At 46.5% G+C, this 144,179-nt stretch overlaps 1 protein-coding gene across 1 annotated transcript; it reads right to left on the reverse strand.

The window, feature by feature from the left end:
• Positions 1 to 57,602: 57,602 nt before the first annotated feature.
• Positions 57,603 to 119,859, reverse strand: LOC132387759 (NACHT, LRR and PYD domains-containing protein 3-like). The gene is made up of 10 exons (XM_059960120.1): positions 119,748 to 119,859; positions 94,763 to 94,855; positions 93,697 to 93,863; positions 92,623 to 92,794; positions 92,474 to 92,524; positions 79,880 to 81,617; positions 63,214 to 63,300; positions 58,807 to 58,977; positions 58,484 to 58,651; positions 57,603 to 58,319 (listed from the first exon to the last, which is right to left on the reverse strand). Exons 2-10 carry the CDS (start codon positions 94,821 to 94,823, stop codon positions 58,232 to 58,234), a joined length of 2,703 nt encoding a protein of 900 aa, XP_059816103.1. The 5' UTR covers positions 94,824 to 94,855; positions 119,748 to 119,859; the 3' UTR covers positions 57,603 to 58,231.
• Between the last annotated feature and the right edge of the window lie 24,320 nt (positions 119,860 to 144,179).

Raw genomic sequence — 144,179 nt, forward strand, 5'->3', positions numbered from 1 at the left:
ATGCAGACCATCTGGACCCGGGAATTTATTAGTCTTCAGTCCTACCAGTCTACGCATCACTGTTTCTTTCCAAATGTCAATCTGTCTCAATTCCTCTGATATCTTATGACCCTGGCCCATCCATACATCTGGGAGATTGCTTGTGTCCTCCCTGGTGAAGACAGATCTAAAGTACGCATTAAATTCTGTTGCCATTTCCCTGTTTCCCATAACAATTTCTCCCAATTCATTCTTCAAGGGCCCAACATTGTTCTTAACTATCTTCTTTCTCTTCACATAGCTAAAAAAGCTTTTGCCATCCCCTTTTATATTCCTGGCTAGACTGAGCTCACACCTGATTTTTTCTCTCCGTATTGCTTTTTTAGTTAAGATCTGCTGTTCCTGACAACTTTCCCAATCATCTGTATTCCCACTCATCTTAGCCCTGTCATACTTCTTTTTCTTTAATGCTATGCAATGTCTGACTTCCTTTGTCAACCACTGTGGCCCCTTCCCCCTCTTTGAATACTTCCTTCTCATTGGAATGAACTGCTTTTGCATCTTTTGTATTATGCCCAAGAATATCTGCCACTGCTGATCCACTGTCTTTCCTGCCAGGGCATCCGCCCATTTAACTTTGGCCAGCTCTTCCCTCATGGCTCCGTAGTCTCCTTTATTTAATTGCAACACTCGCACCTCTGATATGCCCTTAACCCTCTCAAATTGTAGATAAAAACTTATCATGTTATGATCACTACTTCCTAATGGCTCCTTTACTTCAAGATCACTTATCAATTCCTGTTCATTACACATCACCAAGTCCAAAATAGCCTCGTTCCTGGTTGGCTCAAGCACAAGCTGTTCCAAAAATACATCCCTTAGACACTCCACAATCTCCCTATCCTGGGGTTCAGCACCTACCTGATTCTCCCTGTTCACCTGCATGTTGAAATCTCCCATAACGACTGCATGACCTTTAGCACATGCCAATGTTAACTCCCTAATCAACTTGTACCCGATATCCACGCTACTGTTTGGGGGCCTGTACACAACACCCATTAGGGTCTTTTTACCCTTACTGTTCCTCAGCTCAATCCACACAGACTCTACTTCCCCTGTTCCCAAGTCACCTCTTGCTAAGGACTGAATCTCATTCCTCACCAACAGGGCCAGCCCACCCCCTCTTCCCATATTTCTGTCTCTACGATAGCACGTATACCCTGGTACACTCAATTCCAGGCCTGATCCCCTTGCAGCCATGTCTCCGTTATCCCAACAATATCGTAGTTCCCCATTTTCATCTGAGCTTCAAGCTCATCTGTCTTATTTCTGACACTACGCGCATTCAAGTATAGAATTCTTAGCCCAATCCTCCTCTCTTTGCTTAAAACACTGTCTACTGTACCTAACCCAGCTCCTTGAACTTCCATCGGGCGAATTGCACCCTGAATTTTGATGACCTTCTCAAGATCACCCAAACCTTCTACACATTTAACCCCATGCTCCTTCTGACCAACCCTCTGGATCTGGATCCCTGCCCCCTGCACATCTAGTTTAACCCCCCCCCCCCCCCCCCGAGCAGCACGGGCAAACACTCCTGCAAGAATGTCAGTACCCCTGCGGTTCAGATGTAGACCGTCCCTTCGTAACAGATCCCAATGTCCCTGGAACAAAGACCAATTATCCAAAAACCTGAACCCTTCCTTCCTTCCTGCACCATGCTCTCAGCCTCGTATTAATGTGCATAATCATTCTATTCTTCGCCTCACTCGCACGTGGCACAGGTAGCAATCCCGAGATTGTCACCCTGGAGGTCCTGCCTTTCAGCTTCACTCCTAACTCCCTGAACTCTCTAAGCAGGACCCCCTCACTCACCTTACCTACATCGTTGGTCCCTACATGGACCACTACATCTGGGTTCATGCCCTCATTCTCAAGACTAGCCTGCACCCGATCTGAGATGTCCCGAACCCTGGCACCAGGGAGGCAACATACCATCGGAGACCTCCCGATCTGCCCCACAAAATCTCCTATCTGCCCCCCTAACTATAGAATCCCCTAAAACTATCGCCCTCTTCTCTTCCCTCCTCCCCTTTCTAGTTGAGGGTTCAACCTCTGTGCCAGAGGCAGGACCACTGCAACTCATTCCTTGTAGGTCATCCCCATCAACAGTATCCAGTACGGTATACTTATTGTTAATGGGAATGGCTGCAGCGGTGCTCTGCTCCCTCTGCCTGATCCCCCTGCCTCTCTGGACCGTCACCCATCTGCCTACTTCTTGTTTTTTTGGTGTGACTACCTCCTGATAACTCCTATCTATCTCTGCTTCTGCCTCCCGTATGATCCATAGTTCATCCAGCTCCAGCTCCAACTCCCTAACTCGGGCTGATAGGAGCTGCAGCTGGACGCACCTATTGCAGGTGTGGTCATCGGGACAACTGTGTTGACCCTGACTTCCCACAAACTGCTTACGGAGCACACCACTGCTCTCCCCCATACCTGAACTGGATTGATAGAATAAGTCTAAAAAGCACCTAGCGACCTTACCTTCTTCCCCTCAGCGAGCAATCACACAGGCTTACCGAAGTCCCCTTACACCGAAGCCCACTTAGACAAAGCCCAGGACTCTGCTCCCACAGACTCCGCTGCCCGCTCGACGGGATACATAGAGGGACCTGCTCCAGTAGCTTACCGGGGATACCGATCGCCACTATTGTAGGATAGAAAACGCTCGCGATGTAGAAAATCGCCGGATATCCCATAATCCGTCAGAGGCAGCGTTCAGTTGCACGGAACGTTCCGACTGCTCATATGAACTGGTGGCAGATTTTACAGAGTTATAAGCAATTCAGAGTAATTCCACTAAGGCAACTAACGTGTTGATGACATCAGTCGCTTTTGGGGCAACCAGCTACACAAACAGTTACATTAAAGTGTTTTCTCACTCTGTAACCGTGACATGAATTAGTATCCCCTAGGGATGTTACAAGTTATTAACTTTTAAACAAAAGATAATACGAGCGCTACTAATATACTTGCCAAGACATCTGACGTCAGCTACAGAAATGGGACATGTTCTGATCAGTGTTGTTTCTAACGTAGACAATCATCCTGAACAATCAACTTCAAACAGATTTATTTTGTCCCACTTAGCGGAGCACATTCGCTTCTGACATTGAGAGCGGGACATCATCTCGGCAGGTGAAATAGGGTACAATTGATTGAGGGAGGGAATAGGATCATTTTTTCTGTCGCTTGTTTTAGCCATTTCGAGTGAATTGAATGACGAACGTCACAGTAACAGCCGATGATATGTATCACATAAAGCACGTTGTACGTATGTTCTTCTGAGCAGATAAAAGAGATGGAGAGTAATATTCCAGGGACCTTTGATTATAAAAACTTACGCACTAACACGAATTTAGATGCGGGCTGTGGACGGATTGATGAACGTTCTTTTCTGGATTAGCAGAGAGGGGATTGTTGATTCTTTGACTCTGACAAGTGCAGTGCAGGGATTGGTTATAGGCCCATTGTGTTTTATCATGTATTTTTAGTGACTCAGATGTCGATTTTGAAAACTGAATGTGAAGAATTGCAGACGACTCCTAAGTTGGGGGCGTTGATCCAGCCAGGAATTCTATCCAAGCTAGAAGCTTGATGTTGGTGGGCTAGGAAATGGGCTGACCAATGGCAGATGGCATTTAATACTCACAAGTGTGAGACGGTCTGCGTTGTGAGGAAAGATACAACAGGTTTCGCCGCACACAATGAATATGTGCACTTTAGTGTGCAGTATTTCAAAAAGAGACCTGGAGATACAGATCGATAATTCCAGGAAATCGGCGTCACCGGTAGATCGGTTCATATTGAGCTCTGATCACAGCGGCCTTCACAATCAGACCACTGAGTACCCGAGTAGGGACGTTGGGCTGAAGCTGTACAACACGCTGGTGAGGCTATAGACAGAATATCGTGGCTGTCCTGGCCACATGCTTACAGTTTTTAAATATCAATTAGCCTCAAAACGCTCTGCGATAATTTGAAAGGGAGAGTGCGGGAATGAATAAGGTGACTGCCCCCAGATTTTGCCCATCCAGGGTCCATACTATACACACTGTAGAGAGGGTGAGTGGATACTAGAGAGAGAGTGCAGAGGAGATTTACAGGGTTGTTGCCTGGAATGGAGGTCGTATCTTAGGGGAACAGGGCCTTTTCACCCTGTAGTGACAGAGGATGAGAAGTGACCTGACAGAGGTGTATAAGATGAAGAGAATCATTGATCCGCGTGTACAGTCCGAGTTTTTCTCCCGCCAGGGCCGACATGGCTACACAAGAGGGCATAGTTTTAAAATGCTTGGAAGTAGGTACAGAGGGGATACCAGCGGTACGTTTTTGACGCAGAGAGTGGTGTGTGCACGGAATGCACTGCTGGCGGCTGTAGTGGAAGCGGATCCCATAGGGTCTTTTAAGACTCTTTTCGACAGGAGCTTACAAAACTAAAACGCTATGCGTTCGGGAAAGTCCAGGGAGTTTCTAGAGTATTTACATATTTGGCAGAACATTGTGGACCGTAGAGCCGGTACTATTCTGTAGATTTCTATGTACAATGTTCTATCCTTTGAATGAATCTACAACTGGAGGTCAAAGGCTTGGGGAGAACGTTGAAATATGCAAGCAGCGTATCTAGTAGATGTTATTCACTCAAAGGGTCGACCGAGTGTGGACGGAACGGCGGCGTAACTGTTAGATACGGTTTCAATTTTATCACCTCAGTGAAGGCTGTGCCGGTACGTGGATGAGAGTGAGACAGAGGGTGCAGATATATGGGGAGGGCCGGAGGATCACAAAGGTATGACCGAGATGAACGGAAGAGCATATTTTTCCGTAGTAATAATCTTTGACTTCATGACTATCTCTGTCCCATTTCCTCATTCAGTGTCTTCTCGCTTTTGTCACCAATATAACTATGTGCAGAGTGGAGGTTGTTTTCAAGCTCTCCTTTCAATCTCATTTCCTTCTGATTTCGTAGTAAAACCTACACTGTACCTATTCTGGAATTCGTATCGATGAGCGGCTCTCGGCTTATTGGAAAAGCAAAGTCTTACCCTTCTACATCCAGTGTGGAACTTGTACCAACGGGCAGCCCTCGGTTATCTACAGTTATGAAATGCTTTGAAAGGTTGGTCGAGACAAGACTGAACTTTTGCCTCAGCAAGGACCCTGACCCCTTGCAATTTGCATATTGCCACAATAGGTCAATGACAGATGCAATCTCAATAACTCTCCACACGGCTTTAGACCACCTGGACAATACCCATGTCAGGATGCTGTTCATCGACTATAGCTCACCATTTAATACCATCATTCACACAGCCCTGATTGAGAAGTTGCAGAACCTGGGGTTCTGTACCTCCATCTGCAATTGGATCCTCAACTTCCTAACCAGAAGACCACATTCCGTGCAGATTGGTGATAACATCTCCTCCTCTGATGATCAACATTGGTGCACCTCAAGGGTGTGTGCTTAGCCCACTGCTCTTCTCTCTACATACATATTACTGTATTGCTAGGCGTAGCTCAAACACCATCTATAAATTTGCTGATGATACAACCACAAGGGTTCAGAAGTGGAGAGAGTGAGCAGCCTCAAGTTCATGGGTGTCAAGATCTCTGAGGATCTAACCTGGTCCCAACATATCGATGTAGTTATAAAGAAGGCAAGACAGCTGCTATACTTTATTAGGAGTTTGAAGAGATTTGGCATCGGGAAATTCCAGGAAGGCCTTCTTCGTTGCTGCTACTGCTCTGAGATCCGGGACTATGCTGGGAAGAACAGGCCCCCAGTCCTCGGGGTCCCGTTGCCGGGGCCGTCTTAAACGCTTGGCAGAGGATGGAGCTCGGAAAAGCTGTGCCGGAGGGGATGGTCGTCGGTTCGGACGTTCGACGGACTCGGAGTCCGCTGCGGTCAGGTTTCTTTCGGTTTGTGCTGCGTCTGCGAGGCTGAGTCGGACGGCGCCTTGGAAGTCCATAGCGGGGGTATTCCCTTCTGTCTCCGGCGTGGGATGGCGAGTCTGTCAGGAACCTGGGGACTTGTGGAAACTGTGGTGATTTCTTTCGAACTTACAGTCCTTTAACATCTTGGACTATTTTTTACTGTGCCCATTGTCTGTTATTTTTTAATCAATTATGCTATTATTTGCACTGTTGTAACTATATGTTGTCATTATGTGGTTTTGTGCAGGTGTTGTAGCTTTAGTTTTTGGTCTTTTTTTGTCTGGTGGATTTGGAGCTCCTTTCCGGGGAGGGCGTTAGGATGGTAGCGCGATATTAATACACAGCAGCTTCTCCGGACTCTGAATTGGGGATTGCCAGTAGTTACGTGGATTTTCTGGTGTTGTCTGTTTTGTCATATGCTTTTATGAAGCATATTCTGCGGGAACGTTGTCTCAAATGCATTGCATTTGTGGTTTCTAAATGACAATAAACTGAACCTGAATTATGGCACTTCTTCTACTTCTCAGGAGGCGAGAACACAACGCATCATTCAGAACAGACGGTTGTTTCCTCCAGATTGCACTAGCCAAAGTGTCAAACTCTATTGATGGTCAACATGTTAAATATACTAATTCGATTCAGTGCACAATATTAATAGGAAAATAAGTAATTGCACAGAACGAATGCTCTGAGCCATCAACACATTCTGGTAATTGTGCTGAAGCCGTGTGTCTGGAGCTGACCTCGTTCTTTGCAAGTTGCTATATTAGAGCCACAAAGCTGGCATGTTCCTGGCAAGGTCGAAGATTAGCGGCGTATACTCTGCCAATTACGACCCATTCTATTACCGATCAGCTGTGAAGCAGCCTGCCCACAATAGCTATGTTTGTGTTCCTCTAAAATGCCACGCATCTCCAATCGGGATTACAGCCAGATACCAAAGGGTAAATCTGGTGTTTGGACATCGACGTGAAGATATTCCAAAAGTGCATTCGTTATGACGCAAACTAATTTGTAGTTATCCGACAGTTGTCCGACAGTTATCCGGTAGTTGTCCGACAGCCGTCCATACTATTGCTTACTGAAAATGCTGGAGGAACTCATCAAGTGCGGTAGCAAGAAAAAAAAATAGTAAGTTCGACGTTTCTGGTCGAGATCCTTCGTCTGGACGAAATATTCAAGACATCACGTAGGCCCAAACCTGTAATGGAATACTGCAAATCCCAAAATGCAGTGTTACAAGTAAACCAAGTTCAGGAGATTTATCACTGATCGTCCAACAATTGTGTCCAAAGTGTGCAATTTCCACTGTGAATCCAATGAATCACAGTGGTTTTCAGTGGTTCCTTTTGAATCAATAAATCAGTGATTGGATTATTTTCAAAAAAGCAGTAACAAATACCCTCACTGAATGGCTGTGTAACCCTCGGGTTGGGCTGACAGCGTTAGTCTTGGGAAGACAGTCTCTATCCCAGCAAACGTATGGTATCTGAGGTGCAGGAACTCTTGTGTGGGTGGAGGCTGTGTGATCAGTTCCCCCGTTAAAAATCTGTACCACGAAATGACAGAAAGTACACCATAGACAATTAAACGATTCAGCTTTTTAAATCTTAATTTGACTGAAGGTTTCGTAAAGGAAAAAAAAAACAAATGAAACAATCTAATGTCACGTTGGAACTCACGGTTTCGCTTCCGTTGGTCCTCCATCTATTTCCCCGGGCATCGTCAACTCCCGGCCCCGCTGCAAGTCCACTCCGGCCTGCTGTCTACCACGAACTGAACCGAACTGGTTTGACAGAGGAAAGGAAGGTTGTCTCACAAAGAGAGAAAGCTTAGAGACAGTGCGAACCTGAAGATAGGCAGGATATAGAAAAGGGACGCGCTCAGACCGCTGATTGGGGTTGTGCCTATTTTAATGCGAGGAGTATTATGAAAAACGCGGGTGAGCTCAGCGTGGATCCACACTTGGAGCTATGATGTTGTACCCATTACAGAGACGTGAAAAGTGCAGGAGCAGGAATGGCTACTTCAAATGCCAGGCTTTAGATGTTTCAGGAAAAAAAAAAAAACAAGGATTGAGGCAAAGCGTGGCATAAAGTTAATATTCCATTCTCTATTCCAGTAGGAATATTTGTAAAGGATTATATGGAGTACTGTGCTCACTTCCGGTCGCCTCACTACGGGAAGGATGTGGAAGACATAGAAAGGGTGCAGAGGAGATTTACAAGGATGTTGCCTGGATTAGGGAACATTCCTTATGAGAATAGGTTGAGTGAACTCGGCCTTTTCTCCATGGAGCGAAGGAGAATGAGAGGTGACCTGATAGAGGTGTACAGGGCGATGAAAGGCATTGATCATGTGGAGAGTCAGAGGCTTTTTCCCATGGTGGAAATGGTTGGCACAAGAGGACACAGGAGTAGGGTGCTTTGGAGTAGGTACAGATGAGATGTCAGGGTTAAGTTTTTTACTTAGAGAGTGATGAGTGTGTAATGGGCTGCCGGCAACAGTGGTGGAGGTGGATACGATAGGGTATTTTAAGAGGCTTTCAGATAGGTACATGGAGCTTACTAAAATATAGGGCTATAAGTAAGCCTCGTAATTTCTAAGGTATGGACATGTACGGCACAACTTTGTGGGCCGAAGGGCCTGCATTGTTCTGTAGGTTTTACATGTTTCTATGTTTCTAAATCGTCGATACGTTTTTTTTGGGAAGTTTTCAAACATCGACTGGTGATTGAAAAATACATGATGATCTCTTCCACAGTGTGCCAGACTATCCAAAACATGGTGTTAAGATAGCAATTGTGGCACCAATGCATTCCTATTCTGCAATTATTGTGAATACGAGAAGACAGTAGAATAAGAGCAGATAAAAATCAAGCTTTATTTATCCCGAAGAAATTATTGTTGCAAAATTGCACAATATGTACTTTGAAATATGAAAATTATAAAGTAATAGTGCAAAATACAGATGTGTAACGAAACCATGAATTTGTATTTGTGAGGTGTGGAGATGTAGAGTCGTTTAGCCACAAGGAGAAAGGATCTCCTGGTTGTTTTCAGTGGTGCATCTCGTTGGAAACATTCTGCTACTAAAGGTGCTCTTCTGTTTGTCCAGTATGTCATGGAGAGGGTGAGAGGAATTGTTCATAATGTTCCTTAGTTTCTGCATCATCCTCCGCTCAGGCACAACCACCAGAGAATCCAGCTCCACCCTACTTACAGAGGCAGCCTTCCTTACGAGCTTTTCAATCTTCTTGGCGTCAGATGGTCTCAGTCGCCACCCCAGAGGATTACAGTGTAAATCCTCTGGCCACCATGGAGCTGGAGAACATCTGCTTAGTCCTGCAGACGTTGAATGACCTGGAGCCTCCTCGGGCATTACAGTCGGCTCTGTCTCTCCTTATACAGAGCCTTTGTATTTTCAGTGCAGTCCAGCTAACTGTACAGGTGAGTTCCCATGAACTTGAAGACCCCAACGATTTCCACATATGGTCCATAGATGGAAATGGGAATGCAGGGAGTTTTCACCTTCCTGAAGTTCAGCACAAACTCCGTTGTCTTCGGGATGTTGAGCAGTAGGTGCTTCAATTCAGTCCGCTCAACAAAGTTTCCCTCTACTCATCTGTACTCAGCCTCTTGATAGGTCCCGCAACGGCTGAATCTGCAGGCGACAGGACTCCGAGTTTATCGGAAAGTGCCAAGTAGACGATGAACAGAGAGAAGGACTGGACAGTCCCTGTGCCTGTCACCGCAGTAATTGATACACAGCTCTGCAATCTCACATACTGTGGCCATCTGGACTGGAAGTCAGTAATCCAGGACAGTAATGAAGTCTCCACCTGCATCTCTGTGAGCTTACACCCTAGTAAAGCAGGCCATGTGGCATAAAAAACACTGGAGAAACATGATTCCCAGTGTTGCCTGGCTCGCCCAGATCGATGTATGACCGTTGCAGCAGGGAGAGAATGGTGTACTCGACTCCAATATGTGATTGGGAAGCAAACTGCAGGGGGCGTCCAGGGATGGATTTACGATGGTCTGGACGTGTGTCGGTGGCCTTCTTTTTAACAATTTCATAACATGTGAAATCAGTGCCACTGGTCTGTGGTCTGTAGTCTTTGGGCATGGTAGGACATGTCTTCTAGCGTACTAGAACTAAGCACGATGTTTTCCAAAGCAGTGAGGCCCTCTCCAGCCTCAGGCTCATATTAAAGATTTTTTTTAGAAACTGCGCCCAAATGAGTAGCAAACACATTCCTACCCTTCTGCCGATGCCGTACGCATTGCCAGCCTTGCCCAGGTGAAGTCTGCCAATCTCTCTCCTTACCCTTCTTGTTTAGCAGTGACAGTCCGTGTGTCTGTGTTCGTTGGCTCTGCCGTGTCCGTAGAGAGAGACGCAGTGCGAGGGCTGAGAGAGAGCAGCTCGGGGTGAATGGATTGTACACGGGTGAACAGAAGCCTCCTCATCAAACCAGTTAAAATAAAACAATTTTACACGTTGGCTCTGTCCCGCTCCCCCTTCAAACAAAGTATAATGCACTCTTCAAGCACAATATACTCTTAAAGCGAATCAAGGGTAGACTACAACGAGTTGCCATTTCAGTGTGAGATTTCAGTTCGTTCTGGCAGAGAGATTTATTTGTGTCCGGGGATGTAATGCATTTCATCTTATTATAAACAACGTATGACTCCACATGTGTGTGTCGTTAAAGTTATTCAAATTAACGAGTTGGTTGGATTAATGCCGGCAGAGATGGGTAATTTCTTGAGAAATATTTCGGTTACACAACATTCGCAGCGATAACATTCATGATTGAAATAGCCCGTGAAGAGAGTCCGTGGCGTGAATCGGACAGATTCTGTATTAAAGCCGTTCCCTCATTTGATAAGTCTACATATTGCGCTGCTGTAATGATTATGGCCACATAGGGCGATTTCCAAGTGACATTGATGAAGAGAAGAACTCTATTTAAGCATCAGAAACCGCATGTCGAGGACAAAACATTGAACGGTTTTCATAAAGAAATGCCCATTCTCATCGAGGATTAAAATTTATTTCACAATGACACAACGAGCAAAAACAAAGTTAATTGTATTTGCTCAGTGGGTTGTGTCTGATTGGAGTGACGATTCGCTCCCGGACTGTCCAGTGGATCTCTCTACTACTATATAAAGGCTGGATAAACAATTTGCCAGCACGTACAACATTTGCAACAACTGAGAAAAACTGCTCTGAGATTCTTACTGAAGATGTCATATGTAACTATCTACGACGTAGCACGTATCTATTATCCGATCCTTGCAGCGGTCGCCATTCCAGGTAGGGCGCTTACAACTGGCTGCTATTTGAGTGACGCTTACAGCAAATTGACCTGGCCGCTTTCCAGTCCTCAATGTTACCAGTTTAGTTCCGGGTAATGCTGATGCTTTTCTTTCCGACTGCTCACCATACCTCAAAATCCGAGGAATTGTTCGGATGCATTTCTGCTGTTTGAGTCTGCATCAACATCGAAACATCCTTTTCGGGACAATCCATTCATCTGCAGCCGCGGCAGCTCTTACAAACTGATTGACAGTGACAATTGAAGAAACACATCATTTAGGAAGGAGAAAGCTGAGTGCACGACTCTTGTGAAAGGAGAAGCACACATAATGTTTGGGATCGTAAATTCTTCAGCAGCACTGGTCAAGCGAGAAACTTGCTTCCCCGAGATAAGTATATATCAAATTGTATACCTGCATTCGGAAAACACCAGGGCGACTGGAAGTGAGGGTGTCTACTGACTGTGTTCATCGTGTCGAGAGAGGGAGAGAGGGAGGGAGAGAGAGAGAGAGAGAGAGAGGGAGAGAGAGAGAGAGAGAGAGAGAGAGAGAGAGAGAGAGAGAGAGAGAGAGAGAGAGAGAGAGAGAGAGAGAGAGAGAGAGAGAGAGAGAGCGAGAGAGAGGGGGGGGGGAGAGAGAGAGAGTAACTTTAACTTAATGACATAACATTAAACACAATGTACAGTTGGAGAGTGACAGCACAGTCAGATGAGTGAACAGAATGTAAAATGCAGAGCTGCAGTATGTACCATTGTCAGATCGGTTAAGGGATGACTAAGCGAGTGTCATACATAGATTTCTGGTTTTTACGACAGGTGGAGTATGGTAAAACTGGCTGCAGAGTAGAAACTAAAGAAAATTGGATGAGCGTTTCGAGAAGAAGCTGAATAGTGATAACCTTTTCGGTATTATATTCGGTTCCATTCCATTTCTGATCATCTCCGTCTGTTTGAACGAAGCTCAGCGCAAAACTGAACTACAACTCCTCTTCCGCACGAGGAACACTACGGTCTTTAAGAATGAATATCAAATCTCTAATTGTGTGTATCTCGCACTCCCGCTGGTCACGCACCACCCCGTTTGATGACATTGCACCTTTATCTATCAGCAAAACTCAGCAACAGGTAAGTTGGCAGCTCTGCGCCCTGCGGCTCAGACATCTGCTATTTGTTTAAATTCTTGTGTTCACAGCATTTTAACGCATTGAAATCAAAGCAAATTGTTTTTGGGATCAAATTAACAGTCGATTGTATACACCAGACGAAGCTGTTTATAGCTACTGCACCGTATGAGTCACGGTCTCGAGCACAGCCGATTTCTTCTCGCTATCTCCCCCAGTCCCGCTGCAATACAACAGCTGCGTTTTCCTTTACTTATAATTTTGCTGAGGGATGTATAGACCTGAAACATTAACTACTTGGTTCCACATCTTTCCAATGACCAATAGAACTATCTGCGTCTTTTTCTCTATTTCTGATCAGATGTCTGCAATATTTTGAGGAGGCCGACCCACCATTGCATATTCCTCCCTGTGCATTGCATCTTAGTTCAGGAAACATTGTCAAGTCTGTTATTTACAACCTGACTTCTTAAGCAAGTACGCCACTAAAACAGATGACTGTACGCGTACTGGTGTGTGTTCAGTGCAGTCGGCATCATTCTCATTTGTTAATTGGGGGAAGTGATTCGGTTGAACTTCTTTAAAGATAACCTCTGTTTTCTCTTTATACTTCAGTGAATTTAATGGCGATTGTGATCCTGTCCCGTGGAAAGTGTGGACTCTCCAAATGCATAGCACGCTACCTGTTGGGAATGGCTATGGCAGATCTCATTGTGATTGCCATTGTAGTTATTGTCGAGGATATCAATAATCTCTACTTGTTTTCCAGCTTCTTGCACGTTACTCCGGTTTGCGCTCTGACACTTGTGCTCAAAATTGCAAGCTTCGACTGCTCCGTTAGGCTAACAGTTGCTTTCACAATCGATCGGTACGTTGCAATTTGCTGTCAGAAACTTCGGAAACGATACTGTACAGAGAGAGTTGCGATCGTGATTATAGTAATAGTGAGCAGCGTGGGCTTTGTAAGGTGCATCCCGTTTTACCTTTTGGTGGAGCCTCATGTAATAATCAACAATGTACCTTGGCGTTGCGTCTTCATACCAGAATACTTCACTTCTTCATTGTGAAAGGCCTACGAGCTATTTGACAGCATCAAAACACCTTTATTACCAATTAATTTAATCATTTTATGTAACGGTTTAACAGCGAGACACATTATAGCGGCAAACAGAGTCCGGAAGGGACTCCGGACAAACACTGAAAATCAAAAAGATCCTGAAGTGGAGAACCGAAGAAAGTCGATTATTTTGTTGTTCGCTCTGTCGGGGAATTTAATTGTACTCTGGATGCCCTATATCATTCACTCTATGAACTGGCAAGCGGTGAATTATTCCTTCACTGACAAACATTTGAATACTCCGATATACATCTTTCAAAAATGTGCTATTATGTTAATGTATCTGAGCACCTGCACCAACACTTGCATCTATGGCCTGAAGCAGAGGAAGTTCAGAGAAGAGCTGAAAAATGGGATCGAGTATGTGTTGACGTTAAATGGATTGCTATGTAAATAACAAAAATAATATCCGACTAGAACTTGGTTGAAATTGCAAAATAAATATTCCAAAGGCTTCATTAATTTCGTCAGCATTCCATGAACTCAGAACTGTAGTCTGAGAGGATTCGAAGTATTGAAGAAGAAACACTCTGAGCAAATCAATTGATTAGTTCGTTCCCGTACCGGTTCAGTGGTGATATTAATAAGTTAAGTAGTCACCAAAATTTGTCACGGGGAATGGGTTATAAATAAGAATCTTTTTCATGCTCCTAACATTAGCGTCAGCAGTCAGTTCCACGGTGCATTGACTTTGGTCATCAAATTCTGTGTTTATATTAATTAATTTGATAATAACGGGAATAGAGAATTTGGGAGACCAGACTTTGCCCTTCATTGCAAAACCACATTTATTCCTAAATAAACCCCATCTTTTAAGCCAAATACTTTACATAGAAATTCTTTGCAAATAAAGTCTGCTGATCGTTGATTAATTACTTAGAAGTGAGGGAGTTTGCAGCATTGATTCGGAACTGAGGAAGGCACAACCTGTCAATTCTTAACTTCTCATTACCCATGGATCGAAATTGTCGTGACAGGTCAATGAGAGATTGGGTACACTTCACCAAGCCATGATGTTCATTGTCTTTGTCCAAAACAAATGAGGTGACGAATCGGCATAATGGAGGGAGATGGATAATCTGGTGTATTGTGCCCCAGCAACATCCTCTCACTCAATGTCAGCAAGACCAAGGAACATTTTATGGCATTAACGTGGAGAATACAGGATGTCCTTGACCCAGTTCTCATCCTCAGGTCAGGAATGGAGAGGGTCAGCAACTTCAATTTCCTCGGACATTTCATTTCACACGATTCGTCCAGGGCAGAGCATGTTACAAACAAAACACGAAAGCCACCCAGTTCATGCTTTATTCTCGCTGTTGCCATCAAGCAGAATCCTCAAGGCATACGCCACCATGTTCGAGTAGCTATTCACTCTACTTCACTCTCCTCATCAGTGAACTGTTCCCACGACATAAGGACCCGCTTTCAAGGTCTCTTAATCTCATGTTCACAATATTTATTGTTTATTACTTAATGGTAATGATGGTGCTGGTGATGATGATGATCAATATAGTTATGATTTTGTTTTGTATTTGTATGGTTTGATGCCTTTTGGATATTGATTGTTGGTCTGTTCTGTTCGGTGAAGGATTCCTGTGATTCTGTAGTGTTTCTTCTATTAAATGTGCATGCCCACAAGAATACAAATTTCACTATTGTATATGGTGAAATATATATACATAGATAAAATTTCTTTAACGTTTAATCTTCAAACGTTATACATTGCTTTCCGTTCACAACTTTGCCTCTTCTACATAGAAGTCAAACACAGATCGACATATTTCTTTGTGAGTAGTCTGCGCCGGAAGCGTGTGGATCACCCTGGTGTTCATCTTGAATGCTATTTGACTTCAACAATTTACTGCCATCCCAGCCTCTCTCTCTCTCTCTCTCTCTCTCTGCAATCTGGTACTTTTACATCAACACCGAACGTATCCTCAATTGGCAAGTCCCATTTTCTGGCCGAAGACTCCATTTTGATTTAGATATCATCAATTATTGTGTTCGTTATATATAGACATTATTTATGAACGGAATTCCCTTCCATTGCCATTGTCCCTTTCATTCCATATTACGTCATTTCTACTTCTTCACCGTAGGCCAGAACTTAAACCATCATTCAGAATTGACATTTGTATCCGTTAGTTTTCAGTGGCCAAAGCGTTGAACTAAAGCTACAGTCTGTATGATGAATGAACCAATTCGACTTATTCCTCAAGACCTGATACCAAGGAACCGCAGGCAGCAAATGCACTGAGTCATCAAAAGATTCTGTTTAAAGAACTGAAGCCCTATGCTACAGAACTGCCCAAGCCTTTGGACAAGCTGTTATATTGGAGCCACAAAACTGGTATCTGCTCGGCAACGTCGAAAATTACTGATGTGCATCCTGTCAATTCCTGCCCATTGACAAATTGTTCTCCAGTAAAACAATAGTATCGATGTTTGTGCTTCCCCAATGTCGCACAGATGGTGAATAGTATGAAAATGAATAACTTCGACGATTTTGGCCGAGTCATTTCACCAGGACACACCGTTACCTACATGGTACATCCTATGCCATGACCTCGGAATGTGCTGTTTTAAATTCCAAGTTGCTATTTTATAAATCAACAAATTTTGGGTAATTTATCATAAACCTTCCGTCGATCTTGTCAGAAATCCATTTACTGAGATAAATGTCCATTAATTTTCCAAATCCTCAGAAATGAGGAAGCGCAAATATGCTGAAGCAATGACTGATTATTAGAAATATTGCTCTGTCAGTGCAAATACTGAAGAAAAAACAAAACAGTTGAGCAGCGAGCAAAGCGAGAGTATTAATGAAAGCAATGGACGGGTCGTTGTAATTGAAAAAGAAGGTTCGTATCCCATAAGGGTTCCCGTCGGTTTTTAAATCATCGAGGCCAGGTGGGCTCTTTGGACCTGTCATTCGACATTTCAACATGTACAAGACTAAGGCCTGAGAGGGAGGAATGCCGAAGAGGAAGGGACACTGCCTGATTGATGAAGTCGACCATCGCTGTGACGGTTATTAACACTAGCAAGGAAGACTCTTGAAATGAACCCTCAGAGGTAGTGGATAGCAGAGACTGAATATATACTATAATGTGAAAAAATAAAATAATCAGAGCGCAGAAAATAAATTAAGCAACTACAGAAGGATTCCCCGACGCAAAAGGCTTGTCTCCATCTTCTGCGTTGTGATTTTCAGTCAGATTGCGAACAAAGAGGAACGTTGTATGAAGGTGTACGCATATTTCCAATTTAAGTGCTCTGTCCCTTTTTGACTCAGTGCACTATCCCTACAGTATGTCCTCCCTGAGAGCAGCTGCAGCATTCTCACCAATTTGCGCTGCAGCTTCATCTCCCGTTTCCCCTCCGCTTTATCACGAAATCCTGCTGAAAGGAACCACAGATTTGTTGAGCGATCAGGAACGGTTGCAGTTTGGAAATGAGACTGGACTTATTAAGCCAAGGAGTCATGCGAGTGGGTATCGAGGTGTCAGCAGAAGACATCTGCTTACATTGACTCTATCTATCCCCCATCACAATTTTCAGTACATCAATCAAACCTCTTCGCATCTTCTACGTCCCAAGAGGTAAAGTCCTAATCACTTTTGTCTTTCCGCGTAACGCAGCTCCTGCCAGCAAAGTATTTATAATTTTCACTGTACTCTTTGAAATCTACTTATATTTTTCCTGTCGGTCGGTGACCGAACCTGCTCACAATGCTCCAAAGTAAGGCTCAGTAACTTCTATTCAACATTTCACGGCCCGATGTACCAGTGCCGCAACTTTCAATAAATTATGGATCAGCTTTCCCACTTCCCTTTGTTCTACCGCACTCGTACGTGCCCAGTTGTTCACTGTTTAAGACCTATCCTGACTAGCTCCACCACAGTGCGACATCCCGCACCTGCCGCATTAAATTCCATGTGCAATCGTTCAGCTCATTTTGCCATCAGGTCCAGATCCCGCCGCAGGCTCTCAAAGTCATCTTCGCTATCCGTACATTCCCAGAATTATCTATGTCATTAGTAGCTAAATGTAGCACAAACTGTGACTGTTTACCCTCCAGCTTAAGAATTCTGAGGACTCGATCCGCAACAGCCCGCAATCTGTCACATAACATCCAGGTATCTCGTTCTAGTCCACAGAACTTTTCTTCTAGGATCATTGATAGAACAGATATCATATCAGTTGAGCGGAGGATTAGTCCGCTGGTAGTAGAGAAGATCGCAAGCGATTGGACACAGCTTAACAAAACTATTCCATCGAGAAATATATTGCATTGCTGAATGGTGCTTTCAATATGAAAAATAAATATCGTTCATTCCAAAATGCTGTTTGTAACAACATTCGCAAACACAAGGAGAAGGTTGATGACAACTGGATGGAGTTGCCAGTGCGGCTACCCAATTTCATTCCACGTGAACCTCCCGAGTGAACCAAATGAAATGTACAACCACATGTCACTATGGAACTAATTTCCCAGACATCGTGAGAGGCGGGATTTTATTCTATTGATTTGTTTAACCGAGTTCAAATTTCTAGCAACGTTCTTAGGCTATGAAAGCATTCACCAGGCTCAAAGCTGACTCTATGACGGGAAATCATTTCCACCATATTTCACGAATAACGCGGTCAATGGCGATGTATAGATGCTTCTATCCCGTGGAGTGAAGGTTTTAGAAGGACGTTCGTGCAGCTGATGCTCTTCTTGTCGACTTATAGGTTCCACACACAGAATCTGGAGGAACTCAACAGCCAGTCAGCATCCATGGAAAAGAGTACAGACGACTGAATACAGTCGGGCCAGAAGCTCTTGCTGGTCTGCTGAGGAATAAGACGTTAAATGGTTGTGATAATGCGATCGCCTGTGATCACACTGGACGAAAGGGCATGTGTTATCCAACTATTCCTCAAGGGGACAGTCATGAGTCACTTATTGTATGAAGACGCCTGGTTTTCACCTTTGACATTATCTTCGGTAGGACTAATGAGTGCCAGGCAATTTTGCTTTAGAAAGGACAATCACAGTATTAATTTTTATTGTTTATGTTGTCTTCTTATCGTGACAATCAAACGATAGGCCTGCAACATTATTGCTATGAGCGTTTCCTATCAGCGATATGGGTGATTTGGAGAGAAGGGTTAAATTATCCTTGGAAGATGGGAGCCTGTGATAGAATCTGCCAGGATGATATAGCAGTTTGTAGGACAGTCAAATGATAAGAACGTTGGCTTTCAGTTATGTGGAAGATTTGGACAAGGCACCTAAATTATCCTTAGAAGAGAATAGATATGGGGAGTCTGCCAGGATGATATGAGAATTTGGAAGGCAGAGACAGAGTGGGTGTAAGGACTGTGGACGGTCGGTACCGGAAGAATACACTGAATGTGTCTCGAAGAATCTAACCGGGAATCAAAACACATTCCGCACAGAGGATGGAGATGCGGGGAAGGGGCTCAATTTGTATTCACTCGTCAATTAATATATTAGAACAAGGCTGTTAAAAAATCGCTTCTTAGTAACACGGGAAAACCCTTCAGTGAAGCAGAAGATGCGTAAGCTGATGGAATGGGGCAGTTACTGACTCCCAAAAGCTGCTGGATAATCGGGTTGCCATGGAGATTTGATGTCGTGCAATAACGGGGTGCGCGACTCTGCAGAATCAAGCCCTGAAATGTTGCTGCTTCTCCAGACCGGTGAAGGATTCACACTGGACTTCCTCAGATGTAAGTAGCATTTGCAATTTTATATAATCACTAATGGAGAGCGGGAAAACTGGGAGAACATAACCGTGATATAGTGGAAGGTTAACGGGAAATATAGCAGATGAAATAAAATACTGAAGATCGTGACTCCCGATAATAAAACTCGCCTCTTGCACGATCCTCTCGCACTGACTAGGCGTGTCTCCAAGTAGCTACAGATACTGACCTTCGGAATTTCTCAGCCCCCACAGACACCACAACTCCTCCTATAACCTCTTCCAATCACCCAGCGCCTTCCGGACGGGCTGTACACACATCCTCCACCAGAGAACGTTCCCCCTCAGCTCGCCTGCTCATTAAACACACCTCCCAATAAACACACGTCTCCCCCAATAACCTGTCCGAATGAGCCCGGTCCTCCTACACAGAAACCCCCCGAGTCCATTCCATCCACCCTCAGACTAATGGGCAGGCTGAGAGGACGGACCCGGACCTGGAGCGAGCCCTTCTCTGCTTTCTGTCCGGGAATCTGTCCTCCTGGAGTGACCATTTAATCCGGGCCGAGTTCGCCCACAATACCCTTCAGCAGTCACCGCTGGGTATGACCCCATTCGAATGTCAAATTGAGTTTCTGCCCGCTCAGTCTCCTGATCAGGAATTAGATGTCGGGCTCCCCTCTGCTGAGTAATTTGTTCAAAGGTGTCTCAAGGACAGATACTCGAAAAGGAAGTTCAGCCGGGCTGCAGGCCAAGGCCAACAGATACAGGCGACTTGTCCCCTCTTTCAATATTGACAAGCGGGTCTTTGTTCAAGTAAAGATCATCCACACAAACTGGAATGGCGGAAAATAGCCCCTCGCTTTATCCGTCTCCCTAAAGTCATGAGGGACACTGCCCCGGCAACATACACATCACATCTTCCCCGTTCTCTAAAAATTCATCCCGCCTGACATGTATCGGGATTTAAACTTGTACGTTGTCCCTACTTGGCCCCGAATCGGAAGCCACACATGCCTCTCCCTCCGCCCCTCACCACTGGGGACATTTCACTAGTATGGGAGGGATATGGTCCGGAGGAACCAGGGATATTTTTGGATCCTGCCCTTGATTTAGAATTCCAGTGGAAATTCCGGACAGTACTGGGCCATCAGATGCCGGCCATGGTGGGACGGGATTTGTCGCACCCTCGGGTCGGCGGTAATTCTCAGCTCTTTGTTTTTTCCCTTTTCCTGCTTTTTTTGTCATTCTCTGAGTTTTATTAATTATAGTTATAATGTGTTGTCGCGCTTCGGAGATTTTTATATGTTAGAGTTGTGTCTTCCATAGTTTACAATCACGCTGCAATTATCCTTGGATACTTCGAATTATTTCTTCTTGAAACTTTGCAGTAATCCAATTAAGTCCCCTTGGATATTCGCCGCTCATTAGATTGGTTACCTGTAAACTTGTCTCGGCTCCGATTCCTTCCTGCCCTGGAGTATATTTAAAGGGGCGATGCTAATCCCTCGGGGTTCGGTCGGCCTGATCCTCGCCGAATGAATTTCTGACCGAGTTACTCGGAGTTATCCAGTATCCTGTAAGTTCTACAATTTTTGTATTTCTCTGTCTGTCTGTCTGTTTCTCTCTCTCTCTCTCTTTCTCAAATATAATTCCCAGCTTTGTTTAAATGTTTGACCCTCTGATTTATTCAGCGTGACAACATCCTTCACTATTTCCAAAAGTCCGACAACTTCGCACTGGGAAGCGGCCGTTCACCTGCACTGTGTGAGCGTAGAGACTCATTCAGTTAACCCACCTTGTGATGCTCCGGTGAGTTCACAATAGAGGCCACATTTCTGTCCGGAGTGAGCAAAGAGTTTTACTCAATCATCCCAGCTGCGGCAACACCAACAGCTTCAGATCAGGGAGCAAGTTCAAATCAGCTCTGTGTTAAATGTTTAACCATCACGGTGACTGAAGGCAGCTGCAGGTTCATGAGGGACTGTTACTGTCAGAATCTGCAGTTCCTGTGGCTGCTCATCTGTATCCAGAGATAATGGCCACGTGACAGATGCACTGCCACCTAGCTGGTCGGAGGACACACCACACGCCAATCAAAATTTGGGCCCTCCCAACTAATCAATGCACACCTAAATTATCGGTCACCTTAATTGTATTATCTCGCCCACCCCCGTGCCATAAAATGTGAGAATTGCCCTTGGGTCGCCCTTTCTTACAGACCACCACATTGGAGGTAAGTGCATTGATTTATGTTTGGGAAGGTCTATCGTTTGTCCTGGTCAGGGAGCCGCAGCTATCCAAGGTCAATGGGGATAGCTGTTGTAGTGCTTTTCCCTTGTTCTTTGTATGCATAAACGTACCCTGTCCCCACAACGCTTCCTGTGTATTGTGGTTGCTTGTGTTGACCCGACTTCCCCTTCTAAATAAATTTCTTGTTATTAAAACTGTGTGTGTCCAGGCCTCTACTGTTGAGACTCAGTTATTTTCCATCACATTATTTGGCGCTGCGGAGCTGGGTCTCATAGGTTTTGGCTGGACACAAGCACAGGGGATAATGTTCTGGAATAAGGGGAAGAAAGCCAGTGCAGGCACCCAGGATAAGATCCCTGGCTGGGCTGACGAAAGGGAGGGATTTGAGAGTCTGGCCAGCATGCTGGCAGACCACGGAAAACCAGTGGACTGGTCTGAGCAGTTAGAGCCCTGTGGAGAGAAGCTGGGCCATCATTTGGTCTCCCTCCTGAAGGAATCAGGGTTCCCCAAAGCCAAGGGGAGTCGAAGGGGTGCCTTCTCATTGTTTGCGTCCCTGCCGAGACGCCAGGTTAGAATTACTGATCACCTGCAGCACTTGTGTGGTTGGAAGGACAGGGAAATTGAAGACCTCGGTCAGCGTTGTTGCACGCTGAAGGAAGCAGCACAGGCTGCCCAGGCCCGAGCCAATGACCTTGAAGTTAGGGGAACTGAACTTGCCTGTCGCCTCATAAAACTTCAGCAGGCCAGGGCAGCCCGTCGGTCTGGCTGGCAGCCGGGCCCGTTAAAGATTCGAGCCTTAGTCCAGTGTGGCGACAAACTGGACGCATGGTTGGGGGATGGGGACATCTGGCTGGATAGTGAGGACGAGGGGGTGTCCGAGGAACCATGGCCCCACAACCACCCTTCCCCCTTCTCACCCGTGCGTCCAACATGCCCGACCCGTCACCACGCGGACTCAGGTTCACCGCAGGGAGGAAGGGAACGAGGAGTGACAGCCGGACCTTCCCCTAGTCACTCCGAGTCCACGGAGACCCGGGACTTCTCTCCCAAGGAGCTGACGCAACTGGCGTATCAGTACCGCCAACGACCAGGCGAGCTCCTCGCGGCCTGGCTGCTCCGGCTGTGGGACGAGGGGGGGCCCAACCTCAGCCTCTCCCATCAGGAGGCAAGCGCCAGGGGAAGCCTCTCTGACCAGCGGAGCATAAACAATGCGCTGCGGTGGCCGCAAGCGGAAATCCGCAACGGCTCAACCCTGTGGGATCGGGTAGTGACCGCGGTACGAGCTCGCTGTCCCACACTCCTGGAGTGGGATCTGCACGGGCGCCCGCAATGGGTACGGTCAGTGAGGGCACCCGGGTTATCAGGGAATGGGCACTGGTCAACGGCATCTATCAAGGTGCCTGCGAGAGTAACTTCCTTGAAAACACACGAGTGACCGGTGTCCTCGCGGGAGACCTGGTCACTACCGTGCGCCCCGATCTGAAGTCTGTAATCCTGCCCCTCATGCCGCCAGCCAGCGGTAGGACCGTACGGGATGCCATCACTCCCCAGGAGGGATTAGAATATATGCAGAGGGGGGCACCTACGCAGGTCCGGAAGACCGAGACAAGGGCCCTAGACACTATCCCTCTCAGATATACACGCAGACAGCTGTACACGGACCTGCTGCGTGCAGGGGTGGATCGTAACCAGATAGATGGCATCCCCACCCCCAACCTATATGCCCTGTGGAAGGGGCATTGCAGGGGGAGGACTACTTACAGAAAGAGCACCCACACCGAGCCACCCTCCGCACCTCCCCCGCCAGAAACTGTCTCGAAGCAGAACTCAGACAGCTCGCCAGGCAGGAAATGCCGCACCTCCACCAACAAAGTGCCTCACCCCCGGCGTGGCAGCCCTCTTCCCACCTCCCATAGGATGAAGGCCAGGGCCCCGGCGGATTTGCTCTCTTGCCCTTTCCCGCCCGGGGGACCTGAGGCCACATATACCCGTCACGGTACATTGGGGAAAGGGATAAACAAAGAGGTGGATGGCGCTTGTCGACACCGGCGCAGCGCACACGATTATCCCAGGCAATCCTGCCTTATGGGGTGGTACGGACATGCAGATAGAGGGATTGGGGGTCTTCCTGTTACCAGCTAGGGAGGTCACCCTTCGTCTAGCCATAGGCAACCATTCCCCCAGACGTGTCCAATCCTTATTGCCTCCTCCCCGGAACGTATCCGGGATCAATGTTTTAAAGGGACCAGCTCCTCTAGCACAACACCTCATGGGGTAATTGGTGGCCTTTTGGGTCCCTAGGGTGGGTGGTGGGCAATTGTCATTCACTGGTCCATCGCACTCATTCTTGTAATCATAGCCATTTCTATACTATGTTGCGCATGCCAGATGATTAAGAGTGTCTCTGCATTTACTTAGCTGCTCAGAATTGGTTATTTCTGGTATATGCAATTTTGTTTCACCGTCTTATGTGTGTTGGCTATGTGGTGCGTCTTCCGAGGGGTGGAGTGGATCCACAGATACCGGCCACGTGACAGATGCACTGCCACCTGGCTGGTCGGAGGACACACCACATGCCAACCAACATTTGGTCCCTCCCAACTAATCAATGCACACCTAAATTATTGGTCACCTTAATTGGATTATCGCGCCCTGCCCCATGCTATAAAAGGTGAGACTTGTCCCTGGCTCGGTCTCTCTTGCAGACCACCTCATTGAAGGTAAGTGCATTGATTTATGTTTGGGAAGGTCGCGTCCAAGATATCCTGAAGCGGGAGGGTGAGGAGCCAGAGGTCGTGGTACATGTAGGTACCAATGACATACGTAGGAAAGGGGAAAAGATCCTGAAACAAGAGTATAGGGAGTTAGGAAGGCAGTTAAGAAGAAGGACCGCAAAGGTAGTAATCTCGGGATTACGGCCTGTGCCACGCGACAGTGAGAGTAGGAATGGAATTAGGTGGAGGATTAATGCATGGCTCTGGGATTGGAGCAGGGGGTAGGGATTCAAGTTTCTGGATCATTGGGACCTCTTCTGGGGCAGGCGTGACCTGTTCAAGAAGGACGGGTTACACTTGAATCCTGGGGGGACCAATATCCTAGCGGGGAAGGTTGCTAGGGCTACAGGGCAGACTTTAAACTAGTAAGATGGGGGGGGGGGCGGGAATCAATTTGAGGAAACTGTGGGAGAGGAGGTTAGTTCACCAGTAGAGCAAGTAAATAGACAGTGTGTGAGGGAGGAAAGACAGGTGATGGAGAAGGGATGCGCTCAGCCCGAAGATGTAGTAGAGATGAAAGAAAAGGATAATAAATTTGAATGCATTCTTAGGAATGAAAAGAGAGGAGGAGGTGGAGAGTATCTTAAATGTATCTATTTTAATGCTGGGATCATTGTAAGAAAGGTGGATGAGCTTAAAGCGTGGATTGATACCTGGAATTATGATGTTGTAGCTATTAGTGAAACATGGTTGCAGGAAGGGTGTGATTGGCAACTAAATATTCCTGGATTTAGTTGCTTCAGGTGTGACAGAGTAGGAGGGGCCAGAGGAGGAGGTGTTGCAATGCTTGTCCGAGAAAATCTTATGGCGGTGCTTTGGAAGGATAGATTACAGAGCTCCTCTAGAGAGACTATTTGGGTGGAATTGAGGAATGGGAAAGGTGTAGTAACACTGATAGGATTGTATTATAGGCCACCTAATGGGGAGCGTGAGTTGGAAGAGCAAGTGTGTAAGGAGATAGCAGATATTTGTCGTAAACACAAGGTGGTGATTGTGGGAGATTTTAATTTTCGTAGACTGGGAAGCTCATTCTGTAAAAGGGCTGGATGGTTTAGAGTTTGTGAAATGTGTGCAGGATAGTTTTTTCTGCAGCAATACATAGAGGTACCGACTAGAGATGGGGCAGTGTTGGATCTCCTATTAGGGAATGCGATAGGTCAGCTGACAGATGCATGTGTTGGGGAGCACTTCGGGTCCAGTGATCACAATAGCATTAGCTTCAATATAATTACGGCGAAGGACAGGACAGGACCGAGAGTTGAGATTTTTGATTGGGGAAAGGCTAACTTTGAGGAGATGCGAAGGGATTTAGAGAGAGTGGATTGGGTCAAGTTGTTTTATGGGAAGAGTGTAATAGAGAAATGGAGGTCATCTAAGGGTGAAATTATGAGCGTACAGAATCTTTACGTTCCTGTTAGGTTGAAAGGAAAGGTTAAAGGTTTGAAAGCACCATGGTTTTCAAGGGATATTAGAAATTTGGTTCGGAAAAAGAGGGATGTCTACAATAGATATAGGCAGCATGGAGTAATGGAATTGCTCGAGGAATATAAATAATGTAAAAAGAATCTTAAGAAAGAGATTAGAAAAGCTAAAAGAAGATACGAGATTGGTTTGGCAAATAAGGTGAAAGTAAATCCGAAAGTTTTCTACAGTTATATTAAAAGCAAGAGGATAACGAGGGATAAAATTGGCCTCTAAGAGAATCAGACTGGTCAGCTATGTGTGGAGCCGAGGGAGATGGGAGAGATTTTGAACGATTTCTTCTCTTCGGTATTCACTAAGGAGAATGATATTGAATTGTCTAAGGTGTGGGAAACAAGTAAGGAAGTTATGGAATCTATGACAATTAAAGAGGTGGAAGTACTGGCATTTTTAAGAAATTTAAAAGTGGATAAATCTCCGGATTCTGACAGGATATTCCCCAGGACCTTGAGGGAAGTTTGTGTAGAAATAGCAGGAGCTCTGACGGAGATCGTTAAGACGTCATTAGAAACGGGGATTGTGCCGGAGGATTGGCGTATTGTTCATGTGGTTCCATTGTTTAAAAAGGGTTCTAGCAGTAAGCCTAGCAATTATAGACCTGTCAGTTTGACATCAGTGGTGGGAAAACTAATGGAAAGTATTCTTAGAGATAGTATTAATAATTATCTGGATAGACAGGATCTGATTAGGATTAGCCAGCGTGGATTTGTGCGTGGAAGGTCATGTTTGACAAACCTTATTGAATTTTTTTGAAGAAGTTACGAGGAATGTTGACGAGGGTAAGGTAGTGGATGTAGTCTATATGGACTTCAGCAAAGCCTTTGACAAAGTCCCACATGGAAGGCTAGTTAAGAAGGTTCAGTCGTTAGGTATTAATGCTGGAGTAATAAAATGGATTCAACAGTGGTGTTACGTATTCAGGCAACAATAAATATATGAGTTCGGCAAGGGTTTCTTAAAACAAACAACACGTTTATTAAACACAGAAAACAAACCCCCCAAAAGTAAGCAAGCAGTACCGTAACCGGAAACAGCTGCTGAGCGGCTGTTCAAACAGTTCGTAAAGTGATATTCCAAAACAGTTCTTTAAAGTGGTATTGCCAAAAGTTCGGTATGCTCACAGTCCATTTAAAAGGAGAGACTTTACAGGACGATTTAGGTTCTCTTTCACGTCGCTTGCTTCGATCCCTAACGTCGAACTTCCCACGAAGAATTCACGAAACAGAACGGCTTAAAGGCACTGACCTTTCCTTCTCCACTACCTTCAATCCTTTCTAGGTAGACCTAGGGATTAACACGAAGATAGTCAACGAAATCCTTCCAAATTAGGATCAAACAAAGGTCGCCCCCGTTTCACCGTATAAAGTGATTCTCCTCGATCTTTAACTTCCAACTTTGAATCTTCACTCTCCTCTAATTCCCTCGAACTAACAGAATCATAAAGAACCTGTTGGCATTAACCTTTTAAACGTTAGGCATTAAATAAAAACGTCATCTTTCAACTAAACTGCGTCATCACTTCAAACACGCAGTGGCATGAAGTCAACCTGGCAAATCCAGCCATGAACTGCCCCTCCTCACAGGGTGGGGTCTACCTTTTATAACCTGTAAAAAAAACATGTCACATGATCTCTACTGGCGGGAAAATGACGTCATTCCAACATCACAAGACCATCACCTCAAGTCCAGTACAGATTCAACCCCAGTCACATGACAAGGGCTCCACTGTCATGTGTCACGAGTACGTAACACCTCCCTCCAAAAAAACGTTTTTGGTCTGACAAGAACAAAAATTTTTAACAATTGCTTACAAGAAAAACAAAAGTAGAAATTTTATAACATACGCAATACACAACACTATCGTATAACAGCTTATAAGTCACAATACAGTAGGAGTGTTACAATTGAAAAAAAAACCACTCCATAAAAAAAATTACAGTGTACATTCTACATCGAGATAGACAATCAGCAACCACATTATCTTTACCTTTAATACGAGTCATCACAATATTGTACTCTTGTAACCTCAAACTCCAATTTAATAACCTTCTGTTTTTGTTTTTCATCTTACTCAGGAAAAACTAACGGATTATGATCAGTGTAAACAATAAGTGGTTTCTGAGTTGTACTAACACATACCTCAAAATATTCCAAAGCTAAAACAAGAGATAACAATTCTTTCTCTATTGTCGAATAATTTCTTTGATGTGTATCAAATTTCTTAGAAAAGTAAGCTACTGGATGATCAACCTCATCACCCTCATTCCTTTGCATTAATACCGTTCCTGCAGCCTCATCACTAGCATCCACAGCCAATGAAAAAGGTTTTCCAATGTCAGGTGCCTTAAGCACAGGTTGTTGACATATCATTGTTTTCAATTTTTCAAATGCTTCTTGACAAGGCACCGTCCATACAAACTTCTCATTCTTCCGCAGAAGATTAGTTAATGGAAGGGCAACATTAGCAAAATTCTTACAAAATTTCCGATAATATCCTACCATTCCCAAAAACCTTCTGAGAGTTTCTTTTCCCCGTTGGAGTGGGAATCTCTAAAATTGCCTGAACTTTTGCCTGAACAGGAGCTACCTTACCTTGACCCACAACATAACCAAGGTAAGTCACAGTGGCATGTGCAAATTCACTCTTAGCTAAATTAATAGTTAAGTTAGCTTTTGAAAGCCTTTCAAACAATTTCTCCATCGCAATAATGTGTGCTTCCCAAGTATCATTTCCTGTCACTAAATCATCAATATAAGCATCAGTATCATTCAATCCCTGAATCACAAAGTTAATCATCCTCTGGAAAGTACCTGGGGCATTCTTCATCCCAAATGGAAGAATATTATACTCATATAACCCAGATGGAGTTACAAATGCAGAAATCGCTCTACCTCTGTCCGTTAATGGAACACACCAATACCCTTTCAATAAATCAATCTTTGTAAGGAACTTTGCCTTTCCAACTTTATCTACACAATCATCCACTCTAGGAATTGGATATGCATCTGTTTTCGTTACAGCATTCACCTTCCTATAATCCGTACAAAACCTAATACTACCATCTGGCTTTGGCACCATAACACATGGCGAACTCCAATTCGAGTTAGAATGTCTAATGATATTATTCTCTAACATATATTCAATTTCTTTCTCAGCAAGTTCACATTTTTCCTTGTTCATCCTATATGGATGTTGTTTAATAGGTTTGGCATCCCCAACATCTACATCATGTGAAGCTATAGTAGTCCTTCTCGGAACATCTGGAAACAACTCCCTATATTTAAAAATCAACTCCTTCATCTGTTGTCTCTGCTCTAACTGTAAATGTGCTAATTGTTCATCAATATTTTCCAGAATGGTTGAATTTGGTAACCTAACAGAAACAATGTTGGATTTAGAATGAAAAACAGATGAATCATCTATCATGTTCCTAGTTAAATCAAACTCATTCTCACTAACCACAACAGTCACAGTATCAGATTGTTTCTCAAAATATGGTTTCAACATATTTATATGGCAAAGTTGTGTTGACCTTCTACGATCTGGAGTTTTTACCACGTAATCCACATCATTGATTTTAGACACAATTTCATAAGGACCATGAAATCTAGCTTGTAAAGGATTTGTCTGCACTGGGAAAAGAACCAACACCTTATCTCCAGGCTTAAACATCCTCATCCTAGCGTCTTTATCATACCAAGTCTTCATTTTCTCCTGAGCCAACTTTAAATTTTCCTTAGCTAAGCTACAAGCTTTATGTAACCTGTCCTTAAATTTCAACACATAGTCCAACAAATTAGTGTGTACTTCCTTATTAATCCACTGTTCTTTCAACAAAGCTAAAGGTCCTCTAACTCTATGCCCAAACACAAGTTCAAATGGACTAAAATCTAAAGATTCCTGTACCGATTCCCTTACTGCAAATAAAAGTAAGTTTATACCCTCATTGCAGTCACTTTCATTTTCCACACAAAATGTCCTAATCATATTCTTGAGGGTAGAATGAAACCTCTCCAAGGCACCCTGCGATTCTGGATGGTATGCAGACGAAGTGATTTGCTTAGCTCCCAATTTATAAACTATCTGTTGAAACAATCCAGACATAAAATTACTGCCTTGATCAGTTTGTATCTCCTTAGGTAATCCAAAATAAGTAAAAAAATTTATAAGGGCCTTTGTCACAGTCTTAGCTTTTATATTCCTAAGTGGTACTGCCTCTGGAAACCTAGAAGAAGTACACATGATAGTCAACAAATACGGATAACCAGTTTTTGTCTTTGGTAATGGACCAACACAATCTACAATAACTTTAGAAAATGGTTCACCAAATGCTGGGACAGGTTGTAATGGAGCTACTGGTGTAACCTGATTTGGTTTACCCACAATTTGACAAGTATGGCACGTTTTACAAAACATCGCCACATCTTTTCTTAGACCAGGTCAGTAAAAATGTTTTAAAATCTTGTCCACAGTGTTCCTTATCCCTTGATGTCCACCTAAAGGCACACTATGAGCTAAAGTCAAAATCTCATTTCGATAAGCTTTTGGAGCAACTACCTGGTAAACAACGTTCCAATCCTCACTTGCTGGAATTGTAGGCGATCTCCACTTCCTCATCAACACTCCTTTTTCCAAGTAATATCCTACTGGCACCTTATCAATTTCACTATCTAGTAAAACCTGCTCTCTGAATTTTATAATCTCAGAGTCTCTATTCTGCTCTGCTATCATCTCCTTCCGAGACAAAGATAAATCTTTATAGTCAGACTTACTCCCAGAATCTAGTTCAAACAACGAAGATAAGAAAGTCTCTGACACATCCTCAAAACTCGAATCCTGAGTTGAACAGTCCTGAATAACAACCTTATTCTGCGCATCAATCTTTTTAGCCATAGCTCTAGTCACAACACAGGAAGAATCTGTGTTAGAATTCAACTCTGGTTCCTCTGACTCCATTGTCAAATGCACTTCAGGAAAAACTTGTCCACCTGCCAAGTCATTACCTAACAATAAAGAAATACCCTTCACAGGTAAGCTATGCTGTAATCCTACTTTAACAAATCCAGTAACTAACCCCGACTTTAAATTTAATTTATGTAAATGTACAGGCATAAAATCACTTCCAACACCTCTTACGTAATTTACCTCACCAGTATCAGACTCTTCATTAAACTTCAACACACTGTCTAACATCAATGACTGAGAAGCACCAGTATCCCTAAGGATTTTTATTGGCACCAGAGTAGATCCTTCCTTCAAGGATACAAACCCTTCAGTTATAAAATGATCATATCCCTTTCTAACTTGGTCAGACTCTAACAAAGCCTCATTTATGTTTATCAAACCCTGTAACTTTACAGGTTCTTCAGTATGTTGTACACAAGCATCTGGAACTGCTTCCTTCTCTTTCTTTTTCAATTTGAAACAGTTAGCTATTACATGGCCAGGCTTCTTACAATAGTTACAAGTAAGACCAAACTGTCTTTCCTTCACAGGCTTTCCTTTCTCATCAACTTTCTCATTAACCTCCGATTTAATTTCAAATTTACCTGGAGTCTCCATGTTATTTTTCCTCTTAAAAATTCTGCCCTGAGGAAATTTGTTCTTATGGATCAAAACATACTCATCAGCTAATCTAGCACAGTCCTGCAATTTATCAGTATCCTTCTCATTTAAGTAGGTCCTTACTTCAACAGGAATGCTTCTTTTAAATTCCTCCATTAAAATCAGCTCTCTCAATGTATCATAGTCCCCATTTACATTTTTAGAAGAAACCCATCTCTCAAAACACATAGCTTTATCATAGGCAAATTCCACATAAGTTTTTTCCACAGTCTTTTTCAAACTTCTGAATCTTTCCCTATATGCTTCTGGGACTAACTCATATGCGTTTAAAATATGACTCTTTACAATATCATACTCAAGTGCTTGTGCAGCAGTTAAAGCTGTGTAAATTCGTTGTGCTTTGCCTTTAATTACACTCTGTAACAACACTGACCATTTATCTTTCGGCCACTCTGACATCCGAGCAATAGTTTCAAAATGTTGAAAATACCTTTCCACTTCTGTTTCACTAAATGGAGAGACCAATTTAACTTCTTGACTAGCAACAAACGTTTTTTTAGAACCAGAAGACTGATTCCCAGACTTTAATTCCTCCATTGCATATGCAAATTCTCTCTGCTTTAGTTCCATCTCCAATTTACACCTCTCCAATTTCATTTGTTCGATTTGCAACTGCATCTCCAGATTACTTATTGGAAACGACTCAAAAATCGACTCATCAAAAACACCCGAATCCACATAGTGTGACGCGATTTTTCTCTGTATCACAGCCTTAGAAGTAGTCTGCAAAATACCTTTAAGTCGCAATCTACTAGCTATCTCAAACACCGCAGTTTTTTTCGCCTTCGCCAACTCCTCCGCAGCTGGCGAAGCCAGAAACTCATCAATATTCATTGCTGCCGAATACCACAACAAGCCAAACAAAAGAACCGAGTAATCCCCGTTTCCAAAACACCGATTTAAAAGTCAGCAAGCATTTAAACTCAAAAGTTTCAATCCAGACGCAGCCCCCATATTTAATGTTACGTATTCAGGCAACAATAAATATATGAGTTCGGCAAGGGTTTCTTATAACAAACAACACGTTTATTAAACACAGAAAACAAACCGCCCAAAAGTAAACAAACACTACCGTAACCGGAAACAGCTGCTGAGCGGCTGTTCAAACAGTTCGTAAAGTGATATTCCAAAACAGTTCTTTAAAGTGGTATTGCCAAAAGTTCGATATGCTCACAGTCCATTTAAAAGGAGAGACTTTACAGGACGATTTAAGTTCTCTTTCACGTCGCTTGCTTCGATCCCTAACGTCGAACTTCCCACGAAGAATTCACGAAACAGAACGGCTTAAAGGCACTGACCTTTCCTTCTCCACTACCTTCAATCCTTTCTAGGTAAACCTAGGGATTAACACGAAGATAGTCAACGAAATCCTTCCAAATAAGGATCAAACAAAGGTCGCCCCCGTTTCACCGTAGAAAGTGATTCTCCTCGATCTTTAACTTCCAACTTTGAATCTTCACTCTCTTCTAATTCCCTCGAACTAACAGAATCATAAAGACACTGTTGGCATTAACCTTTTAAACTTTAGGCATTAAATAAAAACTTCATCTTTCAACTAAACTGCGTCATCACTTCAAACACGCAGTGGCATGAAGTCAACCTGGCAAATCCAGCCATGAACTGCCCCTCCTCACAGGGTGGGGTCTACCTTTTATAACCTGTAAAAAAAAACCTGTCACATGATCTCTACTGGCGGGGAAAATGACGTCATTCCACCATCACAAGACCATCACCTCAAGTCCAGTACAGCTTCAACCCCAGTCACATGACAAGGGCTCCACTGTCATGTGTCACGAGTACGTAACAGTGGCTAGATGGGAGATGCCAGAGAGTAGTGATGGATAATTGTTTATCAGGATGGAGGCCGGTGACTAGCGGGGTGCCTCAGGGATCTGTTTTGGGCCCAATGTTGTTTGTAATATACAAAAATGATCTGGATGAAGAATGGGCTGAACGTTGGCAGATGGATTTTAATGCTGAGAAGTGTGAGGTTCTACATTTTGGCAGGAATAATCCAAATAGAAGATACAGGGTCGATGGTAGGGCATTGAGGAATGCAGAGGAACAGAGAGATCTAGGTATAACAGTGCATAGTTCCCTGAAGGTGGAGTCTCATGTAGATAGGTTGGTGAAGATGGCTTTTGGAACGCTGGCCTTTATAAATCAAAGCATTGAGTACAGAAATTGGGATGTAATGTTAAAATTGTACAAGGCATTGGTAAGGCCAAATTTGGAATATTGTGTGCAGTTCTGGTCACCGAATTATAGGAAAGATATCAATAAATTAGAGAGAGTGCAGAGACGAATTACTAGGATGCTACCTGGGTTTCAGCACTTAAGTTACAGAGAAAGGTTGAACAAGTTAGGTCTCTATTCATTGGAGCGTAGAAGGTTGAGGGGGGATTTGATCGAGGTATTTCAAATTTTGAGAGGGATAGATAGAGTTGACGTGAATAGGCTGTTTCCATTGAGAGTAGGGGAGATTCAAACGAGAGGACATGATTTGAGATTTAGGGGGCAGAAGTTTAAGGGAAGCACGAGGGGGTATTTCTTTACTCAGAGAGTGATAGCTGTGTGGAATTAGCTTCCTGTAGAAGTAGTAGAGGCCAGTTCAGTTGTGTCATTTAGGGTAAAATCTGCCGCAAAAACAATGAGAGACAGAAATGTGACGCTGCAGCTGCTGCAATGTTTATTCAAGATTCAGGGATGTTTAATTCCATTTCCAGCAGACACGTGTAAATGATGTCGAAATAATTATTACTCCGGCTCCAATACAACACAAAACCACAATAGTAACAACATATATCCACAACTTATATACTGTCAGCTACTCTTATCAATTAATTCATGACTGATTCTGGAGTTTTGGATATTTGGAGATTCTTACACCCCAAGGAAAAAAGTGTTTTATTTTTTTTCACATATGTATCATTCTTACTCTAGAATGATTACTTTTTTATTGATTCTCGTCTCATCACATCTGTGATTGACTGTAACTATGACATCATTGCCATTTCCGATCATGCTCCAATGAAACTTTCGATTAAATTAATGGATACTGTTCCTAGCTTTAGACAATAGCGATTTAACTCCAATTTGCTTCAAGACTCGGATTTTGTTGAGTTTATGAAGGAACAAATTGTTTTCTTCTTTTCAACTAATTTTACAGAAGAAATCTCCAATGGGACACTTTTGAGGCATATATCCGAGGACAGGTTATTTCCTAGTCTGTTGGTATGAGGAAACGTATCAAGAAGGAAGCACTATTACTGCTTGATAAGATCAATGAAATCGATAAGAAATATTCCATTGCTCCTCGTAAAGAACTTTATAAACAGAGTGGAGATTCAAATGGCATATAATTTATTACTTACATAGAAGATAGAATAGTACAGCACATTACAGGACCTACGGCCCACAATGTTGTGCCGACCCTCAAACCCTGCCTCCCATATAACCCCCTACCTTAAATTCCTCCATATACCTGTCTAGTAGTCTCCTAACCATCACTAGTGTATCTGCCTCCACCACTGACTCGGGCAGTGCATTTCATGCACCAACCACACTCTGAATGAAAAATCTTCCTCTACTATCCCCCTTGAACTTCCCTCCCCTTACCTTAAAGCCATATCCTCTTGTACTGAGCAGTGGTACCCTGGGGAAGAGGCGCTGGCTGTCCACTCTGTCTTTTCCTCTTAATATTTTCTACACCTCTATCGTCTTCTCTCATCCTCCTTCTCTCCCTAGTTCCCTTAATCTCTGATCATAATCCATACTCTCTAAACCAGGCAGCACCCTGGTAAATCTCCTCTGTACCCTTTCCAATGCTTCCACATCCTTCCTATACTGAGGCGACCAGAATTGGACACAGTACTCCAAGTGTGGCCTAACTATAGTTTTATACAGCTGCATCATTACATCGCGACTCTTAAACTCTGTCCCTCAACTTATGAAAGCTAACACCCCATAAGCTTTCTTAACTACCCTATCTACCTGTGTGGCAACTTTCAGGGATCTGTGGACATGTGCCCCCAGATCCCTCTGCTCCTCCACACTACCAAGTATTACATCCTCAATTGAAAACCGAGTAATGAAAACTAGAAGTGAGTTTAACATACACAGTGATAAATCGGGTAAATTATTAGCTAATCAATTAAAAACTACCTCAGTTAAACGCCAAATCATTAAGACGCGTAAACAAGATGATAATTTGACAATCATCACTGTTACGTACCTCGTAACTGGGTATCTAACCAGCAGAGATAGATGTATCAGTTGGTGTCTGGTGGTACGATATGTAAAGGTGTTTTTTAACAAAATAAGCAAAACCATAACAATAATGCAAATATACATATAATACAAGGTAGCAGTAATAAACCTAAAAGTGTAGGAATAATACTAATAAGCAATAATAAACAAGCTCTATCGATGTCTAGGGGTAAATGAATTATCATAGAAAAGTATAAAGTTCAGTTCAGTTCATGAGTGCTGATGTAGTTATGGTATTGTAATCGTTAGAGAGAGCGAACGAGATGTAACAGCTACAGCAGCTAAACCTTCCTTTTCTTTCTGAATCCGTGGTATCGTTGTGGTCACTCAGTAATGACCTCTCCATCCTTCTGCTAGACCGTTCTTCTGTGGTGGACTCATCACTGTGGCATGAGTGGACACACGCACAAGCCCCCCACCGGCCCTAATTGTCTTACTGACCGACCTCCTGGTTCGGTCTCCGAAGCCCCCACCTTTCTTGTGGGTTCCAACACTCAATCAGTGCCCTGCGGCGTGTCTGGAAGGTGTCTCTCCAGACCTGTCTTTTATCCCTTCTAACGGGGACTCAGCTATCCATCAATCCTGAGTGACTGTGTCCATCAAATCAGGCCACTCCTTCAGTCCACTAAGAAATGTTTATGAGCAAACTATTGACCTTGCAGCGAAACAGTAAACAGTTCAAAAGGAGGCACAATACAGTTAATCAGCAATTTCCCCCTCTCTCTTGTCTGTCGCAGATGTTCTTGCCTGTTTTTCGTCTCTCTTTCTCATGGTCAGCATAGCAACAGTAATAGTTTGTGGTTCTCGGGGGGGGGGGGGGGCATGGTTAACTCTGTAACCCATTGTCCATGAAGTCCGTTCACCACTCATAACACCCCTATCCTTCTGGGAACTTTCGCCAGGGGGAAAAATAACTAATAAATCGTCTGTGACTGACCCGCAGTGAATGTGAAGGTACGGTTTGGAGGGAGCTTTGTTCTTTGTCTGACCCTGAGATTGTATGATGGGACAGTGTGGAGGGAGATTCAATCAGTGTCTGACCCTGAGAGTGTGTGATGGGAGAAGTGAAGGGAACTTCCTCTGAGTCTGGTCCCCGGGGCGTGTAATGGATCGATGTGCAGGTAGCTTCATATTGTCTCTGACCCCGAAAGTGTGTGATGGGACAGTGAGGAGGTGAGATCCACTCTGTGTCGGACCCGCAGTGAGTGTGATGGGATGATATGGAGGGAGATTCACTCTGTGTCTGTCCCGGAGTGAGTGTGATGGGACGGTGTGGAGGGAGATTCACTCTGTGTCTGTCCCGCAGTGAGTGTGATGGGATGATATGGAGGGAGATTCACTCTGTGTCTGTCCCGGAGTGAGTGTGATGGGATGATATGGAGGGAGATTCACTCTGTGTCTGACCCCGGGAGTGTGTGATGGGACGGTGTGGAGGGAGATTCACTCTGTGTCTGACCCCGGGAGTGTGTGATGGGATGATATGGAGGGAGATTCACTCTGTGTCGGACCCGCAGTGAGTGTGATGGGATGATATGGAGGGAGATTCACTCTGTGTCTGTCCCGGAGTGAGTGTGATGGGACGGTGTGGAGGTGCCTTCACACTGTGTCTGACCCCCGGGTGTGTGTGATTGACGGTGCGGAGGGAGCTTCATTCTGTGTCCAACAACAGGAGTGTGTGATGGAGCGATGCAGAGAGAGATTCACTCTGAGTCTCAGCATGGGAGTTTCTGATGAGATGGTTTTGAGGGAGCTTCTCTCTGCGTCTGACCCCAAGAGTGTGTGATGGTACGATGCAGAAGGAGATTGTCTCTGTGTCTCACCCCTGGAGTGTCTGATGCGACGATGTGGTGAGATTTTCACTCTGTGTCTCAACCCGGGAGTGTGTGTAGTGATAGAGTGGAGGGAGATTCACTCTGTGTGTGACCCTGGGAGTGTGTGATGGGAGAAGTGGTGGGAACTTCTCTCTGAGTCTGATCCCCATGTGTGTGATGGGACGATTCAGATGGAGATGCATTCTGTGTCGAACTCCGAGAATGTGTGTCGTGGCGGCGTAGAGGGAGATTTTCTCTGTTCATGACTGGGAGTGTCTGAACGGATAGTTTTGACGGATCCTCACTCTGTGTGTGACAGCAGAACCGTGTGATGGGACAGAGTGGTGGGAGATTTACACTGTGTGTGACCGTCGGAGTGTGTCATGGGAGCAGTGGAAGGAACTTTTCTCTGCGTCAGACCTCAGGGGTGTGTGATGGGACGGAAGTGAGGGAGTTTCCCTCTGTGTCTGAATCGGAGGGAGTGTGATGGGACAGTGTGGAGGGAGATTAACTATGTGTCTGACCCTGGAAGTCTGTGATGGGATGGTTTCGAGTGATCTTCACTCAGAATTTGACCCAAGAAGTATGTGATAGGACAATGTGGAGGGAGATTCAATCTGTGTCTGACCCTGGGAGTTTGTGATGAGAAAAGTGGAAGGAAACTCTCTCTGTGTCTCACTCCAGGAGTGTGTGATGGGACATTGCAGACGGAGATTCAGTCGGTGTCTCACCACTGGAGTGTGTGTTGTGATGATGTGGAGGGAGATTCACTCTGTATCTGAATCCGGGAGTGTGTGATGGGGCGGAAGTGAGGGAGATTCACTCTGTGTCTGAATCGGAGGGGTGTGATGGGATGGTGTGGAAGGAGCTTCAGTCTGTGTCTGTACCCTGGTGTGTGTGATGGGACGTTCTGGAGTGAACTTCTCTCTGATTCTGATCCCAGGAGTGTGTGATGGGACGATGCAGAGGGAGAATAATTCTGTGTCTCACCACGGGAGTGTTTTTTCTGATGGTGTGGAGGGTGATTCACTCTGTGTCTAACCCCAGGAATGTCTGATGGGATGGTTTCAAGGGAGCTTCACTCTGTATTTGACCCCAGATGTGTATTAAGGGACATTGAGGAGGGAGATTCAATCTGTGTGTGACCCCGGGAGTGTTTGATCCGAGAAGTAGAGGGAACGTCTCTCTGAGTCTGACCACGGGTGTGTGTAAAGGGACAATGTGGAGACAGCTTCATACTGTTTCTGATGCCGAGAGTGTGTGATGGGATGATGAGGGGGGAGATTAACTATTTGTCTGACTCAGGGAGTGCGTGATGGGACGGAAGTGAGGGAGATTCTCTCTGCGTCTGAATCGAAGGGAGTGTGATGGGATGGCGTGGAAGGAAATTCAGTCTGTGTCTGACACAAGGAGTGTGTGATGGTACGATGCAGAGAGAGATTCACCCTGTTTCTCAACCCGGGACACTGTGGAGGGACTTTGACTCTGTTTCTGACCCCGGGAGTGTCTGATGGGATGGTGTGGCGAGAGCTTCACTCTGTGTCTGTACCTGGAGTATGTGAAGGGTCGGTTTGGAGGAAGCTTTACTTTTTATCTGACCCCAGAAGTGTGTGATAAGCCAGTGTTGTGGGAGATTCACTCTGTGTTTGACCCCAGGACTGTCTGAAGGGACAATGTGAATCTCCCTCACTTCCGTGCCATCACTCACTCCCGGATTCAGATGCAGAATGAATCTCCCTCCTACTCATCACAACTCACACTCCCGTGGTGAGACACCGAGTGAATTTCCCTCTGCATTGTCCCATCACACACTCCTGGAGTGAGACACAGAGAGAGGTTCCTTCCACTAAAAGGAAATTTAACTAGAATTAAGATTGGATCAGCAATGATCTTGTTGAATGCCGGAGCAGGCCTGCGGGGCCGATTGGCCTACTCCTGCTCCTATCTCTTATGTTCTTATGTTCTTATGAGGAGGGAGATTCATACTGTCTTTGACCTCGGGAGAGTGTGATGGGATGTTGAAGGGGTAGATTAATTACATGTCCGAGTTCGGGAGTGTATGTTGGGACAGGGTGGATGGAGATTCACTCTATGTCTGACCTCAGTAGTGTGTGATGGGACAGTGAGGAGGACGATTCACTGTGTCTGACCCCGGGAGTTTGTGATGGGATGGTTTTGAGGGAGATTCACTCTGAGTCTGACCACAAGAGTGTGTGATTGGACAGTGTGGAGGGAGATATAATCTGTGTGTGACCCCTTGAGTGTGTGATTGGAGAAGTGGAAGGAACCTCTCTCTGTGTCTCACTCCAGGAGTGTGTGATGGGACAAGGCAGAGGGAAGTTCACCCGTTGTCTCATGACGGAGTGTGAGTTGTAATGATGTGGAGGGAGATTCAGTCTGTGTCTGAATCCGGGAGTGAGTGATGGGACGGAAGTGAGGGAGATTCACTCTGTGTCTGAATCGGAGGGAGTGTGATGGGATGCTGTGGAGGGTGCTTCAGTCTGTGTCTGTACCCTGGTGTGTGTGATGGGACGTTATGGAGAGAACTTCTCTCTGAGTCTGATCCCAGGAGTGTGTGATGGGACGATGCAGAGGGACAATAATTCTGTGTCTTACCCCGGGAGTGTTTATTGTGATGGTGTGGAGGGAGATTCACTCTGTGTCTAACCCCAGGAATGTCTGATGGGATGGTTTCAAGGGAGCTTCACTCCGTATTTGACCCCAGATGTGTATGAAGGGACATCGTTGAGGGAGATTCAATCTGTGTGTGACCCCGGGAGTGTTTGATCCGAGAAGTGGCGGGAACATCTCTCTGAGTCTGACCACGGGTGTGTGTAATGGGACGATGTGGAGGCAGATTCATACTGTTTCTGATGCCGAGAGTGTGTGATGGGACGGTGAGGGGAGAGATTAACTATTTGTCTGACACCGGGAGTGTGTGATGGGACGGAAGTGAGGGAGATTCTCTGTGTCTCACCCCGGGAGTGTGTGTTGTGACACAGTGGCGGGAAGTTGACTCTGTGTCTGACCCTGGGGGTGTCTGATGGCATGGTGTGCAGAAAGCTTCACTCTGTGTCTGTAGCTGGAGTGTGTGAAGGGACGGTCTGGAGGAAGCTTTACTCTTTATCTGACCCCAGAAGTGTGTGATAAGACAGTGTGGAGGGTGATTCACTCTGCGTTTGACCCCAGGACTGTGTGAAGGGACAGTGTGGAGGGAGATTCACTCTGTGTGTGACTCCGGGAGTGTCTAATAGGAGAAGTGGTGGGAACTTCTCTCCGAGTCTTACCCGGAGTGTGTGTAATGGGACAATGTGGAGGTAGATTCATACTGTCTTTGACCCCGGGAGTGTGTGATGGGATGTTGAAGGGGTAGATTAATTACATGTCCGAGTTCGGGAATGTATGATGGGACTGTGGCAGGCAGATTCACTCTGTGTCCGACCCGCAGTGAGTGTGAATGTACGGTTTGGAGGGAGCTTCACACTTTGTCTGACCCCGAGAGTGTATGATGAGACAATGTGGAGGGAGATTCAATCTGTGTCTGACGCCGGGAGTTTGTGATGGGATGGTTTTGAGGGAGATTCACTCTGAGTCTGACCCCAAGAGTGTGTGATTGGACAGTGTAGAGGGAGATTTAATCTGTGTGTGACCCCGGGAATGTGTGATGGGAGAAGTGGTGGGAACTTCTCTCTGAGTCTTACCCTGAGTGTGTGTAATAGTACAATGTGGAGGTAGATTCATACTGTCTCTGACCCCGGGAGTGTGTGATGGGACGGAAGTGAGGGAGATTCACTTTGTGTCTGAATCGGAGGGAGTGTGATGGGATGGTGTGGAGGGAGCTTCAGTCTGTGTCTGACACCAGGAGTGCGTGATAGGACCATGCAGAGAGAGAGAGACAATTTGTGTCCCACCCCGGGAATGTGTGTTGTGACAATGTGGAGGGACATTAACTCTGGGTCTGACCCCGGGAGTGTCTGAAGGGACAGTGTGGAGAGAGATTCAGTCTGTGTCTGTATGCTGCAGTGTGTGAAGGGACGGTTTGGAGTGAACTTCACTCTGAGTCTGATTCCGGGAGTGTGTTATGGGACGATGCAGAGGGAGATTCACTCTGTGTCTGATCCGCAGTGAGTGTGAAGGTACGGTTTGGAGGGAGCTTTGTTCTTTGTCTCACCCGGAGAGTGTGTGATGGGACAGTGTGGTAAGATTTTCACTCTGTGTCTCACTCCCGGAATTTGTGTTGTGACGGCGTAGAGGCAGATTTTCTCAGTGCGTGACACCTTGAGAGTCTGAGGGGATGGTTTTGACGGATCTTCACTCCGTATCTGACACCAGGATTGTGAAATGGGAGAGCATAGTGGGAGATTTACACATTGTGTGACCGTGTGAGTGTGTTATGGGACGGCAGTGAGGGAGATTCCCTCTGTGTCTAAATCGGAGGGAGTGTGATGGGACAGTGTGGAGGGAGATTAACTATGTATCTGACCCTGGAAGTCTGTGATGGGATGGTTTCGAAGGTGCTTCACTCTGTATCTGACCCCAGATGTGTGTGAAGGGACAGTGTGGATGGAGATTCAATCTATGTGTGACTTCGGGAGTGTGAGATGGGAGAAATGGAGGGAACTTCTCTCTGAGTCTGACTCCGGGTGAGTGTAATGGAACAATGCAGTGGAGAATTCTCCCTGTGTCGCACCACGGCAGTGTGTGTTGTGATGATGTGGAGGGAGATTCACTTTGTGTCTGACCCCAGGAGTGTGTGATGGGATAGTGTGGAGGGAAATTCACTCCGTGTCTCACACCAGGAGTGTGTGTTGTGATGATGTGGAGGGAGATTCACTCTGTGTCTGACCCCAGGAGTGTGTGATGGGATAGTGTGGAGGGAGATTCAATCTGTGAGTGACCCTCGGAGAGAGTGATGGGAAAAGTGGAGAGATCCTCTCTCTGTGTCTCACACCAGGAGTGTGTGTTGTGATGATGTGGAGGGAGATTCACTCTGTGTCTGATCCCAGGAGTGTGTGATGGGCCGGTGAGGGGGGAGATTCACTCTGTTTCTGATCCCTGGAGTGTGTGATGGGACGATTCAGAGGGAGATTCACTCAGTGTTTCACCACGGGAATGTATGTCGTGACTGTGTGGAAGGTCATTCACTCTGTGTTTGACCCCAGGACTGTGTGAAGGGAAAATTCGGAGGGAGATTCCATCTGAGTGTGTCCCCGGGGGTGTCTAATCGGAGAAGTGGTGGGAAATTCTATCTGAGTCTTACCCCGGGTATTCGAATTGGGTCGATGTGGAGGTAGCTTCCTACTGTCTCTGTCCCCGGGAGTGTGTGATGGGACCGTGAGGGGGGAGATTCACTCTGTCTCTGACTCGGAGGGAGTGCGATTGGACGGTGTGGACGGAGTTTCACTCTGTGTCTGACCCCGGGAGTGTGTGATGGACGGATGCAGAGAAAGATTCCCTCTGTGTCTCACCACGGGAGTGTATATTGTGACAAGTGTGGACGGACATGCACTCTGTGTCTCACCCCGGGAGTGTCTGATGGGATGGTGTGGCGAGAGCTTCACTCTGTGTCCGTACCTGGAGTTTGTGAAGGGACGGTTTGGAGGATGCTTTACTTTTTATCTGACCCCAGAAGTGTGTGATAAGCCAGTGTTGTGGGAGATTCACTCTGTGTTTGACCCCAGGACTGTCTGAAGGGACAATGTGAATCTCCCTCACTTCCGTCCCATCACTCACTCCCGGATTCAGACGCAGAGTGAATCTCCCTCCTCATCATCACAACTCACACTCCCGTGGTGAGACACCGAGTGAATTTCCCTCTGCATTGTCCCATCACACACTCCTGGAGTGAGACACAGAGAGAGGTTCCTTCCACTAAAAGGAAATTTAACTAGAATTAAGATTGGATCAGCAATGATCTTGTTGAATGCCGGAGCAGGCCTGCGGGGCCGATTGGCCTACTCCTGCTCCTATCTCTTATGTTCTTATGTTCTTATGAGGAGGGAGATTCATACTGTCTTTGACCTCGGGAGAGTGTGATGGGATGTTGAAGGGGTAGATTAATTACATGTCCGAGTTCGGGAGTGTATCATCGGACTGTGGCAGGCAGCTTCACTCTGTGTCTGACTTGCAGTGAGTGTGAAGGTACGGTTTGGAGGGAGCTTCACACTTTGTCTGTCCCCGAGAGTGTATGATGGGACAGTGTGAAGGGAGATTCAATCTGTGTCTGGCTCCGGGAGTGTGTGATGGGACGGGGTGGAGGAAGAGTCACTGTGTCTGACCGCGGGAGTTTGTGATGGGATGGTTTTGAGGGAGGTTCACTCTGTGTCTGACCCCGGGAGTGTGTGTTGGGATAGTGTGGACGGAGATTCAATGTGTGTGTGACCGGAAAAATGGAGGGATCCGCTCCCTGTGTCTCACCCCAGGAGTGTGTGATGGGATGTTGAGGGGCAGATTAACTACATGTCTGACTCTTTGAGTGTGTGATGGGATGGTTTTGACGGATCTTCACTCTGTGTTTGACACCAGAAGTGTGCGATGGTACGTTCAGAGGGAGAGTCACTCTGTGTCTCGCACTGGGTGCCTGTGATAGGATGGTTTTGTGAGAATTTCACTCTGTGTCTCACCCCGGGAATGTGTGATTTGATGATGTGGTTGGAGATTCACTCTGTGTCTGACCCGTGAATGTCTGATGGGATAGTTTCAAGGGAGCTTCACTCTGTATGTGTGTGAAGGGACAGTGTGGATGGAGATTCAGTCTGTGTGTGACCCAGGGAGTGTGTGATGGGAGAAGTGGTGGGAACTTCTCTCTGAGTCTGACCCCGGGTGTGCGTAATGGAACAATGCAGTGGGAGATTCTCTCTGCGTCTCACCACGGGAATGTGTGTTGTGATGATGTGGAGGGAGATTGACTCTGTGTCTGACCCCTGGAGAGTGTGATGGGTTAGTGTGGAGGGAGATTCAGTCTGTGTGTGACACTCGGAGAGTGTGATGGGAAAAGTAGAGGGAACCACTCTCTCTGTGTCTCACCCCGGGAGTGTGTGATGGGACATTGCAGAGGGTGATTCACTCGGTGTCTCACCACGGGAGTGTGTGTTGTGATGATCTGCAGGGAGATTCATTCTGTTTCTGAGCCCGGGAATCTCTGATGGGATGGTTTCGAGGGAGCTTCACTCTGTATCTGACCACAGAATTGTGTGAAGGGACAATGTGGATGGAGATTCAATGTGTGTGTGACCCTGGCAGAGTGTGATGGGAGAATTGGAGGGAACTTCTCTCTGAGTCTCACCACACGTGTGCGTAATGGGAAATGTGGAGGTAGCTTCATACTGTCTCTGGCCCCAGGAGTGGGTGATGGGACGGTGAGGGGCAAGATTCACTCTGTGAATCAGGGAGTGTGTGATGGGACGGAAGTGAGGGAGATTCACTCTGTGTCTGAATCGGAGAGAGTGTGATGCGATGTTGTGGAGGGAGCTTCAGTCTGTATCTATACCCTGGTGTGTGTGATGGGATGGTATGGAGTGAACTTCTCTCTGAGTCTGATTCCGGGAGTGTTTGATGGGACGATGCAGAAGGACATTCAGTTGGTGTCTCAGCCCGGGAGTGTTTGTAGTGATGGTGTGGAGGGAGATTCACTCTGTATCTGACCCCAGGAGTGTATGATGGGATAGTTTCGAGGGAGCCTCACTCTGTATCTGACCCCAGATGTGTGTGAAGGGACAGTGTGGAGGGAGATTCAATCCGTGTGTGACCCCGGGAGTGTTTGATCCGAGAAGTGGTGGGAACTTCTCTCTGAGTCTTACCATGCGTGTGTGTAATGAGACGTTGTGGATGTAGCATCATACTGTCTCTGACCCCGGGAATGTTTGAAGGGATGTTGAAGGGGTAGATTAATTACATGTCCGAGTTCAGGAGTGCATGGTGGGACTGTGGCGGGCAGTTTCACTCTGTGTCTCACCTGCAGTGAGTGTGAAGGTACGGTTTGGAGGGAGCTTCACAATTAGTCTGTCCCCGAGAGAGTGTGATGGGACGGTGTGGAGGAAGGTTCACTGTGTCTGACCGCGGGTGTTTGTGATGAGATGGTTTTGAGGGAGGTTCACTCTGTGTCTGACCTCAGCAGTGTGTGTTGTGATAGTGTGGACGGAGATTCAATCTGTGTGTGACACTGGGAGTGTATGATTGGAAAAGTGGAGGGATCCTCTCTCTGTGTCTCACCCCGGGAGTGTGTGATGGGACAGCGTGGAAGGAGATTCAATTGATGATGTGGAGGGAGATTCACTCTGTGTCTGACCCGTGAATGTCTGATGGGATAGTTTCTGGGGAGATTCACTCTGTATCTGACCCCAGATGTGTATGAAGGGACAGTGTGGATGGAGATTCAGTCTGTGTGTGACCCCGGGAGTGTGTGATAGGAGAAGTGGTGGGAACTTCTCTCTGAATTTGACACCGGGTGTATGTAATGGAACAATGCAGTGGGAGATCTCCTTGTGTCTCAACACGGCAGTGTGTGTTGTGATGATGTGGAGGGAGATTCACACTGTGTCTGACCCCAGCAGTGTGTGATGGGTTAGTGTGGAGGGAGATTCAGTCTGTGTGTGACCCTCGGAGAGTGTGATGGGAAAGTGGAGGGAACCTCTCTCTGTGTCTCACCCCGGGTGTGTGTGATGAGACATTGCAGAGGGAGATTCACTCGGTGTCTCACCACGGAAGTGTGGGTTGTGATGATCTGGAGGGAGATTCATTCTGTATCTGAGCCCGGGAATCTCTGATGGGATGGTTTCGACTGAGCTTCGCTCTGTATCTGACCACAGATTTATGTGAAGGGACAATGTGGATGGAGATACAATCCGTGTGTGACCCTGGGAGAGTGTAATGGGAGAAGTGGAGGAAACCTCTCTCTGACTCTTACCACACGAGTGTGTAATGGAACAATGTGGAGGTAGCTTCATACTGTTTCTGACTCCGGGAGTGTGTTAACGGGTGGTGAGGGGGGAGATTAACTATGTGTCTGACACCAGGAGTGTGTGACGGGACTGTATGTGGGGAGAATAACTATGTGTCTGACATCAGGAGTGTATGATGGGACGGTCGGGGGGGCGGGAGGTTCAGATGTGTCTGACCCCGGAGTGTGTGATGGGACGGTGTGGAGGGAGATTCACTCTGTGCCTGGCTCCGGGAGTGTGTGATGGGACGGTGTGGAGTGAGATCCACTCTGTGTCTGACCCGTGAATGTCTGATGAGATAGTTTCAAGGGAGATTCACTCTGTATCTGACTCCAGCTGTGTGTGAAGGGACAGTGTGGATGGAGATTCAGTCTGTGTGTGACCCTCGGAGAGTGTGATGGGAAAAGTGGAGTGAACCTCTCTCTGTGTCTCACCCCGGGAGTGTGTGATGGGACATTGCAGAGGGAGATTCACTCGGTGTCTCACCACGAGAGTGTGGGTTGTGATGATCTGGAAGGAGATTCATTCTGTGCCTGAGCCCGGGAATCTCTGATGAGATAGTTTCGAGGGAGCCTCACTCTGTATCTGACCCCAGATGTGTGTGAAGGGACATTGTGGAGGGAGATTCAATCCGTGTGTGACCCCGGGAGTGTTTGATCCGAGAAGTGGTGGGAACTTCTCTCTGAGTCTTACCATGCGTGTGCGCAATGAGACGTTGTGGATGTAGCATCATACTGACTCTGACCCCGGGAATGTTTGAAGGGATGTTGAAGGGGTAGATTAATTACTTGTCCGAGTTCAGGAGTGCATGGTGGGACTGTGGCGGGCAGTTTCACTCTGTGTCTCACCTGCAGTGAGTATGAAGGTACGGTCTGGAGGGAGCTTCACAATTAGTCTGTCCCCGAGAGTGTGTGATGGGACGGTGTGGAGGAAGATTCACTCTGTGTCTGACCGCGGGTGTTTGTGATGGGATGGTTTTGAGGGAGGTTCACTCTGTGTCTGACCTCAGCAGCGTGTGTTGTGATAGTGTGGACGGAGATTCAATCTGTGTGTGACACTGGGAGTGTATGATTGGAAAAGTGGAGGGATCCTCTCTCTGTGTCTCACCCCGGGAGTGTGTGATGGGACAGCGTGGAAGGAAATTCAATTGATGATGTGGAGGGAGATTCACTCTGTGTCTGACCCGTGAATGTCTGATGGGATAGTTTCTGGGGAGATTGACTCTGTATCTGACCCCAGATGTGCATGAAGGGACAGTGTGGATGGAGATTCAGTCTGTGTGTGACCCCGGGAGTGTGTGATAGGAGAAGTGGTGGGAACTTCCCTCTGAGTTTGACACCGGGTGTACGTAATGGAACAATGCAGTGGGAGATCTCCCTGTGTCTCAACACGGGAGTGTGTGTTGTGATGATGTGGAGGGAGATTCACACTGTGTCTGACCCCAGCAGTGTGTGATGGGTTAGTGTGGAGGGAGATTCAGTCTGTGTGTGACCCTCGGAGAGTGTGATGGGAAAAGTGGAGGGAACCTCTCTCTGTGTCTCACCCCGGGAGTGTGTGATGAGACATTGCAGAGGGAGATTCACTCGGTGTCTCACCACGGAAGTGTGGGTTGTGATGATCTGGAGGGAGATTCATTCTGTGTCTGAGCCCGGGAATCTCTGATGGGATGGTTTCGACTGAGCTTCGCTCTGTATCTGACCACAGATTTATGTGAAGGGACAATGTGGATGGAGATACAATCCGTGTGTGACCCTGGGAGAGTGTAATGGGAGAAGTGGAGGAAACCTCTCTCTGACTCTTACCACACGAGTGTGTAATGGAACAATGTGGAGGTAGCTTCATACTGTTTCTGACTCCGGGAGTGTGTTAACGGGTGGTGAGGGGGGAGATTAACTATGTGTCTGACACCAGGAGTGTGTGACGGGACTGTATGTGGGGAGAATAACTATGTGTCTGACATCAGGAGTGTATGATGGGACGGTCGGGGGGGCGGGAGGTTCAGATGTGTCTGACCCCGGAGTGTGTGATGGGACGGTGTGGAGTGAGATCCACTCTGTGTCTGACCCGTGAATGTCTGATGAGATAGTTTCAAGGGAGATTCACTCTGTATCTGACTCCAGCTGTGTGTGAAGGGACAGTGTGGATGGAGATTCAGTCTGTGTGTGACCCTCGGAGAGTGTGATGGGAAAAGTGGAGTGAACCTCTCTCTGTGTCTCACCCGGGAGTGTGTGATGGGACATTGCAGAGGGAGATTCAATCGGTGTCTCACCACGAGAGTGTGGGTTGTGATGATCTGGAAGGAGATTCATTCTGTGCCTGAGCCCGGGAATCTCTGATGAGATAGTTTCGAGGGAGCCTCACTCTGTATCTGACCCCAGATGTGTGTGAAGGGACATTGTGGAGGGAGATTCAATCCGTGTGTGACCCCGGGAGTGTTTGATCCGAGAAGTGGTGGGAACTTCTCTTTGAGTCTTACCATGCGTGTGCGCAATGAGACGTTGTGGATGTAGCATCATACTGACTCTGACCCCGGGAATGTTTGAAGGGATGTTGAAGGGGTAGATTAATTACTTGTCCGAGTTCAGGAGTGCATGGTGGGACTGTGGCGGGCAGTTTCACTCTGTGTCTCACCTGCAGTGAGTATGAAGGTACGGTCTGGAGGGAGCTTCACAATTAGTCTGTCCCCGAGAGTGTGTGATGGGACGGTGTGGAGGAAGATTCACTCTGTGTCTGACCGCGGGTGTTTGTGATGGGATGGTTTTGAGGGAGGTTCACTCTGTGTCTGACCTCAGCAGTGTGTGTTGTGATAGTGTGGACGGAGATTCAATCTGTGTGTGACACTGGGGGTGTATGATTGGAAAAGTGGAGGGATCCTCTCTCTGTGTCTCACCCCGGGAGTGTGTGATGGGACAGCGTGGAAGGAAATTCAATTGATGATGTGGAGGGAGATTCACTCTGTGTCTGACCCGTGAATGTCTGATGGGATAGTTTCTGGGGAGATTCACTCTGTATCTGACCCCAGATGTGCATGAAGGGACAGTGTGGATGGAGATTCAGTCTGTGTGTGACCCCGGGAGTGTGTGATAGGAGAAGTGGTGGGAACTTCCCTCTGAGTTTGACACCGGGTGTATGTAATGGAACAATGCAGTGGGAGATCTCCCTGTGTCTCAACACGGGAGTGTGTGTTGTGATGATGTGGAGGGAGATTCAGTCTGTGTGTGACCCTCGGAGAGTGTGATGGGAAAAGTGGAGGGAACCTCTCTCTGTGTCTCACCCCGGGAGTGTGTGATGGGACGGTGTGGAGTGAGATCCACTCTGTGTCTTACCCGTGAATGTCTGATGAGATAGTTTCAAGGGAGATTCACTCTGTATCTGACTCCAGCTGTGTGTGAAGGGACAGTGTGGATGGAGATTCAGTCTGTGTGTGACCCTCGGAGAGTGTGATGGGAAAAGTGGAGTGAACCTCTCTCTGTGTCTCACCCCGGGAGTGTGTGATGGGACATTGCAGAGGGAGATTCACTCGGTGTCTCACCACGAGAGTGTGGGTTGTGATGATCTGGAAGGAGATTCATTCTGTGTCTGAGCCCGGGAATCTCTGATGGGATGGTTTCGAGTGAGCTTCACTCTGTATCTGACCACAGATTTGTCTGAAGGGACAATGTGGATGGAGATTCAATCTGTGTGTGACCCTGGGAGAATGAGATGGGAGCAGTGGAGGGAACTTCACTCTGACTCTTACCACACGTGTGTGTAATGGGATGATGTGGAGGTAGCTTCATACTGTTCCTAACCGCAGGAGTATGTGATGGGTTGGTGAGGGGGGAGATTAACTATGTTTCCAACACCAGGAGTGTGTGATGGGACGGTGTGGGGGGAGATTAACTATGTGTCTGACACCAGGAGTGTGTCATGGGACGGTCAAGGGGTAGATTCAGATGTGTCTGACCCCAGGAGTGTGTGATGGGACGGTGTGGAGGGAGATTCACTGTGTCTGACCGTGGGTGTTTGTGATGGGATGGTTTTGAGGGAGGTTCACTCTGTGTCTGACCTCAGGAGTGTGTGTTGGGATAGTGTGGAGGGAGATTCAATCTGTGTGTGACCCTGGGAGTGTGTGATGGGAAAAGTGGAGGAATCCTCGCTCTGTGTCTGACCTCAGGAGTGTGTGTTGGGATAGTGTGGAGGGAGATTCAATCTGTGTGTGACCCTGGGAGTGTGTGATGGGAAAAGTGGAGGAATCCTCGCTCTGTGTCTGACCTCAGGAGTGTGTGTTGGGATAGTGTGGAGGGAGATTCAAACTGTGTGTCACCCTGGGGCAGTGTGATGGGAGAAGTGGAGGGAACTTCTCTCTGAGTCTTACCACGCGTCTGTGTATTGGGTCGATGTGGAGGTAGCTTCAGAGTGTTTCTGTCCCCAGGAGTGTGTGATGGGCCGGTGAGAGGGGAGATTAACTATGTGTCCGTGGTGAACTACATATACCCGTCTGGATACGACACCCCCCCCCCACCCCTCCCCGCTGACTGCTCCTGTGGCTCCTCCCACTAACTGTGGCTCCTCCCACAGACCCCGGTTTCAGTCTCCATGATGCAGAGTGGTGGTCAATTGCTGCTTGTGCTTTCTTCCAGCCAATAAATCCGATATCTCGCCTCACGTCTCAGAGAGTTATTGATAGTGCATCAATTTTATTGGCTGGAAGAAAGTATAATGTGTCTCACACCGGGAGTGTGTGACCGGATGGTGAGGGGAGAGATTCAGTATGTCTCTTACTCCGGGAGTGTGTGATGGGACGGAGGGGAAGGAGATTCACTCTGTGTCTGATACCAGGAGTGTGCGATGTGACGATTCAGAGGGAGATTCATTCTGTGTCTCCACGGGAGTATATGTTGTGACTGCGTGGAAGGTCATTCACTCTGTGTCTGACCCCGGGACTGTCTGATGGGCAGGTTTCAAGGGAGATTCACTCTGTGTCTGACCCCAGTAGTGTGTGATGGGATGGATTTGAGGGAGATTCACTCTGTGTCTGACCGCAGGAGTGTGTGAATGTACAGTGTGGAGGGAGATTCACTCTTTGCTTGACCCCGGGAGTGTGTGAAGGGACAATGTGGAGAGAGTATCACTCTGTGTCTCACCCCGGGACTGTTTGTTGTGATGGGGTGGAGGGAAATTCACTCTGTCTGACCCCGGGAATGTCTGATGAGATAGTTTCGATGGAGCTTCACTCTGTATCTGACCCCAGATGTTTGTGAAGTGACAGTGTGGAGGGAGATTCAATGCGTGTGTGACCCTGGGTGTGTGTGATCGGAGAAGTGCATGGAACGTCTCTCTGAGTCTTACCACGCGTGTGTGTAATGGGATGATGTGGAGGTAGCTTCATACTGTTTCTGACCCCGGGAGTGTGTGGCGGGAGAAGTGGAAGGAAGTTCTCTCTGAGTCTGATCCCGGGTGTGTGTGATGGGAAGGTTTCAAGGGAGCTTCGCTGTGTGTCTGACCCCAGATGTTTGTGAAGTGACAATGTGGAGGGAGATTCAATCTGTGTGTGACCCTGGGAGAGTGTGATGGGAGAAGTGGAGGGAACCACTCTCTGATTCTAACCACTCGTGTGTGTAATGGAACGATGTGGAGGGTCACTCACTCTGTTTCTCACCCTAGGAGTGTCTGATGGGATGGTTTTGAGGGAGCTTGTCTCTGTGTCTGACCCCAGGAGTGTGTGATGGGACAGTGTGGGGAGAGATTCAATCTGTGTCTGACCCTGCGAGTGTGTTATGAGAGAACTGGAAGTAAGTTCTCTCTGAGTCTGATCCCGGGAGTGTGTGACCGGACGATGCGAGGGGGAGATTCACTCTGTATCTGACCACGGGAGTGTGTGTTGTGAAGGTGTGTGGGGAGATTCACTCTGTGTCTAACATCTGGAATGCCTGATGGGATGGTTTCGAGGGATCTTCCCTCTGTATCTGACCCCAGATGTGTGTGAAGGGACAGTGTAGAGGGAGAGTTAATCTGGGTGACCCCGGGAGTGTGTGATGGAAGAAGTGGAGGGAATTTCTCTCTGAGTCTGAACCCGGGAGTGTGTAATGGGACGATGCGGAGGGAGCTTAATACTGTCTTTGACCCCGGGAGTGTGTGATGGGATGGATGAGGGGAGATTCACTCTTTGTCTGACCCGGGAGTATGTGATGGGACGGTGTGGAGTTAGATTCACTGTCCTTCTGACCACAGGAGTGTGTGATGGGCTGGTATCGAGGGAGCTTCACTCTGTGTCTGACACCAGGAGTGTGTGATCGTACAGTGTAGACTGAGATTCACTCTGTGTCTGACCCCGGGAGTGTGTGATGGGACGGTGTGGAGGGAGATTCACGCTGTGTCTGACCCCGGGAGTGTGTGTTGTGACTGTGTGGAGGGACATTCACTCTGTGTCTCATCCCGGGAGTGTGTAATGGGACGGTGTGTAGGGAAATAAACTGTGTCTGACTTCGTGAGTGTGTGATGGGACGGAGGGGAGGATGATTCACTCTGTATCTCACCCCGGGAGTGTGTGATGGGACGGTGTGGAGGAAGATTCACTCTGTGTCTGACCCCGGGAGTGTGTGATAGGACGCTGTGGAGGGACATTCAGTCTGTGTCTGACCCCGGGAGTGTGTGATAAGACGCTGTGGAGGGACATTCAGTCTGTGTCTGACCCTGGGTGTGTGTGATGGGACGATGTGTGGGTAGCTTCACTCTGTGACTGTGCCGGGGGAGTGTCTGATTGGCGGTGTAGAGGAAGATTCACTCTGTGTCTGACCCCAGGAGTGTGAGCTTTAAGATTACCTGTTTACTCTGTACCAAATAGAAGTTGGCGTTTTAACTTATCATTGTTATCTGATAAAAGTTTTCTAAAGTTTTTGGAAAACCATATTACTTTTTTCTTTAAAGAAATTTTTAAAGGATATACTGCTGGTACTATATTCTAGGATAATTTTAAAGCATATATGCGTGGTGAAATTATCTCTTACTCTACCTATATAAAGAAAAAAGCTGACAAAGAAAGGTCTGACCCAACAGCGATATTAAAAGATCTTGATCGAAAGTATGCCCTATCTCCAGATCCAAGTATATATAATAAGCGGATTGAAATCCAATCCAAGTATCATCTTCTGCTGACTTACCCAATTGAACGACAGCTGTTGAGAGATAAAACTCAATTTTACATTCACGGGGATAGAACAGGTAGTTTATTGGCCAATCGCTTAACATCTTTCACAGCTAATCGTCAAATCACAGAAATTTTTAAAGATAATTGTACTAAGATATCTGACCATTCTGAAATTAACAACGTATTTAAAGACTTTTACCTTAAGTTCTATCAGTCTGACTCTTCTTTAGATACCTATATGAATGTTTTTTTTTCACTAATATCAACATTCCTACACTGTCTGCTGATAGTCTAACACAGTTAGATCAGCCTATTTCCAATGAAGAGGTGGCTGAGGCTATACGTGCTTTACATTCTGGTAAGACCCCAGGACCTGATGGCTTTCCTGGGGAGTTTTATAAATCTTGCACTACGTTACTTACACCTTACTTATCCTCTGTTTTATCAGAGTCCTTTAAATCAGGTAAACTCCCTCAGTCTTTTTATGAAGCTTTTATTTCTCTTATTCTTAAAAAAAAAATCCAGCTGAATGTTCTTCACAGACCGATCTCTTTATTAAATGTTGATGCGAAAATCATATCCAAAATCTTAGCTCGTAGACTTGAAAATATATTATCATCTATCACATGACAAGACATGATTTATTACAAATCGCTACTCACATTTTAATATACATCGGTTATTTACTATGACATATTCACCATCCAAAAAAATATCAGAGTGTATATTATCCTTAGATGCAGAAAAATCCTTTGATAGGATTGAGTGAAATTATCTTTTTAAGACCTTATAAAAGTTTAATTTTGGGCCTAATTTTATTCGTTGGGTTAAATTAGTTTACTTGTCTCCTACAGCTCAGGTTATTACTAACTCTCAAATTTCTAAGCCCTTTAAATTACAGCGAGGAACTAGACAAGGTTGTCCTCTTAGTCCTTTACTTTTTGCTTTAGCTATAGAACCCTTAGCAAAACCATTTCGAGAATCTAAGGACATTTCTGGTATACTGAGGGAAGGAATGACTCGTAAAATTTCATTATACGCTAATGATATTTTACTTTTTATCTGTAACACTGAATCTTCTTTACCTTCGGTTCTTTCTTTAATTTCCCAGTTTAGCTCTTTTTCAGGATATAAGCTGAACTTACATGAAAGTGAGCTATTTCCTTTAAATTACCTAACGTCATCAAATGCCAAATTTCTATTCGAAGTTGTTACAAGTCAATTTACATATCTAGGTGTAAAAATTACTAAAAGCTTCACGAATTTATTTAAAGAAAGCTTAAAACTCTTATTGATTTATGTAAAAAAGATGTTTTCTAAATGGTCTCCTCTTTCTTTATCCCTAATTGGCCGAATTAATTTGATTAAAATGAAGATTCTTCCTAAATTTTTATATCTTTTTCAGGTACCTATCTTTGTTCCTAAGACCTACTTTGATTCATTAGATTCAATTTTAACATCTTATATTTGGAATAATAAGCAAGCTCGTTTAAGTAAAGTTTACCTACAAAGAAATAAAGAGATGGGTGGATTAGCCCTACCCAATGTTAGGTTTTAATATTGGGCTGCCAATATAAGGAATATTACTTTTTGGTCTTATTTATTATAAAGATTGCCCATCATGGGTCTCCTTAGAAGATAATTCTGTAAAATATTGCTCTATTGTCTCTCTTCTTGGATCATACTCTTCTTTTTCAGCAAATAAAACAACAGATAACATAATTGTTAAGCAAACTTTAAGGATTTGGTCTCAATTTAGGAAAATGTTTGGTTTAGCGTATTTTTCATTATCATCTCCCATTCTTCTTGAATATTTCTTATCCCTTCCATGACTGACAAATTCTTTAAGAATTGGGCTGAACTAGGTATTAAGTGTTTTTGGAACCTGTTTATCTCAGGATCTCTTGCTTCATTTGACCAATTGTCAACTATATTTGCACTCCCAAAATAACATTTTTACAGATACCTTCAAATTAGAGATTTCTTACGTTTCCAGTTAACTACTTTTCATATAGGTCCGGATAAAAATTTCCTGGATGATCTTTTAAATTTAAACCTTTTGTTAATGTTTCTATTACCGGTATCTATAACTTGCTGATTGATTCTGTACAAGACTTTTTAGATAAAATAAAAAAGCTTGGGAGGATGACCTAAATTGACAGATTTCTGATGATAGATGGAATAAAATTCTTGAACGGGTTAATAAATCATCTTTCTTTGCTCGTCATTCTCATCTACAATTTAAAGTGGTTCATAGAGCTTACATTTCTAAACAGAAGCTGTCCAGTTTTTATCTGAGTGTTTCTCCACTTTGTAATAAATGCAACTCTGCTGATGCTTTTTTAATTCATATGTTTTGGTTTTGCCCGAGAATTTTTAACATTTGGCGGGAAGTATTCCTTCCCTTCTCACAACTTTTTAGGGTCCAATTTGACCCAAATCCCCTTAATGCCTTGCTTGATATTATTGAAGATGAAGTTATAACTTTAAATATTTCTAACCTACAGGTTTTAGTTTTTCCCTCTATTTTAGCAAGAAGAGCAATCTTGTTTAAATGGAAGGGGTCTACCCCCCTACACATCTTCGATTACTACGTGATATTATGTCTTATTTAAATTTAGAAAAGATCCGCTGCTCAGTCTTAAATTTGAAACAATCCTTTATGGTATTTGGGGAACTTCCCTAAATTACTTTTCCAATTTATAAAGTTTAACAGTGCACAGACTTTTATGTATATTTTTATCTTCTCTTCTTAAGCGATTATGTTTTCTTTTCTAATTTATCCATTATCATCCATCAGCTTTTTTCTTTGGTAGTTGGTAGGAGGTTGACTTTTTTATATAAAAAATTTCTTTTATGCTGTATGACCTATCTTTAAATTTTTGATTACAGAGTGGTATACCTTTATGTGATGTGCTGTAACATTTTGATCAATTTTATTACAATATATGAGTGTACACACTTTATGTTGAGATGTCTTGTACTCTGTAAATCTTGTTTTTTTTCTTCTTCTGAATAAAAATATTGTATAAAAAGTATGTGCTAGTACAATGCAGAGGGAGATTCACTGTGTCTGACCCTGGGAGTTTGTGATGGGATGGTTTTGAGGGAGCTTCGCTCTGAGTCCGACACCAGGTGTGTGTGATGGTACAGTGCAGAGGGAGATACATTCTGTGTCACATACCGGGAGTGTGCAATGGGACGCTGTGGAGGGTCGTTTAGTCTGTGTGTGACCCCATGAGTGTCTGATGGGACAGGCCATCTTGGCCCTTCTCGTCCGTGTTAAACGCTGTCTCTCTACCATGTCTCATTGACCTGCACTCACCCCTTAACCATCCATTCCTCTCCTGTCCATATACCTCTCCAATTTGTTTTTAAATGACAAAATCAAACCTGACTCTGTCACTTCTACTGGAAGCTCGTTCCACACAGCTACCACTCTCTAAGTTGTTCTCCATCGTGTTACCACTAACCCTTTGCCCCCTAACTCTCAACTCATGTTCTCTTGTTTGAATCTCCCCTACTTTCAATGGAAAAAGCCCATCTACGTCTCTATCTGTCCCCCTCATAATTTTAAACACCTCTATTAAGTCACCCCTCAACCTTCTACGCTCCAAAGAATAAAGACCTAACTTGTTCAATCTTTCCCTGTAACTTAGGTGCTGAAACCCAGGTAACATTCTAGTAAACCTTCTGTGTACTCTCTCTATTTTCGTGACATGTTTCCTATAATTCGGTGACCAGAATTGTACACACTGCTGCAAATTTGGCCTGACCAATGCCTTGTACAATTGTAACATTACATCCCAACTCCTCTACTCAGTGCTCTGATTTATAAAGGCCAGCATACCAAAAGCTTTCTTCACCACCCGATCCACATGAGATTCCACCTTCAGGGAACTATGCACCATTATTCCTAGATCACTCTGTTCTACTGCATTCCCCAATGCGCTACCATTTACCATGTATTATTTCAGTTCATCGGGTGCTGGGGGCAACAGTAACCCCAGGTCACTGTTTCTCCTCGAATGAGACTCATGTCCGACACCAAGACAGGAAGTTGCAGCGGTTTATTGATTTCATCATGACAAATGTAAATCTACTCACTCACAGTCACACACAATTAACTGACCGGCGACAACGAGTGACCGGTTGAATAATCAGTCCCGTTTCTCACCGTCACTCTGCATCGGGGAACCGATGATTATAAAATCACACTTCAGGGCCGTGTCCGGGATCGCTGCAGATCCAGGGTCACTGCCGAGGGATTTGTCCATTTAACATCATTATATCGGCCAGGCTGCCGAATGCACCGTCCTCAGCAAAGGGAGCAAAAGGATTCTCTCCCGCGATCATCCCCCCTCCCCCCAACCCGGGACACCGGTGTCCCAGACTGAGCCCCAGACCCTGGGCTCTTCCTGTCTGGGTAATTCCCCGGGGTGTCACGTAGGAGTCTCGAACACGCACATCCGGTGGAAGCTGCCCCGCCGGACAACAGGCGGAAATACATCACTGCGGCACCACTCCGAGCGACGCACAGAGCGAGACCCGAGCAGGTTCCGTTAAAACCGTTGGTAATCAGCCCCGACGCGCGGCCATTAATGGTAAGGACGGAAGTTAAAGGGGAGGGCGGGGAGTCGGCCAAATGTCCCCATCCCGCGGGCGGGGATGTTCACACATTCACACATGTTCACACTCTCACTGTCAGTCCGGGTGTGACTCCCCGCAGAGATCTCAGTTCCTTCCTCCCGGTCTCACTGAACCGATTCCCCACCAGCCTGAAACAGATGGGAGAATAAAAATGAAATAAACAGATTACACAACAGTGTCAGTAACAGGGGACCGGGGTTAATGTTTCAACAACACTCACAGACAAATATCAGCAGAAAACCCGCGGATCCGCTGATATTTTATCACATTGAACATTAACACAAACACTCACTCGATCCACTCCAGACTCGGGAGGGTCTGTATGAGGAGGCGGAGAACGGGGACAGATCGGTTTGTCAGAGAGTTTAATCCCAGGTCCAGCTCCGTCAGTGATGGGTTTGTACTGAGACCGGAGACGAGATCCTCGGCACCAGAATCTGTGAGACCGACATCCTCCAGCCTGGAGATGAAAGAGAGTGACGGTGAAGGACACAGAGAGACAGGAGACGGTACAAATCCCCAGTGTTTATCAGTAACACAATTACTGATCACATTAATGTTCAGTGTCAGACACCCAGTGACTGTAAACACAATCTCCCACAGTCTGGTACTTACCCCAGTTTCTGTATTTTACACTCCGGGTTCCTCAGAGCCTCAGACACAAGTTTCACTCCTGAATCTCCCAGTTTATTATCACTCAGGTTCAGACCCGTCAGTGATGGGTTTGTGCTGAGAGCGGAGACAAGATCCTCGGCACCAGAATCTGTGAGACCGACACCTCTCATCCTGGAGATGAGAGAGAGTGAGGGTGAAGGACACAGACAGACAGGAGACGGTACAAATCCCCAGTGTTTATCAGTAACACAATTACTGATATTTTCTTCAGCACGACTGGGCAGGTCGGCCAGTGAGAACAGCGAGAAGAGTTTAAAAGGAAGACAGATTTACAGACCGAGCGTCAGAGGAGCGGGAGACAGAGTAGGAAGGCTTTGGCTCAACGGGGCTTCGGTGATAAAGGGTCGAGGCGAGGTAGGTTATCTGTTTACAATACAGACAGAGAGGATGTGTGTGAGGCTGGGTTTCTGTGCTCGGTGTCAGATGTGGGAGATCCTGGAGACTCCCAGCCTCCCGGAAGGCAACATCTGCACCCGGAGTGTCGAGCTGCAGCTCCTTAGGGACCGAGTTAGGGAACTGGAGATGCAGCTCGATGACCTTCGTCTGGTCAGGGAGAGCGAGGAGGTGATAGAGAGGAGTTACAGGCAGGTGATCACACCGGGGCCACGGGAGACTGAAGAAGTGGGTCACAGTGAGGAGAGGGAAGGGCAAGGAGCAGGTACTAGAGAATACCACTGTGGCTCTACCCCTTGACAATAAGTACTGCTGGAGAGAGAACAGCTACACCTCTGGCACAGAGTCTGGCCTTGTGGCTCAGAAGGGTGGGGAAAGGAAGAGGATGGCAGTAGAGAGAGGTCTATAGTTAGGGGGGTCAGACAGACGATTCTGTCTGAGGAATGAAACACATGAATGATGGTAGTTTGCCTCCCAGGTTCCAGGGCCAGGATGTTTCTGATCACGTCCAAGATAGCCTGCAGTGGGAGTGAGAACAGCCAGAGGTCGTGGTACGTATTGGTACCAATAACATAGGTAGGAAAAGGGAAGAGGTCCTGAAAACAGACTACAGGGTGTTCGGAAGTAATTTGAGAAGCAGGACCTCAAAGGTAGTGATCTCGGAATTACTGTCTGTCCCACGTGACAGTGAGAATAAGATTAGGATGAGGTGGAGGATAAACGCGTGGCCGAGGGATTGGAGCAGGAGGCAGGGATTCAGATTTCTGGATCATTGGGACCTCTTTTGGAGCAGCTGTGACCTGTACAAAAATGACGGGTTGCACTTGAATCCCAGGGGGAACAATATCCTGGCAGCAAGGTTTGCTAAGGCTACTGGGGAGAGTTTAAACTAGAATTACTGGGGAGAGGGAACCAAATTGATGTGATGGAGGAGAGGAAGGTTGGCTCACAAATAGGGAGAATTTGGAGGCAGTGTGAAAGGGAGGATACGCAGGTGATAGAGAAGGGAGGCACTCAGTCCGATGGTTTGAAATGTGTCTATTTTAATGTAAGGAGTATGATGAATAAAACGGATGAGCTTAGAGCGTGGATCAGCTCTTGGAGCCAAGATGTGGTGGCCATTAGAGAGACTTGGATGGCTCAGGGGCAGGAACGGCTACTTCAGATGCCAGGCTTTAATTGTTTCAGAAAGGACAGTGAGGGAGGCAAAAGAGGTGGGGACCTGGCACTGTTGATCAGAGATAGTCTCACGGCTGCAGAAAAGGAGGACGTCATGGAGGGGTTGTCTAAGTCGTCTCTGTGGGTGGAAGTTAGGAACAGGAAGGGGTCAATAACTCGACTGGGTGATTTGTATAGACCACTCAGCAGCAACAGGGACATCGAGGAGCAGAAAGGGAGACAGATTCTGGAAAGGAATAATAATAACAGGGTTGTTGAGGTGTGAGATTCTAACTTCCCAAACATTGATTGACAGCTGTCTAGAGTGAGGGGTTTAGATGGGGTGGAATTTGTTAGGTGTTTTCAGGAAGGTTTCTTGACGCAATATGTAGATAAGCCTACAAGAGGAGAGGCTGTACTTGATCTGCTATTGAGAAATGAACCTGGCCTGGTGTCAGGTCTCTCAGTGGGAGAGCATTTTGGAGATAGTGATCACAATTCTATCTCTTTTACCATAGCATTACAGAGGGATAGGAACAGGCAAGCTAGGGAAACTTTTAATTAGAGTAAGGGGAACTATGAGGCTATCAGGCTGGAACTTGTAAGCATAAATTGGAAACTGATGTTCAGGGGATATTTTTGTGGGGTTCTGAGTCGGTACGTTCCAGTGAGACATGGAAAGGACGATAGGGGACAAGATCTGTGGTGCACAAAGGCTGTTGTAAATCTAGTCAAGAAGAAAAGAAAAATTTATGAAAGTTTCGAAAAACGAGTTAATAATATGAATCTGGAAGATTTTAAGGACAGCAGGAAGGACCTGAAGAATGAAATCAGGAGAGCTAGAAAGGGCCATGAGCAGGCCTTGGCGGACAGGATTAAGGAAAACCCCAAAGTATTCTGCAAGTATGTGAAGAACAAAGGATACGATGTGAGAGAATAGGATCAAACTGGTGTGACAATGGAAAATTGTGTATGGTACCGGAGGAAATAGCGGAGGTATTTAATAATCCATTTGCTTCAGTATTCATAACGGAAAAGGAACTTGGCAATTGTAGGGATGACCTGCAGTGGACTGAAAAGCTTGAGAATGTAGAAATTAAGAAAGAGTATCTGCTGGAGCTTTTGGAAAGCATCAAGTTGGATAAGTCACCGGGACCGGAAGGTAGAGCAGTTGATGTAGTGTATATGGATTTCAGCAAGGCATTTGATAAGGTACCCCAAGCAAGGCTTACTGAGAAAGTAAGGAGGCATGGGATCCAAGGGGACATTGCTTTGTGGATCCAGAACTGGCTTGCCCACAGAAGACAAAGAGTGGTTGTAGTTGGGTCATATTCTGCATGGAGGCCGGTGACCAGTGGAGTGCCTCAGGGATCTGTTCTGGGACCCCAAGTCTTCGTGATTTTTATAAATGACCTGGATGAGGAAGTGGAGGGTAGTGTTAGTAAGTTTGCTGATGACACAAAGGTTGGGGGTGTTGTGGATAGTGTGGAGGGCTGTCTGAGGTCACAGCGGGACACTGAAAGGATGCAAAACTGGGCTGTGAAGTTGCAAATGGAGTTCAACCCAGATAAGTGTGAAGTGGTTCATTTTGGTAGGTCAAATATGCTGGTAGAATATAGTGTTAATGGTAAGAGTCTTGACAGTGTGGAGGATCAGAGGGATCATGGGGTCCGAGTACATAGGACACTCAAAGCTGCTATGCAGGTTGACTCTGCAATTAAAAAGGCGTACGGTGTGTTGGCCTTCATCAGTCATGGGATTAAGTGTCGAGAGGTAATGTTTAAGAGTTGACAGGTTATGAGGGGGGTAGATCGAGGTGACGTGGATAGGCTTTTTCCATTGAGAGTAGGGGAGATTCTAACAAGAGGACATGATTTGAGAGTTAAGGGGCAAAAGTTTAAGGGTAACACGAGGGGAATTTCTTTACTCAGAGAGTGGTGGCTGTGTGGAATGAGCTTCCAGTAGAAGTGGTAGAGGCAGGTTCGGTATTGTCATTTAAAGTAAAATTGCATAGGGATATGGACAGGAAAGGAATGGGGGGTTATGGGCTGAGTGCAGGTCGGTGGGACGAGGTGAGAGTAAGTGTTAAGGCACAGACTAGAAGGGCCAAGATGGCCTGTTTCCGTGCTGTTATGGTTACATGGTTATATGTTGCAGCTATATAGGACCCTAACCAGACCCCGCTTGGAGTACTGTGCTCAGTTCTGGTCGTCTCACTCTAGGAAGGACATGGAAACCATAGAACGGGTGCAGAGGAGATTTACAAGGATGTTGCCTGGACTGGGGAGCATGTCTTATGAAAATAGGTTGAGTGAACTCGGCCTTTTCTCTTGGAGTGACGGAGGATGAGAGGTGATTTGATAGAGGTGTACAAGATATTCAGAGGCATTGATAATGTAGATAGACAGAGGCTTTACCCCAGGGCTGAAATGGCGAGCAAGAGAGGGCATAGTTTTAAGGTGCTTGGAAGTAGGTACAGAGGATATGTCTGGGGTAAGTTTTTTTACACAGAGAGTGGTGAGTGTGTGGAATGGGCTGCTGCCGGCGGTGGTGGAGGCGGAAAAGATCAGATCTTAAAACTCCAGGATGGCTACAGTGAGCTTAGAAATATGGAGGGCTATGGGTAAAACCGAGGTAATTCTAAGGTAGAAACATGTTCAGCACAGCTTATGTGGGCCGAAGGGCCTGTATTGTCCTGTATGTTTTCTATGTTTCTTTGTTTCTACTGATCACATTAATGTTCATTGTCAGACACCCAGTGACTGTAAGCACAATCTCCCACAGTCTGGTACTTACCACAGTTTCTGTATTTTACACGCCGGATTCCTCAGAGCCGCAGACACCAGTTTCACTCCTGAATCTCCCAGTTGGTTCTCCCCAAGTCTAAACACAAACAGACAGATTGATGAACAAATTGATTCAAACCATGGGTCTGGGGGAATTTCTCTCACTCGGATATTTCAGGAAACATTAAACCCTTCAGTAAATCACTGATCGGAATTCACATCACTGTCAATGTCCCTCCAGGGTATTCACCGTATGTCAGTAATTTATACTGTCGGTCTGACCCTGTAAATTCCACATATTCAATCCGATACCCCGATAGAGAGAAAAGTGTTCCTGAACGAAATGCAGAAATGTCAATGGGACATTTTGAAATAGACCCACCCGAGCTAAAGGGATGGGGGAAAGAGATCCCACCAGAAGAGTGGGGGGTGGGAACAGAGGCCCCATACGAGAAAGGGTGATAGTGAATAGAGATCCCACAGGAGGAAGGGGGATGGGGAAGAGAGATCTCACAGGAGACAGTGGAATGGGGAAGAGAGATCCCACAGGAGAAATGGGGATGGGGAAGAGAGATCCCACAGGAGAAATAGGGATGGGGAAGAGAGATCCCACAGGAGAAATGGGGATGGGTAAGAGAGATCCCACAGGAGAAATGGGGATGGGGAAGAGAGATCCCGCAGGAGGAAGGGAGATGGGGAAGAGAGATCCCACTGGAGGAAGGGAGATGAGAAAGACAGATGCCACAGGAAGAGGGGAAAGGGAACAGAGGCCCAACAACAGGAAGGGGGATGGTGAAGAGAGATCCCACAGTTGGAAGGGAGATGGGGAAGAGATAGATCCCTGAAGAGGAAGGAAGATGTGGAATGGAGATCCCACGATGATTGGAGGATGGGGAACAGAGATCCCACAGGAGTATGTGGGATGGGTAAGAGAGATCCCACAGGAAGAAAGGGGGTGGGGAAGAGAGAGCTCACAGCATGAAGGAGGAAGGGGAAGTGAGATCCAACAGCAGGGTTTGGGAAGAGAGATCCCATAGGAAGAAAGGGGATGGGGAAGATAAATCCCATCTGAGGAAGGATGATGGGGATGAGAGATCCCAAAGAAGGATGTCGGATGGACGTGCGATCCCAAAGGAGGGATGGGGAAAAGATAAACCAGAGGAAGGGGGATGGGTAAGAGATCCCACAGGAGGAAGGGGGATGGGGAATAGATCCCACAGGAGAAAGGGGGATAGGGAAGAGATCCTACAGGAGGAAGGGGTATGGGAAAGAGAGATCCCACAGGAGGAAAGGGTATGGGGAAGAGAGATCCCATAGGAGGAAAGAGGATGGGGATGAGATATCCCACCAGAGGAAGGGGGATGTGTAAGAGATCCCACAGGAGGAAAAGCGATGGGGAAGTGAGATCTGACAGGAGGAAGGGGGATGGGGAAGAGAGAACGCACAGGAGGAAGAGGGATAGGGAACAGTGATCCCCCAGGAGGAAGGGGGTTGGGAAAGAGAGAGCCCACAGCATGAAGGGGGAAGGGGAAGGGAGATACAACAGCAGGGTTGGGGAAGACAGATCACACAGAAGAAAGGTGGTTGGGAAGATAAATCCCATCGGATGAAGGGGGATGTGGAACAGATAGATCCCTCAATATGAACAAAGATGTGCAGGAGAGATTAAAAAAAAAGAGTGGGGGATGGGAACAGAGGCCCCACACGAGAAAGGGAGATGGTGAATAGAGATCCCACAGGAGAACTTCAGATGGTCGAGTGTTCACAAAGGAGGAAGAGGAATGGGGAAGAAAGATCCCACTGGAGGAAGTAAGATGAGATTGATGCCACAGGAAGAGGGGAGTGGGAACCGAGGCCCAACAGCAAGAAGAGGGTTTGTGAAGAGAGATCAGAGGAGGAGGTAGGGTGGACGAGCGATCTAAAAGCAGGAAGAGGGATGGGGAAGGATCCCAAAGGAAGTGGGGGGATAGGAACAGAGACCCCACAGGCCGAAGGTGGATGGGGAAGAGAGATCCAACAGGAGGAAGGGGGATGTGGAAGAGAGATCCCACAGGAGGAAGGGGGATGGGGAAGAGAGATACCACAGGAGGAAGGGTGATAGGGAAGAGAGATGCCACAGGAGGAAGGGCGATGGGGAAGAGAGATACCTCAGGAGGAATGGATTTGTGAAAGAGAGATCCCACAGGTTGAGGGGGCATGAGAACACAGGACCCACAGGAGGAAGGGGGATAGGGAAGAGCGATCCCACAGTAGGAGGGGGGATGGGGAGGAGAGACCCCACAGGAAAAAGGGGCATGGGGAAGAGAGTTCCCACAGGAGGAATGGGGATGTGGAAGAGAGTTCCCACAAAAGGAAGGGGGGTGGTGAAGAGAGATCCCACAGGAGGAAGGGGGATGTGGAAGAGATGTCCCACCGGAGGAAGGGGCATGGGGAAGAGAGATCCCACAGGAGGAAGGGGGATGTGGAAGAGAGATACCACAGGAGGAAGGGGGATGCGGAAGGATAGGTCCTACAGGAGGAAGGGGGATGGGGAAGAGAGATCCCACCAGAAGAAGGGGGATGGGGAAGGGAGAACCCAGAGGAGGAAGGGGGATGGGGAAGACAGATCCCACAGGAGGAAGGGGGATGGTGAATAGAGATCATAGAGGATGAAGGGGGATGGGGAAGAGAGATCCCACAGGAAGAGGAAGGACTGTGAAGAGAGATCCCACAGGAGGAAGGGGGATAGGGAAGACTGATACCTCAGGAGGAATGGATTTGGGAAAGAGATCCCATAGGTTGAGGGGGCATGAAAACAGAAGACCCACAGGAGGAAAGGGGGTGGGGAGGAGCGATCCCACAGGAGGAAGGGGGTTGGGAAAGGGAGATCCCAAAGGCAGAAAAGAGATGGGGAAGAGAGATACCGCAGGAGGAAGCGGGATGGGGAAGATAGATACCAGAGGAGGAAGGGGGATGTGGAAGAGAGATTCCACATGAGGAAGGGATATGGGGAAGAGAGATGCCACAGGAGCATGGTGAATGGGGAAGAGAGATCCCGAAGGAGGAAGGGTGATTGGGAAGAGAGATTCCATATGAGGATGGTAGATGGGGAAGAGAGATACCACAGGAGGATGGTGGATGGGGAAGAGAGATCCCGAAGGAGGAAGGGTGATTGGGAAGAGCAATCCCACAGGAGGAAGGGGGATTGGGAAGAGTGATCCCACTGGAAGTGTGGGGATGGGAACGGAGGCCACACAAGAGAAAGGGAGATAGGGAATCGCACTCTTCTTATGGGATCTCCCTTTCACATTCCACTTACTGGTTTTAGATCACTCCTCCATCTGAGCTCCTCCTCTGGGCTCTCTCTTCACCGTACCCCTTCCTGCTGTTGGGCCTCTGTTCCTTTTCCCCTCTTCCTGTGGCATCTGTCTTTCTCATGTCCCTTCCTCCTCTGGGATCTCTTTTCCCCATCCCCCTTCCTCCTGTGTGATCTCTCTTCCCATCTTTTCTGCTGTTGGATCTCCCTTCCACTTCCCCATTCCTTCTGAAGAGAGACCCCACAGGATGTAGGTGTAATCGAGAGGAACTGGTGGGTATTCGAACAGAGGCCCTACAGGAGTAAGATGGGGAAGAGGGATCTGACAGGAAGGGGAGGGACAGTGAAGAGAGATTATACAGGAGGAAGGGGGGATGGGGAAGAGAGATCCCACAGGAAGAGGAAGGACGGTGAAGAGAGATCCCACAGGAGGAAGGGGGATAGGGAAGACTGATACCTCAGGAGGAATGGATTTGGGAAAGATATCCCATAGGTTGAGGGGGCATGAAAACAGAAGACCCACAGGAGGAATGGGGGTGGGGAGGAGCGATCCCACAGGAGGAAGGGGGTTGGGAAAGGGAGATCCCACAGGCGGAAAGGAGATGGGGAAGAGAGATACCGCAGGAGGAAGCGGGATGGGGAAGATAGATACCAGAGGAGGAAGGGGGATGTGGAAGAGAGATTCCACATGAGGAAGGGATATGGGGAAGAGAGATGCCACAGGAGGATGGTGAATGGGGAAGAGAGATCCCGAAGGAGGAAGGGTGATTGGGAAGAGAGATTCCATATGAGGATGGTAGATGGGGAAGAGAGATACCACAGGAGGATGGTGGATGGGGAAGAGAGATCCCGAAGGAGGAAGGGTGATTGGGAAGAGCAATCCCACAGGAGGAAGGGGGATTGGGAAGAGTGATCCCACTGGAAGTGTGGGGATGGGAACGGAGGCCACACAAGAGAAAGGGAGATAGGGAATCGCACTCTTCTTATGGGATCTCCCTTTCACATTCCCCTTCCTGGTTTTAGATCACTCCTCCATCTGAGCTCCTCCTCTGGGCTCTCTCTTCACCGTACCCCTTCCTGCTGTTGGGCCTCTGTTCCTTTTCCCCTCTTCCTGTGGCATCTGTCTTTCTCATGTCCCTTCCTCCTCCGGGATCTCTCTTCCCCATCCCCCTTCCTCCTGTGTGATCTCTCTTCCCATCTTTTCTGCTGTTGGATCTCCCTTCCACTTTAGATCATGGATTGGCACATGATGATATCGACATTACTGCTATTGGTAAGACGGTTGCGGGAGGGGCGGGACTAATAACTATATAAGTATATAACAGTTACAGCACGGAAACAGGCCATTTTGGCCCTTCTATTCCGTGCTGAACGCTTACACTCACCTAGACCCACTGACCTGTACTCAGTTAATAACCCTCCATTCCTTTCCTGTCCATATACCTATCCAATGTTACTTTAAATGACAGTACCGAACTTGCCTCTTCCACTTCTACTGGAAGCTCATTCCACACAGCTACCACTATCTGTAAAGAAATTACACCTCATATTACCCTTAAACGTTTGCCCCCTAACTCTCCAATCATGTCCCCTTGTTTGAATCTCCCCTATTCTCAATGGAAAAAGCTGATCCACATCAACTCTTTTTATTCCCCTCATAAGCTTAAATACCACTATCATCCCCCTTCAACCTTCTACGCTCCAAAGAATAAAGCCCTAACTTGTTCAATCTTTCTCTGTAACTTCGGTGCTGAAACCCAGGTAACATTCCAGTAAATCTCCTCTGTACTCTCTCTATTTTGTTGACATCTTTCCTATAATTTGGTGACCAGAACTGTACACAATACTCCAAATTTGGCCTCAACGATGCCTTGTACAAATTTAACGTTACATCCCATCTCCTCTTCTCAATGCTCTGATTTATAAAGGCCAACATACCAAAAGCTTCCTTCACCACACTATCCACATGAGATTCCACATCCAGGGAACTATGCACCGTTACTCCTAGATCACTCTGTTCTTCTGCATTCTTCAATTCCCTACAATTTACCATGTTTGTCTTATTTGGATTATCCTACCAAAATGTAGCACCTCACACTTATCAGCATTAAACTCCATCTGCTATCTTTCAACCCACTCTTCTAACTGGCCTAAATCTTTGAACAACAAGCTTTGAAAACTTTCATTATCCACAATGCCACCTATCTCAGTATCATCTACACACTTACAAATCCAATTTACCATTCCATCATCCAGATTATTATTAGAGGCTCACCACGAGTCACCACTTTAATGCAGACAAGTGTGAGGTGTTGCATTTTGGATGGACAAATCAAGGTAGGATATACTCAGTAAATATTAGGGCACTGAGGAGTGCGAAGGATCAAAGGGATCTGGGAATTCAGATACATAATTCCCTGAAAGTGGCGTCACAGGTGGACAGGGTTGTAAAGAAGGCTGTTGGCATCCTGGCATTCATAAGTCAAAGTATTGAGTATAGGAGTTGGAATATTATGGTGAGGTTGTATAAGACATTGGTGAGGTAAAGTTTTGAATATTGTGTGAAGTTCTGTTCACATAACTATAGGAAGGATATCAGTAAGATTGATAGAGTGCAGAGAAGATTTACTAGGATGTTGCCTGGTCTTCAGGAGTTGAGTTGCAAGGCAAGTTTGAACATGTTAGGGCTTTATTGCTTGGAGTGCAGAAGAATGGGGGGGGGGGGGAGATTTCAAAGAGGTTTTCAAAACTGTGAGGGGTATAGTCAGGGTAAATGCGAATCTCTTTCCACACAGATTAGAGGAGATAAATTACAAGAGGACTTGGCTTCAGGGTGAACGGGGAATGGTTTAGGGGGAAATTCTTCACTCAGAGGGTGGTGAGAGTGTGGAACGAGCTGTCATTTGATGTCGAAAATGCGGACTCACTCAAGATTGAAGAATAAATTGGATAGGGGCATGGATGGGAGCAGTCTGGAGGGTTATGGACTGGGTACACGTCGATTGGACAAGCAGAATAAAGTTTCGGCAGAGCAGAAGGGCTGAATGGCTTGTTTTCTGTGCGCAGGTGTTTTATGATTTTATGATTCTCTGAAAGAGTGTGGGGAGGAGAGTGCACTCTGGCAGAAGGTCGAATGGGAAGACAGCTCCCACAGGAGGAAGGGAGATGGGGAAGAGAGATCCCACTGGAGGATGGGGGATGGGGAAGAGAGATCCCACAAGAGGATGGGGGATGGGGAAGAGAGATCCCAGAGGAGGAAGGGGGATGGGGAAGAGACATCCCACAGGAAGAAAGGGGGTGTTGAAGATAAATACCACATGAGGAATTGGATAGGGAAGAGCAATCTCATAGAAAGGAGATGGGGAAGAGAGATCGCACAGGAGGAAGGGGGATGGGGAAGAGAGATTCCACAGGAGGAAAGGGGATCGGGAAGAGAGATCTCACAGGTGGATTGCTACCCATGCCACGTGCTAGTGAGGCTAGAAACAGGAAGATAATGCAGCTAAATACGTGGCTGAGGGGATGGTGCATGGGGGAGGGGTTCATGTCTCTGGACAATTGGGCTTTCTTCCAGGGGAGGTGGGACCAGTTCGAATTGGACAGTTTGCACCTGAACTGGAGGGGACTAATATCCTTGCCGGTAGCTTAGCAAGTTCTGCTCTGGGGGTTTTAAACTAGATTGTAGGCGGAGGGGGCAGAGTGTTAGAGCAGATAGTGAAGTGGAGGAGGATAGCGGTCATGCGTGGCCTGCTGTTATGCACAGATATCAATGGATTATACGTGAAAGGAATGTTCTCAGGTGTATCTATTTCAATGCAAGGAGTATTGTAGGTAAGGCAGATGAATTTAGATCGTGGATTGGCACATGATATCGACGTTATTGTTATTGGTAAGACGGTTGCAGGAGGGACAGGACTAATAACTATATAACAGTTGCAGCACGGAAACAGGCCATTTGGCCCTTCTAGTCCGTGCTGAACGCTTACACTCACCTAGTCCTACTGACCAGTACTCAGTTAATAACCCTCCATTCCTTTCCTGTCCATATACCTATCCAATTTTACTTTAAATGACAGTACCGAACCTGCCTTTACCACTTCTACTGGAAGCTCATTCCACACAGCTACCACTATCTGTAAAGAAATGACCCCTCATATTACCCTTAAACGTTTGCCCCCTAACTCTCAAATCATGTCCTCTTGTTTGAATCTCCCCTATTCTCAATGGAAAAAGCTGATCCACATCAACTCTTTTTATTCCCCTCATAAGCTTAAATACCACTATCGTCCCCCCTCAACCTTCTATGCTCCAAAGAATAAAGACCTAACTTTTTCAATCTTTCTCTGTAACGTCGGTGCTGAAACGCAGGTAACATTCCAGTAAATCTCCTCTGTACTCTCTCTATTTTGTTGACATCTTTCCTATAATTTGGTGACCAGAACTGTATACAATACTCCAAATTTGGCCTCAACGATGCCTTATACAATTTTAACGTTACATCCCATCTCCTATTCTCAATGTTCTGATTTATAAAGGCCAACATACCAAAAGCTTTCTTCACCACACTATCCACATGAGATTGCACCTCCAGGGAACTATGCACCATTATTCCTGGATCACTCTGTTCTACTGCATTCTTCAATGCCCTACAATTTACCATGTATGTCCTATTTGGATAATTCCTACTAAAATGTAGTACCTCACACTTATCAGCATTAAACTCCATCTGCTATCTTTCAACCCACTCTTCTAACTGGCCTAAATCTTTGAACAACAAGCTTTGAAAACTTTTGTTGTCCACAATGCCACCTATCTTAGTATCATTTACATACTTACTAATCCAATTTACCATTCCATCATCCAGATTATTATCAGAGGCTCACCACTTGTCACCACTTTAATGCAGACAGGTGGGAGGTGTTGCATTTAGGAAGGACAAATCAAGGTAGGATATACTCAGTAAATTTTAGGGCACTGAGGAGTGCGAAGGAACAAAGGGATCTGGGAATTTAGATACATAATTCCCTGAAAGTGGCGCCACAGGTGGACAGGGTTGTAAAGAAGGCTGTTGGCATCCTGGCATTCATAAGTCAAAGTATTGAGTATAGGAGTTGGAATATTATGGTGAGGTTGTATAAGACATTGGTGAGGTAAAGTTTTGAATATTGTGTGAAGTTCTGTTCACATAACTATAGGAAGGATATCAGTAAGATTGAAAGAGTGCAGAGAAGATTTACTAGGATGTTGCCTAGTCTTCAGTGGTTGAGTTACAAGGAAAGATTGAACAGGTTAGCTCTTTATTGCTTGGAGCGCAGAAGAACGGGGGGAGATTTCAAAGAGCTTTACAAAACTGTGAGGGGTATAGACAGGGTCGGTGCAAGTGGGCTCTTTCCACATAGGGTAGAAGAGATAAGTTACAAGAGGACTTGGCTTCAGGGTGAAAGGGGAATGGTTTAGGGGGAAATTCTTCACTCAGAGGGTGGTGAGAGTGTGGATCGAGCTGCCATTTGATGTAGAAAATGCGGACTCACTCAAGATTGAAGAATAAATTGGAGAGGTCTGGAGGGATATGGACTGGGTGCACGTCGATTGGACAAGCAGAATAAAGTTCCGGCAGAGCAGAAGGGCTGAATGGCTTGTTTTCTGTGCGCTTGTGTTTTATGATTTTATGATGATGGGGAAGAGAGGTCCCACAGGAGGGAGGGGGATGGGGAAGAGAGATCCCACAGGAGGAAGGGGGATGGGGATGACAGGTCCCACAGGAGGGAGGGGGATGGGGAAGAGAGGTCCCGCAGGAGGAAGGGAGATGGGGAAGAGAGTTCCCACAGGAGGAAGGGAGATAAGAAAGACAGATGCCACAGGAAGAGAGGAATGGGAACATAGTCTCAAATGAAGGAAGAGGGATGGTGAAGAAAGAGCCCACAGGAGGAGGTTGGATGGACGAGCGAACCAAAATCAGGACTGGGGATGTAGAAGTGAGAAGAGTGAGTGATGGGAACATTGGACCCACAGGAGGATAGGGGAGGGGGAAAAGAGATACCAGAGGAGGAAGGGGGATGGAGAAAAGACATCCCACAGGAAGAAAGGGGATGTTGAAGATAAGTACCACATGAGGAATGGGATAGGGAAGAGCGATCTCATAGAAAGGAGATAGGGAAGAGAGATCCCACAGGGGGAAGGGGGATGGGGAAGAGAGATCCCACAGGAGGAAGGGGGCTGGGGAAGAGAGATCCCACAGGAGGAAGGGGGATGGGGAAGAGAGATCCCACAGGAGGATGGGGAATGGGGAAGAGAGATCCCACAGGAGGATGGGGAATGGGGAAGAGAGATCCCACAGGAGGAAGGTGATGGGGAAGGGAAATCCAACAGCAGAAAGGTGAGGAGGAAGGGAGATCCAACAGCAGGAAGCTTATGGGGAAGAGAGCCCAGAGGTGGAAGTGGAATGTGGAAGAAATGTCCAACAGAAGGAAGTGGATCGGAAAGAGAGAACCCATAGGAAGATAACTGCTGGGGAAGATAAATCCGAGAGGGAAGAGACATCCCACAGGAGGAAGGGGGATGGGGAAAAGAGATCCCACAGGACGAAAGGGAGTAGGGAAGATAAATCCCACAGGAGGAAGGAACATGGCGAAAAGAGATCTGATAGGAAGAGGAGGGACGTGTAAGAAAAATCATACCGGAGGATGGCGGATGAGTAGCAGAGATATCTCAGGAGGAATGGGGATGGTAAAGAGACATCCCACAGGAGAAGGGAGACGAGGAAGAGAGATCCTACCTGAGCAAGGGGGTTGGGAAAGTGAGCCCAGATGAGGTAGTGGGTTGGAGAAGAGAGGTCCAACAGTAAGAAGAGAATGGGAAAGAGAGAACCCATAGGAAGAAAGCTGGTGGGGAAGTTAAATCCCACAGAAGGAAGGGTATGGGGAAGTGGGATCCCACAGGATGAAGTGCGGTCGGTTAACGAGATGCCAGAGCAGGAATGTGGATGAGAAGAGATATCCAATAGCAGGAAGGTAATGGGGAAGAGAGATGCCACAAGGAGGATGTGGAAGAGAGATCCCACAGGATGAAGTGGGATTGTAAAGGGCGATCCCGTAGGAGGATGTGGGATGAGTAGGAGAGATACCTCATGTGTAATGGGGATGGGGAATAGTGATCCCACAGAAGTAAGGGGGTTGGGAAAGATATATCCCTAGGAAGAAAGATGGTGGGGAGGAGATATCCCACAGTTGGAAGGAGAATGGGGAAGAGAGATCCGACAGGAGAATGTGGGATGGGGAAGAGAGATACATGTGGATGGACAAGACAGAGCCCACAGGAAGAGGGGGCATTATGATGACCCACAGGAGGAAGGAGGATGGGGAAGAGAGATCCCTCAGGTGGAAGGGGATGGGGAAGAGAGATCCCAGAGGAGGAAGGCAGATAGGGAAGAGTGATCCGATAGGAGGCACGTGGATGAGTAGGAGAGATCCCACGGGAAGTGGGGGATGGGAACTGAGGCCCCACAGGAGGAAGGGGATAGGAGGAGAGTGATGTCACAGGAGGGATGGGGATGGGAAGAGAGATCCAACAGGAGGAAGGGGGATGGGGAAGAGAGATCCCACAGGAGGAAGGGGGATGGGGAAGAGAGATCCCACAAGAGGAAGTAGGGTGTGGAAGAGAAATCCCACAGAACGAAGTGGGATTGGGGAAATTATATGCCAGAGGAGGACGGGGGATGGGGAAGAGAGAGATCCCACACGAGGAAGGGGGATGTGGAAGAGAGATCCTACAGGAGGAAAGGGGTGGGGAAGAGAGATCCTACAGGAGGAAAGGGGTGGAGAAGAGAGATCCCAGAGGAGGAAGCGGGATAGTGCTGAGAGATCCCACAGGATGAAAGTGGATGGGGAAGGGAAATCCCACAGAAGGAAGGGCAATGGGGAATACAGTTCCCATAGGATGATGGGGTTTGGGAAAGAGAGATGAGACAGGAGGAAGTGGGTGGGGAAGCGAGATCATACAGGAGGTTGGGGGATGAGTAGGAGAGATCCCATAGGAGGAAGAGGGATGGGGAAAATAGATGCCACGGGAGGAAGTGCGATGGGTAAGTGTGATCCCACCCGACGTAGGGGTTTGGGAACAGAGATTCTGCAGAAAGAAGGGGGATGGGGAAGAGAGATGTACAGGAGGAAGGGAAATGGGGAAGCAAGATCCCATAGGAAGTCGAGGGATGGGAACAGAGACCCCACGGGAGTCAGGTAGAAGGGGAAGAGAGATCCCACTGTAGGAAATGGGATAGGGAAGTGAGTTCCCCCAGGAAGAAAGTGGTGGGGAGTTTAAATCCCACAGATGGAAGTGGGATCGGAACAGAGGCCCCAGAGGGGATGTGGAAGAGAGATCCCACAGGAGCATGGGGGGTGGAGAAGAGAGATTCCACTGTAGGAATGGGGATGGAGAAGAGAAATTCATCAGGAGGAAGGGAGCTGGTGATGAGAGATCCCACAGGAGGAAGGTGTGCAGGGAACAGAGCACCCACAGGAGGAAGGGGAATGGAGAAGAGAGATCCCACAGCAGGAAGGAATGTGGAAGGGAGATCCCACTGAAGGAAGGGGGGTGGGAAAGTGAGATATCACAGGTGGATTGCTACCCATGCCACGTGCTTTTGAGGCTAGAAATAGGAAGTTAATGCAGCTAAATACGTGGCTGAGGGGATGGTGCATGAGGGAGGGGTTCATGTTTCTGGACAATTGGGCTTTCTTCCAGGGGAGGTGGGACCAGTTCGAATTGGACAGTTTGCACCTGAACTGGAGGGGACTAACATCCTTGCCGGTAGGTTAGCAAGTTCTGCTCAGGGGGATTTAAACTAGATTGCAGTGGGAGGGGAACCAGAGTGTTAGAGCAGATAGTGAGGTGGTGGAGGATAAGGGTCATGCGAGGACTGCTTGTATAGACAGATATCAATGGTTTGTACGTGATAGAAATGTTCTCAGGTGCATCTGCTTCCATACGAGGAGTATTGTAGGTAAGGCAGATGAGTTTAGGGCGTGGATTGGCACGATAATATCGACATTATTGCTATTAGTAAGACTTGGTTTGCAGGAGGGTCAGGACTGGCAGCTTGATGTTTTGGGTTTCCATTGTTTCAGACGTGATCGGGTGGAGGGAGGAAAGGGGGAGGAGTGGCATTACCAGTCAGGGAGAATCTCACAGCTGTGCGTAGACGGGAGAGCCCGGAGGGTTCGTCTACAGAGGCCATATGTGTGGAGCTGAGGAACGGGAAAGTGTGAGCACACTAATAGGGTTGTATTATAGACCGCCCAATAGTCAGAGAGAATTGGAGGAGCAAATCTGTAGAGAGGTAGCACACCAATGTAAGAAACAGGAAGTTGTAATCGTAGGGGATTTTAACTTTATTGACGGGGCCTCCCATTCTGAAAAATGGTTAGATGGCATGGAGTTTGTCAAATGTGTTCAGGAAACTTTTCTAAATTAATATATTGAGGTACCAACGAGAGAGGGTGCAGTACCTGATCTCCTATTAAGGAACCAGACAGGTCAGGTGACAGAAGTATGTGCGGGTGAACATTTTGGGTCCCGTGACCATAATGTCATTAGTTTCAAGATAATTATGGATAAGGATAGGACTGCTCGACCGGTTAAGGTTCTGAATTGGAGAAGGGCCAATTTTGTGGAAATGAGAGAGGATCTGGGAAGAGTGGATTGGGATAAGTTGTTTTCTGGCAAGGATGTGTTCAGTAAGTGGAACGCCTTCAAGGGTGAAATTTTGAGAGTGCAGAGTTTGCATGTTCCTGCCAGGATTAAAGGCAATGTGAACAGGCAGAGGGAACCTTGGTTTTCAAGGGATATTGGTGATCTGGTTATGTAGGTTTTTAGCAGGTATAGGCAACAAGGAACAATGAGGTACTTGAAGAGTATAGAAAATGTAAGCGAATACTGAAGAAAGAAATCAGGAAGGCAAAAAGAAGACATGAGGTTGCTTTGGCAGATAATGTGAAGGTAAACCTGAAGGGTTTCTACCAGTATATCAAGAGTAAAAGGATAGTAAAGGACAAAATTGGTCCCCTCGAAGATCAGAGTGGTCGTCTCTGTGTGGAGCCTCACGAGATGGGGGAGATCTTAAACAGTTTTTTTGCGTCAGTGTTTATTCAGGAAACTGGCATAGCGGATATGGAATTAAGGGAAACAAACAGTAGTGTCATGGAACATATAGAGATTAAAGAGGAGAAGCTGCTTGCTGCCTTACGATGAATAAAGGTAGATAAATCCCCCGGGCCTGACATGTTTGCTCGGACCTTGAGAGAGACAAATATAGAAATTGCAGGGTCCCTGGCAGAGATATTTAAAATATCCTCATCCAGGGGTGTGGTGCCGGAGGATTGGAGGGTAGCTCATGTTGTTCCGTTGTTTGAAAAAGGCTCCAAATGTACACCAGGTAATTACAGACCAGTAAGCCTGACATCAGTAGTAGGTAAATTATCGGAAGGTGTTCTGAGAGATCGGATAGACAAGGATTTGGGCAGCCAAGGGCTGATTAAAGATAGTCAACATGGCTTTGTGTGTGGTAGACCATGCTTAATGAATCCTGTAGTGTTTTTCGAGGAGGTTACCACGAATGCATATGAAGGAAAGGCTGTGGATGTTGTCTACATGGACTTTTGTAAGGCCTTTGACAAGGTCCCACATAAGAGGTTAGTTCTAAAGGTCCAGACACTAGGTATCCATGGAGAGGTTGTAAACTGGATTCGAATTGGCTGTGTGGGAGAAGACAGAGAGTGGTATTGGATGATTGCTTCTCAGAGTGGAGGCCTGTGACTAGTGGTGTGCCCCAGGGATCTGTGCTGGGACCATTGTTGTTTGTTGTCTGTATCAATGATCTAGATGATAATGTGATAAATTGGATCAGCAGGTTTGTAGATGACACTAAGATAGAGGCGTTGTGGACAGCGAGGAAGGCTTTCAAAGCTTGCAGAGGGATCTGAACCAACTGGAAGAATGGGCCAGAAAATGGCAGATGGAATTTAATGCAGACAAGTGTGAGGTGTTCCATTTTGGAAGGACAAATCAAGGTACGACAGACACGATAAACGATAGGGCACTGAAGAGTGCGGAGGATCAAAGGGATCTGGGAATTCAGATACATAATTCCCTGAAAGTGGCAGCACAGGTAGACAGGGCTGTAAAGAAGGCTTTTGGTATCCTGTCATTCATAAATCAAAGTACTGAGTATAGGAGTTGGAATATAATGATGAGGTTGTATGAGACATTGGTGAGGCAAAATTTGGAGTATTGTGTGCAGTTCTGATCACCTAACTATAGGAAGGATATCAGTAAGTTTGAAAAAGTGCAGAGAAGATTTACTAGGATGTTGCCAGGTCTTCAGGAGTTGAGTTACAAGGAAAGATTGAACAGGTTAGGACTTTATTCCTTCGAGCATAGAAGAATGAGGGGAGATTTGATAGAGGTTTACAATATTATGAGGGTATAGACAGGGTAAATGCGAATAGGCTCTTTCCACATAGATTAGGAGAGATAAATATGAGCAGACATGGCTTCAGCGTGAAAGGGGAAAGGTTTAGGGGGAGCATTAGGAGGAACTTCTTCACTCAGAAGGTGGTGAGAGTTTGGAACGAGCTGCCATCTGATGTGGAAAATATGGACTCACTCTTAAGCTTTAAGAATAAATTGGATAGATGCATGGTTGGGAGAGGTCTGGAGGGTTATGGACTGGGTGCAGGTCAATTGGACTAGCGGAATAAGGTTTTGGTACAGACTAGAAGGACCGAATGGCTTGTTTTCTGTGCTGTAGTGTTCTATGATTTTATGATTCTATGGGGAGAGTTCCCTCAGGCAAAAGGGGGATGGGGAAGAGAGATCCCAAAGGAGGGAGGGGATGGTGAAGAGAAATTCCAAAGGACAATGGGGCATGCCAAAGAGAGATCCGACAGGAAAAGTCGATGGGGGAGAGAGATCCCACAGGAGGAAAGGGTATGGGGAAGAGAATTCCAACAGCAGGAAGGGATAGGGAAGAGAAATCCATAGAAGGAAGGGGGATGGGGAAGAGCGATCTCATAGGTGAAAGGGAGATGGGGAAGAGAAATCCCACAGGATGAAAGGGAGATGGGGAAGTCAGATCTCACAGGAGGAAGAGGGATGGGGAGGAGAAATCCCACAAGAAGAAGGAGGATGGGGAAGAGAGATCTCACAGGAAGGGGAGGGGTGGTTGTGTGGAAAAGACATCCCCAGGAGGATGAGGAATAATTGAGAGCCCATAAGAGAAATGGGGATGGGGATGGGGAAGAGAGATCCACAGGAGGAAGGGGTATGAGACTGAGAGATCCCAAAGGAGGAAGCGGGATGGGGAAGGGAGATCCCACAGGAGGAAGAGGGAATGGGGAAGAGAGATCCCACAGGAGGAAGGGGGATGGGGAAGGGAGATCCCACAGGAGGAAGGGGGATGGGGAAGGGAGATCCCACAGGAGGAAGGGGAATGGGGAAGAGAGATCCCACTGGAGGAAGGGGGACGGGGAGGAGAGATCCCACAGGAGGAAGGGGGATGGGGAAGGGAGATCCCACAGGAGGAAGGGGGACGGGGAGGGGAGATCCCACAGGAGGAAGGGGAATGGGGAAGAGAGATCCCACTGGAGGAAGGGGGATGGGGAAGAGAGATCCCACAGGAGGAAGGGGGATGGGGAAGGGAGATCCCACAGGAGGAAGGGGAATGGGGAAGAGAGATCCCACTGGAGGAAGGGGGACGGGGAGGAGAGATCCCACAGGAGGAAGGGGGATGGGGAAGCGAGATCCCACAGGAGGAAGGGGGATGGGGAAGCGAGATCCCACAGGAGGAAGGGGGATGGGGAAGTGCGATCCCAAAGGAGGAAGAGGATGGGGAAGCGAGATCCCACAGGAGGAAGGGGGATGGGGAAGAGTGATCTCACAGGAAGGGGGTGAGTGTGTGGAAAAGACATCTCACAGGAGGAATGGGGATGGGTGTGAGATTGGGATGCTGACGGTCTCTTGTCCCTCACCGGGAAGGGGGTGCGAATCTCTGACCCACCTGCTGCAGTCAGTGTCGGTCTGGGTGTCAGTAACAGTGAGAAGGAACATTGTCAATGGACGTGTCACAGGCAGCGAGAAACACGACCATTCCTGTGATTTATTATCATTAAACCAATGGCCGTTGTTCACTGATCTGATGAAGTCTCCAACATCCCTTCACAAGGAACCACAGAACCCTCTCGTCGTTGGGGAATTACTGACTGATCCCCTGGGCATTTGTCACAATTCTTAACAATCTGATTTACTACAAATTTACCAAAATGCCTTTACATTGAAACAACACAATGAGACAGTTTCACAGTTCAGAGTGAGAGATAAATCAAGTTACCTCAACTCCTGGCACTTGTGCAGCCCGGGTCCCAGCCGCTGGATTCCTTCACACTGAATGTGGCAGTTCCCCAGGTCCAGGTGTTTTATTGTATCACAGAGTCCGATGACATGAGACAGCACCGCGCAGTCAATCGGGGTCAGTGCCATTCCACAGAATGAAAGTGTTTCCACAGATCCCAGTGCGGTCTGAGCCAGTCCACGATTCTGAGACTCAAACAGGTAGTGCAATGTGTTCAGGAGGCTCCTTTTACCAGCTTCACTCGCTATGTTTCCACTCCGGCGTTTAACCTCCTCCTTCACCCAGTCAATCACCCGGCAGGTTGTTTGATGAGGAAATCGACCCAGAAACTCCTCCAGGCCCCGAGCAGTCATTGCATTGGAGAGACCAGCAACAAAACGGAGAAATACCTCAAATCGCCCATCCCTCACGCAGTGGACTTCAGTGAGGAGTTTCATGATATCTCTGCCATCTGGGATCAGGAATTGTGCGACTGCAGCTACAAACTCTTGGATGGTGAGGTGTGGGAATGTGTACACCACACTCCGGGCAGAATCCTCTCTCTCCAAAAGCTCCATCAGGAACCCGGACAGGAACTGGGAAGGCTGCAGATTGTACTTGATCAAATCTCCATCTGTAAACACAATCTTCCTCTCGGACACTCCTCTGAAGGCCAACTGACCAACCCTGAGTAACACATCACGGGGGTTCTCAATCTCACGGCTGTGGTTTTTCAGGATGTTGTAAATATAGTAGGAATATAGTTGGGTGATGGTCTTGGGAACTCGGTGCAGGTCCCTGACTCTTTGTGTGAAAAAGGGGCCCAGTGCCAGGGCGAGGATCCAGCAGTAGGAGGGGTTGTAGCTCATGGTGTACAGGATCTCGTTCTCCTTCACGTGTTTGAAAACAGCTGCCGCCACCGTCTGATCTTCAAAATGTCTGATGAAATATTCCTTCCGTTCCTCACCAGAAAATCCCAGGATTTCAGCTTCGGTACCGATCTCAGCCTTTTCCAATAAATGTAACTCAGTGGGACGGGTGGTCACCAGCACTGAACACCCCGGGAGCAGCTTGCCCTGGATTAAACTGTACACAATGTCAGACACCTTGCACTTGAATTCAGGATCTGTGCATGTGGACTGAGGATCTGTATCTCTCCGACTGTCTGAAAAATCAATTGTGTCACTGAATTCATCCAAACCATCGAATATAAACAGCAGTCCCTCTGGGTTCTTCCAGACCTCTCTCAGGATATTCCCAAAGTAAGGATACTGATCCAGAATCAGTTCCTTCAGGTTTATTCTACAGTTAATGGAGTTTAAATCGCGGAATTTGAAACTGAAGACAAACTGGAATTGTTGGTATATTTTCCCCGTGGCCCAGTCATAAACAATCTTTTGTACCATTGTTGTTTTCCCGATCCCCGGGACTCCGGCCACTGCTGCCGAACTCCCAGATTTGGATTTACTTCGGGAAAAGCTGCTCTGGAACAGCTGATCCGTCCGGAGTTTTTCCAGGTGTCCACGGAGATGTTTTTCTCTCCACTCCTCGTGGTCTCTGCCTCTTGCCAGCAGCTCATGTTCCACCAGTCTCCGATCTCGAACAGTAGAAATGACCGTGAGCTCAGCGTATCGATCAACCAGCTGGAAAACCTTCACCTTCTCCCTCATCAGGATCGTGTTCACTCTCAGTGTTTCAGTTTGTGCCCGAAGAGTCTCCTTGTGTTTCTGTTGAACATCTTCCATGGGAACAGACAGTGGACAAACTGTTAGATGCCTCAACTCAGAACTCAGTATTTAAGCACACAGGAGTTAGCTCAAAGCTGTTGCATTAATTGGATTTGTCAATGAATGTTCGTACAGTAAAGTAAATTCAATTAACAGACCGCTTACTGGACAAAGAGGCCTGGTCCAGATAAACACCAGATCATCACATTTCCACATTAACTGTGCTGTGAAGGTGAGTATTTCCCTGGTAGTTTACTAACCCCCGACTGTGCCGTACTGGACAAATTCCCTCTACTGTCACAGATATCATTGCTCCTGAGGAAGAATCTTTTCATCCCCAGTGTTGATGTGACATATGGAGATGGAGAAGAGGGTAGTGGGCATTCTGTCAAAGGCACAGGTCGGGGAATCACAGCTCCCCCTCCCCTCCAACCATCACTGAATCAAAATACAAAGCAGCAGATTTGCTGATCAGAACATGCACTGCGGGTGGGTGGGTGGGGTGCGTGGAGTCTCAAAGTGTGTTCGAAACATGTCAGGGGTGTATGGGGTTATGCACTGTGTCCGGCCTCTGCCAGGGATGTATGGGCAGGGCACAGTGTGTCAGGAACTGATCAGGTGTGTGGGGTCTAACAGTGTGTCAGTATCCTGCCAGCGGCATATGGCGTCCCACAGTGTATCAGGACACTGTCAAGGGTGTATGGGGTCTTACAGTGTTTCAGGACACTGTCAGAAATGTGTGGAGTCTTGTAGTGTGTCAGGAACCTGTTTAGGAGTGTGGGGTCTCACGTTTTGTCAGGACCGTGCCAGGTGTGTGAGGGGTCTCAGTGTTTCAACAGCCTGTTAGGAGTGTATGGGGACTCACGGTTTGTCAATTGATAATAGACAATAGGTGCAGATATAGGCAATTCAGCCTTTTGAGCCAGCACCGCCATTCAGTGCGATGATGGCTGATCAGCCACAATCAGTACCCCGTTCCTGCCTTCTCCCCATATCCTTTGATCCGCATTCTTTAAGAGCTCTATCAAACTCTTTCTTGAAAGCATCCAGAGAACTGGTCTCCACTACCATCTGAAGAAGAGCATTCCATAGATCCACAACTCTCTGGGTGAAAAAGTTTTTCCTGAACTCCGTTCTGAATGGCCTACCCATTATTGTTAGCTGTGGCCTCTTGTTCTGGTCTAGGGAACATGTTTCCTGTCTCTAGCGTGTCTAATCCCTTAAAAATCTTATATGTTTCAATCAGATCCCCTCGCATCCTTCTAAATTCCAGTGTACTTATGAGGTGTGTGTGGCATCTCATGGTGTATCATGAACCTTTCAGGGGAGTGTCGAGTCTGACAGTGCGTCAGAACTCTGTCAGGGCTGTGTGGGGTCTCGTAGTGTGTCAGGAACCTGTTTAGGGATGTGAGGTTTCTCTGCGGGTGTCAGTATCTGGTTAGGAGTGTGGGGTATCTCATCTTGTCAGGACCGTGCCAGGCGTGTGTGGGGTCTCACAGTGTGTCAGGACCCTGTCAGGGGTGCGTGGAGTCTCACAGTTTGTCAGGACCCTGTCAGTGGTATGGGGGGGGGGTCTAACGGTGTGTCAGGGGATACGGTGAGCGTGCAGTTAAGTGGACATGAGGCTTGGTTTAGATCAGCCATGTGATCTCCTGGACCAGTTTTCGATTGCCTGTGAGTCGGAGAGGAATTTTCCAGATTTTTTGTCCTCAATTGGCAAATCGTTTTTTCCCCCCGGTTGATCACATGGGTTTGGGCGGGATGAGTAATAAAATAAAATGGGCGGCATGGTGCCCTGTTGTTTGGCACTGTTGCCTTGTGGGATTCGGTGAAAACAGGAGTTTAGATTGGATCAGCCATGATCTTGTTGAATGGTGGAGCAGTCTTGAGGGGCCGATTAGCCTATTCCTGCTCCTATCTCTTATGTTCATATGTTCTTATGTTGTAAAGCGTGTGTGGGGTCTCACAGTCTATCAGGACCCTGTCAGCCGTGTGTGGTGTCTCACAGTGTGTCAGGACCCTGTCAGGGGTGTGTGTGGTCTCACAGTGTGTCAGGACCCTGTCAGTAGTGTGTGTGGTCTCACAGTGTGTCAGGACCCTGTCAGTAGTGTGTGTGGTCTCACAGTGTGTCAGAAACCTAAGGGGCTGTGCTCGGTCTCACAGTGTGTCAAGACACTGTCCAGTGCGTATGGGGTCTCACAGATTGTCAGCGCCCTGCCAGGCATTTGTGGCATCTCACGGTGTATCAGGACCCCGCCAGGGGTATGTTGGGTATCACAGTACGTCAGTACCCTATTATGAATGTGTGGAGTCTCGTAGTGTGTCAGGAACCTGTTTAGGAGTGTGTGGGGTCTCAGCGCGTGTCAGTATCCAGTTAGGAGTGTGGGGTCTCACATCCTGTCAGGACCATTCCAGGTGTGTGTGGTTTCTGAGCACAAATTCCACAATGAGTACCCCTTTCCTGCCTTCTCCCCATTTCCCTTGACTCCGCAATCTTTAGGAGCTTTATCTAACTCTTTCTTGAAAGCATCCAGAGAATTGGTCTCCACCGCCTTGTGAAGCAGAGCATTCCGTAGATCCACAACGCTGTGGGTGAAAAGGTTCTTCCTGAACTCCGTTCTAAATGACCGACCCCTGATGGCCTCTTGTTCTGGACTCCCCCAACATCAGGACCATGTTTCCTACCTCTAGTGTGTACAATCCCTTCGAAATCTTATATGTTTCAATCAGATCTCCTCGCATCCTTTTAGTTTCCAGTGTATCAGGACCCTATTAGGGGTGTGTAGCGCCTTATAGTGTGTCAGGAACCCTGTCAGGGGTGTGTGGGGTTTCACAGTGTATCGGTACCCTGTCAGCGGTGTGTGGGGTCTCACAGCTTGACAGGACGATGTCAGGGGTGTTTTGAGCCTCGTAGGGTGTCAGGACCCTGTCAGTGGTGTGTGGGGCCTCACAGTGTGTTAGGACCCTGTCAGTGGTGTGTGGAGTCTCACTTTGTGTCAGGACCCTGTCAGGGGTGTGTGGTGTCTCACATTGTGTCAGGACCCTGTCAGGGGTGTGTGGGGTCTCACATTGTGTCAGGACCCTGTCAGGGGTGTGTGGGGTCTCACAGTGTGTCAGGACCCTGTCAGTGGTATGGGGGGGTCTCACGGTGTGTCAGGGGATACGGTGAGTGTGCAGTTAAGTGGACATGAGGCTTGGTTTAGATCAGCCATGTGATCTCCTGGACCAGTTTTCGATTGCCTGTATGAGTCGGAGAGGAATTTTCCAGATTTTTTGTCTTCAATTGGCAAATCGTTTTTTCCCCCCGGTTGATCACATGGGTTTGGGCGGGATGAATAATAAAATAAAATGGGCGGCATGGTGCCCTGTTGTTTGGCACTGTTGCCTTGAGGGATTCGGTGAAAACAGGAGTTAAGATTGGATCAGCCATGATCTTGTTGAATGGCGGAGTAGTCTTGAGGGGCCGATTAGCCTATTCCTGCTCCTATCTCTTATGTTCATATGTTCTTATGTTGTAAAGCGTGTGTGGGGCCTCACAGTCTATCAGGACCCTGTCAGCCGTGTGTGGTGTCTCACAGCGTGTCAGGACCCTGTCAGGGGTGTGTGTGGTCTCACAGTGTGTCAGGATCCTTTCAGGTGTGTATGGGGTCTCAGGGTTTGTCAATTGATAATAGACAATAGGTGAAGGTATAGGCAATCAATGTGATCGTGGCTGATCAGCCACAATCATTACCCCGTTCCTGCCTTCTCCCCATATCCCTCATCTCCACTATCCTTAAGAGCTCTATCTAACTCTTTCTTGAAAGCATCCAGAGAATTGGTCTCCACTGCCTTCTGAAGCAGAGCATTCCATAGATCCACAACTCTCAGGGTGATAACGTTTTCCTGAACTCCGTTTTAAATGGCCTACTCCTTATTGTTAGCTGAGGCCTCTTGTTTTCGTCTCGGGGACATGTTTCCTGTCTCTAGCGTGACTAATCCCTTAAAAACCTTATATGTTTCAATCCGATCTCCTCGCATTCTTCTAAATTCCAGTGTATCAGGTGGGTGTGGGATCTCGTGGTGTATCAAGAAACAGTCAGGGTTATGTGGTGTCTCACAGTGTGTCGGGACCCTTGCAGTGGTGTGTGGGGTTTCAAAGTGTGTCGGAACCATGTCAGGCGTATGTGTGATCTCACAAGGTGTCAGGACTCTGTCAGGGGTGTGTGGGATCTCACAGTGTGTCAGGACCCTGTCAGGGGTGTGTGGGATCTCACAGTGTGTCAGGACCCTGTCAGGGGTGTGTGGGGTCTCACAGAGTGTCAGGACACTATCAGGGGTGTGTGGGGCTCACAGTGTGTCAGGACCCTGTCAGGGGTGTGTAAGGTCTCACAGTGTGTCAGGACCCTGTCAGGGGTGTGTGGGGTCTCACCGAATGACAAGACCCTGCCTGGGTTGTGTGGGGTCTCAGGGTTTGTCAATATATAACAGACAATAGGTGCAGCTGTAGGCAATTCAGCCTTTTGAGCCAGCACCGCCATCCATTGATATCATGGCTGATCAGACACAATCAGTACCCCGTTCCTGCCTTCTCCCCATATCCCTTGACTCCGCAATCTTTAAGAGCTCTATCTAACTCTTTCTTGAATGCATCCAGAGAATTAGTCTCCACTGCCTTCTGAAGCAGAGCATTCCATAGATCCACAACTCTCTGGGTGAAAAAGATTTTCATGAACTCCATTCTAATTGGCCTACCCCTTATTGTTAGTTGTGGCCTCTTGTTTTGGACTCGGGAACATGTTTCCTGTCTCTAGCGTGTCTAATCCCTTAAAAATCTTATATGCTTCAATCAGATCACCTCGCATTCTTCTAAATTCCAGTGTATCAGTACCCTATCAGGTGGGTGTGGGATCTCGTGGTGTATCCAGAACCGGTCAGGGTTATGTAGTGTCTCACAGTGTGTCTGGACCCTTGCAGTGGTGTTTGTGGTCTCACAGTATGCCAGGACCCTGTCAGGTGGGTGTGGTGTCTCACAGTGTGTCAGGACCCTGTCAGGGTTGTGTGGGGTCTAACAGTGTGTCAGGACCCAGTCAGGGGTGTTTGGGGTCTCACAGTGTGTCAGGACCCTGTCAGGGGTGTGTGGGGTCTCACAGTGTGTCAGGACCCTATCAGGTAGGTGTGGGGTCTCACACTGTGTCAGGACCCTGTCAGGTGGGTTTGGAGTCTCACAGTGTTTCAGGACCACGTCAGTGGTATGTGGGGTCTCACAGTGTGTCGGGGATACGGTAAGTGGACATGAGACTTGGTTTAGATCAGCCATGTGATCTCCTGGACCTGTTTTCGATAGCCTGGATGGGTCGGTGAGGAATTTTCCAGATTTTTTTTCCTCAATTGGCAAATCGTTTTTTTTCCCCCCTGGTTGATCACATGGGTTTGGGCGGGACGAATAATAAAATAAAATGGGCGGCATGGTGCCCTGTTGGTTGGCACTGTTGCCTTGTGGGATTCGGTGAAAACAAGAGTTAAGATTGTATCAGCCATGATCTTGTTGAATGGCGGAGCAGTCTTGAGGGGCCGATTTGCCTATTCGTGCTCATATCTCTTATGCTCTTGTGTTCTAAAGCGTGTACAGTGTCTCACAGTCTATCAGGACCCTGTCAGGCATGTCTAGGGTCTCACAGTGTGTCAGGATCCTCTCAGGTGAGTTTGGGTCTCACAATGTGTCAGGACCCTGTCAGGAGTGTGTGGAGTCTCACACTGTGTCAGGACCCTGTCAGGTAGGTGTGGGGTCTCACACTGTGTCAGGACCCTGTCAGGGGTGTGTGGGGTCTCACAGTGTGTCAGGACCCTGTCAGGGGGGGGGTTTGGAGTCTCACAGTGTTTCAGGACCCTGTCAGGGGTGTGTGGGGTCTCACAGTGTGTCAGGACCCTGTCAGGTGGGTTTGGAGTCTCACAGTGTTTCAGGACCCTGTCAGGGGTGTGTGGGGTCTCACAGTGTGTCAGGACCCTGTCAGGGGGGTTTGGAGTCTCACAGTGTTTCAGGACCCTATCAGGGGTGTGTGTGGTCTCACAGTGTGTCAGGACCCTGTCAGGTGGGTTTGGAGTCTCACAGTGTTTCAGGACCCTGTCAGGTGGGTTTGGAGTCTCACAGTGTTTCAGGACCCTGTCAGGTGGGTGTGGGATCTCGTGGTGTATCCAGAACCGGTCAGGGTTATGTGGTGTCTCACAGTGTGTCGGGACCCTTGCAGTGGTGGTTGGGGTCTCACAGTATGCCAGGACCCTGTCAGGTGGGTGTGGCCTCTCACAGTGTGTCAGGATCCAGTCAGGGGTGTGTGGGGTCTCACAGTGTGTCAGGACCCTATCAGGTAGGTGTGGGGTCTCACACTGTGTCAGGACCGTGTCAGGTGGGTTTGGAGTCTCACAGTGTGTCAGGACCCTGTCAGTGGAGTGTGGGGTCTCAAAGTGTGACAGGACCCTGTCAGGGGTGTGTGGGGTCTCACAGTTTGTTAGGACCCTGTCAGGGTTGTGTGGGGTCTCAGGGTTTTTCAATTTATAACAGACAATAGGTGCAGGTGTATGCAATTCAGCCTTTTGAGCCAGCACCGCCATTCAATGTGATCATGGCTGATCAGCCACAATCAGTACCCCGTTCCTGCCTTCTCCCCATATCCCTTATCTCCGCAAGCTTTAAGAGCTCTATCTAACTCTGTCTTAAAAGCATCCAGAGAATTGGTCTCCACTGCCTTCTGAAGCAGAGCATTCCATAGATCCACAATTCTCTGGGTGAAAAAGATTTTCATGAACTGCATTCTAAATGGCCTATCCCTTATTGTTAGTTGTGGCCTCTAGTTCTGGACTCCCTCAACATCGGGAATGTATCCTGTCTCTAGCGTATCCAGCCCCTTAAAAATCTTATATATTCCAATCAGATCCCCTCGCATCCTTCTAAATTCCAGTGTATCAGGACCCTATCAGGTATGTGCCCGATCTCATTGTGTATCAGGAACCTCTCAGGGGAAGGTCACGTCTGACAGTGTATCAGGACCCTGTCAGTGGTGTGTGGCATCTCACAGAGTGTCAGGACAAAGGCAGGGGATTGTGTATTCTCGAGGTGCGTCTGGATCCTTTAAGGATGTGTGGGGTCTCACAGTATATCAGGACACTACAGTGGTGTGTGTGTTCTCACAGTGTGTCAGGACCGTGTCAGGTGTGTATGGGGTCTCACAGCGTGCTAGGACCCTGCCAGGTTTGTGTGGGGTCTCAAACTGTGTCAGGACCCTGTCACTGGTATGTGGGGTCTCACAGTGTGTCAGGACCCTGTCAGTTGTATGTGGGGTCTCACAGTATGTCAGGAACCTATCAGGGGTGTGTGGGGTCTCACAGTGTGTCAGGACCCTGTCAGGGGTGTGTGGGTCCTCACAGTGTGTCAGGACCCTCTCAGTAGTGTGTGTGGTCTCACAGTGTGTCAGGACCCTAAGGGGCTGTGTTCGGTCTCACAGTGTGTCAGGACAATGTCCAGTGCGTATGGGGTCTCACAGATTGTCAGCGCCCTGCCAGGCATTTGTGGCATCTCACAGTGTATCAGGACCCCGCCAGGTGTATGTTGGGTATCACAGTACGTCAGTACCCTATTAGGCATGTGTGGAGTCTCGTAGTGTGTCCGGAACCTGTTTAGGAGTGTGTGGGGTCTCAGCGCGTTTCAGTATCCAGTTAGGAGTGTGGGGTCTCACATCCTGTCAGGACCATTCCAGGTGTGTGTGGTTTCTGAGCACATATTCCACAATGAGTACCCCTTTCCTGCCTTCTCCCCATTTCCCTTGACTCCGCAATCTTTAGGAGCTTTATCTAACTCTTTCTTGAAAGCATCCAGAGAATTGCTCTCCACTGCCTTCTGAAGCAGAGTATTCCATAGATCCACAACTCTCTGGATGCAAAGGTTTTTCCTGAACTCCGTACTAAATGACCTACCCCTTATGGCCTCTTGTTCTGGACTCCCCCAACATCAGGACCATGTGTCCCGCCTCTCGTGTGCACAATCCCTTCAAAATCTTATATGTTTCAATCAGATCTCCTCGCATCCTTCTAAATCCCAGTGTATCATGACCCTATCAGGGGTGTGTAGCGCCTTATAGTGTGTCAGGAACCTGTCAGGGGTGTGGGGGGTTTCACAGTGTGTCGGTATCCTGTCAGCCGTGTGTGGGGTCTCACAACATGTCAGGACGATGTCAGGGGTGTGTTGAGCCTCGTAGGGTGTCAGGACCCTGTCAGTGGTGCGTGGGGTCTCACAGTGTGTCAGGACCCTGTTAGGTGTGTGTGGGGCCTCACAGTGCGTCAGGACCCTGTCAGTGGTGTGTGGAGTCTCACATTGTGTCAGGACCCTGTCAGTGGTGTGGCTTCTCACAGTGTGTCAGGACCCTGTCAGGGGTGTGTGGGGTCACACAGTTTGTCAGGACCCTGTCAGTGGTATGGGGGGTCTCACGGTGTGTCTGGGGATACGGTGAGCGTGCAGTTAAGTGGACATGAGGCTTGGTTTCGATCAGCCATGTGATCTCCTGGACCAGTTTTCGATTGCCTGTATGGGTCGGAGAGGAATTTTCCAGATTTTTTGTCCTCAATTGGCAAATCGTTTTTTTCTCCCCCCGGTTGATCACATGGGTTTGGGCTGGATGAATAATAAAATAAAATGGGCGGCATGGTGCCCTGTTGTTTGGCACTGTTGCCTTGTGGGATTCGGTGAAAACTAGAGTTAAGATTGGATCAGCCATGATCTTGTTGAATGGCGGAGCAGGTTGGAGGGTCCGATTGGCCTATTCCTGCTCCTATCTCTTATGTTCTTATGTTCTAAAGCGTGTGTGGGGTCTCACAGTCTATCAGGACCCTGTCAGGCGTGTGTAGGGTCTCACAGTGTGTCAGGACCCTGTCAGGGGTGTGTGGGGTCTCACAGTGTTTCAAACCCTGTCAGGTGGGTGTGGGGTCTCACAGTGTGCCAGGACCCTGTCAGCCGTGTGTGGTGTCTCACAGTTTGTCAGGACCCTGTCAGGGATGTGTGGGATCTCACGGTTTGTCAATTGATAATAGACAATAGGTGCAAGTGTAGGCAGTTCAGCCTTTTGAGCCATCACCGCCATCCAATGTGATCATGGCTGATCATCCACAATCAGTACCCCGTTCCTGCCTTCTCCCCATATCCCTCATCTCCACTATCCTTAAGAGCTCTCTTTAACTCTTTCTTGAAAGCATCCAGAGGATTGGACTCCACTGCCTTCTGAAGCAGAGCATTCCATAGATCCACAACTCTCTTGTTGATAAAATTTTTCCTGAACTCCGTTTTAAATGGCCTACCCCTTATTGTTAAACTGTGGCCTCTGGTTCTGTGCTCCCCCAACACTGGGAACATGATTCCTGCCTCTAGCCTGTGGAATCCCTTAATTATTATATATGTTTCAATCTGATCCCCTCTCATTCTTCTAAATTCCAGTGAATCCGGACCCTGTAGGGGTGTCTGGTGTTTCACAGTGTGTCAGAACACTGTCAGGGAATGTGTGGGGTCTCGCAGATATTCCAGATCCTGTCAGGAGTGTGGGATCTCACAGTTTGTCAGGGACCTGCGCGGGTTATGTGGGGTCTCACAGTGTGTTAGAACCTGTCGGGTGTGTGGCGTCTCAGAGTGTTTCTTGACACTGTCAGGAGTGTGTGGGTTCTCACAGTGTGTCAGGACCCTGTCAGGTGTGTGTGGGTTCTCACAGTGTGTCAGGACCCTATCAGGGTTGTGTGTGGGGTCTCATAGTGTGTCAGGACCTAGTCAAGGGTGTGTGGTGTTTGGTGTCCCACAACGTGTCAGTGTCAGTGATGGAGGCTAAAACATTAGGGGTATTTAAGAGCCTCTTGTACAGGCATATGGATGAATGAAAAATGGTTACCGGGTAGTGTGGGTTTATTACTTTTTTTAAGGATATATGGGTCAGCACAACAGGAAGGGCTGAAGGGCCTGTACTGTGCTGTAGTGTTGTATGGTTCTATATTCTGTGGTGTGTGGGGTCTCACAGTGTATCAGGACCCTGCCAGAAGTGTTTGGGGTCTCAGTGTGTCAGGACCCTGCCGGTGTGTGTGGGGTCTCAGTGTGTCAGGACTCTGTCAGGGGTGTGTGGGGTCTCACAGTGTGTCAGGACCCTGTCTGGGGTGTGTGGGGTCTCACAGTGTGTCAGGACACTGTCAGGGGTGTGTGGGATCTCACAGTGTGTTAGGAACCTGCCAGGGTTGTGAGGGGTCTCACAATGTGTCCGGACCTGGCAGGGAGTGTGTGGGCTCTCCAGACAACGTATTCGGGTGAAACGGGGAGCGTAGGAAAACATTGATTGTTGAAATGTTTACTTTAGAGAATGTGGCAGTGGGAGAAACAATTTTCATCAATAATCAGGGAGAGAGTCTGTTCTGAATTCAGAAATAAACGTGGGAATGTCACTGTCGTGACTGTTCCCTCGGCAAACAGCATGAAGAACAGTGAAGAACTAGTTTGCAGGGAAATTGTCGAGAATTCCCAAATCTTTACAGCAGGGAATCGGAAGGGTTTTATTCTCTGAATGTGGACTGGAAAAGCAGTAACACAGGTGACAGTAACGTGAGTAGTATGAAAAATTCCTTTGGTAACTTTTGAAAATTAACATCTTTGGCCAAAGAGGAGTGATCCCTTTCAGCAAACTCACCAACTCCCTGCCTGGTTCGTCATGCTGTCCTGTGAAAACTCTCCCTCCAGCAAACATTTTTCCCTGTGTCTCTCTGTGCGCTGTGTCACGGTGGAACATTTACCTGATCAGATCCCCGTGGCTCAACAACGACATGGCCCTACACAACATCAACCTTTGATGGAAACAGCGATTTCTTCACTTACCTTTCAGTTCCCTGGGAATCTCCGGTACGGGCCGATGGACCGGAACACAACCTGTTCAGATTTTAACAATTTGACACATTTCAATTCCTCAAATTATAAGTGCGTAATGTTTGATTCCAAAATTAAATTAATCTCTGATACTATCATACCATGTTCCTGTATTTCTTTCAGTATTTTGTCCAGCTTTGGAACATCAATCCGCATTTTCACAAAGGTTTCCCACATCACCCTCCGGGCGCGGGAGCCTTTCTCCATCACCAGGCTCAGGAGGAGTTTAGAACTGTCCGCCCGCTCTCCCTTATCAGCAAGATCAGAGATTTTCTGTGAAGAGTAACAGTGAACATATTGGGGAATGACAGATTCACACAGAGAATGAGAAGTAAATGATTCGCTCTGTAACGGGATCACACTGAGCAGTCATCCGGACGGGTGCTGATCCTGTCTGTACATGGACTGTACATTCTGAGTGCAGAGCACACGGAGGGACATTCACCGTGAGCCTGGTCCACCAGTCAGTGAGACCCTGGCTGGTCTGTGACCGCTTCATTGACGTGGCTCCAAATCCATAAATAATTCCTCACCAGATCTGACCGTGTAAAACAGAAATCAGCAAATAATGATCACAGACGAAGAAAGAAATCAGGAGGGTTTTTGTATCAGCGTGAACAGTCTCTGGGAAGTTACAGAAAAGATGATTCATCTCCTCAGTCCGCCAGTGTCCAACATGACAGCGGATTACCGGCTGACACCTGATGCCTTTCCTTTGCCTTTTCCAGTGGAGGTTCATTCAGTGATTACAGATTACAACATGGCAGTATTCCCCGATCCATACTGTTTGCAATTACAGATTGTAACACAATCATCTCCACCCAGAGCAGAACACACTCGAGCTCCTGTGGCATCCAGTAATAATGCCCCGGTTCTCACTGACATCCTGCCGTCATGCTGCACGGTCTTTTCAAAATGAAAATTCCTACCATATTTCCATAATCTCCTTTATTGCAACCTCATACAATTGTTACCTGCTCCGCTCGCTCTGAGCATTGAGCCGCCACTGGAGTGTTTAAACCTCTTTCAATCACTCCTTCAGATTCACCGTTTTAAGAATTATATATATTTATTTCTGATTTGTTTTTATGCTTTATTATCCGAAGAGTGAGAATTCTGACACCCATCAGTCCTGTGATGTGTGAAAATTCAAACCCATTCTCCCTCCCACTCACCCGATGTTCCTCTCCGCTGAACTGATTCTCGGCCGTTAACGCCAGGATCACTCCGTGCACCCCTCCTTCCATCGCCTGCTCCAGCCTGTCCCGGTAGAATTCCGTCAAATGCAGCAGCTGGAAATCGTCCCAGCTTGTCAGGAGCTCGGTGATCGCTGAGCTCAGACCTGTGAAGGAAAATAGTGAAAATGAAATGAATTACTGACCCATATTGGGCAGTAACTTTCTCTCTGGAACCTAAAGATCACCAAACACAGACCGAAATATATATATGTATATGGGGGGGCGGGGAGGGGGGGTTGAGTGTGAAAGAACGGGCTTGGACTGGAGGTTGGGGTGTGCCGGGGGTGTAGGAGGGGTATGCCTCCATCTGTTGAAGGCTGCTCTTGTCCCTGCGAATACACCTCTCTGTTTTGGAAGGACTGTGCTAATTCCTGAGAATATAGTAACAATCACCATCACTCTCCTGGTTCTGCCCATCACCACCACTTTTCTCTAGGTTACTGTCTGCCTGCCTGGTCAACCCCTTCCTCAGCAAATCTCTGGGATTTCTCACAAAATGCTGCAGGTACTCAGCAGGTCAGGCAGCATCTACGGAGGAGAATAAACAATCAACGTTTCAGGCCAAGGCCCTTCATCAGACTGGAAATGAGGGGACAGAAATTCCAGATATTTCCACATTACTTTCTATTCCTTGTTGTCCTGATCTGAAACGTCGACTGTTTATTCCTCTCCATGGATGCTGCCTGATCTGCTGAGTTCTACCAATCTGTCGTGTGTCTTTGTGTTGCCCAGAACTTTCAGCATCTGCAGAATGTCTTGTCTTCTGGAGTGACTCACTATTTTAATGCGCATCACAATCTGTTAGAGGAGCGGGAGCAGACGGTAACTGTACTCCTTCCATGTGTGACTGTGTTTCCCCAGAGATGTCAACTCTCTCTCTCTCTCTCTCTCTCTCATCTCTCTGCTCAGTTTTCAAAAATACTTTGTGAATTGCCTATATTGCATTAAACACAGATGCAGAATCCGCAGAGTATTTATAAATTTAAATAATCCGCCAACATACCCGTGTCCTTTTCCGATGATGACATCACTGGAGCTCCTCCACTGCTCGAACCTTGACGCATTTTGGGGACAGGCGTGATCAGTTTTTACTGTTCTGTAACACAACAAAACAACAACAGGAGGGTCAGACATTAATTAAAGGAGAATACTGTCTTATTTTTAAACGGAGGCAAACACTTCCAAACATCTTGGGCCGATCCACTGAAGCCTTGATCCGCCTGTGCCCAACCACCCACAGTCAAGCAATGTCCATTTCCGATCTCTCCCTGGATTGTACACTGGACCAGGATTCTCCAGGGTATCTACTCTCTGCATTGCAGGCAATTCCCTTTGAGGAACCAATCTTGTGTCCTGGACCAGGAGTGTTGCGTCTACAGAATGCCGAGGGAGATTGAGCAGACAGTGCCCACTGCTTTGGTCCTCCTACCACTGGTGGCGCTATGGTGGGTAATGGACAAGTGATACAGCAGTGTGGGCTGAAACATTTCTGCTGACGATGAGACGATGCCGACGATTCCTCTCATCACTGGATTATACAGATTTCTCAGCCACACCTGATTCTCACCGTCTCCTTTCAGGTTATCATTGCCTGACCTTGACACCTACGGCAATACAGGATTTGAGTCTATAGAGAGACACTCTGACACCCTGAACAATGCAATATCACCTATAGCATCGTGACATCTTGTCCTGAACCACTATAGTTTTTTTTTTTTTCCGTTAGGACTTTAAGACCATTATTAGCTCCAGAGTTCAGTTAAGATTTATTTCAGCATATCACCTGGCTATTATCAGTTATATGACACAATGTCGACATGCCATACATACAGAACAACAAGTTGGGAAAAATCATTAAAATAAATAAAATAAGATGCTGGAGTTATTCAACAAGACAGAGAGTATGTTAATATTTCAGGTGGCAGACCCTGTATCAGAGCTGAGCCTGTGTTAGAGCCATGCATCTGTTCTCTATCAACATTGCATCCTGCGTTGTGTATTTATGATGTTTTTTATGGTAACTAGTTGCATCAGTGGGGGTGTGGTACACGCAAAGGGAGTCAGTTATATATCTGTGCTTTGTTCCATGCAGTACACAGCCAGAATGCCCTTCCTTCAGACAACATTGGTGGCGTGGAGAGGAGAGACTTGCAGCTTGGACAACTGCCGATCTTCCATTAAAAAAACCTTGCCCAGGCTTGCGCCCTGGAAACTTCCCAAGGTGCAAATCCATGTCTATTGAGACTAACGGAGGCCTACTACGCGACCTAGCTGGGGACTGACGGATGTCATATATTTTGTTATTATCCACTCAAATACGCTGAACTTAAACTTGGGTACAGATCAGTTTCATCGCTTCAAGATTGTATGTTTACTGATTGCTAATAAAGGATCGAATACTTATCACTGACATTTGTTACAATCATTATTGGATTTGAGGGCATGTCATGTAAGTAGAACAAACCTGTGGGGGTTCCCCAGCAATGGCAAATTAGCTTGGTTACATTTCACCGCTACATTCTCAGCAGATGTGTCTCAACCTGCCGATCATTTGAATATGCTGAGATACTGAGTATTTTGCTTCAGTTTTCACCAGTGAAAAGGACCTTGGCAATTGTGGGGATGACTTACCGCAGACTGAACCACATGAGTGTATGGACTTTAAGAAAGAGCATGCGCTGGATCCTTTGAGAGGTTTTAAGTTAGATAAATCGCCGGGACTGAACGAGATAATCCCATGCTACTGTATGAATCGAGGGAGGAGATTGCTAATCCGCTGACGAAAAAACTTCACATCATCAATGAGGTGGGGATGAGTACCAGGGGATTGGAAGTTTGCAAATGTTGTTCCCTTGTTTAAGAAAAGGAGTAGATAACTGAGGAAATTATAGACCAGGAAGCATTTGGAGAGATGTAATCTGATTAGGGATAATCAGCACGGCTTTGCCGAGGGCAGGTCACGCCTTATGAACCCGATTGAATTCGTTGAGGATGTAACAAAACGCATTGATGAAGGTAGAGCAGTGGAAGTACTGTCTATGGATTTCACAAAGAGGTTAGCAAAAGTTCCCCAGGGAAAGCTCATTCAGAAAATATTGAGGGATGCGATCCAAGGAGACCTTGCTTTATGGATCCAGAACTGGCATGCCGACAGAAGGCAAAGGGCGGTTGTAGATATTGTATTCTGCATGGATGATGATGACCGATAGTGTTCCGTTGGGTCTGTTCTGGGACCCCTTCCCTTTGTGATTTTTATAACTGACCCGGATGAGGAAGTTGAAGGATGGGTTAGTAAGTTTGCTGAAGACACAAAGGTTGGGAGTGTTGTGGATCGTCTGCAGGGTTGTCAGATGTTACAGTGCAACATCGATAGGATGCCGAATACTCTTGTCAGTCTGGAGGATCAGTGAGATCTTGGGGCTAGTCTCGATAGAACACTCAAAGCTGCTGCACACGTTGACAGTGTTGATAAGAAAGCATATTGTGTGTTGACATTTATCAGCCACGGAATTGAGTTCAAGAGCGTGAGGTAATGTTACAGCTATATAAGACCTTGATTAGGCCTCACTTGGGAGTACTGTGTTCATTTCTGGTCACCTCACTGCAGGAAACAATATGGCGGCTATAGAGGGAGCACAGAGGAGATTTACAAGGACTTGCTTTGGATCCGGAATAATAATTATTTTGTTCTGCTTTACGCTTGTAAACAATCTTGAATCTTGAACCCTGGGGATGATACCACGACCATCCGCATTATCTATGCTCCCACTTGATTTCATAAACTCCTACAATGTCACCCTCATTCTCCTCTGGAATAAAGATCCAGTTCGGCCAACCTCTTCCTCTGACTCAGCCCTCTAGTCCAGGTATATGTTCAGCAATCTCGCTTGCACCCTATCCAACTTGATAGTATCTTTCCTACAGCAGGGTCAACACAACTGTACAGAATACTCTGTGTAGCCACATCTACAATATAATGCCTATAATCCAGAACTCAATGCCCTAACTGATCAAGGCCAGCATGATTAAATCCTTCTATTCCACTCTCTATACTTGCCCGTCCACTTTCAGTGACTGTACTCTTGTACTCCCAGGTCGCTCTGTTCCACAACACTTGGTGCCCTCCCATTCACTACACAAGCCCCACTTAGTCTGACTGTCCAAAATGCACCGTCGCTCACTTGTCCAAGTTGAAAACCATTTGGCATAGCTCAGCCCATCTCCATAACTCACCAAGATGTCTTTGAAATTCATTGTCACCTGTTGCCTGATAAGCCAGTCTCCGGAATTTAGTCTCCCTGTATGCACATGACTGTGTCGCCACCCACAGCTCTAATCTGCTAATTAAGTTTGTCGACGGCACCACATAGATTGGCCTCCTCTCAAGCAATAACGAGGTGGCCAACAGGGAAGAGGTCATCTCTCTGACACAGTGGTGGCAAAGTAACAACCTTCCTATCAATGTCGTAAAAACAAAGGAGCTGGTTGTGAATTACAGGAGGAATGGAGACAGGCTAACGCCTATTGACATCAATGGATCTGGTGTTGAGAGGATGAACAGCTTTAAGTTCCTCGGCATTCATATCACCGAGGTTCTCACGTGGTCTGTTCACACCAGCTGTGCGGTGAAAAAGGCACAAAAACATGTCTTTCACCTCAGACGGTTGAACAAGTTTGGTATTGGCCCCCAAATCCTAAGAACTTTCTACAGGGAAACAACTGAGAGCATCCTGACTGGCTGCATCACGATCTGGTACGGGAACTTTACTTCCTTGAATTGCAGGACTCTGCAGAGAGTGGTGCGGACAGCCCGGCGTATCTGTAGTTGTGATCTTCCCATGACTCAGGACGTTTACAAGGACAGGTGTGTAAAAAGGGCCCGAAGGATCACTGGGGACCAGAGTCACCCCAAACACAATGTATTCGAGCTGTTACCATCCGGGAAACGGGACCGCAGCATAAAAGGCAAGAACAACTGGCTCCGGAACAGCTTCTTCCACCAGGCCATCAGACTAGTGAACTCACGCTCAATTGAGTGCACACTATATTTTATGGACTGTTCAATATATTATAAGTTATTATAAGTTACTTTCATTGCACATTGCACATTTAGACCGAGACGTAACATAAAGGTTTTTACTCCACATGTATGTGAAGGATTTAAGAAATCAATTCAATTTAATTCAATTGAAACTTGCTCACTGTGCCATGTACATTCATATACAAATCAATGGCATCAATAGTGATTTACAGAGGTCTCGACACTGACACACACATCCCACCCTTCACAGGGCTCCATTCGCTGAAACCATCTTCAATCATCTCCCTCTGCTTCTTGTTCTCGAGCCCGGTGTGAATCCACCTCGCCATCTCCCCGTGAATCCCACGGGACCGAACCTTCCCGGTCAGCTGACACGTGGGATCTTGTTACAGACTTTATCAAAGTCGAACAACATTACTGTCCAACTCCCTAGTTAACTCTTAAATAATCTCCAAAATACTTGACAGATATGATGTCCCAGTGGAAGTTTAGATTGTGATCTTCCGATAGCCAATGTCCAACATCCCGGGATTTCAGCTTCACTGCAGACTGAGGAAATTTCGATCACAGCTGTCGAATTACCAACCTGGACTGAAGCACGGATACTGCCAGTTCCATATCTTCAGAGTCACCAGCCCAATTGCCTTGGTGCCGGCAATCTGCCGTGGATTTCCTGCCATTTCCGATTCACAGACTAAGGTGGGATTGGAAGCTAAAGACCCTCTGCCGGGGCCCGTGCTCAGGCTGGTTCCCCGGTCTGTATAGAGGATGCGGATACACTTCAGCCGTACCCCAGCATCTAAACCGAGCACATTTGATCACAATCTTCCTGCTGTGTGGGACCTTGCCCTGCAGCGCTGGCTGTCATGTTTCCTGCAGTGTAGCCGGAACAAAATGTAAAATTATAAAGTAGAAAATGCTGGGAGCTCAGTACATCAGACTACGTCTCTGAAAGGATAAATGGTGGAAGACCCAGTTACAGAACGGAGACTGTCCAAGATGCTGCCGATCTGCTGAGCGTCTCCAGTATTTTCTCCTCCTCACTTTAAATTTCCTGCAACTGTAGAATTTCTCCCTCTTCATTTTACTGCACAGATAGTAACTGATTGCTACCCTAGACTGTAAATACCATCCCACCCCAAACAATTTGTTAGTTCTGAGTTCATTCTGACCCCAGTGTAGTACATACCATACAGTAAATGCTCACAGCATCCTTTCCTCCCGCTATCACTCTGTTACATTTGTTCCCGAGGCCACTGTCTCTACGTTCAGAGGCGGTGACCACAGAGCGATAAAATTTGCAACATTTGCTGCAGCTCTGACGGGCTGTTACCCTGGAAACAGAGGAAACGGCTAACAGAAAATACCCGAAATAGGAAATAACAAGCTTAACATCAGATGCTATGAGTTCCATCATGACAAAGATTAACACTGCAGCCATTTTGTAACGGTGAAACTAAAATTGAAATGGCTGTTTTTTTTTCCCTGCCACGTGCTGTGTACGACTAAACCTCTGGTGTTTATTTATTTATATATAAAATAATAAACAACAACCTTGGAAAAGATGCAGAGGAAAACTTCACAATGAAGACAAAGTTTGAAAGAGAGATTGCTGAAATATCTCATTGCAGCAATGGGATATAAAATGATGGTTGGTATATATCATTGAGGTGGTGGGATACAGATGGTGCAGAGGTTGAACAAGATGGTTCATATATATCATTGCGGTGGTGGGATACAGACCGGACAGAGGTTGTCAAAGATTGTAGATATATATCATTGAGGTGGTGGGATACAGACTGGACAGAGGTTGAACAAGATGGTTTATACATATCATTGAGGTGGTGGGATACAGACTGGACAGAGGTTGAACAAGATGGTTTATATATATCATTGAGGTGGTGGGATGCAGACCGTACAGAGGTTGTAAAAGATTGTTGATAGAGATCATTGAGGTCATGCGATACAGGCTGGACAGAGGTTGAACCAGACGGGCAGCGGATGAACAGATGGATCCGGATGGGAGAATGGGATGAAGGGCGAACTCTGATGGTCCTGCCGCAATACACAAATCTTGAATTAATAGTACGCACTGGTACATAACATAATTCCAATATAACAAAGCCGGTACAAACAATAAAAACTTTGATATATGCCCTTTTCTTCTCTACGCACTTTATCAATGTTCCGCAGGAAGTATCCCATCCCGATACTTCACATCTTCATCCGGCTACTGCTCTTCCTTTAACTGAATGAAATAGGGGAGAACTGTGGACACAGCTGAGCACATCATAGAAACTAATTTCCCCTCTATGGACTCTGTATATACTTCCCACTGACTCAGTAAAGCGGCCAACATAATGAAAGATGCCCACAACCTTGAACATTCTCACTTCTCCCCCTCCCATCGGGGCGAAGATAAAATAGAACAGAAACATGCCACCGGGCTCAAGGACGGTGTCCATTCTGCTGTTAGAAGCGAACAGCGTGATGAGTGGACTCCTGACCTCACAGTCTAATCGATGTGACCTTGCACCACATGTCTACCTGCACTGCACTTTCTCTGTAACCAGAATAACTTGTTTTACCTCAATGTACTGCTGCAATGTATTGATCTGTATGGAGAATACAGGACACACGATTTTCACTCTACCTCTGTACATGGAAAACAAATTAATGAATTCCCCATTTCAATCGTGTGGAAATATTCGACAGCCTGGGTTGCTCCATTGGAAATTCCGGAGGGAGTGTGCAAAATTCAGAGAAACTCAGACAAATGAACAAGACTTAATTCTCGCATTAAAATCGGGCCAGATACCGGGGAACTAGGTAAGTATTTCGGCAAGTCGTAGCAATGGAAAGAAGCTCTATGTAAACTTCCCAGTCCCCCGAGAGGACGTGAGAGATCTGGATCTCGCTGTCCTGTCTGAACGGGGAATGATGGAACTTCTCATACACGTGGAGGGGTCTCCCAAGGGTGCGAATACTCTGTTCATCCCTCGAGTCTGCAAGAACACAACGGGCCGAACGGCCGCTTTCAGTGTGCAGGAAATATTTAAAACAATTATCGACAGCAGGCGTCGATCCAGGTGAAGTCTGGATCCAGTACCGGGCCGGGTGATGGAGGTAAAGTTTACCAGGTACATCTTAATGGATGGGTTCAGTCTCGGCATCACCACCTCATCCCGGACCTGGGATCAGAACACCGGGGGCTGAGCGGCGGCTCATCTCAGGCGGTTCGGTGTGAAGGTCCCATAACCCGGACCGACACCGACAGGTTGTGTCCAGGAAGCGGGACGAGGCCGCCAGTTCGAGGAAGTTAACGGGACTCTCTGCCCAACATCAGGTTCCCTTCCCCCGGGATCGGCTAAAATACTCACCGATGGGAAATTGCCGGTCGCGTTCACCCCTAGTGACCGGCCTCAATACTGACCGATAGGAACTAGATCAATTTGTCCCGGAGACAGCGATCGGTCCACCGGCTCCCCGCCGACGATCCGCTTCAACAGAGAACGGAACGAAAACCACCGCCCACTGTGAGAGCGGGGGCGGGACCTCGGAAGCGAAAAGCGCAGATGCTGCAGATCTGCGTTTGAAATGGGAGCGATAGGTGGATCAAGCGATGGGTGGAGGGTCTCCCGTCCGAACCGCTGACTCCGCTCCTCGCCCCCTCACACTGTCCGACCGACGTGCCGCATTTTACACATTATTTCATATTTAGCCGAGCTACATTGTTAATTTTTCCCTCTGTATCTTCCCCGTCCCCATGGCTCCACCTCCCGGTTCTCAGAGTGACGGGTCCAATTCCCATCCCGGTCAGATCCACAATTCCCACCCGAAGAGGAAATGTGCACGATTCATTGAAACGACTTCTACGTTTCTAAACACTAATTTCTATTCACATTCCTCCTGAGCCTCACTGCACAGAAACACTGAAATGTCAAGTAAGAAACAGCAGGCGGTGGCCATTCAGCCCCTCAAACCATCAACAAGATGGCGACTGCTCTCCCATCTCAGCCACTTGTTTCTCCACGATCCTCATTTCCTCGATCCCTGCGGTCTCCACACACCTGCCGGCCTCTGATTTATGTGAAGACCATCACTGAGACTTCACGGTCCTCCAGGAATCAGTCTGGTCAATCTCTATAACAAATACTCTCGAACCTCTTCGATAATCATGCAATTAAATATCTTCTGCAGCCCCGTGATGCCCCAATCACTCGCCTCCCACCCCGTCACTATTTCCACCTTCCCACCTCCCCCTCGCCAGGATCCACCTCTCACTCCCCAGCTCTTGCCCCATCCCCACCCCTCACCTCTTTTCTCTGACTATTTCCTGTCCACTCTCAGTCCAGAGGAAGAGTCTCGGCCCGAAATGTTGACGGTCCATTTCCCTCCACAGATGCTGCCCGACCCTCTGAGTTCCTCCGGCAGTTTGTTCTTTGGTCTGTATCACCCGTGTTAGTATGGGGAGCGGGATTTTACACCATATTCCGGGCATAATCTCAACAAAGCCAAAATAATTACTTCAAACACGAGAAAGCCTGCAGATGCTGGAAATCCAAAGCAACACATCTGGGGGAATTCAGCACAACGGGCAGTATCTATGCACAAGAATAAACAGTCGACATTTTGGACCACCAGCCTTTTTTTCATTTCCGAGGAGGAGGGGAAGTGATCTGAATAAAAAGATCGGGGAAGAGAAAGAGGCGAGCTGGGAGGTGAAGTCAAGTGTTGGGCGGGTCAAGGGCTGAAGAATATAGAATTGGAGCATTGTCAATAGGAGAAAGGGAAGGAGGGGACCCACGGGGAAGTAAAGAGCTGGTGAGCGGAAATGAAAGTTCAGAGTGGGGAATAGAGAAGTGGGTGGGGGGGGGGGCGGAATTTGTTTACTGGAAGGAGAGTTCAATATTCATACAATCAGGTTGGAGGGTACCCAGATGGAATATATCCTGCTCCTCCACCCTCTGGGTGGTCTGCTCTTGGCACGAGAGAAGGCCTTTGGTCGAGACCTCTGAATGGGAATCAGAATTAAAATGTTTGGCCACTGCAAAGTCCCCCTTGTGGTAGATGATACACAGATGCCCGACATAACGGTCTCCCAGTTTATGGCGTATCTCACCAATGTAAAATAGGCCGCATTGGCAGTACCGGACACAATAGACGACCCCATCACATATGCAGATGAAGTGTTGCCTCTCCTGGAAGGACTGTTTTGTGTCTGAATGGAGGTGAGGGAGGGGATGTACAGGTAGGTGTAGCGCTTAGTCCGCTTGCAGGGCTAAAGGGCTGGAGGGAGATTAGTGAGGAGGGATAAATGAACAAGGCCATTGTGGAGGGAGTGATCCCTGTTGAAAGAACAGAGTGGGGTGATGTTTAGTTGAAAGATCTCTTTGGAGATGGTGGAAGTTGCAGGGGCTGAAGGCATGGTAGATAAGGACAAGAGGAACTCCATCACTAGGAGGGCGGTAGGAAGAGGTGAGCACGGACGTACTAGAAATGGAGGTGATGCGGGTGAGGACAGCATCCATAGTGGGATCAAGTTCAGCGGATGCAAGAAAACTGAGAAGAGTGAAGAGTAACTTAAAGATGATAGGTTGGGAAGAGTTATGGTCGAGATTATCATGGGAATCAGGAGGTTGATAATAGAAGTAGATTCACAATCTATCTCCAGAGCTGGAGACAGAGAGAGAGGGAGAGAGATCATGAAAGGGCACGAAGATGTGAGAGATGGACCAACTTATACCAAATAGCTCTTACAATAAATTCACTGTACCTCAGACTTCTCTCCCTAGCCACTGCACCTCAGTCCCTCACCATTTAAACACACTCAGTGTTTCTGTTTCTCCGACAGAACTGGGTGATCTCACATTCTCCACACTGGGGTCCAGCTGACCTGTTGCTCCCACTCACTCCTTTTGCCTCCGTTACCCCGAACGTCTCAATAGCAGACACAGACCATAGAACAGTACAGCACAGGAACAGGCCATTCGGCCCACAATGTTGTGCCAAACCAATCACCTGTCCAACTAAACTAATTCATTTTGCCTACACAATTCCCACAATCCTTCCATTTCCCTCACGTCCACGTGCCCATCTAAATATCTCTTACAAGTTCCCATTATCCCAGGCAGGACCTTCCAGTTACACCACTTTCTGTGGGAAAAAAACTTGTCTCTCACACCTCCGATGAAACAACACGAGCTCATTTTAAATGCATGACGTCCGGCATTAGACATTTCAACTCTGGGAGAAAGATATTGTGTATCTACTCTGCCTTTGCCAGTCATAATCATACAAACGTCCGTCAAGTCTCAGCCCAGCCTGCACCGCTCTAGAGAGGCAACCCAAGTTGTGATCCAAGGTTCCTGGGGAAAGGACGTGTGTAGAAAACTCAATATAAATTAATTCACCCAGAGACTGGTGGATATGTGGAATGCTCTGCCTCAGAAGGCAGTGGAGGCCAAGTCTCTAGATGCATTCAAGACAGAGTTAGATAGAGCTCTTATAGATAGCGGGGTCAAGGGATATGGGGAGACGGCAGGAACGGGGAACTGATGGTGTATGATCAGTATGATCACAGTGAATGGCGGTGCTGGCTAGAAGGGCCGAATGGCCTACTCCTGCACCTACTGTCTATTGTCTATTGAGACGCTGCTGGGCTTTCTTTGCTATGGAGCTGGTGTTGAGGGACCTGGTGAGATTCTCTGTCAGGTGAACACCAAGAAATTTGGTGCTCTTAACGATCTCGACTGAGGATGTCCAGCGGGGAGTGGTCGCTCCGTGCTCTCCTGAAATCAACAACCATCTATTTTGTTTTGTTCACATTCAGAGACAGGTTGTTGGCTCTGCACCAGTCCGTTAGCCACTACACCTCTGCTCTGTATGCTGACTCGTCATTCTTGCTGATGAGACCCGCCACGATCCCCATAACACCTTGTCCCCATCCGAACCACACAGAGCTCAGCATTTCATCGAGGTTTCTGTTCCCAGAGTCACCACTCTTCCATTGAGAACAGGCTTAGTGACACCAAATGCCCCAAACGTTTCATTCCCGAATAACTCTTGTGAACCTTGTAAACAACTCGAACGAGCACATTTCCCCGTATAACAGACAATTTGGTGGCAGGATAATTCATTGAGAAACCCTAAGTCTGCAACACTCTGGAGAAACAACCCAAGTTTTACATTGAAATGATGCAAGTTTCCTGGGGAATGGACTTGTGCAGAACATCCAATTTAAATTAATTCCACTACAGCACAGAGTTTGTTCAACCTTTCATCATAACTCATGTTCTACAACCTCGATCAAACAACCCGACCGGAAACCTGCTTTACTGCAGAAGGAGCAACATCCAGCCTCATCTGCAGAAGCACAAACCTGGGCCAGAGCCAAAGCCTAACACTGCCATTCCCATAATCCTGGAGCCCCATTCCAGGATTAGAGCCCAAGCACCAACACTCCCAGGACTCTTTCTCGTCGGTCAGGTGCTGCAGTGTCTTGGCTATTCCCAGTTCTAAAGTTAACACCCCCTCATCCCAAACAGAACTGGAACCTGATGATGCTTTCAATGGTCAGGGAACCGGGCTATGGGTCACCAGCTCTGGTGGCTGTTACCCTGCTGATGGAGGAAGTGGCTCAGCAGATCTAACTGAAAATATGAAATAAGGAACTCAACCTCACATGCTGTGAGTTTCATTATGACAAAGATGAATACTGAGCTCTCAGCCATTTTTCAATGGGCAAGCTAAAATTTCAGTGGCTGTTTTAACCCTGTCCCGAGGTGCCTCCAGTACATCTGCTGGTTGTTCCATCTCTGAACTTCCAGTAGTGCAGAAGCTGGTACAAAATCAAAACCGGTTGTTGGATGTTTCCTGTCGGCTCTCAGTGTCCACTATGGGCTATTTACAAAAGACATCACACAATACATTGTGGTGATAATCATGAATGTCACTCTTGTTCCCATTAAGTGGTTAAAGATTCGGTCATATTCTTGTGTCTGCCCGCGGCATTGATACGGGTGCAATTCAGATCCTGCTACAGACAGAATGATGGAAGGGGAGGTCCACAGATACAATTGAATGGGTTCAGATGGTGACCTCAGATCCTAGTCTCTCCTTCCTGTTGGACGCATCTTGCCCTCATCCAATCTACTCAGACTGCAGGATTGCATTGAGGTTGCTATCCCCAGAGTCTCCGCCCATCCAGTGAGCACAGGCCCGGAGACTCTAAAAGCCCCTCCTACACCTACCCTTTCATTCCAGAATCACTCATGAACTTTGTAAACAACAACTGTATTTTGCACATCTCCATGGATAACAGACAGTTTGGTGGCAGGATAATTCATTGAGGAAACTTGTGGTTTTCTCACCGCCCCAATAACTGTCACAACATTCCTCCTGAGGATCAGCGTTCTCATTTACCAATGGAGCCGAAAAAGATGGGGAGATTTTTAATAACTTCTCTGTGTCTATTTTTACCTGGGAGTCGGGTCATGGATTGCACACAAATTGCACAACAGGTGCTTGCTGTGTTGACATGAATTAGGATGGATGAACACCCAATGCCTGACAAGGTGTCCCTCGGACCTTGCGGCAGGCTAGCGTAGCGTAGCAGGAGCCCTGGCAGACAAAGGTTTCAAAGGTACATTTAATGTCAGAGAAATACATACAGTATACATCATTGGCAAACATGTTGCTGGTATTTAAGGAACTGAGTTACAGGGGTTAACGAACTTCTTTATACCATGGATTCCTAACATTATCCGTGGGGACCGTTGGGAACCCCTGCTAGATGTATGCAAACTATGATGGTATAAATAGGGAGAAGGCATGTTGGCGTTCGTCCCTTAGGTTGGTTGCGTGGGTTTAGGGTGAAAATTGAACTATTTAAGGGGGATCTGAGGGACACTGCTTCACTCAGAGAGTGGAAAGTGGAATCTGGCGATCTGCGGAGCGTTTCCTATATTTTACCCTTCTTGTTTTAAATTACCTACAACTGTAGATTTTTCTTCATCATTTCATTGCGCAGATTGTAACTGATTGCAAAATGTCAGCAACACCCCAAGCTGTGTAAATGCCACCCCATCCCACTGTTTTGTTAGTTCTGAGTCCATTCCTGACCTGGTGTAATACATCCCGTACAGTCAATGCTCACAGCATCCCTTCCTCCCACTGTCCCTCTGTTACCCTTGCTCTGCGATGACCTGCTGAGTTCCTCCAGCTTGTTGTACGTGTTGATTGGACCATAGCATCTGCAGTGTACTTTGTGTTTACTCTCCGGAAACCTCAGACATAGTCCCCACATCCCACAGCGAGTTGTGTACATAGAACATAGAAAATCTACAACACAATACGTGCCCTTCGGCCCACAATGCCGTGACGAACTTGTACTTCTTTTATAAATTACCTAGAGTTATCCATAGCCCTCTATTTTTCTAAGCTCATGTACCTATCCATAGACCCTTCAACGTCCCTATCGTATCCGCCTCCACCACCGTCTCCGGCAGCCCATTCCATGCACTCACCACTCTGAATAAAAATATTACCACTGACATCTTCTCTGTACCTACTTCCCAGCACATTAAACTGTGCCCTCTGGTGTTATCCATTTCAGCCCTGCGAACCCCCCCTGTTTCTGACTACCCACCCTGTGATCTGACTACCCACACGATCAATGCCACTCATCATCGTATACGCCTCTATCAGGTCCCCTCTCATCCTCCGTCGCTCTAAAGAGAAAAGGCCGAGTTCACGCAACTTATTCTCATAAGGCATACTCCCCAATCCAGGCAACATCCTTTTAAGTCTTCTTTGCACCCACTCTGGTTTCCACATCCTTCCTGTACTGATGCGACCAGAATTAAGCACACTACTCCAAATGTGGTCAGACCAGGGTCCTCTATTGTTGAAACATTACCTCTCGGCTCCTAAACTCAGTCCCACGGCCGATGAAGGCCAATGCACCGTATGTCTTCTTAACCACAGAGTCAAGATTCGAGCAGCTTTGTAGCAGCTTTAGGTATCCCATGTACTCGGACACCTAGATCCCTCTGATCCTCCACACTGCCAAGAGCCTTACCGTTTATTCTATATTCTGCCATCATATTTGACTATCAAAATGAACCACCTCAAACCTATCTGGTTTGAACTTCATTTGCCACCTTTCAGCCCAGTTTTGCATCTTATCGATATCCCGCTGTAACCTCTGAGAGCCCTCCACACCATCCACAACAACCCCAACCGTGTCTTCAGCAAATTTACTAACCCATTCCTCCGCTTTCTTATTCAGGTCATTTATAAAATTTACGAAGAACAGTGGTCCCAGAACAGATTCCTGAAACCCACGACTGGTTACCGACCTCCATGCAGAATATGACCCGTATACAACCACTCTTTAACTTCTGTGGGCAAGCCAGTTGGATCCACAAAGCAATGTCCCCTTGGAACCCATGCCACCTTACTTTCTCAATAAGCCTTGTATGCGTTACCTTATCAAATGCCTTGCTGAAATCTATATACACTGCATCTACTGCTCTATCTTCATGTGTTTAGTCACATAGTCAAAAATTCAGTGAGTCTCATAAGGCACGAACTGCTTTTGACAACGTAATGTTGAGTATTCCTAATCATATTATACCTCTCCAAATGTTCATAAATCCTGCCTCTCAAGATCTTCTCCGTCAACTTAACAACCACTGAAGTAAAACTCACTAGCCTACAATTTCCTGGACTATCTCTACTCCATTTCTTGAATAAGAGAACAATATCCGCAACCCTCCCATCATCCGGAATCTCTCTTCCCATTGATGATGCAAAAATAATCGCCAGAGGCTCAGCAATCTTCATCCTCGCCTCCTACAGTAACCTGGGGTAAATCTCGTCCGGTCCCGGCGAATTACCCAGCTTGATGCTTTCCAAATGCTCCAGCACATCCTCTTTCTTAATATCCATATGCTCAAGCTTTTCAGTCAGTTGTAAGTCATCCCTGCAATTGTCAAGATCATTTTCTGACGTGAATACTGAAGGGATGTATTTATTCAGTACCTCTGCAATCTCCTCCGGTTCCAGCCACATTTCTTTGCTTCTTGACTAAATTTTCAACAGACTTTGTACACCACAGTTCCTGCACCCTACCATCCTTTCCCTGTCTAATTGGAAAGTATCTATGCAGATCTCTTAAGGCTCTTGTACCTTCTTCCTGATGGCTGCGGGGTGTAATAACTGGCCCTGAACCTGCTGGTGTGGGACTTGAGGCTCCTGTACCTTCTTCCTGAACATTTCCCACATTTGGGCCATCCATTTCCCTGAGAACATTTGTTCCAATTTATGCTTACAAGTTCCAGCCTGATAGGTCATAGTTCCCCTTACTCCAATTAAAGGTTTCCCTAACTTGCCTGTTCCTATCCCTCTCTAACGCTATGGTAAAAGAGATAGAATTGTGATCACTATCTCCAACATGCTCTCCCACTGAGAGATCTGACACCCGACCAGGGTCATTTCCCAATATCAGATCAAGAACAGCCTCTTTTCCTGTAGGCTTAACTACGTTTGTACATATTGTATCAAGAAACCTTCCTGAACACACCTAACAAACTCCACCCCATCTAAACCCCTTGCTCTAGGGAGCTGCCAATCAATATCTGGGAAATTAATATATCGTAACACGATGACCCTGTTATTATTACACCTTTCCAGAATCTGTCTTCCTGTCTGCTACTCGATGTCCTTGTTACTATTGGGTGGTCCATAAAAACACCCAGTAGAGGTATTGACCCTTTTCTCTTCCTAACTTCCACCCAGAGAGTCTCAGTAGACAATCGCTCCAAAGATATACAGTGTATCGGAAAGATAATTTAGTAGGCAGAGGGAAGTGGTGTGGCCCTGTGTATAAGAAATAATATTAAATCATGTGAAAGGGATAACATAGGATCGGAAGGTGTAGAGTCTGTATGAGTTGATTTAAGAAATGGCGAGTGTGAAAGGATCCTAATGATAATTTTATACTGGCCTCGAAACAGCAGCAGTAATGAACAGAAAAATAGTAAGGGATAGAATAAGCGTGTCAGAAGGGCAATTTTATGATAATCGTTGGAGATTTTAACATGAAAGTGGATTGGGAATACCAGGATAGTACAAGAAAGAGAATTTGTAGAATGTTTAAGGGATGGCTTTTTAGAACAGTTTCTTGTTGTGCCCACTGGGGCATCGGCTGTGTTGCATTGGGTATTGTGCAATGATACGGAGGTGGTAAGCGAGCTTAAGGTTAAGGGACCCTTAGGGAACAGTGATCTCAATATAATCGAGTTCACTTTGAAATTTGAGAATGAGAAACTAAATTCCAATGTATCGTTATTTCAGTGGAATGAGGCAAATTATAATGGGATGAGCGGGGAACCGGCCAAGGTTGACGGGAAAGGGACAGTAGCAGGAAGGACAGCGAAGCAGCAATGGCTGGAGATTCTGCGAAAAAAGAGGGAAGTGCAAGACAGCTATATTACAAATAGCAAGATAATTTCGAATGGAAGGCGGACACTGACGTGGCTGAGAAGTGAAGACAGAGCCATTGTGAAAGCAAAACAGAGGCCATAGAAGGAAGTCGAAGCTAGTGATAGATAGAGCATTGCGAAGCTTTTAAAAACATGCATAAGGAAACTAAGAAGGTCATTGGGAAAGAAGAGATGAATTATGAAGAGAACCTGGCGACTAATATCAAAGAAGCTACTAAGAGTTTTTTTTAGTATATAAAGCTTATAAGAGAGTTGAGGGTAGATATAGGAATAATAGAAAATGACGCCGGAGATATTGTATTCAGAGGCCAAGTGGAAGACATCTGCAGTATACCCAACATTTAAGAATGCCAGGGAAGCGGATTATGTACAGGTAAATTACGACTGAGCAAGTACTCAGGAAGCTTAATAGTCTGAATAGTCTGAGGGTGATACAGTGCACCCTTCGGTTCTGTGTGACCGTTGCAGAAGGAAGAACAGGAGCGAAGGGCTCATGAGATAATTGTCAGGGACAAATAAAAGGACGGGTAACTGAAGAGGACCGGCCAGTGGTGTGACTGGCTCAGGGTAGGAATGGAGCTTTGAGACTTTGGCTCAAGAGGCTTCGGCGAGCAGAGGCTGAGGACGAGTTTGCTCCCAGTGAGGTAAGGTTGGTAAGTTCCGTTAATTAATTTAATTAACTTCGGAGTAGGTAACGGAGGCAGCAGTTAGGGCAGTTAAGTGCTCCGTTTGAAGTATGTGGGAAGTCAGGGCGAGCACAATTGTCCCTGATGACTACACCTCCAAAAGCTGCATCCAGCCGCAGCTCCTGACAAACCGAGGTAGGGAACTGGAGCTGCAGCTGGATGAACGTCGGATCATTCGGGAGGCAGAGGCATAAACAGACAGGCGTTTCAGGGAGATAGTTACCCCTAAGAGTCAGGAGGCCGGTTTCTGGCTGACTGTCAGGAGAGGGAAGGGGAATAGACAGGAAGAGCAGAGCAACTCCTGTGGCCGTTCCCATCAACAATAAGGAAACCGTTTTGGATATTGTTGGTGGGGATGACCTACTAGGGACAGGTTGTAGTGGTCGTGTCTCTGGCACCGATACTGGACCCTCAGCTCAAAAGGGAAGGAAGGAAAAGAAGAGAGCAGTAGTGATAGGGGATTCGATAGTTAGGGGGACAGAGAAGAGGTTCTGTTGGAGAGATCGAGATCCGCGGATGGTCTACTGCCTCCCGGGTGCCAGGATCCGCGATATCTCGGATCGAGTTCTCGGTATTCTCAGGAGGGAGGGTGAGCAGCCAGATGTCATGGTCCATGTAGGGAGCAATGATGTGGATAGGAAGAAGGAGGAGGCCCTTCAAAGGGAGGTTAAGGAGTTAGGTGCAAAGTTAAAGGACAGAATCTTCACGGCTGCAATCTCAGGATTGCTTGCCATGCCACGTGATAATGAGGCTGGAAATAGGAAGATAATGCAGCTAAATACGTGGCTAAGGAGATGGTGCAGGAGGGAGGGCTTCATGATTCTGGACAATAGGGCCTTGGACCAGGGAAGGTGGGACCGTTCCGACGGGACGGTTTGCACATGAACTGGAGGGAAACTAACATCCTTGTGCGTAGGTTAGCTCGTGCTGCTTCGGGGGGTTTCAACTGGATTTGCAGAGGGAGGGGAACCAGAACGTTATGTTGAGGTGCAGGGGGATAAGGGTCATGCGAGGACAGCTCGTGTGGATTCAAATCAAAAGTTTCTATCTGATAGAAATGTTCTCAGGTGCCAAACTGAAGAGACTGGGGAAGAGGAGTCTGGCTCTCCAAAGGAGACTTGTTGGTAACGAACGGGGTCAGGTCACATATTTCACAGTGGGTGAGCTTATGGATTCAGTGACCACCATTCTCTGGCTATTAGCATTATCATGGAAGAGAATAGAATCGGAGAGGACAAGATGTTTTTTAATTGGGGAAGGGCAAACTGTGAGGCTATACGGCTAGAACTTGCGGGTGTGAATTGGAATGATGTATTTTGGCATGGAAATGCACTATGACATTCGGTCGATGTTTAGGGATCTCTTGCTGGATGTTAGGGATAAATTTGTCTCGGTGAGGACGATAAAGAATAGTAGGATGAAGGAACCATGGGTGACAAGTGAGGTGGAAAATCTAGTCAGGTGGAAGAAGTCAGCATACATGAGGTTTAGGAAGTAAGGAACAGACAAGTCTATTGAGGAATATATTTTTATTAACGACCTGGATGTGGGGGTAGAAGGGAGGGTTTGCACGTTTTCAGACGACACAAAGGTTGGTGGTGTTGTGGATAGTGTGGAGGACTGTCGAAGATTGCAGAGAGACATTGATAGGATGCAGAAGTGGGCTGAGAAGTGGCAGATGGAGTTCAACCCGGTGAATTGTGAGGTGGTACAATTTGGCAGGACAAACTCCAAGGCAGAGTACAAATTAAATGGCAGGATACTTGGTAGTGCGGAGGAGCAAAGGGATCTGGGGGTACATGTCCACAGATCCCTGATATTTTCCTCACAGGTAGATAGGGTAGTTAAGAAAGCTTATAGTTCGTAAGTCGAGGGATATCGTTTAGGTGTCGGGAGGTAATGAGGCAGCACGATAAAGCTCTGGTTAGGCCACACTTGTGTCCAGTTCTGGTCGCCTCACTATAGGAAGGATATGGAAGCATTGGAAAGGGTACAGAGATTTACCAGGATGCTGCCTGGTTTAGAGACTATGCATTATAATTAGAGATTAAGGGAGCTAGGGCTTTACCCTTTGGAGATTAGAAGGATGAGAGGGGACATGATAGAGGCATACAAGATATTAGGAGGAATAGACAGAGTGGACAGCCAGCGCCTTTTCCCCAGTGGACCACTGCTCAGTACAAGAGGACATGGCTTTAAGGTAAGGGGTCGGAAGTTCAAGGGGGGTTTTAGAGGAAGTTTTTTTTTACTCAGAGAGTGGTTGGTGCCTGGAGTCAGAGTCAGTGGTGGACACAGATACACGAGCGAAATTTAAGAGTATACTGGGCAGGTATATGGTGGGGGTTATATGGGAGGCAGGGTTTAAGGGTCTGCACAACATTGTAGGCCGAAAGGCCTGTGCTGTGCTGCACTATTCTATGTCCTATATTCTATAACTGATATAGTGAATCCCAATGGTCTGTGGTATGTGAGAAAAGAAACTGACATGGAATACAGATCCACAATTCTCAGAAAATGACACCACCGTTAGCTGCTTTCAGAAGACACAAATGCAAGGCACAGCCAAAAGACAAGAAACCGAAAATAAACAAAAGGCGAAATAATAAAATTCACATTATGTGTTGTGAGTTTCATCATCACAACGATTACCACAACAGTAAATTTGTATCCGTGAAACAAATATTGTAATGTCTGATTTACCTTGACTTGTGTTTTATTCCATTAAACCGCTGGAAGTTCCAGCTAACAGCAACCGAGTCCGGGATGACTCATTGCGATGAGAGGTGTAAAAGATTACTTCACAACGAAGGAAAGATTGCAAGAAATATTACTGATATATATCATTTACCTGGTGGTAATAGGATAAGCGGAGATTGAACAAGATTGTTGATACACAATATATCACTGAGGCGGTGGGATACTTATTGGTGAAAGTTTGTAAAAGATGTTTGATATATATCATTGTGCTGGAGGGATACAGGTTGGACAGAGATTGAACAAGATGGTTGTTATATATCATTGAGGTGGTGGGATACAGAGTGGACAGAGATTGAACAAGATGGTCGATATATATCATTGAGGTGGTGGGATACAAGCTGGACAGAGATTGAACAAGATGGTTGATATATATCTTTGTGGTGTGGGATACAGACTGGACAGAGATAGAACAAGATGGTTGATATATCTCTGTGGTGGTGGGATACAGACTGGACACATTTTCAACAAAATCGGCATGGAATAAGCTGAATGAAACAGTTAGGCGAAGGGATCAAGCTCAATCACAAATGGTTCTCCAGCAATACACAGTCAATAAATTTACAATACCTACTTTTGCATGGAAACGATTCTCAAATGACAGAGATAGAACTAACAATAGAAAATATGGCATATAACCATGAGCTGTTTATGTACTTCTTGTTGTATCAGTGAAGCAGGCAGAATAACCTCACAGTCCTGGCCATTCTCACTTTCCACCTGGGACGAAGATAAAACACTTACTGGAAAACAGAAATCAGCAGACACAAGGACGGCTTCCATTCTGCTGCTATAAGCAAACTGAATGCACCCCAGCTAAATAAGATGCACCTTAACCTCACAATGTAACTTGCTATGACCTTGCACCGTATGCCAAAGTGCGCTTTGGTTTCTCTGAAACAATGATGCTTTGTTACACTCTATAGCTCCACCTACCCTCAGTGTCCTGTTGTGCTCTATTGATCTGTATGGATGGTATGCAAAACTATATTTTCATTCCACATCGGTACATGATAAAAATAAACAGATTTCTCATGTTAATTACGTGGAGATCATGGACAGGTTGGACCAAAATTTAAAAAAATATATCTCTATTAAGGCGCAAAGAGACTTGGGAGTTCTTGTGCAGTTTTCCCTACAGGTTAGTATACAGGCTGAGTCGGTGGTGAAGAAGGCAAATGCTATGTTTGAATTCATTTCCAGAGAACTATAATATAAAATGAAGGACGTAATGTTGAGAATTTATACAGTCCTGAAAAGGCAACACTGAGAGTATTGTGCGCAGGTTTGTGGCCTTAACATGAGAAAGGATGTTTGGAATGGAGAGGGTTAAAAGGAGGTTCAGGAAAATGATTCCAGGATTGATTCCAGGAACGTGCTCCCGTGATGTACTATTCTATGTTCTAAGTGATGATCTATCTCCAGTTGACCATACGATATAGGAGCAGATTTAGGCCATTTGGTCCATCGGGTCTGCTCCGCACTTTCATCATGGCTGATCCAATTTTCCTGATATTCCCAATGTACTGCCATCTCATCAAATGCTTTCATGCCCTCACCATTCAAGAGCCAATCAACTTCTGTCTTAAATTTATATAAAGATTTTGCCTTCATAGCTGCCTGTGACAAAAAAGCTTCCACAGATTCAACATTGTCTGGTAAAATAAATTCCTGCTTACCATGTTCTAATAGGGGGCCCTGTATTCTGAAGTAGGGTTATCTGCTCGTATAGTATTCCACCAGAGGAAACATTATCTCCACATCGACTCTATCAATGCTATTCAGCATTCCATATATTTCAATAAAGTCACCACTGTTTCTTCTGAATTCCAGTGAGTACTGGCCCAGAACCATCAAACGCGGTTCACATGAGAAGCCATTCAATCGTGGAATCGCTTTTGCGAACACCCTTTGAACTCTGCAATTTCACCACATTCCTTTCGAAGTTAAGAGGCTCAAACCTGCTCAGAACACTCCAAGTGCTGCCTCACCAGTGCTTTATACAAATTCAATATTGAAGCGTTGCTTTTATATTCTAGTCCTCTTGAGATCAATGCGAACATAGCATTTGCCTTTCTCACCATCGAATCAACCTGAAAATTAACCTTTAGGAAATCCTGCACAACGACCCCGAAATCCCTTTGAACCTCAGTTTTCTTTTGTATTTAGAAAATAACTAACCCTTTCATTTCGTCACCCAATGTTCATGAGGATACATTTCTCAACACTGTATTCCATTTCCTTGCCCAGTTTCCTGTGTAAGTCCTTCTGTAGACATTCTAATTCCTCAGAACCGCTTGCCCCTCTACCTATCATGATTCTGTCTGTAAACTTTGCAACAAAGCCATCAATTGCATCGTCCAAATCATTAGCATATGACGTAAAAGAATCGGTCCCAACACAGAACCCTGTGGAAAATCACTGTCACTGGGACCAATCCAGAAAAGCTTATTTTTATTCCGACGCTTTGCCCCTTTCCAATCAACCACTGCTTTATCAATATTAGAATCTGTCTTGTAATACCATGTTCTCGTAGCTTGTTGAAGCGTAACAAAGACCTTTTGAAAATCCAAATACACAGCATCAACCGATTCCCCTTTGTCTATCCTGCTTGTTATTTCTTCAAAGAACTCCATCAGATTTGTCAGACAAGACTGCGGCCTATTTTCGGATGGGTCTCCAAGTACCCTGAGACCACATTCTGGGGTACCCGCCATCAAGTCCAGGTGACATATCTAATGTCAGACCTTTCAGATTCCCAAGAAACCTCTCTCTGGTTCTGGTATCTTCACACATTTGATGCCCCCTGAACTTGCAATATACTGCTAGTGACTTCCTCCATGAAGATCAGTGCAAAATACTTCTTCAGTTCATCCGCCTTTCCTTATCCCCATTTACTACCTCTCCAGTTTGCCGCGTTCTGATATCCAGTCGTGCCTCTCTTTTACACTTTATGTATCTGAAGAAACGTTTAGGAGCCTCTTTAATGTTATCGGCTCGATAACTTTTGTGTACTACCTCTGCTTTTTTAACAACTTTTGTTGCCTTTTGTTTGTTTTTACAACCTCACCAATCATCCATCTTCCCACAAATTGCTGCTCTGCTGCCATCCCTGCGAGTGATTCTGGCCAATTCCCCTCTCCTGCCTCGGTAATTCCCTGTACACCACTGCAATGCTGGCACTTCTGTAATATCGATGCGTCTGTCTCCAGCTTCTCCTTCTGCAGTTTCTATTTGAGTCCCACTAGCTGCCTGTAGTTCCCCTCTCCTGCCTCGGTAATTCCCTGTACACCACTGCAATGCTGGTACTTCTGTAATATCGATGCGTCTGTCTTTATCTTCTCCTTCTGCAGTTTCTATTTGAGTCCCACTAGCTGCCTGTAGGGGACAGTGAGAGAGACTTCCCAAACACGGATTGAACACTAAACCCCGGTCATGTTTACTGCTGCAAACACGGAGAAGCCCATTAACTCACAGCCTCTCACTGTGAGGGTACGAATGGCAAATTATTCTCTTTTTTGCTTCCAAAGGAACTCCAGAACCAAACATCTGAGCACAGAACATTAATACTAACGCATCACCTCATACTCCTGGGCAGCTTGAACGACGGGTCCGTTATATATGTATCAAAACTTGTGAGATAAACCCGGACACATCATCACAGGGTCCCAACTCACCCAAGATGATCACACATCTTTCCACTGTCTCACACAGTAATCAGAATTCCCCGCAACCAGTGCCTATCTGTCCGAGGCGTCTGCTTCATCGCTGAAGGAGGAATGTCCAGTGCCGTCTGTAGAAGCAACAAGATCGGGCGAACACCAAACACTGGAAATTCCATGTTCCTGGATTCCTCATCCCAGGATGATAACGAATGGCCCAGTCCTCCCTGAGCTCTTTTCTACCGCTAATGTGCTGCACTGTCTCAGCTACTCACAGGTAAAAAAAAACACTCCTACCAACCCATGACAGAATTGTAAACTGAGGAACCGTTGTCTGGACGGGGATCGAGTTGACTTTCGTTCCGTGATTTATAAGATGGCCCCGGATACATTTCGTCATGTCTCTGGGCATATTATTGATTACTGAGTGGAATCTACACCAAAACAGTTAGCTACCACTTCTCCCGTAGTGGAACAGGAACAATATATTTCAATATTAAATGGTAAATATAGCCCTGGAAACAGAGTATAGCGATTTTTCTCTTTTTTTTTGATTCACAAATAGTGACCGATTACAAGATGTTTGTGACATTCTAAAAAAGATTTGCATAAATACAATCCCAACATTCATTAGTCATCTGTTCATTCCAGCACAGACATTATATATTCCATACAGTAAATGCTCAAAACATCCTCGAATCCACACTGGATCCTGTGGCCTCTGAATTTCTGCTAAAGGGCTGTGTAGAGTGATAAAAATCTTCAACACTCCTTGAAGCTGTGGTGGGCTATTTCCCTGGAGACTGAGGAAGAGGCCCACCAGAACTAAACGAAAAAAGGAAGTTACATTCTCAACATCACATGCTCTGAGTTCCCTTATGACCACAATGAATACTGAACACTCTGACATTCTGTAACGGTTAAACTAAAATGCCAGTTGCTGTTTTAACCCCTTCGAGGTGCAATAAATCTGCTGCCAGCTCCAGCTCTACAGGACTTCAGCAGTGCAGAAGCTGTTCCATTGTAGACACCGGCTGTCGATCCCGGTGAAGTTTGGACCCGATGTGGGGCCGGGTGAGGAAGGTAAAGTTCCCGGGATAAACCTCAATGGATGAGTGCGGTCTCGGTATCACCACCCCATCGCGCTCCCAGGACCAGGGCAAGAGGGGCTGAGCGGCGGCTCATCTCAGTCGGTATGTTGTGAAGGTCCCACAACACAGACCGACCCCGGCATGTTCTGTCCAGCAAGCGCAGAGAGGCCGCCAGATCGGGGAAGTTAACTGGGTGCATTACCTTACATCAGACGTCCACACTCGGGACCGGCCTCAGTACTCACCGATGAGAACTTGTTTTCACGCCCGGACAGTGAACCCTCCCCCGGATTCCCGACTCTGGGGGTGATGGTCGTCTCCGAATCCGGATCCTACAGACGATCCGCCGCCGACCAGCATCAACACAGAACTGAAGGGAAGTCAGGACTGTAATTTATGTCATCAGAGCTGGGGGCGGAGCCTCGGAAGCAAGGCAGATCTGCGGTAAAATGGGAGCGGGGAAAGGGCTCACGTGACTTACACATGCATGTACGTCCATGAAATTTTGGATGATTTTGCAATTTTCACCGTCAGCTGAGATTCTAAAAACAAAACTTTCTTAAGAATTTGCGAATATATCACAGGTCTTGTAGCTATGTTTAGATTGTGACGAGATCTGAAGGATTATTCTAATGTGGACTGTTCCTTTAAATGAGAGGCGGGGGGGGGGAGCGAACAGCTTGTGTGCTAATTCAGCGGCAGGGAGACAGAATGTCTGTGAGTTGCCTTGGAAACTGAAAGGCGGAGCTATGTGATGGACAGCCTGTGTTCAGCACTTGGAGATATATACAAGGTCAGTTCACATTTTAATCAGACACACACCAGAGACACACAAGACACACCACAGGAGACACACGACTCCTGAGGCAAGGAGGACACTGGTGAGCTTTGTGTGCCCACGACAAGGGTGGGGTTTTGCTCATAGTGTGGACAGAGGGGTGACCGGCGGGGAGCTATCAGTGTGCTTAACCCTGGCCTAGGTGTATTGCGTTACCGTGGAAACGGTCCCCTTTCTGTGGCCACAAGTTGGTGACTTTAAATAGGTTTCGGAAGCAAGGAGGGCGACGTGAAGGGTCAGCATCGGCATTGGAAGACAAACCAACAATCGAACTCTCTCTCTCCAACTCTACTCAAACCAAATTCCAGAACTGAACTGATTACTTACCATCCCACGGTGAGACTGTATCACCCAATCACCTGAGCTGGGGAAGCTTATTTAGTCACCTGTATATATGCATATACTTTGCTAACCTGTTCACCTTATCTTGTTTTATATTACTTTATTCACGTAGTTACTGATAAAATAGAGTTTATAACGGAAGACTCAGAATCCAGGTGTGTCCATTTCTGCTGATTATTTAACCCGTTACGCGGTATGTAACAATTCCATCCCTCCCTGTCACATTGATCCCCTTCTCCACCCCATCTCGCGATCTGCTTCTCTAACCCGCCTTCGCGACGACCCTCCCTTCCTCTCCCGCCTACCCTCTTCTGCATGACGCCTTCCCTCCCCTTCTCCGACATGACCCTCATTGCCTCGGCGACCCTCCAATGAAATCGAATTTCCTGCCCTCTTTGGCGCCCCTTGTCCTTCCCGATCGGGACCGTGTCTGCCTGCCGGCGAGAGGTGGAGTGCCCCGGGGTGGGGGGTGGAGGTTGGACGCGGATGGGATACAGCCAGACCACTTTCCAGTATGCAGTCCTGTCTCAGGCGGTAAGGGTGCTGAAGGAGCGGGAACATCCCTAGTGTGTATATCGAGGGGCCTCGCTTGCGGAGTGTTTCGTGTCCATAGGTCCTGAGACCGAAGAAACTGTAGAAAGATGAGGGAATGTTGGAGATTTACCTCACTCCGTGATCCACGGGAGAGAGCCTGTCCGATAGGTGGGGGATCAGAAGTCAGGGCACTCGTGTGCTTGGCGGTGTTCCTGGACTCGGGGATTCCGTAGCCTGGAAGTCAAAGGAAGGCTGGAGTGAAAGCATGTGAATGCGGGTCTGGGCCGTTAGGGGGAGCTACTGGATGGAGGGATGGGGCAGGGAAGCTCGATTTGTCATTTTAACTATTTATGGAACAACACAAACTTAACACGTTTGATAAATACAGTGAAATTCGTATTTTAGTGTGCTTCACTCTGTACCAGCACCCACCTTTCGTAAACGGGGACACACACTAATCCCAGCGGCCTGTGCCAGTATCAAAGTAATGCCACCATCCCGCAATGTCTCCCAGCCTCGTGTCACTCCAAACTAACCCCACTGCCCCGTTAAGTCCCAGCTTATTCCCCATAGCCCTCTGCCAGTCCTTAAACTAATCCCGCTGCCCTGCTCTCTCTTCACACCATCGTGTCAGTTCCCAAACGAATCCCGTTACCCCGATCTCTCCTCACAAACCTATATCAGTCCCCGAACTAAACATACTGCCCTTCTCTCTCCCCAGACCCGCGTGTCAGTCCCCAAACGAATCACGTCACGGCGATCTCTCCCTACGAACCTATGCCAGTCCCCGAACTAACCACACTGCCGACTCCCAACAGGCCCGAAGTTTCCAAATTAATTAATTGGCTAAATGAAATTATGATGTTTTAGTCTGGAATCTCAGAGCTGAAACTGGGAACGGAAGCACCCTGGAAAATGCACAACGGAAATGAGAAGTTATTTTAGACAGCACTTGCATAGGGTTCAGGATAGATGAAGGAGCCATGTTTGACAGAGATGTGGATCATCAGGTCAAGAGAAAGAAAAAACTGACCAGGTTTAGAAAGCTAGGATCGGGCACGGCTGTAGAGTTACAAGGCAGCCAGGGACGAACTGAAGAATGGAATGAGGAGAACTTGAAACCTCTACAGAAGGCCTACAGCAGGATTAAGGAAAACCCCGCGACATTCTAGATGTGTGTGAAGAAGAGGATGACTAGAGTGAGAGTAGGGCCGGTCGGGGATAGAGATGAAACTTACGGCTGGAGCTGGTGAAGTTGGGACAGGTCCTTAAAGAGTACTTCACTTCAATTTTCACCAGTGAGAGATCCTGGCGTTTGTGAGGAAGCGTCAAACGGGCTTATGTGTGACAACAGGACGAGGTTGGAAAAGAGGATACACAGGAACCATTGAAAAACATTCGGATAGATAAGTACTCTTGTGAGGTTGCGAGAAGCTCCAGGTTACTGTGGGAAGTGGAGGAAGAGATTGCTGCGCCCTTGGCGATTAACTTTGCCTGGTCACTGCCGCACATGCAGTATCAGGGGATTGGGAATGGAAATATTATCCCTTTGCTCAGGAAAGGGAGTAAGGATACCCTAGTAAATTATAGCCCAGTGAATTCTACTTAAGCGATGGGCAAATTATTGGAGAGCATTCTTGGGAACCGAATTTACGAGGTTTGGGAGACCCAGATTTGGGAGAGTCAGAATGGTTTTGGGAGAGGCAGGTCATGCCTCACGTGCCTGGTTCAGTTCTGTGAGGATATGACAAAGCACATTGGTAAAGGTAGAGAAGTTGACCTAGTTTAAATAGATTTTAAGCAGGCATTTGATACGGTTAACAATGGTAGGACCGTTCATAGCGTCAGAAGGCTTGTCATCCAGGGAGGGTTGGCTGGTGGATTCAGGACTGACGCCCACAGAAGGCAGAGGATAATTCTGGGTGGAGCGTTTTCTCGATGGATGGTGACCAGTGGTGTCCTGCAGTGATCAGTTTGAGAACCTGGCATTTGTGTTTTTATGAATGATTTGGATGAGGAGGTGGAAGGGTGGATAATTGTATTTGTAATGATGTGGAGTTTGGTGCAATTATGGATAATACAGAAGGTCGTCACAGATTACAACAGGACAGTGACAGGACGCAGTGCAGCGCTGAGAAGTTACAGATGGAGTTCAACCCGGATGTTACGCAGTGATTCTCTTTGGGAGAGTGGATTTGAAGGCAGAGGTATTACTTGCTCGAGTCAACCGAGGGCCGCACATTAGTGCGAGTTCCACAATGGAAACAGAGTGGTGAGACTTTCTCCAATAAGCCGAGGGTCTCACATTAGTGTGAGTTCCACAATGGAAACAGAGTGATGAGACTTTTTGCAATAAGCCGAGGGTCTCACATTAGTGTGAGTTCCACAATGGAAACAGAGTGATGAGACGTTCTCCAATAAGCCGAGGGCCGCACATTAGTGCGAGTTCCACAATGGAAACAGAGTGATGAGACTTTCTCCAATAAGCCGAGGGTCTCACATTAGTGTGAGTTCCACAATGGAAACAGAGTGATGAGACTTTCTCCAATAAGCCGAGGGTCTCACATTAGTGTGAGTTCCACAATGGAAACAGAGTGATGAGACTTTCTGCAATAAGCCGAGGGTCGCACATTAGTGTGAGTTCCACAATGGAAACAGAGTGGTGAGACTCTCTCCAATAAGCCGAGGCCCGCTCATCGGTACGAGAACTACAATCGGCACGGAGCGGTGCACTGCAGGAGCAGAAGGAAGTGTGATTGACAGGTGAGCTTGAACACAGCCGCTGTTCTGCACATACGTATACTGCGGATTTTCTTATAAACAGGTTGAGTGAAAACTCGGCCTTTTTTCCTTGGAGCGACGGAGGATGAGAGGTGACCTGATAGAGGTGTGTAAGATGATCAGAGGCATTAATCGTGTGGATAGTCAGAGGCTTTTCACGGGGCTGAAATGGTTACCACAAGAGGATACAGGACTAAAGTGCTGGGGCGAACGTACCGATGAGATGTCAGGGGTAAATTTTCTACGCAGACGGTGGTGAGTGCGTGGAATCGGCTGCCAACAACGGTACTGGAGGCGGATACGATAGGGTATTTTAAGAGAGTTTTGGATAAGTACATGGAGCTTAGAAAAATAGAGGGCTCTGACTAACCCTATTAATTTCTAAGGTAGGGACATGTTCGGCGCAACTTTATGGGCCGAAGGGCCTATGGTGTGCTGGAGGTTTTCTACGTTGCTCTGTTTGTATGAAAGACAATACACCTGAAAGCATTTCAGGAGAAAGACAGACAAACCTCGTGGCAAATATAACATTCAAACATAAAATGGATGGCGAAATTCTGGTAGAATTGTGGCAGATTTGAGAATATCTTTAAAGTTTAATCGACTGCATCGCAGGTCACGGGTGCGGGATGGTCAAGTCGTTCACTGGAAGAGATCAGGTTCCTTCAAAACGGCCCACGTGTGTGCTGGGAAACTTTGTTCTTCAAACTGTCCACAGCCCTCGCTAAACTCCCGAGGACACTTTCCCTTTTTGATCACAGGTCTCTGGAATATCGCTCCGGATCTTTAACAGTGTTTGGAGGAATGTAAGAGCAGTGTTATTGTAATATATGTCAGCTCCATCGCTCGCACCTCCCGGAATGACTGAAACAAACGAAAGAAAAGAATGAATGAATGAATGTTCCCCTTTAATAAAGAAGTGCTTTCCGTTTCACCCGCCAGAACAAACTCCTTCCCTCAATTTCAGACGCGAATGTGTTCCGTCAAATGTTACAAAATAAATAGACGTCAAGATAAATGCCGATTTTAAAAGCAACACAGATATATAAAAAAATATCCTATTTAAATACCTGAAGCCAGGTATCATGGAAAATAACATGGAAAATTCACATCATATTTTGTTTTAAAGTAAATAGATTGCAATATCCCTTTAGGAGCCAAATTAATGACACGGGGACAGTGAGTAAAAATAGTTTAACGTAAGTGTTTGTGCAGTTGGTTGTCACTAATGTCCCTGACGTGACAGCCACCCTAATTGCCTCCGGGGAATTGCTCTCACCTCAATAAAAGTCTGCTAAACCGACCACCAGTCCATCTGAGCAGCTGAAACGCTCCGTACAACTGAAAGCTGTATCTGACGGAATATGGAATATGCGGCGATTTATTACACCGCGGCCATTTTCTATCCCACCCTTGTGGCGGTTGGTGTCCCCGGTAAGATGCCGGAGCTGGTTTCTTTATGTATGGTGCTTTCGATACTCCGCTGCGGTATCCGCACTGTTACTAAGCATAGATGCTACCGTCGACTGTAACGTGTTTCCAGAATGGAGGATTCGGGCATCTAATGGTTTTATTTCCATTTTCCATATTTCGATCGTAGTATTTTCTTCTTTTGTCAATTAAGTTGGAGTCGATATTGTTATTTCTCCTCGCTGGGCTCTCTGAAATGATGCTGGTCTCTGCTTTTCTAGGTTCGAGTCTCTATCAGTGCAGACACTCCGACCTTAGGACAACGTGGCAGCTCATTTAAATAACGGTGCAGTATACTTCCAACATATAGGACTGTTCTTCCGTGAGTCACTAATTGAGAACTCGTGCTTTATATCTCCTTGTTGCCACTCTGTCACCGCTGCAAACAACCCCTTCAGCTATTTCCCCTCTAACAATGGAAACGGTGTTGTTTACAGGAGCGATCGACTGCTCACCGGTAGGTGAGACGTGGAACTCGGATGCCTCGCTCTAACCTGTGGGAAGGTCGCCAATCCACTGACACTCACATCCGTCATTGTCCTCCAGCCGGGGTGCAGCGACCGAGACCGCACACACTGGATTCCCGCTTTCCACTTCCAAACAGACCATACCCTGCACAACATCGGAAGAATGGGGGCATTCAGGGAATTGCTGCTGACTATATTTCTATTTTGTTTCCCAATTCCTTGCAGTAACACCGATTGTGATGCTCTCTCGTGGAAAATGCGGACTCTCCAAATGCATCACCCGTTACCTGGTTGAATGGCAACAGCGGATCTGATGGTGGTTATCGTTTTTGCTTTAGTGGAACAGACCAACAATATCTACAATTATTCTATCTATATTTCTATTTTTTTCCAAATTTCTTGTAGTGAATTTAACGGCGATTGTGATCCTATCTCGGGGAAAATGCGGACTCTCCAAATGCATCACCCGTTACCTGGTTGGAATGGCAACAGCGGATCTGATGGTGGTTATCGTGTTTGCTTTAGTGGAACAGACCAACAATATCCACATTTATTCCAGAACCCTGCTCCTCACTCCTGTATGCGCTCTAACACTTGTATTTGTTGGCGTAACGACGGACTGTTCTGTTTGGTTTACGGTCAGTTTTACCTTCGATCGCTTCATCGCAATATGTTGCCGAAAGCTGCGGGAGCGATACTGCACCGAGAGAACAGCAACGGTGGTTATCGTGACCGTGCTTATAGTGAGCTGCGGGAGATGTGCCCCGTTATACTTTGCCCTTAAACCTTACGTCATCATTGACAACACGCCGTGGCGGTGCACAGCCACATATGAATACGCTACTTCACCCGTGTGGAAAGGATATGAATTACTGGAGAGTATTTTAACACCATTGCTACCAATCTGCTTAATCCTGGTGTTTAACGGGTTAACCATAAGACATATCGTTATGGCAAATAGAGTCCGCAGAAAGCTTCGGCACAGCAGCGACAATCAGAAAGATGCCGAGGTAGAAAAACGCAGAAAATCGATTATTTTGTTGTTTTCGATATCAGCTAATTTTATATTATTTTGGATGCCCTATGTAGCCCATTCCCTCAAATGGCAAACGCAAAACTATTTTTACGAGGACAGATATTTGAGTTCGCCGGTATACATTCTACAGCAATTTGGGAACATGTTCCAAATTCTCAGCATGTGTACCAATACTTGTATCTATACACTGACACAGAGGAAATTCAGAGAAGAGCTGAGGAATGGAATGAAGTATGTGTTTACATTAAACGGCCATCTGTGTAGGTAACGCCCGCCTGTAGTGGCGATTCAGCGAAGTTTTCAAATAAAGCCGCTTTACAATGTTTAGCCTTGGCAAATATGTCATAGATTCAAACAATCATATGCCTGGTCTTCCTGAAATTGCAGAATTCGCGGAAGACTGCTGACTTCATACAGTTCAAGTAGGTACCGATACGAACGTTCATTGCTGCTGGCTTTAGTGTTACTTTGGTTGAAGTATGTTCCAAACTATCACAGGCACTCGACTGTCACAAGGGTCGGGATAGCTGCAGGATTTACCGTGTTTTAGATGTTGAAAACTGTACAGGGTCGGGTAACAGTGTAAAGGGAGTGCGATGACAAATCAGGGATAGTATCGCAGATGCAGAAACGGAGGACAACGTGGAGCGTTTGTTTGTTAATCGACTGTGTGACGAACACAGAAACATGAGGGGCGCCATCATCTTATATGGAGTATTCTCTCCAGCCGCCCACCAGATTAGCAGGGAAAAAAAACGCAACGGGAACAGTAAGGAACCGATCGGGAGCGGAGCATGGACATGTGTCATGTAATTGGCACGGGTAACTGAACCTTCCGCAATATTCTTTGGCACCTCCCCAGGGTAAAAGGTTCAGTCGTGGCATAATTTCTCAGTTCTGTCCAGCAAGGTTTCATGTCACTGAGCGAGCGGATCTAAAATTAGAAAAGGAAACGGATCAAGTGACAGATCTCTCCGCGGGTCAGCGTTTCAGAACGACAGGGATAACTCCCCTACATTCACCTTGCACAGAGTTAGGACCAGGGAGCATGGGATCTATTTAATTCGGGGTCAGCGAATTATGGTGCTACCTGGCAGGAACTCGGGAACGTACAGTGGGAAATGATGCACTCAGGCAAATGCGCAACAGTCTGGCTACGGAGAGACAACGTGGCTCTTTGAGAGGTATGCTGTCCAATATGAGCCAGATTGAATTATTTGTAAAAGTGAAAATTAAACAAACAGAACAATCTGAACAGTCAATGGAGATGTATTAATTCCGAGAGACGGGGGCATGGGATCTCGGTAATCCTGTGTTGATTCAGAATTGGTTTCCTAACAAAACGCAGACAATCGAGCAGATAGAGGGAATACTGGCTGGAAGACAGCGGGCAATCGCGTCCCGCTAGGTGGGTGGAAATTTCGGTATATTGTACGAATTTTGGACTCTGCAGTTGCAGTGTTCCGAGAAGTGGGACTGACGGAAGTAATCAATTTAATCTGACCACACAGCAGCAGCTGGATAATTTACAGGATTAGGGCTGATGACATAAGCAAATCGCTGAGCTATTGACTGCGCCCCCACGTTATCTCAGCAGACCTGTCAGTTACATATTACAGGGCAGACGCTCCAATGAACACAAAACAATCTTTCACAATGGTGACCTACAACTTAAAACCAGCATTTAAAAGTGTTCAGAGCAGTTTCTTGTGCTCATTAAAATATCCAGCTTTCCAGAATGACAATTCAAGTACGCACCGATTTATCCCAATACTTCAAAATCCTGGTTTTATCGAATCGGGTGTAGATTCGCTCAAAACTCGATCCATTTAACCCCGAATTCACATGGCCAGTGTGAAATCCGTGTCTCCCTCTGAAATTAATAATAAATTAAATATACAAAACGACACAAACTAAAAACAAAACGGGCAAAACAAACACCCGTTTGTTTTGAGACCACTGCACAGAAACAGGATCTTCAGCCCGTCAGGCCAGTGCGGAATTATTTACACTGCCTACTCCCATCGAACTGTACCCGGACATGTCCATCCATCTCCCTTTCACCCATGTACTTATCCAATCACCTCTTAACCGTTGACATCGGAATCAAAATCACCGTTTGCGTTGGTAGCACGGTCTACACTCTGACCACCCTCTTGGTGAAGAAGTTTCCCCTCATGTTTCCCTTAAAAATTTCACATTTCACCCTTCACTCATGATCTTCAGTTGTATTCTCGCCCAACATCAGTGGAGAAAGCCCGCTTGCATTTATAGTCTCTATACGCCTCATAATGTTGTATACCTCTATCAAATCTCCTCTCAGTCTTCTACTCGCTCGGGAATGAAGTGCTAACATATGCAATCTTTCCTTTCAATTCAATATAACCAGTCCTTGTAATAAAAGTGTTATATTTTTCTATATTCTTTCAAACTTATTTACATCATTCCTGCAGGTAGTTGAGCCCAACCACACACAATAGTCCAAATTGGGCATCATTAAAGTTTTAAACAGCATCAACATAACATCTACACTCCTGTACTCAGTACTTTGGTGTATGAAGTTAAATGTGAGAAAAGCTTATTTTTATGACCCTGTCTAACTGCGCGGCAGCTGTCCTTGAATATGGACATGTATTCCCAAATTCGGTTGTTCTATCGTACTCCTCAGTGCCCTATTTCTCATTGTGTCAGACAAACCCTGGCTGGTCCTCTCAAGGTGTGAACATCCAAGATTTGTCTGGGCTAAATCTTATTGGCCATCTTACAGCCCATCTCTCCAGCTGGTCCAGATCCCGCCTGATGCTCCGGTAGTCTTCCTCGCTGTGGACTACACCCAGAGAGTTGGTGTCATCGGCAAATTTGGTGATCTACTTAATGACATTTTTATCGAGATCGTTGCAATAGATTACAAATAACAACGTACACAGCAACGATCCCTGCGGCACTCCTCTCGTCACAGGTCCCCAGTCAGAGTGACAACCGTTTATTACCACACTCTAGTTTCCCCAACGTACCCAATGGCGAATCCAATTTACTACCTCATCGTGAAAGCCAAGCGACTGAACCTTCTCGAGCATCGTCCAGTACGGAACCTTGAGAAATTCCTGGCTGAAGTCCCTGTTAGATGGCATCCACTGTCTTGCCTTCCACACCATTCCTGTTAACTACCTCGTAAAACACTGTGAGATTGGTTAGACACGACCTACTACACACTGGCCCATACTGACTATTCCTAATGTTCCTGTTTGTCCAGATACTTCCCTTCATACCCCATGACCAGCGTAGTCTGAACACCGAGGACAATTCCTCATTACATAATACTTGGAGAGTCCATTCCGAGCAAAGCTATCGAGATCATCCAGCGGTCGGGACTGATATTTATGGCCTATTGTTTTTTAAATTATCCTGCACTTTATTATCCGACGCATTGAGAGCAGTTTGGACATGTCTTAGCTTTAAATAATTAATCGACTTACTTTACTAAAACACAGAACATAGAAAATTACAGCACAATGAACAAGGTTCTGATAGGCTTTCAACTAATGTAAGTTCGATCTAACACAACCCCGCTGCATCTGAGTCAGAATCAAAGGGTTCTAAGGTACATTTAAAGAATTAGAACCAGATTTAATATCACAGACATACGTGGCGAAATTGTTCACTTTACGGTAGCAGTACAATGAAATACAGGATAAATAAATATAGAGAAAACAAAACTGACATACAAGTGGCAGGGGGAAAAAACTGTTCCTGAATCGCTGAGCCTGAGCTTTCAGGCTTTTGTATCTCCTTCCCGATGGTAACACTGTGTAGAGGGCACGTCCTGTTAGTGGGCAATGTTAATGATGGACGCCACTTTGACAAGGATCATCCCTTGAAACAATGATCAATGAGATACAGGGAATCTGTATTTACCAACAAGTATCTTTTATTATTTCTACTAAAAACACGCAGATTTACACACTAACTTCCTGTGTGCACCCTGCTGGAAAACCTGACACTCCATAAACAGTCAGTGAAGGGAAAAGCTATGACCCGTGAAAAGAGTCTACGCTGGCAAGACATTCCATAGAAACATAGAAAACATAGAAAATCTACAGAACAATATAGGGCCATCGGCCCACAAAGTTGTGCCGAACATGTCCCTACCTTAGCAATGACTAGGCTTACCTATAGCCCTCTATTTTTCTAACTTCCATGTACCTATCCAAAAGTCTCTTAAAAAGACCCAATCGTATCCGCCTCCACCACTGTTGCTGGCAGCTTATTCCACGCACTCACCACTCTATGAGTAAAACGAAACTTACCCCTGACATCTCCTCTGTGCCGACTCCCCAGAATCTTGAACCTGTGTCCTCTTGTGGCAACCATTTCAGCCTTGGGAAAAGAAGATTCTTAATATCCACACGACCAATGGCTCTCATCATCTTCTGATCCTCATGTTCCCGATCTCCACGTGTCCGTGTGGTCCTACTTTTCGGCAATGGTTGGTCTCTGGCCGCTGGAGAGTTATCACCCCTGCATGTCTGAAGCTCCGGAATCTTATATCGTTCCTCATCAATTGAACCATTGGATCCCCAAACCATTGGCTCAAGGTCACCTGACCTACCTGGGTCACTTGGTTACTGATCATTGTACAGAGCTACAACCGACATATTTTACGTGGCTCTGCCCACCCCAGTCTTGTGTATTCGTATCTTTGCAACCTGACTGGTCTGAACCAGTTAAATGGGGCAACCCAGACAGAGTCGAACGAGACTACAGATTGCTTTTTTGATATGTCTGGCATTTTACACAACAAGTAGCTGCTCCTCTGAGCATTGTCTCAGGTTTATTGCTCTGATTAGATTGTCCCAGAGTCAAGAATCAGTTCAGAGTCCACGCCCTTCACATAACAAATGGCGATTTGTTTGAGAATGGTCTCAGGTTTAGGTTTAGCAGATCATTACCTGAAGCTTCCTGTGTCCACATTTAGTTCCTCTCATTCAATTATTCTAGTGAACGAATCAGTTCGTAGTCCACAAAATCGGGGGAAACAGAGAGAACTGGTTTGTCTGCTTCCCCTGTCCTTGATCAGACTGTAGTTTCTACTGGCCAACAGTGTTTAATGAGCCATTCAATCTGACACGACGGTATCTTTCTCGGGTCTGCTGTCGTCTAAATGCACCAGGGTGGATGATGGAGGTTTTGCAGAGATGCCGAGTGCTGTCGGGTTCGTGGGGGTTTACAGAAATGTAGTGTGATGTAGGAGTTGGAAGGGATTTGTTACGTGCCCCGTAACGGGTTAAAAGAACCAGCAGAAATGGAACACACCTGGAGTCTGGTATTGTTACAAACAAAACACGATTTATTAGCAGCTACGTAATATAGTATTATAAAACCAGATAAGTCAAACTTGTTAGCAGGGTTTATGCATGTATAAATGAGTAAATATAAAACCACAAACTCTTTCAAGTAAATGATGCAGTCTTATGATGGTCTCGGATGACGTCAGTTAAGTTCTTGAAATTAAATTAAGTAGAATTGAGGAGAGAGAGAGAGAGCGAGAGAGAGAGAGAGAGAGAGAGAGAGAGAGAGAGAGAAGAGAGAGCGAGAGAGAGAGAGAGAGAGAAGAGAGAGAGAGAGAGAGAGAGGAGGAGCGAGAGAGAGAGAGAGAGAGCGAGAGAGAGAGAGAGAGAGAGAGAGAGAGAGAGAGAGAGAGAGATGAGAGAGAGAGAGAGAGAGAGAGAGAGAGAGAGCGGTGATTTGTTTTCCAGGTAAGCCGATGTTATCGATCTTTCCGTTGTGCTCCGAAGACCTGTTAAAGTTATCGACTGTGAGCACACAAAAGTATACCTTTTCACCTGGTAAAGCTATCAACACAGTCAAGGGGTTAAACACATCGATAGCATTCCACCGGTCCCCTCTTTTCCACACTCGAGCAAAACCCACTCTTTCGTGGGAACAAAGCTCATCCAGTGTCTATTTCTTCTGTATTTCCGTCCGTGTCTTCCGTGTGTCTGTGTGTCTGTCTGAAAAGCCAGCTGACCTTGTATATATAACTCAAACGTGCTGAACGCCAGCTGTACATTATAGAGCTGCGCCCTTCCGTAACCATGGAGACTCACGAGCTGTTCTCTGCTCTCTCTCTCTCTCTCTCTCTCTCTCTCTCATCTCTCTCTCTCTCTCTCTCTCTCTCTCCTCTCTCTCTCTCTCTCTCTCTCTCCTCTCTCTCCTCTCTCTCTCTCTCTCTCTCTCTCTCTCTCTCTCTCTGTTTCAGTGTACACCCACTCTCTCTCTTTTTAAAGGCACATTCCATATTGAATAATGCTTAGGACCTCGTCAAATGTCTCTCTTGTTGGGAAAAAAATCTTTGATCAAGGAGCAAAATTTTTGTCTGACCGTAGATTACAAAATATAAAGCAATACAAATCTGATTTACATGCAGCAGACTGGAGAACATATAAAAAATGTCAGTTTCTATTTCATTCTTAAACATATAATCCGGACAATTGTCTTTATCTTTCACATACATTGTTATAAAACCAAATCCTGTTACCATCAAAATGGCGTTTGATCACCCATTTTCTCTTTTCCACTTCACCACAGAACGATTAACCATCACGTGGTCAGATCCAACAGGGGTTTCAAGGACGGCCTGAACTTTATCTTGCACAGGTGCTAACTCCTCACTCATGTTTTCTAAACCAAGCCCATTCGCTTAACTTCCAAACAACTCCTTTATTTCAAACAAGTTATTAATTCTGTCTCCAAGATCTTTAGTTCTGTATGTTTCCATAAGTACGTCTGCCGATGGCCTCTCTTGGACAAATCAGCACTTCGCTCTGTTTTGAAAAGTCTCCGAACCCAGACTCTCTAATTCACAAACTTGAACAAAATTACCAAGTCGTTCATCTTTAAATTCCAAATTATAGTTAAACAAATCAACGTGCACTGTCTCAGCATCTGAGAGAGCTGTTTCTGTCAGCAAGGTCAAAGGTCGTGGAACCAATCCAGACTTCACAGGTACTTTATTCAAAAGTCCAGAGACAGCACCCTTCTCAATATGTTCAATAACATTCACCTCCCCAGTTTTCATCTCATCGCCAACTTTTAGCACACTGTCTAACTCAAGTGATTGAGAATCCTCCGTTTCCGCTGGTACCAAGGTTGACCCGTTATTCACTGAACCAAGTCCATCTGACACAAAAGGATTGCATTCCTTTTCAACCGAGTCAGACAACTCAGACCGTAACTGAGTTCCAACACAAGGCTCAGTATCCTGTGAATTCACAGGTGCTTCAACAACCTGAACACAGGCAATCGAGCCGGCTGCCTCCTCTACGCTTTCATTACTAGTCCCAATTTCAACTTCCAGTTCACCATGATTATTCCAGCTACTCTTTTGGAAGCTCTTATTGAAGGGAAACTTAACCTCACAGGTTAAAGCAAACTCGTCTACTGACTTAGCAGACCCTGAAAGCGTCTCAGCCACTTTCTCATACTCCCACTTTAATTTTTCTAACCGAAGCTGAACCTCAGTCTCAGTAGGTTTATTTTCAACAAAATTTCCCACTCATCCTCTTCAAACGTTCCCTTGGATATATAATACTTCGCTATTAACGCCTGTATTATCAGCTTCCTCATTCTAGTGCTCGCCTTAGGTTTTTATGAGTAATTCGCAACAGCGCATCCCTCAAACATCAACTAATGATTCAGGGGGTGGTTCCAACGTAACAAAATGAAACCCGTATTGTGTCAGTGTGTTTTGCTAATAATGTTCGTGCAACATTACGCTGAGTGAACCTGAGTACCTGACTGCAGACCGTAGTCCCTACACTGTATTCCATCTGCCATTTCATTGTCTGTTCTTCAAACCTGTCTGAGTCCTTCTACAGACACCCACTTTGCTCTAAGCTGCCTATCCGGAACTACCTTCGTAGCAACTACAAAGTCGGTCACCAAGCCACCAACCCTGTCATCCAGATCGTTGGTTTTAACATGAACATAAATAATCTCATTACCGACTCCAGAGAAACGCCATTGGTTACCGGTAGCAAACGGAATAGGCCCGCATCTAACTCTTTGCCTCATGCCGGTAAACCAATCTTCGATCTGTGCCAGTATCTTTCCTGTAGTACCGTGAGTTGTGATCTTGTTTGGCAGCCTCATGTCCAGCAAGTCGTTGAAACCATCTGAAAATCCAAGAGATAATCATCCACCCCATCCCCTTTTGCCTATTCTGCTTGCAATTTTCTCAAAAAGAATTCCAAGAGACTTCTCAGGCAATACACACCCTGAAGAAAACCGTGCTGAATTTGGCTTACTTTAGCATGCGCTGAGTACCCCGAAAAATCATCCTTAGTGGAATCTAACCATTGAGGTCAGACTAACTGTTCTATAATATCCTTTCTTCTGCCTCCCTTCCTTCTTAAAGTGTGGGGTGACTTTGCAACTTCCTAGCTCGTCAGAAACCTTCCAAAATCGAGACAATCTTGAAAGATCATTACTCATTCCGGGTTTCTCCAGTTTCTGTTGAGGCAACTAATTCTTCTTTGGCCTGCTTCATAAGTTGCTTCACGATTCAGCCTCTGGCTGCCGGATTGTTCCTGTCCAAACCCCTTGTCTGTATCCCTTCCCTTCACCTTCCTTCTGGAGCCTAGCCTAGCCTAACATAGCTTTGCCTCGCCTTGCTTCTATTTGCACCCTTTCCTCGCCCTGCCTTGCCTCTGCCTGGTGCCTTTCCTCGCCTCGCCTTGCCTCTGCCTGGAGCCTTTCCTCGCCTCGCCTTGCCTCTGCCTGGTGCCTTTCCTCGCCTCGCCTTGCCTCTGCCTGGAGCCTTGCCTCGCCCTGCCTTGCCTCTGCCTGGAGCCTTTCCTCGCCTCGCCTCGCCTTGCCTGTGTCTGGTGCATTTCCTCGCCTCGCCTTGCCTCTGCCTGGTGCCTTTCCTCGCCTCGCCTTGCCTCTGCCTGGTGCCTTTCCTCGCCTCGCCTTGCCTCTGCCTGGTGCCTTTCCTCGCCTCGCCTTGCCTCTGCCTGGAGCCTTGCCTCGCCTTGCCTGTGTCTGGACCTCGCCCTCATTGGAACCTCATCTGTCTGTGTCCACGACTTCGATAGGTAGGTCCGGCCGTTTTGCCGCCGCCTAGCATTGGGAACTGTGTTGTCGTGTGATGAGTCCCGGCCCTATGTCCTGTACCCAAGGAGGAGTCCCGGCTAGCTGTTCCATGTTCCAGTCACTCCCTCGACCCAGGCTCTGTGGTCTTCGCTCCTGTTCTTCCTCGATCAAGTCTCTGCGTTCCTGCCTCTCCCTCGACCAAGTCAAGGCTCCGGGGTCTCGTCCAGTCCCAATCACGTCCAAGATCCTTGTCCTGTCCAAGCCACAGCTTTGTGTTCTCGTCTTGTCCATGTTCATCGCCCAGCCCAGGAGTTCCTTGCCCATCCCGGTGCTGGGGTTCTCTCGTCCTGTGCTGGGGTTCGCCTGCCAGTTCATGAGTCTCACGTCCCGTCCTGTAACCTCTTCATGTCCTCGCCTGGTTCTGGGGTCCGAGCCCGAGTCAAGACTCAGGTTCTGGGTCCTTGTCCAGTCTCTCGCTCGGAGTCCAAGACCAGGCTTCTACTTCCCAATTCCATGTCCTGGTTCCCTATCCTAGTTAGGTCCTGGCCCAAGCCCGGAATCCTTATCTCGTCTGGGACCTGTGTCATGTGCAGCGTCCTTTCTTCCTTCCTTCCCCTGCTTTCTTCTCACGCCTAGTCCTGTTCCTGGTAGTTCAGTGTCTGTGTTTTGCTTTTGGGGCCACTCCCAGCCCCTCCCCCCCACACATATGACACAGCAAGAGGATCAGGAGTTAAAAAAGGTACAAAGTGCCGAGGAATCTGAAGAGTTTTAGAAATATCGAGTGATGCAGGCACGGAATCGGATTGTAATTAATAATGGTAAATCTGTTGTGCCTAAATGGGAAAGAAATCAAGTGATGTATTGTCACCATGGCAATTCTGGGCATCAAGGTTCAGATAGATCTATGGAATAGTTGAAGAATCTGTGTTGGTGGCCGAAATTGCGAGGAGATGTACAACATTATAGTAAGAATTGTTTGGTTTGTGCCCGCTGAGAACCCCGATAAATCGGCTAGAGAAGCAAAATGACTAAACGGCCCATGGGTCCCGGTCTTACCCTATGTTCTGACAATAACCCTCAGCACAGAAGCATCCTCTCCCGCAATTATACGTTTTATGTTGACGATCGGGAGATAAAATGAAAGAGTTAGATTTATCGAAGACCGAGTATGATACATTGGAATGAACATTGGCAAACAGCAAATAATTGACTCTTTTATGGAGGCTCATTATGATGCCGCCCATAACACGTGACGGAAGAAACGGCAGAGCGATGCTTGTTTAGAGGTGCGAGCAAAACCGCGGGCGGTTAAAATATGACAGAAGGTTATGATGTCACTATATCAGCCGAGCCCCATTACCCCTTCCAGATTAGTCGGGACAGAGTCAGTCCGTCAATATATCGAATTCAGACCGCTCCACATAAGTTAGGTTGGTATCATAAGAACCAACTCAAACACCTTGGAGACAGTCAATGTCCTCTCGTAACTGAGTTCCAGAAAACATATTGTCAATGGGATGCTCTGCTCCGAGATGAGATTATCCTCTTGCATTTACGTTTCAGGCAATCGACGGTGATGTGGATGATGGAGCGGTTGCCCACTCAGTAAGTTGGGAGACTACTTCCATTTTGTACCCGGAGGATCGAGACAGTTCACATCTCTGCATTCGCCCGAGCCAAAGCGGAGACACTGGAAAAGAGAAACAGATGGGAACGTGTTTGTTGCGTGGACCTTTGGAAATAAAGTGGGTGATAATTTATCTGATATGAATGGATTTTAACAAGGCGTTAAATTTATCCATCGTCGGACCATTCATAATGTCAGAAGATTTGGTATCCAGGGAAAGTTCGCTGATGGATTCTGACCTGACGCCCACAGAAGACAGAGGATAGTTGTCGATGGATTTCCCCCTGGATTTCGGTGACAGGTGTCCGACAGAGATCTGTTCTGAGACCGCCGGCTTTTCGTGTTTTTATGAACGATTTAGATGAGGAAGTGGTAGGGTGGTTTATTGTGTTTTCAGTGATGTGGAGGTTGGTGGAATTATGGATGGTATAGGAGGTTGTCACAGATTACACCAGGACAGTGACAGGAAGCAGAGCAGCGCTGAGCGGTTACAGATGGAGTTAAACCCGGAAAGGTACGAAGCGGTTCACTTTGGAAAGATGGATTTGAAGGCAGTAGTGATATTTTCTAGTGTCAACCCAGGGCCGCACATTAGTGTGAGTTCCACAATGGAAACAGAGTGATGAGACTCTCTCCAATAAGCCGAGGCCCGCTCATCGGTACGTACCAGAATCGGCACGAAGCGGTGCACTGCAGGAGCAGAATGAAGTGTGATTAACAGCTGAGCTTGAACATATCCAGTGTTCTGTATATTCATATAGTGACGCTCGAAAAGTAATATATCTGACAGTAAATCAGGAGGAAAAAAAAAACAAGTTAATCACAAATAATAGCACAGCCTGGAAACCTGCAGATTGTTCACAGATTTCAAAGAGAGAATGGATGGAGAAATAGTGGTAGCATTGTGGCAGGTTGGAGAATAACTTTAAAGTTAAACAGACTACATCGTACGTAACGGATATGAAGTGGTCCGGTCATCACTGGCAGAGGTCAGATTCCTGCCAAACGGCCCGTGTCTGCGCTGGAAAACATTGTTCTTCAAACTGTCCACAGCCCTCGCTAATCTCCCGAGGACACGATCCCTTTTTGATCACACGCCTCTGGAATATCGCTGTGGATCTTTTACAGTGTTTAGAGCAATATGTGCAGTGTATTTTATTTTAACACTTGTCTGCTGTCACTGTGATTTCCATTACTCAAACCCCCGGAATGACTGGAACGAACGAACGAAAAGATGAATGAATGTTCCCCTTTAATAAAGAGGGTTTCCCCATTTCACCCGCCAGCTGCTTCCGACAACTTCAGAAGCGAATGTGCATGGTCAAAAATTACAAGATAAATTGACTTCAAGATGAATGCCTGTTTAAAGCAACACAGATACAAAAAGTAACATATTTGAATAGCTGAAGCCAGGTATCATGGAAAATAACATGAAAAATCCACATCTGTGTTCTTCTAATGTAAATGGATTGTAATATCCCTTGAGGAATCAAACTTGTGACACGGCAGCAGTGAGTAAAAATAGTTTAACGTAAGTGTTTGTGCATTTGGTTGTCACTAATGTCCCTGACGTGATAGCCACGCTAATTGCCTCAGTGGAATTGCTTTCTCCTCAATAAAAGTCTGCTAAACCGATCACCAGTCCAGCTGAGCAGCTGAAACGCTCGGTACAATTGAACGCTGCTTCTGACGGAATATGGGATATCCGGCGATTTACTACATCGCGGCCATTTTCTATCCCACACTTGTAGCGGTTGGTGTCCCCGGTAAGATGCCGGAGCTGGTTACTTTATGTATGGTGGTGTCGTTACTCTGCTGTGGTATCCGCACTGTTACTGAGCACAGGTGCTACCGTCGGTGGAAACGTGTTTCCGGAATGGAGGATCCAGGCATCCAGTGCTTTTATTTTCATTTTCTATATTTCGTTCCTTTCTTTTGTCAATTAAGTTGGTGCCGACATTGAAATTGTTTCATAATTTCACCTCGCTAGGCTTTCTGAAGTGATGTTGGTCTCTGATTTTCCAGGTCCGAGTCTCTATCAGTGCAGACACTTCGACCTTATAACAACGTGGCAGCTTATTTAAATGATGGCCCAGTCTATTTTCGACACGTAGGTCTGTTCTTCTGTAAGTCATTAAATCAGAACGCGTACTTTGCATCTCCTTGATGCCACATTGTCCCCGCTACAAACAATCCCCTCAGCTCTTTCACTTCTAATAACGGAAATGGTGTTGTTTACAGGAGCGATCGATTGCTCACCGGTACGTGAGACGTGGAACTCGGATGCCTCGCTCTAAACTGTGGGAATGTCGCCAATCCACTGACACTCACATCCGTCATTGTCCTCCAGCCGGAGTGCAGCGACCGAGACCGCACACACGAGATTCCCGCTTTCCACTTCCAAACAGACCATACCCTGGATAGCATCGGTAGAATGGGGACATTCAGGGAACTGACCATATTTCTATTTTGTTTCCAAATTTCTTGCAGTTAACTTAACGGCGATTGTGATCCTATCTCGGGGAAAATGCGGACTCTCCAAATGCATCACCCGTTACCTGGTTGGAATGGCAACAGCGGATCTGATGGTGGTTATCGTTGTTGCTTTAGTGGAACAGACCAACAATATCTACATTTATTCCAGATCCCTGCTCATCACTCCTGTGTGCGCACTGACACTTGTATTAAGGATGGTAGCGACGGACTGTTCTATTTGGTTTACGGTCAGTTTTACCTTCGATCGCTTCATCGCAATATGTTGCCGAAAGCTGCGGGAGCGATACTGCACCGAGAGAACAGCAACAGTGGTTATCGTGACCGTGGTTATAGTGAGCTGCGGGAGATGTGTCCCGTGTTACTTTGCCCTTGAACCTTACGTTATCATTAACAACATGCCGTGGCGGTGCACAGCCACATACGAATACGTTACTTCACCCGTGTGGAAAGGATACCAATTACTGGACAGTATTTTAAAACCATTGCTACCAATCGGCTTAATTCTGGTGTTTAACGGGTTAACCGTAAGACATATCGTTGTGGCAAATAGAGTCCGCAGAAAGCTTCTGCACAGCAGAGACAATCAGAAAGATGCCGAGGTGGAAAAACGCAGAAAATCGATGATTTTGTTGTTTTCTATATCAGCTAATTTCATATTATTTTGGACGCCCTATGTAGCCCATTCCCTGAAATGGCAAGCAGTAAACTATTATTACCAGGACAGATATTTGAGTTCCCCGGTATATATCCTCCAACAGCTTGGGTTCATGTTACAATTTCTCAGCATGTGCACCAATACATGTATCTATACACTGACACAGAGGAAATTCAGAGAAGAGCTGAGGAATGGAATGAAGTATGTGTTTACATTAAATGGCTATCTGTGTAGATAACGCCCGTGTCTAATGGCAATTCAGCAGAGTTTTCAAATAAAGCCATTTTGCAAAGAACCGGTTTGGCAAATATGTCGTAAATTCAAACAATCATATGCCTGGTCATCCGGAAATTGCAGAATTGGCGGAAGATTGCTTGCTTCATACAGTTCAGGCAGGTAGCAATACAAACGCTCAATGCTACTGGCGTGATTGTTAAATTGTTCGAAGTATGTTCCAAACTATCACAGACACTCGACTGTCAAAGGGCAAGGATGGCTTCAGGACGTAACGGATTTTAGATGTTTCAAAATGGACAGGGTCGGGTAACAGAGTGTAAAGTGAGTGCGATGGGGATCCAGGGATAGTATCGCAGCTGCAGAAAGGGAGGACAACGTGGAGAGTTCGCCTGTTAATAGAGTGTGAAACGAACACAGAAGCATGATCACCCCATTTGGAGCATGTTATTCCGATCCGGATGCGGGTCTCCGACATTTGTCATGTTATTGGCATGGGTAACTTAAGCTTCCATAATATTCTTTAACCCCTCCCCAGGGTAAAAGTTTTAGGTTTGGCATAATATCTCAGTTTTGTCCAAGAAGGATTCATGTCACTACATGTCGACAGGCGCACTTGCGAACAGTCCGTACCGGATTTAATGTTAGAAAAGTAAACGTGTCAGGTGACAGATCTATTGGAAGCATTTCAGAACGACAGGGCAGAACATCCCTTCTTTTACCTTGCCCAGGGAAAAGACCAGAGAGTATGGAGTGTGTTCAGTTGGATGTCTGCGAATTTTGGTTCTACCAGGCAGGAGGTTAGGAACGTACATTGGGAAATGATGCACTCGGGGTATTGCGCAACAGGTATGTGGGGATTGTTTAGTGAGCACTTACATGGGGTTCAGTATAGGCTTGTCACAGTCAGGCAGGGAAAGGATGACAATGTAAAGTAACCCTGTGAGACAAGAATGTTGGAACACCACGTCAAGAGGAAGAAAGAACGATACTTACAGAACAGGAAGAAAGGATCAGATAAGGCTATAGCGAGTCACAATGTAGACAGGAAGGAATTTAACAATGTACTTAAAGGAGTAATTGGGGGATTTGAGAAGTCCTTGACGAGTTACAATGTGAAGAACAGGAAGAGACCGGACAGAGTGTGGGCAGATCAGAGGTAAAAGAGGAAAACTAGTGCCTGGAGTCCAAGGAGGCGGTGAAGCTCCTCACTGAATACACTGATCAATGTGAACGCAGCGTCAGAAGGCAGATATGCTCGAATATGCCGACGCTGAAAAAAGGATTGACTGGAAAGTTAGAAAACATTATGATGGATAATTCTCCGATGCCGGATGAGATATAGCCCAAATAATAGGTGATTCCCCAATACCGGAATGGAGACAGTCCAGGTAATTTTGGAAAGCGAGCAAATATTGCTGAGCTATTGGACAGGATCTGTGTGTCTCCGCTGGCAACAGACGCAGAACTAGATGATTGGAGGGTGGGAAATGCTGTTCATTTGTTGACGAAAAATAACAGGGATACTTCTTGTAAATATAGACCAGGGAGTCTTACATCAGTAGTGGGTAAACTACTAGACAGGATTATTGAAGAGGGAACATGAGTATTTGGAGAAACGTAGTCTGGTTACGGAGAGAAATGTTGTCCTTAAGGAGCCAGATTGATTTATTTGAAAAACTGAAAATAAATCTAACAGATGAACCAGGACAGTCGAAGTGGTGCATTAATTTTCGTCAGGCGTTTTAATCAGTTCCCCACGAGGACTCATTCAGAAAGTCAGGAGGCATGGGATCCAGGGAAACCTATCTGCGTTGATTCGTAATTGGCTTCCTGACAGAAGGCAGATGATGTAGTAGACAGAGTGAATTCTGGCTGGAAGACAAAGGGCAGCCGTGTTCCGCATGGAGAGTCGAAACTTCGGTACATTTTACAACTCTATTGCGAGTCTGCAGTTACAGTGCTCCGAGCAATAGGGCTGAGGAAATAATCGATTTAATCTGATCACACCGCAGCACCTGCATAATTAATGGAATTAGGGATGATGACGTAAGCAAATCGCTGAGCGACTGACTGCACCAGCGCGTTTTCTAAACTGACCTGTCAGTTACCTATTACAGGGCAGATGCTACAATGACTTCAAAACAATCTTTTCGAATGGAACCCGACAACTTAAATCCAGCATTTCAAGGTGTTCAGCAGCAGCTCCTGGTGCTTATTAAATTAACCCGTCTTCCAAATGCCAATTCCAATTTCCCAAAATAAGTACACACCAATTTATCCTGATGCCAATTTACCTGTGAATCGTAGAGCTATCGTAACGAGTGCAGATACGTTCACATTTCGATCCATTTAACCCTGAATCCACATGGCCGGTGTGGAATCCGTGTCTCCCTCCGCAATCAATAATAAATGAAACATTCAAAACTGCATAAACTAAAAACACAGCGAAGGCAAAGCAAATACTTGTATTCCTTCAAAACAATCGCAGGCAATTGGAGAATATACATTCTCTATACACGTCATAATGTTGTATACCTCTATCAAATCTCCCCTCAGTCTTCTACCCGCTCGGAAATAAAGTGCTGACATATGTAATCTTTTCTTTTAATTCAAAACATTCAGTACCGGCAGTAGCCGTGTAATTTTTTTCTTCTTTTTTTTCAATCCTATTTGCATCTTTCCTGTAGATCGTTGAGCCCAACAGCACACAATATTCCAAATTGGGCCCTAATAAAGCCTTAAACAACAGCAACGTAACGTCCCAACTCCTGTACTCCATACTTTGGTCCAGGAATGCGAAAGTGCGAATAGCTTTACAACCCTGTCTAACTGTGCCGCAACTTTCATTGAATTATGGACCTTCATTCCGAGATTCGTTTGTTCTATCGTACTCCTCAGTGTCTTGTTTCTCATTGTGTCAGACCGACCCAGGCTGTTCCGCTCAAAGTGCAAAATCCAACGCTTGTTTGCGTTAACTCAGATCCTCTATTTTTCAGCCATTTTTCCAGCTGTTCCAGATCCCGCTTCATGCTCCGGTACTCTTTCCCGCTGCTGACTACATCGGAAATGTTGTTGTCATCGGCAAATTTGCTCATCCGGTG

Source organism: Hypanus sabinus, unplaced genomic scaffold (genome assembly GCF_030144855.1).
Source record: "Hypanus sabinus isolate sHypSab1 unplaced genomic scaffold, sHypSab1.hap1 scaffold_219, whole genome shotgun sequence".
In the NCBI taxonomy this organism is placed as follows: Eukaryota; Metazoa; Chordata; class Chondrichthyes; order Myliobatiformes; family Dasyatidae; genus Hypanus; species Hypanus sabinus.

Excerpts from the sequence above, each read along its gene's own strand:
- LOC132387759 (XM_059960120.1), bottom strand. The coding sequence starts at position 94,823 with ATGCGTCAAGGTTCGAGCAGTGGAGGAGCTCCAGTGATGTCATCATCG. Across the intron at positions 92,795-93,696 it reads TCAGCGGAGAGGAACATCGG|AAAATCTCTGATCTTGCTGA; the intron begins GTGAGTGGGAGG and ends TACTCTTCACAG. Across the intron at positions 81,618-92,473 it reads GATTCCCAGGGAACTGAAAG|ATGTTCAACAGAAACACAAG; the intron begins GTAAGTGAAGAA and ends TTCCCATGGAAG.